This window comes from Bufo bufo, chromosome 5 (assembly GCF_905171765.1).
Source record: "Bufo bufo chromosome 5, aBufBuf1.1, whole genome shotgun sequence".
Classification (NCBI taxonomy): domain Eukaryota; kingdom Metazoa; phylum Chordata; class Amphibia; order Anura; family Bufonidae; genus Bufo; species Bufo bufo.
The window spans coordinates 560,827,593-560,971,771 of NC_053393.1; the positions used below are offsets into that span (position 1 = coordinate 560,827,593).

Genomic DNA, 144,179 nt, shown 5'->3' on the forward strand with positions numbered 1-144,179 from the left:
ATTTTGGGCTACCTGCTGTCATCTTCAGGTTTTCAAATGGATCCAGAGAAAGTCTGTGCTGTATTGGACTGGGATCGACCCGAAAACCTGAAGGCTCTTATGCGGTTTTTAGGATTCACTGACTATTACCGAAAATGTATTCAGAATTATTCGACAATAGTAAAACCCTTAACTGACATGACTAAGAAAGGGACGGATGTCTCAGTGTGGTCTGATTCGGCTTTGCAAGCATTTTCTGCGATTAAGGAATGCTTCTCTTCTGCTCCCATATTGGTGCAGTCGGATGTATCGCAACCTTTGATTGTGGAAGTGGACGCGTCCGAGGTGGGGGGTAGGAGCAGTCGTATCGCAGGGCCCGTCGCCTGGGAAATGGCGACCATCTGCATTTTTCTCTAAAAAACTTTCTTCCACTGAGAGAAATTAGGATGTGGGTAGCAGAGAGTTACTGGCCATTAAGTTAGCTTTTGAGGAATGGCGTCATTGGTTGGAAGGGGCGATTCATCCGATCACAAAAACATGGCTTACCTGGAGTCAGCTAAACGACTGAACCCGAGGCAGGCCAGATGGTCTTTGTTTTTCACCAGATTCAATTTCACTGTCACCTATCATCCTGGGGTTAAGAATGTCAAGGCAGACGCTTTGTCACGTATGTAGGTTTCCTGGAGGTGGTGATTTTGAAAATCCGAGTCCGATACTGTCAGAGGGGTGGTGATATCCGCTCTATACCCTGACCTTGAGGTGAAGGTGTTAGAGGCCCAGGCAGATGCACCAGATTCTTGTCCCTCTCAGTGATGAGCGGCAGGGGCAATATTCGAATTTGCGATATCTCACGAATATTTGGGCGAATATTCGTCATATGTTCGCAAATTTGTGATCTCGTCGCTATTTTCTTGATTGCAAAAATCGGCATTCGGAAAATTCGCGATACGAAAATTTGTGATCAACAACACTACTCCTAAAGTCAAAGATATTGCAGCCTTCTCATTGGCCCACAAGCAAGAAGCAGTGAGAGACATACGGACGTCCCGGCAACAGTGAGTGGCAGATCTGTGAGACTGGCAACACGTGGTTTGATCTGACTGGTTTTCCTTGTGGATCAATAGGCATCTGTGTTGTTTCTGGTAATGGCCACACCCCTTGCCTACCCCTTGCCTCCAGGTGTTGCTAATGTGGTCATTTAACCTTCCTTATTTATAGTTGCTTCTCCCACTATGCTGTGCGGTTTATTGCTTCTGTGCCTGTGGATTGTTTGTGGTTGGATCTCGCCTGAGTTCCTGGCACTTCCATAGGCTCTTTGAAGTTAAGTCTTTCCTTTCCCTTTTGTAATTTGTTTTGGTTCTGTGTGTTGCATTTCTCTATTGTTTGTATTAGGCCTGAAGGAGACTCCTGTTCGTCCATCCTTTTGGAGGAACCGGTAGACTCGTCCCTGCCATTAGTACCAGGGTCCTATTGGGGTAGATAGGACTCTAGGTATTCCTGCATATGAACTCACCTACCTTTGGGGTCTGTTCATACTGGCAGTCAGTCAGGATTTTGGTTAGAGTTTTCACTAGGAGGTGTCCGTCTTCCTTCCCTTGTTCTCAGGCCTGATTCCCTGTTTTCCTCTTCCCTCCTATGCTCAGTGTGGTGTTTCCCTCCCACACCGAAGCATGACACAGAGCTGTCCACGGCTGAGATTAGGACATCAACCATGCAGGAGATCGGTTGTGTCAGGTACCAGCTTAGCGAAGTGAACGCACCTCCACCAGTCATGGCAGGAGGGACCTGTTACCATGTGGAATCACCAAGGGGAAGAGCTATGCCCTTGTCTGCATCATGGGATCTGGAACTCTACCCAGACCTAAAGGCACATGGCTGGATCACAACAGGAACCAACCCTGACCCATCCAGCAGCTGTGTCTACTCAGGTCTGTGGGCCTATTAGGATAAAAGGCTTGTGTAGGGCACGGTCCGCATACAATTAAGCATAGCACCTTGAGCACCCTATATATGAATGCCGCCAGCCGCTTGTCACACAAACTACCGTCATATAGGCAAGAAATACCCAAAGATCCCTTCCATCTCTCTGGGCTGACAATCATTGGTGACTATAGTACTCTCTTAGGCCCTCTCTAGCCTGTAGAGTGCTTCCTTACACAGCAGCAGTTCCCTTCTGCCTTCCCCATGGCCCTCACTCCTGCTCAAGGCCCTGGCATATGCAGCCACCCGCCCCTCAGACAATCAGAGCCGCACACAGACCACCGACTCTAAAAGGAGTAATATTCATGCATGAACCATAACACAGACCCCATTACACGCCCACTGTGCTGCATAACAGAAAACTGCGCCCCTATGGCAGCCAGTGCTCCCCTCTGTTGTGTAAACCCACTGCCATGTCTGACGTGTTCTGCTCATGTTCACACATCAAACAGAAGACGCAACGCCAATGTCAGAAACAAGGGTGCAGATATGACCCCTGCTAGGATTCAAATGCATGCGCATCCTGAGGATACTACTGAAAAAGAGGAATGCCATCCAGGACGCTGGTTTATACACCAATGTGAAGCCGTGCCCCCAAACCACACCCCGTCTCCCGTTTTTACCCATGTAAACTTGCTGAGCATTTTGGCGACCCCAGGTATAATACACTGCAGTACAGAAGCATAGCAGATCATTTAGATGAGTGTAGGTACAATTCCCTTTGTGGGTCTAAAGAGTTGGCCCATATTTACCAGATTCAAGGATTCATGTTATTTTTTCCACATAGTGAATGCTATAAAAATAAACTAATAAAAATTACAAAATTGAAGAAAAAGTGAACAGAACAGTCATAACATACATAACCAAAAGCTACAACATGTCCCACAAATAACAAGCTCACAAAGCGCTGTGGACAGAAAAACAAAAAAGTTGAGGTCCTTGAATTGTGACAATGAAAAAAATAAAAACATTAAAATGTTCATAAGGGCCTAAATCCAGATGACATCACTCCATGTTCCTGGGACCTCCTGGTTCATGTGATGTTCATCTTCAGTTCCTGAGATGCCATGGCCTAGGTGGCATGCTTCTTCTGTTTGCAGGATCTATTAAGACACGTGGCATGTCTCTCGTCACTCTGGGATCTCCTGAGACATCTCCAGGCCTTCCCTTTTTCAGGGATCTTCTGGCCTATGTGGCATCCTTCTTCAGCTCTGTTCATGGGATCTCCTGGTGGATGTGGAAGCCCCCTTCTATTCCTGTTCCATGTGACATCCTCTTTCTATTACTGGGATCTCCTGGTCCATACGGCATCCTTTCTCTGTCCCTGTGATCTCCTAGTCCATCATTCATTTGTTCTTGGGATCTCCTAGTCCATATTGAACCTCTCTTCTGTCCCTGTGATCTCCTGGTCCATTTTGAATTCCCCTTCTGTTTCTGGGATCTTGTGGTCCACATGGCACCCGATTCTGTCCCTGTGTTCCCCTGGTCCATTTGGTATCCCTCTTCTGTTCCTGGCATCTCCTGGTTCACGTGCACATCCACATTCTGTCTCTGTGATCTCCTGCTCCATTATTCAGTCCTCTTCTGTTCCAAGGATATCCTGGTCCATGTGACATCCCTCTTCTGTTCCAAGGATCTCTTGGTCCACGTACCATAACCTTCTCTTCCAATTATCTTTGGTGCCAATTATGAATGGTTCTAGTGGCATTCCTCTTCTGTCTCTTCTGTTCCTGTGATCTCCTCTTCGGTATCTTTCACCTGTTCCTTTTATTATCTGATTCATGTAGCATCCCCCTTCAGTCCCTGGGAACCTCTGGTCAATAATGTTTCCCCCTTCAGTTCCTGTGATCTCCTAGTCCATGAGTTATACCATGAGTCCATGATGTATCCCTGTTCTGTTTTGGGATCTTCTGGTCTGTGTGGCATATTTTCTGTTTTGGGGATCTCCTTGTCTAAAAACCATGTCTTCTGCATTCCTGTGATCTTCAGACCTTGGAATGCCATATCCTGCCATATTGGTTTCTTGCACCTCCACCCAGAAACACTTTGCTCTTTGCTTCAGATCTTCCAGCCCCTGCTAATCTCCTGCAGTTTCTTTGGATCTGACCTTCGTCCTGGTCAGTTTGTTCTGTCATATTGCCAACCAGAACCGACTGACCATGTAATCTTCCTGATGCTTTATCTTCTTGTGATGCCTACATGATGACTCTACCTTATGGAGTTCATAACCTCTCTCTATAGAAGTGGATGGAGAGGGGCCACCTTCAGTCTCCACTTTAATGTGTTGTACAGTGGGTAGGTGGTCAGGGAACCCATTTATCTACGTGGGTGCATGTCCTGGACATTTGTGACATATCCTACGCAGGGTGAGAATTCCCCCTTTAATCTGTACCTCCGTTACTGATGCAGATTTCTTCAGGAGATTGATGTAAATGCTTCTTTACTCTGGAGAAAAGTCGAACACTTCAAGTTACATTTTGCATAATAGACCCTGGTGTCGGCCAGAGTGACATGTCAGCGCGGTGGAAATACCCAACTCTTCTCACTCATTCGTTGCCAATAAAGGAACACGAAGAAACGTGAACTGTAAATACTGGATGGAGACAGTTCCCTAACGACAATCAAACAGAAGTAAACAGGCGGCCGGGAGTCCGCGAGGAGAGTCAGCTCCTGCATCCCGGCCGCTCACACTTTCCAGCAGGCACTTAAAGGACAGGTTCTTTCCATAGTCCACAGGGAGAAGCAGCCGATTTACTAAACAGTGTGACATCAGCTGTTTGCTCAGGGTCCGGTGACGTCTCTTTTATTACCTTCACTGCCACCGTGTTTGCTCCTGAAGACTTTCCAAGGAGTCCGCAAAGTATATGGACGGAAAACACAGAGCGCTGCAGGAGCGACGGGCAAGGCAGGGATGAGGAGAAGAGATGATTTCCTTTCTAAATTAGACCAGAAACCATTAGTCTGAGAAAAAAAATGACTAAAAGGCAAATTAATGAAGCAAATCTGGAAAGAGAAGGTAAAAAAAATGCCCTCGACACGTTTTGTGGCTTTGGTGCCTCAGCCTGAAACGCGTTGAATTCTGACTATATATTTATGGTCCTCTCAGGGGTGGGAGAAGTCCCTGGTGCACAGGATACAGATACAGTCGATGTGGAATGGACCACCAGTGAGCCCCCAGCCTGACGCACCCTGAGGTGGTCGGTGTAGGCGTAGCTGCCCATTGGCTGTCAGAAGGAATTTAATGGCAATGGCCGTATGTCATCTCCGATTCTGTATAATATGCCTTTACATACTTGGTGAAAAACAATATGGCGGCATAGTTAAGCTCATGTAGGAGAAACATCCCCAAGTTCACATGTCAGGATGACACTGACGCCGACGCCACTGCCGTCAGGTTTCAATGGATCACAAGGATCATCACACCACGCGTTTTGAGGCCTGGCCTCTTCTGTAGGGACATTAAAGCAATCAGGAGAAAGTCTGATTTCTATGCACGACGTCACCATCACCGGGAGGGCACTTTCACTTCTAGACCCAATGTATCACCTCCACCAATAACATCAACGCAAACACCTGCAAAACTGACTTAAAAAATCAACCCCATGATAACCCCCCCTCGGCTGCACAATTTTGGCTTCAAACAGCTGCAATACAGGATCGGCAATACACCAGCACAGACTCAGGCACCTCGCGGCCTCCCGAGCACCAGAACTGAGGTCTATGCCAGCCAGGAGCTTGGGCAGATTTTGGGTATAATTTACGCCAGAGGTGTAAACTATAATAAATGTGCTGTACCAGCTATGTCCAGCCCCGGATTCCCCACTCCCTGGTCCACCTACTTATTTTTGCAAAAGTGTCAAGCAGGGCACAAATTTTTGTGCAAGCAGTGCATGTGCCACAATTTGCAACTTTCCTGCCGCAGTTTTCCGCATTCGCTCTTTAAGCAATGCAGCCGTGCGGGCGTCCTCTCAGGGAAAGTCTGTCGCCAAGTAGACTCCCTCGAAGACAGGGCAGAGCGCTGATTAATAACTCTTCTAGGTCATGAAGAGAACTGTGCAGCAGAACAGCAATAGCTGCACAGTACTCTCTATCCCCTCCCTCATCTCTATGATCAGCTAAACTATCAATGCTCCTTCTACAGACCATGGATGATGGTGGTGGGGCAGAGGGAACAGTCTGTGCAGGGCATGAGGAGCAGTCTTTGAGACAGTGGGGGAACATGGGGAGCATTCTGGGCTTTAGAGGTGGGCAAGGAGAGCAGTCTGTGTAAGAAAGGGGGACCTTAAGGAGCAGTGTGTGAATAAAGGGAAGTGCCTGTCTCAACCTTTCTGCTACAAGGCTAAGGCTGGAGCCTGGAGGGGCAAGTAACTCCCTGGACGTGGCAGTCTTAACCCTTTGTTTGCACTACACCACCATGGATACTGACAATAAGCTTTTCTCTGCCCTAAGCCACCAGAGTTATGGACATTCATTGCCCATGTCACCTGGGGAATGCAGACATTAACCCATTCACTGCCCTAGTCCACCTGGGCAGTGGATATTAAAGGGAGTCCGTCAGCAGTTTTCATCATGCTGACCGCACTAGGTAGGGGCTGGGTAGAGAGTAACAACCTTTCTGCAGTTTTTACTACCAGGAGTAGTGTGAATATGAACTTTTATGTTGCCAGATTCCGTTTCTTATGTGTCTGGGGGGGCGGAGCTTCACTTTGATCTGCTTTCTACTGCTCCACAGCCCCTCCCTCTGCTCTGAGTGACAGCAGCAGCATCCAACCAGGAGAACACTACAGCTGTCCCTCAGAGCAGAAGGAAGGGGCTATGAAGAAGTAGAGGGCACTTCACAGTAAAGCCCTGCCCCCTGGGCACTTATGAAGTGGAATCTGGCAGAAGAAACATTCATATTCACTCTTCTCCTGATAAAAAGAACTGCAGGAAAGATCACGTCTGACCTGCTCTCCTCAGCCTCTACCTAGTGCTGACCGCAGTTTAGCATGGTCAAACCTGCTGACGGACTCCAGTTAACTCCACATTTGCCCTGGAGCTCAGAGAGGTTTCCATTAACCCTTTAACTATCCTAGCTAATTCTGCCAAATTATTTGTCAGTGTTGGCACTGTTTTGGATTGTACAATTTAGAGATAATGACGTCCAGGCAAGACCCCAACGTCCCCGCTCATTAGGATGAGAATGAACATCGGCCATTGTGCCCTACATAACCCTGTAACTGGAGCGTGCCCGGGGCCCGCGGCGACAGCAGGTGGTTTGTACATCTCAGCAAGGGAGGTGAAAGGTTAAATACATAGAAGTGGTCCCAGCAGAGGAGAGGCCTCAGGAATGAGCCGCCACATATGGCACATTAGAAGCTGAAAACCAGATGGAGGTCAGGGTACCCCCCCGCCCTTCACCCATGATGAGGGTCCTACAGGTGATGGACGTCTTCACTGAGCTGCAGGGCTCTCCACACGTCTCATTATAATTCGCTCATCTGACTCCAGAGCAGTAACTCAAAGTGTTCCCGCAGTGTGACATACAGAGGTATCAGGGAGGCACCATAGATAGTATAGGTAGGTAGCCGTGCACCCACCTGTGCATGTCATTAAGCAGGGACAGAGGTGGAATCTGCAGCCTTCATAAGAACACTGGTTACTGCCTTTTTTACATTGTTCTGTACTAGTACAATATGTCAGTCTTCACTGCAATTCTAACATTTCATTCATGAACTAGGAAGCACAGGATGTACAAGGGAGTGATGCAGAGCTGGGAATTGTGGGAGGCCTCGGTGATATAATATCTGATGCTGCGTCTATGGAGCCTCCTGGAATCTTCTTGCTTTCTCCTTTCCTTCTCCACAATCCTAACTTTAAAGTAAATTTCCTTTCAGCTTGGAAAATGCTGGAAAAGCCTGGTGACCTGTGAGCTGAAGTCCAGATGTGGGGATCATGGGGTCAATCATGAGGGCCTCAGGAATGAGCAGGTGTATGGTCACCACCATCAAAGCAGAACCATAACTCACGGCAGATGATGAGGGAAGATGAAGGAGATCTCCAGAGCTGGAGGAAGCAGATAATAACCCCCCAGATTCCTTCCTAAATGACAGCGGCCCTCACGGATGCAGGTTTTTTGCTGAGATGTGATAAACCTGGTTGAAAAAAAATATTGTAGTCGAATTTGTATTTGCAAGAAATGACAGAAGATTCCAGGAAGCGGCATTAATTGTCTATTTATATGAGGAAGACCCCAACCTAAGGCATGTGGGCAGGGGCGTAGCTATAGTGGAAGCAGGGGAAGCGGCTGCTTTGGGGCCCTGACCCAGAAGGGGCCCATCCAGGAGGAGGACGACTAAAAGACTTTGTCAGGGCCCCCTCAACAGTATTACACAATGACATTATATACAGTGACAGTATAGACAGTGTAGAAAACGGATGGAACAGCGGCCGGGCCCGGTCTGAGAGAGTGATCTCTACTGGCCACAGGAATGGGGGCGGCATGAAAGGAAGGGGTCGCTCAAAAATGTGCTGGGGGGCCCAGTCATTTCTAGCTACGCCACTGCATGTGGGTCAAAAGTAGTTCACGGGTCCCCCTTCATTACACCCCAAAAGAAATACAAACCCTAGACCCTAAGAAATACAGACTCCAGACAGGACCTCTAAAATACAGACCCCTAATATAAATACATACTCCAGACCAGATCTGACCTCTAAAATAAAGACCCCAGACCAGACCCCTAAAATAAATAGACCCCAAACCAGACTTTAAAATAAATACAGACCCCAGACCACACCCCTGATATAAATACATACATCAGACCAGACACCAGACCCTAAAATAAATACAGACCCCAGACCAGACCCCCTGATATAAATACAAACTCCAGACCAGACCCCAAGATCAGACCCTAAAATAAATACAGACCCCCTGATATAAATACAAACTCCAGACCAGACCCCAAGATCAGACCCTAAACCAATTTACAGACCCCAGATAAGACCCTTAAAATAAATACAGACCCCCAGACCAGACCCCTAAAATAAAATACAGACCCCAGACTAGACTCCTAAAATAAATACAGACCCCAGGCCACACCCCTGATATAAATACATAACCTAGACCAGACCCCTAAAATAAATACAGACCTAGACCACCCCCTTGATATAAATACATACATCAGACCAGACACCAGACCCCTAAAATAAATACAGACCCCAGACCACACCCCTGATATAAATACATACATCAGACCAGACACCAGACCCTAAAATAAATACAGACCCCAGACCAGACCCCAAGATCAGACCCTAAAATAAATACAGACCCCCTGATATAAATACAAACTCCAGACCAGACCCCAAGATCAGACCCTAAACTAATCACAGACCCCAGATAAGAGCCTTAAAATAAATACAGACCGCCAGACCAGACCCCTAAAATAAAATACAGACCCCAGACTAGACTCCTAAAATAAATACAGACCCCAGGCCACACCCCTGATATAAATACATAACCTAGACCAGACCCTAAAATAAATACAGACCTAGACCAGACCCCTAAAATAAATACAGACCCCAGACCACACCCCTGATATAAATACATACATCAGACCAGACACCAGACCCTAAAATAAATACAGACCCCAGACCAGACCCCCTGATATAAATACAAACTCCAGACCAGACCCCAAGATCAGACCCTAAACTAATCACAGACCCCAGATAAGACCCTTAAAATAAATACAGACCCCAGGCCACACCCCTGATATAAATACATAACATAGACCAGACACCAGACCCTAAAATAAATACAGACCTAGACCAGACCCCTAAAATAAATACAGACCCCAGACCACACCCCTGATATAAATACATAACCTAGACCAGACCCCCAAAATAAATACAGACCCCAGACCAGACCCCTAAAATAAATGCTGACCCCAAACCAGACCATAAAATAAATAAGCCCCCCTGACCATACCCCTAAAATAAATACAGACCCCAGACCAGACCCCCTGATATAAATACAAACTCCAGACCAGACCCCAAGATCAGACCCTAAACTAATCACAGACCCCAGATAAGACCCTTAAAATAAATACAGACCCCAGACTAGACTCCTAAAATAAATACAGACCCCAGGCAACACCCCTGATATAAATACATACTCCAGACCAGACCCTAAAATAAATACAGACCCAGATCAGACCCCTAAAATAAATACAAACCCCAGACCAGACATCTAAAATAAATACGGACCCCAGACCAGACCCCTAAAATGAATACAGACCCTAGGCAAGACCCCTAAAATAAATACAGACCCTAGGCAAGACCCCTAAAATAAATACAGACTGCAAACCAAACCCCTAAAATAAATACAGACCCCAGACCAGACCCCTAAAATAAATACAAACCCCAGACCAGACCCCTTAAATAAATACAGACCCCAGACCAGACCCCTTAAATAAATACAGACCCCAGACCAGACCCCTAAAATAAATACAGACCCCAGACCAGACCCCTAAAATAAATACAAACCCCAGACCAGACCCCTTAAATAAATACAGACCCAGATCAGACCCCTAAAATAAATACAAACCCCAGACCAGACATCTAAAATAAATACGGACCCCAGACCAGACCCCTAAAATGAATACAGACCCTAGGCAAGACCCCTAAAATAAATACAGACCCTAGGCAAGACCCCTAAAATAAATACAGACCCCAAACCAGACCGCTAAAATAAATACAGACCCCAAACCAGACTCTGCAGAGTTAAGATTCATTATATAATGTAAGGTAAGCTCAATGACACAGAAGAAACAACAGAAAGCATAGAGTTAAACTGTTGTTGCTGGGCAGGAGTCTAGACCAATCAAAGCCAGCCTCACACAGCTCAGGAGTTTTTACCAATCACAGCCAGCCTCACACACAGCTTGTGCGGAAAATTCCCCTAGCAGGAGCTGCTGGAATTATTATTCACCAGAGAGAGAAGCTGAACAGACATTCACTCCACTAAGAGCTGTGTTTTATGGAAGCAGAGAGGCCAAAATAGTTCCACCAATTGCAAATTCAATTGCAAACTACAAAGTTCACAATCGAAATTCCATATTGCAATCCAAATTGCATACAACCATACCAGATCATACTCAACCAATCTGCAAATAGTTACTGCTAACTGCATACTGCAAATTGCAACCAAATTCAGCAAGTGAACTATTAGTTAGACCTCAGATATACCTCTCAGAGAGATCATAAAGTGCTTAAATAACTTAAAGTGACAGTACAGATACTGAAGAGAGAAATATATCCACCATTTTATGTTGAATGACAAGATTGAACAGTTGAACCATCATCTTATGCATACCGCCATTTTGTGATATCTTTTCAACACGTGTTATATACATGGACTATCTGCTGCGTAGGCGGCAGTGTTATATATAAAGAAAAGTTGAAGTTAATAAAGAAGTTATGTCAAGCATTTGGTGTGCTCTTTAGGACACTTTCACACTAGCGTTATTCTTTTCCGGCGCTGAGTTCCGTCCTAGGGGCTCAATATCGGAAAAGAACTGATCAGTTTTATCCCTATGCGTTCTAAATGGAGAGAAATCTGTTCAGGACGCATCAGGACGTCTTCAGTTCAGTCTTTTTGACTTTTCAGGATGGAGATAATATCGCAGCGTGCTGCCGTTTTATCTCCGTCCAAAATTCCGGAACACTTGCCGGAATGCCGGATCCGGCATTTTTTCCCATTGACATGCATTAATGCCGGATCCGGCCCCGAGTGTTCCGGCAAAACGGATCCGGCATTGCGGTCTGCGTATGCTCAGACCTCAAAAAATTTGAAAAAAGTTAATGCTGGATCCTTTTGTTTCCAGATGACACCGGAGAGACGGATCCTGATCCGTATGACAAATGCCATCAGTTTTCATGCGTTTTGACGGATCCAGCAGGCAGTTCCGGCGACGGAACCAGGACCAGGGCTGAGTATACAGGACCAGGGCTGAGTATACAGGACCAGGGCTGAGTATACAGGACCAGGGCTGAGTATACAAGACCAGGGCTGAGTATACAAGACCAGGGCTGAGTATACAGGACCAGGGCTGAGTATACAGGACCAGGGCTGAGTATACAGGACCAGGGCTGAGTATACTAATACTAATTCCATACTTCATACAGGGTGACGGGGGTTACAGCCAAGTGACGGCAGGGAGATGGTGGGGTAAAGGCAGGGTGATTCCATGTTGATATCAAGATGATGGGGTGACTTCAGGGTGATGGAGGAGCAGCAGCAGATTTAATGGTAAGGTGATGGCTCACTCGAGTTGTGGAGCGATGGTGATGATTTGATGGAAATACCTCATATATTAGTCAATACATCAAGAACTTTCCAGGAATTAGCTTCAGCTTTATACCTGCAACCACCCACCCACACCTGTTGCCATGGACAAAAGGCAAAAACAAGACAGGACTAGCCTCAATCATCTCCATAGTCCACAATATCATCTAAGCTGCCATCATCATCATAATAGCTTTACCTCTATTGCAATGTCCATCACGTCCATAATCATCATCACCACCACCACTATCATCACCATCATCTCCACCACCACTATCATCACCATCATCTCCACCACCACTATCATCACCATCATCTCCACCACCACTATCATCACCATCAACTCCACCACCACTATCATCACCATCATCCCCACCACCACCATCATCATCTCCACCACCTCTATAATCTCTACAACCACGATCTTATCCAGCACCAGCCTCGTCATTGCCATCCTCTAATATCATCTCCACCACCATCATCATCTCATGCACTAATATCATGACCCCAAAATCAATATTATAACGCCAACATCACCATTACATTCATCATCACCACCATTATTATTATTACCCCCACCAACATCCTCTTCTAAACATTTATCATCACTACCACCTTCATTATTATCATTGCCACCATCATCACCATGACCACCACTACTACTATCATCCCCACCAGCCTCATCACCATCATCACCACCATTACAATCACCCCACCATCCTCTTCACCACGACCTTTATCATCACTACCACCAACAATATCTGCATTGACCCCCTGAGGTGGCGGGGTAGAGGACAACAGTGGTAGTGGCCCTAATGAAGTGTACCCATTACATAAAGTATCACCCCCACCATCCTCTTTACCACCATTATCATCACCTATTACTATTACCCCTACCATCCTCTTCACCATTTTTACCATCACTACCACAACCATTACAATCACCACCACCCCCATCATCTATAGACCACTTCAGCTTCTGATAATAAGAGTGGAGTCTATGATTTGGGGGGATGTTCTAGCGGGACTGAACCATGGGACTGGGGTCAGGCTGCTTAATATTCTCTGAGACTGGTCTAGTTCCTTGGCTCTTGGTGGGAAAGCTTCCTTCCTTTCACAGATAAAACACGTCGAGGATTTTCTGCCGCGCTCAGCAGAAGCCTCAGTCACCGGCGACGGAGTCATCTCATTCTGTTCTTATTCTGCAGCCCATCTAGTTTAGGAAATGAAATAAATTCCTCATTTTTACAGCATGTGTTCCTGCTGCACCCACATCCTCTGCGGGAACAGCTGTCCAAACGCTGTGGATCACGACTACTGCGGCTTTACGACTCTCATTAGCAGCTTTTTAAGGGTCTGACGGGGGACAGCTACAGAGGGTCTGAAATTTCCCGTTAAAGCAATGTCAGGAAGAGTAACATCAGGTCAGATGGGGAACAGCGTGGGTCATGGAGAAGACACTCCACCGGGAGGATGGCGCGCGCCACCACGAGGGGCAGCTCACCCAATGCTGTAATCTGGAAGAGATGATGAAGTCATTCTCCAGGCTCCTCCTCCTTCATCAAAGCTCCTCCCCTCAGTCTACATGCAGTGGTTTCCTCACTGGTGGTTTAGTCACTTGAAGTTATAATATTCTGTCCTTGTGTTATGGAAATCATCTCTCCTTCCATCGACTTTCTGCTGGGCTTGTGCTTACGGCGAGCAGCCAATCTGAAGAAGAAGATCTGCAGAGCTCAACATCAGCAGGAGCCTATGGGAAGTGGTAGATTACAGACATTAAACTCAATGGAGAATTGTAGTTACACATACCGTAGCTCAGGGTAATACATGATGGAGAGGCAGAGCAGCCTACTGGAGAAGAGGGACATCTCAGGAGCCACCAGACAATGCAGAGAAGCTTGAGTCACTCATCAATTTCCTTACCTTCCACATTATGGGCAAAAGCTGCCAGCTGCCTTGTTTAATGTATATAGTTTAGGCCGATATATAACAGGTTGTATGAAACCACGTGCATGCAGGATGTAACCTTAATCTGTGGTGGTGGATAGCACGAGCAATGGGACAAGCAACTTCTTATTGACCAAGATTTTCCCAGTTTTCTCAGATTTGGTTATTTTCACACCTTCAGATGGACCTAACTCAGTGTAAGACTGTGTGGAGGGTGGGGATCCGAAGATCTTGCTTGCCAGGGGTAAAGTCGAGGTGACTCATATTATTGAGTAGATGGGGCTTTTGTCCACATTCTGATCCACAAGTCTTTTAGATGTAGACTTTATTTTCCAATTTTTTATAGTTGAAGTTGGCTATAAACATGAAAATGTCCATGTTGTCTGGTAGACCGCCCTTAATATTGCCCATCAGGGCAAACAGAGTTTTGACAAGTTGGATTCGAACTCATCTGATATATTTGCTTCCTTCAAGATAAGCATCTTCTGAGGTGTCTGGTGGCCACAAATCCCACTCCAGCCATAGAACTAACCTGTCCTGTAGACCATGTGCATGGTGTAGTGCTGGGAGAATATCCACACATTTGTAGTCAGGATCAGAGTACAAAGAGCCTTCCACTACAACCACCAAAGGTCAATCATTTCAATGGGTTCACCCAGTTATCACCAATGATGGCCCCACTGAGGAATGGTTCACATACTGTCACCGTGTGGATCAATGTGCTCACCTCTAAGGACACGAAGCACAAAATTTCCTCTTCTGTTTTTAACCATGGAGACGTGGCTCATTCGTCTGAACGCTCACATGGCTTCATGTCACAGCAGCAGAGTCTCGCCAGGCCTCTCCTAAACCCATCATCTGGAGATAAGGAGCACTCAGTGCCTGTGGCTGACGGCCGAGTGATGACATGGCTGTTGGGAATATCTGAATTGGTCTCAAGCACATGGTTTATAATTGTAGATAGAGCTGCGGGAACAGGATTTCAGGCAGGAATAATAACATGGGGTGAAACATCTAACGAAAGACAGAGGAAGATTGTAACAGAAGAGGTCAACAGTCGGAACGAGTCAAAAAGGCGCAAATCAGGGGCATTGCTAAGGTCTCAAAAGATCCGGGGCCCAAGCCAAATGTATATGTCCTAATTCTCTAAATCGAACCGCCGCCCCCTTTCTCTGCACCCTCTAGCACTAAAGACATTTTCCTGTACTCGCTATACAGCAGCACGTACCTCTCACATCCAGGGCCTCCAGGTGACGTCTCCTCCGATGTAGATCTTCTCGGTCATCATCTTCTCCATTCTGTCCGGAGAACTTCTCTCAGCCGCCTCGTCTCTGCAGAGTGTGACACACGGACATCTTAGCTTCTATTATCATCCCCCAACCTGAAGTCCCCACAGTGTTATCCTGCTGATCGCTGTGCCCCCCAATACCACCAAATACTATCCTGAAGAAATATCAGTGCCCCCCATAGTAATAGTGCTCCTCATAATCCCACCAATAGTAATTCCCTTCTATAATGCCTTCATTAGTAATACTGCCCCCTACTGGACCCAACAGTGATAATGCTCCCCAAGAGTGCCCCCATTAGTAGAAGAGCCCTCCAGTAATACACTGCGTGCAGAATTATTAGGCAAATGAGTATTTTGACCGCATCATCCTCTTTATGCATGTTGTCTTACTCCAAGCTGTATAGGCTCGAAAGCCTACTACCAATTAAGCATATTAGGTGATGTGCATCTCTGTAATGAGAAGGGGTGTGGTCTAATGACATCAACACCCTATATCAGGTGTGCATAATTATTAGGAAACTTCCTTTCATTTGGCAAAATGGGTCAAAAGAAGGACTTGACAGGCTCAGAAAAGTCAAAAATAGTGAGATATCTTGCAGAGGGATGCAGCACTCTTAAAATTGCAAAGCTTCTGAATCGTGATCATCGAACAATCAAGCGTTTCATTCAAAATAGTCAACAGGGTCGCAAGAAGCGTGTGGAAAAACCAAGGCGCAAAATAACTGCCCATGAACTGAGAAAAGTCAAGCGTGCAGCTGCCAAGATGCCACTTGCCACCAGTTTGGCCATATTTCAGAGCTGCAACATCACTGGAGTGCCCAAAAGCACAAGGTGTGCAATACTCAGAGACATGGCCAAGGTAAGAAAGGCTGAAAGACGACCACCACTGAACAAGACACACAAGCTGAAACGTCAAGACTGGGCCAAGAAATATCTCAAGACTGATTTTTCTAAGGTTTTATGGACTGATGAAATGAGAGTGAGTCTTGATGGGCCAGATGGATGGGCCCGTGGCTGGATTGGTAAAGGGCAGAGAGCTCCAGTCAGACTCAGACGCCAGCAAGGTGGAGGTGGAGTACTGGTTTGGGCTGGTATCATCAAAGATGAGCTTGTGGGGCCTTTTCGGGTTGAGGATGGAGTCAAGCTCAACTCCCAGTCCTACTGCCAGTTTCTGGAAGACACCTTCTTCAAGCAGTGGTACAGGAAGAAGTCTGCATCCTTCAAGAAAAACATGATTTTCATGCAGGACAATGCTCCATCACACGCGTCCAAGTACTCCACAGCGTGGCTGGCAAGAAAGGGTATAAAAGAAGAAAATCTAATGACATGGCCTCCTTGTTCACCTGATCTGAACCCCATTGAGAACCTGTGGCCCATCATCAAATGTGAGATTTACAAGGAGGGAAAACAGTACACCTCTCTGAACAGTGTCTGGGAGGCTGTGGTTGCTGCTGCACGCAATGTTGATGGGGAACAGATCAAAACACTGACAGAATCCATGGATGGCAGGCTTTTGAGTGTCCTTGCAAAGAAAGGTGGCTATATTGGTCACTGATTTGTTTTTGTTTTGTTTTTGAATGCCAGAAATGTATATTTGTGAATGTTGAGATGTTATATTGGTTTCACTGGTAAAAATAAATAATTGAAATGGGTATATATTTGTTTTTTGTTAAGTTGCCTAATAATTATGCACAGTAATAGTCACCTGCACACACAGATATCCCCCTAAAATAGCTAAAACTAAAAACAAACTAAAAACTACTTCCAAAAATATTCAGCTTTGATATTAATGAGTTTTTTGGGTTCATTGAGAACATGGTTGTTGTTCAATAATAAAATTAATCCTCAAAAATACAACTTGCCTAATAATTCTGCACTCCCTGTAATAATGCCCTCACAGAGCCCCCAGTAGAAATAAGGCCCCCTTATTGTCCCCCCAGTGGTAATAAAGCTCTCTACAGACCCCTCAGTAGTAATAAGGCCCCCATAGTGCTCTTAGTAGAAATAAGGCGGATGTATAGGTCCCTCCTGTAGAGCCCCCGGCAGTAATAAGAACGCCTAGAATGCCTCTATAGTTCGTCCTCTCCTGCACTGGTCACATGATGGTGACATCATCGCAGGTCCTTCTCAGCCGCTGCCTTTAGTACTGATCACATGACTGATGTTATCACTAGGGATGAGTGAATCGACTTTGGATAAAACATCCGAAGTTGATTCGCATAAAACTTTGTTCTAATACTGTACGAAGGAGGAGCTCCGTACAGTATTAGAATGTACTGGCTCCGATGAGCTGAAGTTATTACTTTCCGAAGTCTAACTTCATAAATTAAAATAAATTTGTACTGTAAAAAAAACATCTCCCGAACTCGGGTTCGGTTCGGCTCCTGCTCCGTACAGTATTGGAACGAAGTTTTATGCGAATCGACTCCGGATGTTTCATCCAAAGTCGATTTGCTCATCCCTCGTCATCACCGGTCCTTCGGCTCTTCCAGTGCATTAGATGCAATTGTATTGCATCTATCTGGCAGGCAGGACATTCGGGGCCCGAGACAACACATCAGGGGCCCAGGCCAAGAAGGTTTTAACCTAGCAACGCCCCCGGCACAACATATGATTGGGAGATTCTTTAAAGGGGTTTTCCAGGAAAAGATATTTATGACTCACCCTCAGGACAGGTCATTTTCAGATCTGCGGGGGTGTGACACCTGAGACACCCACAAATCAGCTGTTAGAAGAGTCTGTGAGCGCTGCAGGCTCTTCCTAGGCCAATGACATCACTGTACAGTGGTCACGTGGCCTAGATGCAGCTCAGTCCCATTCAAGTCAATAGAGCTGAGCTGCAATACCAAGCACAGCCACTACACAATGTACGGCGCTGTCCTGTACGGTGCCAGGACACCCCCCCCCCCTGATGTGATAATGATAGCCTATAAGTCATTTAATATAATACTATCACTCCTATTATCTACATTTCATTAGAACCTGTATCACTGGTGGCTTCACATGATTCTCCGTTAACCTCTTCTCATGACTTGTGCCGGTTCTGTAAGCTTGAACCAAGTGAAGATCACCCAGCAGTACTTGTGCTGTCCCTCATGAGGTCCTCCTGGTAACACCCCATGACCGCAACCCACAGACAGGGCAGTGTACTCTAGAAGAAGGGAAACGAAGGCACGTGTGTCATTGTCACGTTTCCTATATTTACGTCTATTGGAGGGCGTTACGTAATTTCCAGTCATACGATCTGCCTGTAGCTAGGATCTGACAACACGGTGACAATTCTTACCAGATACCTACACACTGCGTCAGTAAAACCATCATACGACACAAGCACAGCGACGCCTTCGGTTCCATAACCTCATTGATACAACGACGCCGTACATCCGATAAGGATGAAAACGCTACAACTTCCAACAAAAAGTAGGAAATTTTTTTTAAAAAATCACCCGTGATCATAAACCCCATATTATTTTACTACTGATCTACAATATGGAGTCTCGGCAGCAGCAAGGAGAGCGGCCTTGTCTCCAGGCACTTAATGGGGTCTTTCTCCTTCTCTCCCAGCAGGAAGTCACAGCATTATTACAAACACCAATAAAATGAATCCAAACGCAGTTAAACTTTCACTTTTCTGGGATTATTTTGGACTAAGGATACCCCCTCTATGACTGAATTAAGATTTTTGTGACGTCAGTTGTGGATAGCAAAAAAACAAAACAAAAAAAACAGAAGACAACTTTCAAAAAAGGCAATCAAAGTTGAAAAGGCTGATTTTGTTGTTGGGACAAGGTCCTGATGGACAGCCTGGCTGCGCCTGCACAGTGGGGTGGTAGAATACTGCCATCAGAATCCATTCTCCTAGATTCACATTTGCATCGTGTTTGCTCTTATTTTAGAAGTCAATGGAGCTTTTTTTGAGGATTCCTTCATCTCCAGCAATCATCCTAGTAACTAGGCGCAGCCCGCTCCCCGCTGACCCCGAGCTGAATGCATCCTTACGTCTAGTTGGAGGTCACAAACCTTCCTGATTTGTTCGGATGCAGTTTCAGGCGCACATGGGAAGGGAATGCACCGTCCAAGAGCAGAGGAGCAGCTATGTAACACAATCCATGGAAGACGCCAGAACCAGACCTATCTGGAGAATCATTGACTCTGACCATGATGAATGAGTCTTCTCAAAGAGGCTGAACGTGGACAGGCTGAGGAATGTCTGACGTGTAATTGTGTCACAGGAGACAAGATCTGATTAGTCCCAAAGCCGAAGTAGGACGTCTATAGGGGACCCAGCAATTGTAGGCATCTGCACCCACTCAATGACCCCTCAACATGGAGCAGGCAAACAGCTGGGACCACCCTCTGTCAGCGAACCCTTCCAGAAAAGCCATGAGATAGACAAGTCCCTTGCCATTCTCCTCTGTTGGCCGCTTATTCCCTTGAGATCAAAAGCATTCCTCCTTCCCATGACATCTGGATTTGGGGGAGACTTGGGAGACCCCTATATATGTTAGATGGTTGACCCAACCATCAGCCCATCTCTACAATCCCCCCCCCCCCAATCAGCTGATAAGATCTCTTTTATGCAGACACCATGGGTGGGGATGAACAGTCACTCGCCCCACATGCAGGTTGCCTCCCACTGTGTAAAGGCCCTTTAAGTGTCCTCCACCGTTTGAGAGGAGCACAAAGGCCCTCGTCCTCAACACCGAAAGTGCAACACTAAGACGGAGGAGTCCTGGAATGAAGGAAATCACAGGATGGATAGGCAATGATATAGAAATGATAAAAAAAATAGAAAAAAAAAAATTCAAAACATCTCGATATAGTCAGTATAGCGTATGAGCGCCATGTGTAAAAATCCACGCACGTCCATGCCTCGGCAGCTATCAATTAGGCTATTAATGGTTATCCGAGGAATTGTCTGCCATGCTGAATGCTCTTGGGCACGCAAACCCATACCTCTTACATCCAGGGTAATTGCCGACCAACGATGTCCCAGATGTCCTCAATGGGACACTGCAGATCATGGCAGCACGGTTAGGCCATTTAGGCCGCTCACAGTAGCACGAGCATCATGTGGCCTGGAGTTGTCCTGTTTACAAAAAATGGCTCCTGGCAGTGGCGTCGCGTGGGTTGCCAGCACCCGGGGCAAGCCAAGTATTGCCCCCTTCCCCCCCCAACCAACCGACCAACCAACCAACCAACCTGTGGCCACACCCATTTTTACAGATAATGTAGTAGATGTTACCTGCAGTCCTATGTAACACCACAGATAACACAGTGATACCTCTCTGAGTACAGATAATGTAGTAGATGTCACCTGCAGTCCTATGTAACACCACAGATAACACAGTGATACCTCTCTGAGTACAGATAATGTAGTAGATGTCACCTGCAGTCCTATGTAACACCACAGATAACACAGTGATACCTCTCTGAGTACAGATAATGTAGTAGATGTCACCTGCAGTCCTATGTAACACCACAGATAACACAGTGATAACTCCCTGAGTACAGATAATGTAGTATATGTCACCTGCAGTCCTATGTAACACCACAGATAACACAGTGATAACTCTCTGAGTACAGATAATGTAGTAGATGTCACCTGTAGTCCTATGTAACACCACAGATAACACAGTGATAACTCTCTGAGTACAGATAATGTAGTAGATGTCACCTGCAGTCCTATGTAACACCACAGATAACACAGTGATACCTCTCTGAGTACAGATAATGTAGTAGATGTCACCTGCAGTCCTATGTAACACCACAGATAACACAGTGATAACTCTCTGAGTACAGATAATGTAGTAGATGTCACCTGCAGTCCTATGTAACACCACAGATAACACAGTGATAACTCTGAGTACAGATAATGTAGTATATGTCACCTGCAGTCCTATGTAACACCACAGATAACACAGTGATAACTCCCTGAGTACAGATAATGTAGTAGATGTCACCTGCAGTCCTATGTAACACCACAGATAACACAGTGATAACTCCCTGAGTACAGATAATGTAGTAGATGTCACCTGCAGTCCTATGTAACACCACAGATAACAGTGATAGCCCACTGAGTACAGATAATGTAGTAGATGGATGTGAGGCTCCAGGTTTCAGAACACGCAGAGTGTGACCTGAAGTCTGGGGCCGGGCTGTGGCAGGGTGGGGCCAAATTTTATATCCACCCTCCCATTATCCAGGGTAATACAGCGCCTCATACCTCTTACATCCAGGGTAATACAGCGCCTCATACCTCTTACATCCAGGGTAATACAGCGCCCCATACCTCTTACATCCAGGGTAATACAGCGCCCCGTACCTCTTACATCCAGGGTAATACAGCGCCTCATACCTCTTACATGCAGGGTAATACAGCGCCCCATACCTCTTACATACAGGGTAATACAGCTCCACATACCTCTTACATCCAGAGTAATACAGCGCCCCATACCTCCTACATCCAGGGTAATACAGCGCCCCATACCTCTTACATCCAGGGTAATACAGCGCCCCATACCTCCTACATCCAGGGTAATACAGCGCCTCATACCTCTTACATCCAGGGTAATACAGCGCCTCATACCTCTTACATCCAGGGTAATACAGCGCCCCGTACCTCTTACATCCAGGGTAATACAGCGCCTCATACCTCTTACATGCAGGGTAATACAGCGCCCCATACCTCTTACATCCAGGGTAATACAGCGCCCCATACCTCTTACATACAGGGTAATCCAGCTCCACATACCTCTTACATCCAGGGTAATACAGCGCCTCATACCTCTTACATCCAGGGTAATACAGCGCCCCATACCTCTTACATCCAGGGTAATACAGCGCCCCATACCTCTTACATCCAGGGTAATACAGCGCCTCATACCTCTTACATCCAGGGTAATACAGCGCCCCGTACCTCTTACATCCAGGGTAATACAGCGCCCCGTACCTCTTCCATCCAGGGTAATACAGCGCCCCGTACCTCTTCCATCCAGGGTAATACAGCGCCTCGTACCTCTTACATGCAGGGTAATACAGCGCCCCATACCTCTTACATCCAGGGTAATACAGCGCCCCATACCTCTTACATCCAGGGTAATACAGCGCCCCATACCTCTTACATACAGGGTAATACAGCTCCACATACCTCTTACATCCAGGGTAATACAGCGCCCCATACCTCCTACATCCAGGGTAATACAGCGCCCCATACCTCTTACATACAGGTAATACAGCGCCCCATACCTCTTACATCCAGAGTAATACGGCGCCCTATACCTCTTACATCCAGGGTAATACAGCGCCCCATACCTCTTACATCCAGGGTAATACAGCGCCCCATACCTCTTACATACAGGTAATACAGCGCCCCATACCTCTTACATCCAGGGTAATACAGCACCTCATACCTCTTACATCCAGGGTAATACAGCACCACATACCTCTTACATACAGGGTAATACAGCGCCCCATACCTCTTACATCCAGGGTAATATAGCGCCCCATACCTCTTACATCCAGGGTAATACAGCGCCTCATACCTCTTACATACAGGGTAATACAGCGCCCCATACCTCTTACATCCAGGGTAATATAGCGCCCCATACCTCTTACATCCAGGGTAATACAGCGCCCCATACCTCTTACATCCAGGGTAATACAGCGCCCCATACCTCTTACATCCAGGGTAATACAGCGCCCCATACCTCTTACATCCAGGGTAATACAGCGCCTCATACCTCTTACATCCAGGGTAATACAGCACCCCATACCTCTTACATCCTGGGTAATACAGCGCCTCATACCTCTTACATCCAGGGTAATACAGCGCCCCATACCTCTTACATCCAGGGTAATACAGCACCACATACCTCTTACATCCAGGGTAATACAGCGCCTCATACCTCTTACATCCAGGGTAATACAGCCCCCCATACCTCTTACATCCAGGGTAATACAGCACCCCATACCTCTTACATCCAGGGTAATACAGCGCCTCATACCTCTTACATCCAGGGTAATACAGCACCATACCTCTTACATACAGAGTAATACAGCGCCTCATACCTCTTACATCCAGGGTAATACAGCGCCTCATAGCTCTTACATCCAGGGTAATACAGCGCCCCATACCTCTTACATCCAGGGTAATACAGCGCCCCATACCTCTTACATCCAGGGTAATACAGCGCCCCATACCTCTTACATCCAGGGTAATACAGCGCCCCATACCTCTTACATCCAGGGTAATACAGCGCCTCATACCTCTTACATCCAGGGTAATACAGCTCCACATACCTCTTACATCCAGGGTAATACAGCGCCCCATACCTCTTACATCCAGGGTAATACAGCGCCCCATACCTCTTACATCCAGGGTAATACAGCGCCTCATACCTCTTACATGCAGGGTAATATAGCGCCTCATACCTCTTACATACACGGTAATACAGCGCCTCATACCTCTTACATCCAGGGTAATACAGCGCCCCATACCACTTACATCCAGGGTAATACAGCGCCCCATACCTCTTACATCCAGGGTAATACAGCGCCTCATACCTCTTACATCCAGGGTAATACAGCGCCCCATACCTCTTACATCCAGGGTAATACAGCGCCTCATACCTCTTACATACAGGGTAATACAGCGCCTCATACCTCTTACATACAGAGTAATACAGCGCCTCATACCTCTTACATTCAGGGTAATACAGCGCCTCATAGCTCTTACATCCAGGGTAATACAGCGCCTCATACCTCTTACATCCAGGGTAATACAGCGCCTCATACCTCTTACATACAGGGTAATACAGCGCCTCATACCTCTTACATCCAGGGTAATACAGCGCCTCATACCTCTTACATCCAGGGTAATACAGCGCCCCATACCTCTTACATCCAGGGTAATACAGCGCCCCGTACCTCTTACATCCAGGGTAATACAGCGCCTCATACCTCTTACATGCAGGGTAATACAGCGCCCCATACCTCTTACATACAGGGTAATACAGCTCCACATACCTCTTACATCCAGAGTAATACAGCGCCCCATACCTCTTACATCCAGGGTAATACAGTGCCCCATACCTCTTACATCCAGGGTAATACAGCGCCCCATACCTCCTACATCCAGGGTAATACAGCGCCTCATACCTCTTACATCCAGGGTAATACAGCGCCTCATACCTCTTACATCCAGGGTAATACAGCGCCCCGTACCTCTTACATCCAGGGTAATACAGCGCCTCATACCTCTTACATGCAGGGTAATACAGCGCCCCATACCTCTTACATGCAGGGTAATATAGCGCCTCATACCTCTTACATACACAGTAAGACAGCGCCTCATACCTCTTACATCCAGGGTAATACAGCGCCCCATACCTCTTACATCCAGGGTAATACAGCGCCTCATACCTCTTACATCCAGGGTAATACAGCGCCCCATACCTCTTACATCCAGGGTCATACAGCGCCTCATACCTCTTACATCCAGGGTAATACAGCGCCTCATACCTCTTACATCCAGGGTAATACAGCGCCCCATACCTCTTACATCCAGGGTAATACAGCGCCCCATACCTCTTACATCCAGGGTAATACAGCGCCCCATACCTCTTACATCCAGGGTAATACAGCGCCTCATACCTCTTACATGCAGGGTAATACAGCGCCCCATACCTCTTACATACAGGGTAATACAGCTCCACATACCTCTTACATCCAGAGTAATACAGCGCCCCATACCTCCTACATCCAGGGTAATACAGCGCCCCATACCTCTTACATCCAGGGTAATACAGCGCCCCATACCTCCTACATCCAGGGTAATACAGCGCCTCATACCTCTTACATCCAGGGTAATACAGCGCCTCATACCTCTTACATCCAGGGTAATACAGCGCCCCGTACCTCTTACATCCAGGGTAATACAGCGCCTCATACCTCTTACATGCAGGGTAATACAGCGCCCCATACCTCTTACATGCAGGGTAATATAGCGCCTCATACCTCTTACATACACAGTAATACAGCGCCTCATACCTCTTACATCCAGGGTAATACAGCGCCCCATACCTCTTACATCCAGGGTAATACAGCGCCTCATACCTCTTACATCCAGGGTAATACAGCGCCCCATACCTCTTACATCCAGGGTCATACAGCGCCTCATACCTCTTACATCCAGGGTAATACAGCGCCTCATACCTCTTACATCCAGGGTAATACAGCGCCCCATACCTCTTACATCCAGGGTAATACAGCGCCCCATACCTCTTACATCCAGGGTAATACAGCGCCCCGTACCTCTTACATCCAGGGTAATACAGCGCCCCGTACCTCTTACATCCAGGGTAATACAGCGCCTCATACCTCTTACATGCAGGGTAATACAGCGCCCCATACCTCTTACATACAGGGTAATACAGCTCCACATACCTCTTACATCCAGAGTAATACAGCGCCCCATACCTCCTACATCCAGGGTAATACAGCGCCCCATACCTCTTACATCCAGGGTAATACAGCGCCTCATACCTCTTACATCCAGGGTAATACAGCGCCCCGTACCTCTTACATCCAGGGTAATACAGCGCCTCATACCTCTTACATGCAGGGTAATACAGCGCCCCATACCTCTTACATCCAGGGTAATACAGCGCCCCATACCTCTTACATACAGGGTAATCCAGCTCCACATACCTCTTACATCCAGGGTAATACAGCGCCCCGTACCTCTTACATCCAGGGTAATACAGCGCCCCGTACCTCTTCCATCCAGGGTAATACAGCGCCCCGTACCTCTTCCATCCAGGGTAATACAGCGCCTCGTACCTCTTACATGCAGGGTAATACAGCGCCCCATACCTCTTACATCCAGGGTAATACAGCGCCCCATACCTCTTACATCCAGGGTAATACAGCGCCCCATACCTCTTACATACAGGGTAATACAGCTCCACATACCTCTTACATCCAGGGTAATACAGCGCCCCATACCTCCTACATCCAGGGTAATACAGCGCCCCATACCTCTTACATACAGGTAATACAGCGCCCCGTACCTCTTACATCCAGAGTAATACGGCGCCCCGTACCTCTTACATCCAGGGTAATACAGCGCCCCATACCTCTTACATCCAGGGTAATACAGCGCCCCATACCTCTTACATACAGGTAATACAGCGCCCCATACCTCTTACATCCAGGGTAATACAGCACCACATACCTCTTACATACAGGGTAATACAGCGCCCCATACCTCTTACATCCAGGGTAATATAGCGCCCCATACCTCTTACATCCAGGGTAATACAGCGCCTCATACCTCTTACATCCAGGGTAATACAGCGCCCCATACCTCTTACATCCAGGGTAATACAGCGCCCCATACCTCTTACATCCAGGGTAATACAGCGCCTCATACCTCTTACATCCAGGGTAATACAGCACCCCATACCTCTTACATCCTGGGTAATACAGCGCCTCATACCTCTTACATCCAGGGTAATACAGCGCCCCATACCTCTTACATCCAGGGTAATACAGCACCACATACCTCTTACATCCAGGGTAATACAGCGCCTCATACCTCTTACATCCAGGGTAATACAGCGCCCCATACCTCTTACATCCAGGGTAATACAGCACCCCATACCTCTTACATCCAGGGTAATACAGCGCCTCATACCTCTTACATCCAGGGTAATACAGCGCCCCATGCCTCTTACATACAGAGTAATACAGCGCCTCATACCTCTTACATCCAGGGTTATACAGCGCCCCATACCTCTTACATCCAGGGTAATACAGCGCCCCATACCTCTTACATCCAGGGTAATACAGCGCCCCATACCTCTTACATCCAGGGTAATACAGCGCCCCATACCTCTTACATACAGGGTAATACAGCGCCCCATACCTCTTACATCCAGGGTAATACAGCGCCTCATAGCTCTTACATCCAGGGTAATACAGCGCCCCCTACCTCTTACATCCAGGGTAATACAGCGCCCCATACCTCTTACATCCAGGGTCATACAGCGCCTCATACCTCTTACATCCAGGGTAATACAGCGCCTCATACCTCTTACATCCAGGGTAATACAGCGCCCCATACCTCTTACATCCAGGGTAATACAGCGCCCCATACCTCTTACATGCAGGGTAATATAGCGCCTCATACCTCTTACATCCAGGGTAATACAGCGCCCCATACCTCTTACATGCAGGGTAATATAGCGCCTCATACCTCTTACATACAGGGTAATACAGCGCCTCATACCTCTTACATCCAGGGTAATACAGCGCCCCATACCTCCTACATCCAGGGTAATACAGCGCCTCATACCTCTTACATACAGGGTAATACAGCGCCCCGTACCTCTTACATCCAGGGTAATACAGCGCCCCATACCTCTTACATACAGGGTAATACAGCGCCTCATACCTCTTACATACAGGGTAATACAGCGCCCCGTACCTCTTACATCCAGGGTAATACAGCGCCTCATACCTCTTACATCCAGGGTAATACAGCGCCCCATACCTCTTACATCCAGGGTAATACAGCGCCCCATACCTCTTACATCCAGGGTAATACAGCGCCCCATACCTCTTACATCCAGTGATGTCTCTTTGATGTAGATGTTCTCTTTCCTCATCATTTCCTTTCAGACCAGACGACCATTTTTCAGCCATTTCTCGTCTCTACAGTTTGACAAATAAAAATCTTAGTTTACTACTTTTCCATCGTCCTCCCATCTTCTGGACAAATCATCCTACCACCCCCAATACTCTGCCTGCTGTGCCCCCCAATACTATACTGTAGAAACAGATAACCCCCCTGATAATACTAGTACCATGCAGATAGTGCCCTTTAATAATTATTGGCACACAGTGCCCTAAAATAACTGCGCCCAGAAAATCGTGCCCCGGACACTAATAGTGTAAACAAAACGTCCCCTAAAAACAATTGTGGTAAGCTGATACTGTGCCAAGGTGCCTCCCACAGTAATAGCGCTCTCAAAAGTCCCACCAATAGTAATAATCCTCTGCTAGAGCACACATTGTAGTAATAGTGCTCCTACAGTGCCCCCAACATGTCCCCACTACTCCCCAGAAGTAATAATGCTCCCATAGTGCCTATACTAGTACTCATGTTCCCCCTAGACCCCCAGTAGTAATAAAGCCCACCATAATGCCCCCCCCAGTAGTAATAATTCTCCTTATAGTGTGACAGTACAATAAATACCCCCTTTTAATGCCCCCAGTTGAGCTAATGTCCCCATAATGTGCCAGTATAAAATACCTCTATATAGTGCCCCCAGTAAATGCCCCATAGTGCTCCTCTCCCTTCTTCCTCCTAGTGCCCCCCATAATGTACCAGTATAAAATGCCCCATATAAATTGCCCCAGTAGATGCCCTCAGTTTCCCCCATAATTTGCAAGTAGTGCCCCCCATAGATGACTCCATAGTATTCCTCTCCCCCCTTCCCCAGAGTACCCACCCTAATGTGCCCCAGAATAAAATTCCCCCTATACAGAGCCCCCATATAAAATACTCCTTTGTGGCTTCAGTAGATGCCCCCAATAATGTGCCAGTGAGAAGTGCCCCCCAATAATGTGCCAGTAAGAAGTGCCTCCCATAGATGGCCCCCCATCATGTGCCAGTATTATACCATATAAAAAAATAAACACGTCTACTTACCTCCATGGCAGCGATGCGATGCAGGGCACTTCCGGCCTGTGTCCCGCTCTGTATGGCACTAGGACTGCAGCCTATCAGAGGAACGGGGAAGGTAGACGCCTCTCTCTCCCCTGCCCCGCCGCACATCCATCTGTATCTCTGTCCTGAGGACGGCGTTACAGATGACTATGGGGATGAGCGCTTCCACAATGGAAGCGGTCATCTCCCTGTGGCCTGCTGCCGCCCCCCACTTGTGAGCAGGGCCACGCGGCCTGGGGAGATTGCCTCATTTTGCCTAATCGGCGGTGCGGCCCTGCTGCCGCCCCCTAAAATTTTGCGCTCGGGGCAACGGCATCCCCCCCCACGCCACTGACTCCTGGGGCACTTTGTAGAGGTGGTTGTACCTCTGGTTCCATGACCACATCAATGTAACGCTGAGCTGTTAGTGGACCTGAAATGAAGACTAGAGAGGTCCGGCTACCGTACTTTATGCCACCTCACACCATAATCCCAGGAGTAGGACTGGTATGACGTTCCCCACGTGGTCTCCAAACCAATATTCAGCTATCATTGCACCCGAGACAAAAGCGAGACTCATCGCTGGAGATGACAGACCTCCATTCCAGTCTTTCTGTGCACCATTAGAGACTTTGAGAGTGATGGCATAAGGTCAGTGGAACACCTGTAGCCGGGCTTCTGGCTTATAGCCCAATATCGTGCAGACATCTTCTGATGGTTTGTGTAGACACGGTTTGCCGCCCTTGGCTTGGGAGGTGACAGTTTCACTTGCAGTACAGAATGGATCACTAGGCGCCATTCTTCTAATCAGATGATCCGTCCGGGCAGAGGTTGTCCTCTCCGCACCTCTTGCTGTCATTTCAGTCCTTCTTTGTTCTGCCAACCACCAGGACACACAACGTTGAACATTACTGACATCTCGGCCTCTGCGCAGAGCAATCTGCCAGAGTGATAACCCAAGGCCTCTTAGCTCAAGGATTCTGTCCTCTCAGTGTGAGACATGTGGTGATAACTGGCACGTCAAAGAACTGGAGGCATCTCACAATCATCCCACATGACTTGAGACAATTTCTGATGTTTCATGTAGCTAACAAACTTTGCTTTCAATCTGGCTTTAATGCCGCTCCCACATTGGAGCTAGGTGATGAAAATGTCATCATCTTCAGATCTTAGCGACACCTGCTACTTCCTCGATTTGTATAACCTCATGGCTTCTCCTTCTTGGTGCTGTGATTTCAATGTTTCAGTGAGGGTTTAGTGTTCCGCTCTAGATTCCACCACAATTACTGATGGTCGTTTCTCATGGCCGACCTCATCAATAATGAACTTCTTCAGGAGTCTTGACTTTGGGGTGAACGTACTTGAAGTCAAGGGCGAAGCTGTCAGGGAACAGGTATTGCTATAGGGCGGATCTGCCTCCGAAGTAGAGACCAAGATACTCATGAGCTCTACGCTCTGAACTTGGTCAAGGAGTGAAGCTCATTTCCACGTTTTGCTATGAAATCTTAAGGAAAAGTCAAAGTTCTGCTCTCCTTTACTTGGGCAAATTCCAAAGTGAGATGCTTGTTGGCATCTCCCCTGGCATCCGTCACACTACTGCCCCATGAATACTAGTGAAATCACCATATGAGCAAGAAGCCGCCATACTCATCCGCAAACTGCAAGACTCTCCACCCCAACCCCAGCTCAGTCCTTACGCCTCTTCATTTTACTTCTTTCCACCATTCTTGATTTTCAAAAATTTCCAAAATCAATGTCCTATTTTACTGGTGAAGAAAAGATAAAACAGCAGCTCATAATGACCTGACCTGATTCTCTTTGCGGGCAGGCCACAGGCAGTCTACCATATAATAGGCCTTTTTGTGTCCCCTCTCACCTCGGTACATTGATGCCTGATGTATTTGAGGTTCGAGGAAGGGGGGCTTCAAAAACTGAACATGAACTGAATTTTGCTTACAGATTTCATGTTAACCAGAACTTCCTGAGTGACATGTTTTCCTCAGATTCGGCATCTTTTCACACTATACGTCACCTGCAAAAACAAACAGCCTGGAAACTGAATGAGGCAATCCTCCTGCTGACAGATTCACATGAATATATGATGATGACGCCTCTACAGCAGAAGATTGGGCATACTGTCATCTAGCGAATGGGGTGCTGCATCTAAACATGACAACCACCAACAGTCTGTGTGTCGCCAGCACCAGATTATAAGAACTCAGTCATGAAATCCCTGACATAAAAATGGAACGCAACTATTTCTCTCTGTTATAATTCTGCAGCTTCCCAGCATCCCCTGCTGGTTCAGTGTCTGCACAGAGCGTGCTGTAGGGAAATGGCTTCTTTAAGGCAAAAACTATCTTCCGCCTGCGTTACTGGATGTCAGCTAAGATGTTAGGAAGGAGTCTGTGCATAAGCTTACTGATCGACTATGGAAGGGTGCAGTGAGCATGCTCTGTGACATGTGCAGAGGTCACTGTACAGGGAGGGGGAGGATGAGCTCAGCTGTTCCCTGCATCTATTGACTTCCATGGTAAGGGGTTGTGATCATGCTCTGTGACATGTGCAGAGGTCACTGTACAGGGAGGGGAGGATAAGCTCAGCTGTTCTCTGTATCTATTGACTTCCATGGTAAGGGGTTGTGATCATGCTCTGTGACATATGCAGAGGTCACTGTACAGGGAGGGGGAGGATGAGCTCAGCTGTTCCCTGCATCTATTGACTTCCATAATAAGGGGTTGTGAGCATGCTCTGTGACATGTGCAGAGGTCACTGTACAGGGAGGGGGAGGATGAGCTCAGCTGTTCTCTGCATCTATTGACTTCCATGGTAAGGGGTTGTGATCATGCTCTGTGACATGTGCAGAGGTCACTGTACAGGGAGGGAAAGGATGAGCTCAGCCGTTTCCTGCATCTATTGACTTCCATGGTAAGGGGTTGTGATCATGCTCTGTGACATGTGCAGAGGTCACTGTACAGGGAGGGGGAGAATGAGCTCAGCTGTTCCCTGCATCTATTGACTTCCATGGTAAGGGGTTGTGATCATGCTCTGTGACATGTGCAGAGGTCACTGTACAGGGAGGGGGAGGATGAGCTCAGCTGTTCCCTGCATCTATTGACTTCCATGGTAAGGGGTTGTGATCATGCTCTGTGACATGTGCAGAGGTCACTGTACAGGGAGGGGGAGGATGAGCTCAGCCTTTCCTGCATCTATTGACTTCCATAATAAGGGGTTGTGATCATGCTCTGTGACATGTGCAGAGGTCACTGTACAGGGAGGGGGAGGATGAGCTCAGCCGTTTCCTGCATCTATTGACTTCCATGGTAAGGGGTTGTGATCATGCTCTGTGACATATGCAGAGGTCACTGTACAGGGAGGGGGAGGATGAGCTCAGCTGTTCTCTGCATCTATTGACTTCCATGGTAAGGGGTTGTGATCATGCTCTGTGACATGTGCAGAGGTCACTGTACAGGGAGGGGGAGAATGAGCTCAGCTGTTCCCTGCATCTATTGACTTCCATGGTAAGGGGTTGTGATCATGCTCTGTGACATGTGCAGAGGTCACTGTACAGGGAGGGGGAGGATGAGCTCAGCTGTTCCCTGCATCTATTGACTTCCATGGTAAGGGGTTGTGATCATGCTCTGTGACATGTGCAGAGGTCACTGTACAGGGAGGGGGAGGATGAGCTCAGCCTTTCCTGCATCTATTGACTTCCATAATAAGGGGTTGTGATCATGCTCTGTGACATGTGCAGAGGTCACTGTACAGGGAGGGGGAGGATGAGCTCAGCCGTTTCCTGCATCTATTGACTTCCATGGTAAGGGGTTGTGAGCATGCTCTGTGACATGTGCAGAGGTCACTGTACAGGGAGGGGGAGAATGAGCTCAGCTGTTCCCTGCATCTATTGACTTCCATGGTAAGGGGTTGTGATCATGCTCTGTGACATGTGCAGAGGTCACTGTACAGGGAGGGGGAGGATGAGCTCAGCTGTTCCCTGCATCTATTGACTTCCATGGTAAGGGGTTGTGATCATGCTCTGTGACATGTGCAGAGGTCACTGTACAGGGAGGGGAGGATAAGCTCAGCTGTTCTCTGTATCTATTGACTTCCATGGTAAGGGGTTGTGATCATGCTCTGTGACATATGCAGAGGTCACTGTACAGGGAGGGGGAGGATGAGCTCAGCCTTTCCTGCATCTATTGACTTCCATAATAAGGGGTTGTGATCATGCTCTGTGACATGTGCAGAGGTCACTGTACAGGGAGGGGGAGGATGAGCTCAGCCGTTTCCTGCATCTATTGACTTCCATGGTAAGGGGTTGTGAGCATGCTCTGTGACATGTGCAGAGGTCACTGTACAGGGAGGGGGAGGATGAGCTCAGCTGTTCCCTGCATCTATTGACTTCCATGGTAAGGGGTTGTGATCATGCTCTGTGACATGTGCAGAGTTAATTGTGCAGGGAGGGGGAGGAGCTGAACTGTCTTTACTATATATCGATTTCTTTGGTAGAGTGTTGTGAGCATGCTTTGTAATATGCGCAGAGTTCATTGTACAGGGAGGATGGAGTAGATGAGCTGTACCCACCACATAATGATTTATTTGGTTGAGTGCTGTGATCATGCTCTGTGACATGAGCAGGGTTCATTGTGCAGGAAGAGGGAAGAGCTAGGTTGTCCTTACCATACTGTAGATTGGCTTCTTTGGTTGAGTGATGTGAGCATGCTTTGTCATATGTGCAGAATTGGGGAGAGAGACAGAGAAGCTGAGCCGTAGACATCACAACAGACTAAGGGTCCATTCACACGTCCGTAGTGTATTGCGGATCCGCATCTCTTCCGGCCCCATAGAGAATGAATGGGTCCGGATTCGTTCCGCAACGGATCTGGACCCATTCTACGGACATATAAAGGGACCCTAAGGGTTGCACTAATGGTCCGTGCCCGTGGCTGTTCTGATCTCCCCTGCGGCCCCAGATAACACGCTTTTCCGCTTCTCACCCTGCCAGCCGCTGTCCATCGCCATCCCGCTCTCCTACCGGCAGCACTTCCAGCCATAATATTTTAGGCCCCCTGGACTGTTCTATAGGGCGAGCTTGGCCTCTTAAAGAGCCAGCATGTGCACGTCCAGATGTTTCCCCAGCCAATGGCTGCCTGTCCTGGGTATTTCAGGCCTCCTCCTCCTCCGTAGGAAGGCGCCTGAGCTTTAGGTTTATCTAGAAACCAGCAAAGGTCTTATTCCGTGTCTGACGGTCTTCATTTTTCTGATAAATTTTCTAGAACAAAATTCTTTGTGCTTAATCTTTAGTTCCATCATGCTGCGCACTAGGTCCACATTCTAGTGATGCGCCGCACATTGACAGGATCTGCCCGGCTTTATAACCTCATGACATTCTACGCTGCTCTTCGCTGTTGTGCTGCTGTCCTCCGATGGAGGCTCCTCCGCAGGCACTTCAGCTTTTATTGGACGTTTTTTACTGCATGTTGTATTCTTAGCTGGTTTTACTAATGGCCCATAAACCGTTAAAACTGCAGGAGAGTCGCTCTTATATCAACCAGGACGAGGAATGAACTCCCCGATCCTCCCAATAACAGAGAAGACGCCGGTCACAGGAGACTCAAGAACTCGCCCATTTCTCAGCTCAGTCATCAAATACAAAGTGGAGGCCTCACTGCAACGGTATAAACCAGGAAACTCCCGAAAAAGGCTGTTAATTTTTGGAGTTTCATGAGAATTTGTGACCTGACCACAACAAGGAGCAGACAGGAAGGAATCGAGAGCAGAATCAGCAAAAGGCAACAAGAGAGGAAACCAGCAGTAAAAGTACCACAAGCGAGCCAAGAAAACAGGACAACAAATACAAAACTATAGACAGTGGAGGAAAGTCACTCAAATCCACAGAGGCAGCATTATAGTAGTAATATTCTTGTACATAGGAGCAGTATTATAGTAGTTATATTCTTGTACATAGGAGCAGTATTATAGTAGTCATATTCTTGTATATAGGAGGTAGTATTATAGTAGATATATTCTTGTACATAGGAGCAGTATTATAGTAGTTATATTCCTGTACATAGGAGCAGTATTATAGTAGTTATATTCTTGTACATAGGAGCAGTATTATAGTAGTTATATTCTTGTACATAGGAGGCAGTATTATAGTAGTTATATTCTTGTACATAGGAGCAGTATTATAGTAGTTATATTCTTGTACATAGGAGGCAGTATTATAGTAGTTATATTTTTGTACATAGGAGCAGTAATATAGTAGTTATATTCTTGTACATAGGAGCAGTATTATAGTAGTTATATTCTTGTACATAGGAGCAGTATTATAGTAGTTATATTCTTGTACATAGGAGCAGTATTATAGTAGTTATATTCTTGTACATAGGAGCAGTATTATAGTAGTTATATTCTTGTACATAGGAGGCAGTATTATAGTAGTTATATTCTTGTACATAGGAGGCAGTATTATAGTAGTTATATTCTTGTACATAGGAGGCAGTATTATAGTAGTTATATTCTTGTACATAGGAGCAGTATTATAGTAGTTATATTCTTGTACATAGGAGCAGTATTATAGTAGTTATATTCTTGTACATAGGAGCAGTATTATAGTAGTTATATTCTTGTACATAGGAGGCAGTATTATATTAGTTATATTCTTGGACATAGGAGCAGTATTATAGTAGTTATATTCTTGTACAGTACATAGGAGGCAGTATTATAGTAGTTATATTCTTGTACATAGGAGCAGTATTATAGTAGTTATATTCTTGTACATAGGAGCAGTATTATAGCAGTTATATTCCTGTAGATAGGAGGCAGTATTATAGTAGTTATATTCTTGTACATAGGAGCAGTATTATAGTAGTTATATTCTTGTACAGAGGAGCAGTATTATAGTAGTTATATTCTTGTATATAGGAGTCAGTATTATAGTAGTTATATTCCTGTACATAGGAGCAGTATTATAGTAGTTATATTCCTGTACATAGGAGCAGTATTATAGTAGTTATATTCTTGTACATAGGAGCAGTATTATAGTAGTTATATTCTTGTGCATAGGAGCAGTATTATAGTAGTTATATTCTTGTACATAGGAGCAGTATTATAGTAGTTATATTCTTGTACATAGGAGCAGTATTATAGTAGTTATATTCTTGTACATAGGAGCAGTATTATAGTAGTTATATTCTTGTACATAGGAGCAGTATTATAGCAGTGATATTCTTGTACATAGGAGCAGTATTATAGTAGTTATATTCTTGTACATAGGAGCAGTATTATAGCAGTGATATTCTTGTACATAGGAGCAGTATTATAGTAGTTATATTCCCCATCTTGCGACCCCTCCATATTAGCCAGCACTGCTCACAGGCCTTACCCATCCGTGTGTTCTATGGTCAGACATTTATCTGAATGGTTAGCATGTAATTCTACATTTCTCCTGCAGGAGGAAACCTTTGGGGAATCGTATGGTTGACAGATTTCTATACTAGTAACTGCGGATTCTTAAGGTTTCTCAGGGCTGACTTTGATTTAATAAGGAGCTTTCATCATGAGATCTTTGAAGACCCCAAAAAAATTTCTCAGTGAAAATGCAATAAAGAGAAGACTCTGTTAATTGACAGTTTAAAATACATTCATTGCTTTATTGCTTTTGTTATACAAAGATGTTAAATAACTTAAATACATTCTCAACATCCACTCAGAATCAGATCGAACCCTACAAGCTGTACACATGAGGTAGAGAGAAATAAGTTAGTCTCCCAAAAGACATAAAAAAAAAAAAAAATTACTAAAACAAATCCCTATTCTGTCATCTGATTCTCTTGTTGTGTCCTGTCTGCAGGTCCATTCTAAAAGGAAAACATTCTGTCAAGTGCACACAACGAATTTCAGAATCCAAAACAGATCCTTGGATATTGGCATGAATGCCGTACCCATTGTGGTTCCTAACATTTGGTAGGTAAGTAGGTGCCATGACCATGCTGTGGTCCTGGGTTGTGTAGAAGAACCGTGCATTGGCTTCTAGATGGCAGATAAACGGTGAGTACCCAAAGCTGCTGCTACTGTATACTATTCTGTTCTTTCCATAAGAAGATACACGGGTTATCAATTTGTAACAGACTAAAATTATCATCTACAGATGTAACAAGGACATCACCCGCAGTTCAGAGTCAGTTAATTTACCAGTTGAACTGAAACGCTGGCGAGATGGAAAAAAAGTTAGATACTGATTATATTTTTGGAAATATTGGAGATTTTTTTTTTTGCATTTTCCCCCCAGCATTGAAATCTATTTTAACAGTCTTAAAGAATTCCTGGTTTTATATTTATTAACATTCTGCTTTCAAGTTAAATGTACAAAAAGTTTAAGTGCAGCTTAAAAAGAATGTTTTGCACAATATGGCCCTCATAATTTTCTATACATTTTAAACCCTATACGTTTTCACTTTATGTTTCAGAAGATAAGTCATAATTTTATGAACAAAACAAGGAAAAATTAAACCAAAAAAAACAGCAAGCAATAAAATAATTGTCTTTTGTTTTTAGCTATATTCCTAACATTTTTGAGGTGATGAACTTTCCACATGTTTGGTCAACACAAATATAATTTACTAAAAAAGTAAAATGCAGAGTCCATCAAAAAGTCCCAAAAAGGTCTTGGAAAAGATTGAATATCAGCATAAATGTCAGAATTTTTATATTTCCCTGTTTTGTTCATTGTCTATGGGAAACCAAAGAAATAGGGAAAAAAACAAACAAAAAAAAACTGTGTTACAATATTACAGATTCTTACACCCAACTCTCCGCGCAGCTGTGCAGGTGCGGCCATCACTCGCTTGCATCAAAATATTTCAGAATTTACAAGAACTCCAGGGAATTTTTGTTTCTGACACAATAACTTTTTGCATAAATGTGTAATTTTACTTAAGCAGGAAATGGGGATTTGGGAAAAGCTTGGAATTATGTAACACTGTATTTTTGACCTTAACTTGCTGTTAGTCTTACAGGGGGTACGTCAAACGGCCAAGAAGACAGCGAGATCTAGATAAACAATATGGTCTAAGCCCTCGTAAAAGTAGAGGGATTAGCATAATTAGTACGGTTTCCATTGCACTTTAAGTGGGAACCATATGAAATTGTACAGGAAAGAATTTCCTTCAACTTCTCAGCCGACACTCATAACGCTCAGTATAAAAAAAATCTAAGGCAACTTTTTGTACAAAACTATTTTGGTACAAAATTTTCTCAAAATGTTTTTGAATGAAAATACATATTGGCTGAGTTTTATTATTTGTAAATGAAAAATATATAAAATTTAATGTGGAACGTCTCAAAAATTTTTAAAGACAAAAAAAAAGTGATTGTTCATTGGAGATTTATTAAATTAATTTAAAAATAATACCTATACACGTTTGTACAGAGACATTCAAAAAACAGACAAAATTGGTTTAGTTGATTAACAGAATAAGCCCCTCCTAGAGGTGCTGAACAGGCTGGGTGTAACACCAAGGTAATGGGTCACTTCATAGTTTTTATCTTCTAGGCCAAAGCGCATCCGAACAGAGGGGCATTCATACAGAAGGCGATGAGAAATCCTATCCTAAACTGAGATGTCTACCGTATGCGGAAACGCAATGGTACTCAATCGGGGTGAACCGGAAAGTGTGTGGGCTCTCAAAGAGCAGGCAAACTGTAGAAAGAGGCAAGTCGTTTATACATATGGCAAAACAATGGGGGTGCCCCAAATTTATTCTTGATCAGCCAAGAAATGATAAATTGGAATTTCTATCTAAATTTGAATTTTAAAAGATTCTGTCCCCAAAAAATTCCTTTGCTTTATACAGTTAAAAAATTAAATAAAAAAGAGAGCATAAAATAGATACAGTCTGACTAATCTGAACTCTGCTACTTCCAAAAGTGTCCAAAAAATTTTTTGTTCTATTTTTTCAGCTTGTTGGTAAAATGGGTCAAATTATATTTTAATTAAAAATTTTAAAGATTGAAAAGAACATTTTTAAGTAGAAAACCTTAAAAAAAATACAAACCCAATTCTTACATTTTGCCATTATCCAATCCCTTTTACTGAATTTTAAAATGTGCCATCTTTATTAAACTACTAAGGTGGGGCTTTGTCTCAGGAGCAAGTGACATCACTGAGTGGGTGTGTCTCATAAGTGATGTCATTAATCATTAGCTATTTCATACACTCTAAATGTCTGCCCTCGAGATCCACTCAACTTTGTGAAACCAATTCCAAGCACCTAAGACAGAGTACCATTGGTCATACATGTAACGTGGCAAATTCTTGTCAATTTGTCATTATTTTTCATTTTTTTTAAATATTGTAAAACCACAGGAAAATAAACCCAACTATGTACAATATATAACAGGAAAAGCCATATATCCACATTGTCATAAATACACTTAAATACAGAAAGCATCTAGGCTTCAGTGCGTGTAATACTACACTCATAGGAGCTTTGTCTGCTCAGTAGTTCATTCATCCTCTCCAGCACTAAAAGGCGGTATTTATTTTATTTTTTTTGCATTTTCTTGGAATATTGAAAATATGTCGATAAAAAAATATTTTAAAACTATGTGCAAGCTTAGTGTATCTGATTCAGCCGCCTCGACGCGTTTCTTCCATACTGAAGGCACAAAATCTGTGTCTACTCAAAAATCTCACTATTTAAAAAGGAAAGGATTATAAAAAGGTCTGTGACTTAATAGCTGGACATAATACCACAATGAAACCATAGTAAGGTCCTTCAAAATGCTTTAGAATAAATAAATGTCCTTATATATAATATAATATAGGTATATTCACACTGAATACAGTTCAATTCTTTAATGAGCAGAGTATTGCTATATGTTTATATCACTTATTTTTGTATTTTAAATTTTTTTTCTTGCTTTTTTTTTTACAGCTATGAATTTGGTCAATGCTGTGAAGTCCATGTATTTGGTTGGGAGAAGCAAACTCTATTTGGTAAAGAGACTTGATGTGCAGGTTTGAGGGTGTTGCAGGGGAAAGTTTTCCTCGCATTGCGTGGGCAGCTGTGGTTGTCATTAGTCTTGGTGGGGAATTGTTCGACATTTAGGGTTTATGAGAATCTCAAGAGTTTATATAATTAGAAAAGAACATTTTATAGATTCCAGCAGAGACTATGGATAGGGGGCTCACAGGGAACTGCTGTCTGTACTTCAAAATCTAACGTGATGGTTGATGATGACAGATCCAAAGGGTCAAGGTTATACTGATAGTCAGGATTGACAGTCCCGTTGGTCTGAGTGTATGGAGCATTCTCTGGAACAGTTAGTTGTAATGACTCTCTGTTGCTGTTTTTTGTTCAATTTGCTCTCCAGTTAGATACAAACTCCACCATTCTGTAGAGTGGAGAAAGAAAATTCATGGCCACTCTGAACAGGAATTAACCAGGCTAACGGGGGCAACACCGACCAGGCCAACCAGGCTAACGGGGGCATCATTGACCCTCTCAACTGAGCGATACTAACCAGTTTGACCAATTTGCCTGCATAACACTGACTAAAGGTAACCATGTCTCTTGGATAGCGGTCACCTCAACAATTGTTCTATCAACAGCTCTCAACCAACTATGGATGTTGAAAAGTGAGGAAAGTTGGACTCCTGTCCTCTCCAGGCCCCTCTGGTCAAGGCTTATTGGTGTGGGAACAAAAGATTGGGCATGACTAACGTCTGCCGTCGAGGGAGAGTCAGGAAACTCCTGTACATGTTAAGTAGTTGGAGAGTCTTCTCAAAATTTGCAAATTTGGATGACTTTCCTCGAAAGTGTGTGGGCATCTTAAGTCACCTAAGCAACCTTGACCAACTTACTTGAGCAACAGTGAGCCATTACACACCAAGTTGGTAATGAAAATGTTACCATACACTCATATTGAACCAATTTAAGATCTCAATAACAAAGTGCTCTAGATAATACCTAAATTAACCTAACATCTGTTGCACAGAAAATTATGGTCGCTCCTCATCATGTTGATGGACTGAATGCTTTTCTTTGGCTTTTAATTGTGTAATTCACTATTAGAACTTTTGTTGGCAGAATGAAGACTAACGTGCTCCACATGGAGAAGTTGAGCCCCTAAATTACACTCTACAGGACTGTACTCAGCTTGGTCTATATCTAGGATCTACCCAAGCAGCTTTGTCATGCACACAAAAAAAGATTTCCAAGCAACATTCATTAAGCTGGTCTCGTTAATATAAAATATCTGTCTACTTCACAGCTTAGCAAAGGCACGGGAAGTGTTCCTGTCTTGTGTGGTTTGGCAAACGATACTCCCAAGATTTGTGTAGTTGGCACATCTGATGAATGCGCCATAGTCCTTAATATAGTGGTTTTAGAGCAATCTACAGTATCTAAGAGGGTTTTATAGCTCCCAGTATTACAGTAAGTGGAATGAAGTCATCAGAAGATGGAGACTAAGTCACTTTTTGGATTAAACCACTGTTACATTAAAATGTAACATGGTGGGGGGGGGGGGGGGGTAGGTATCACCCTGACTCCGGTCACGACAAAGGTTCAGGTAACCTTCATAGGGTTAGTTTTAATCAAGGAAAAGCAAAATATACGTCTATATATTCATATCTTTATACAATGAAAAATAAATTTCTTCTAGTGGTTTTTAAGACAGTGATAGTGCTAAAAAGGCATCGGAGTTCTCTCGAAGCCGTAGTCTAAAAGACAAACTATGACTCAACCTACGTAGATCTTCACTGATCTACGACAGAACGGATCTTCTCCTAAGGTCAGTTCTGGTTTGCAGCGTTGGTTCTAGTGTCCTACAATGGGGTGAAGTGCAGGATACTGGTGGTGCGTTACCTCGTAAGGGGGCAAAAACAAAAGTAAAAAAACAAGATGAGCTAAAGGGGATCATAGAACTGTTCCCTTCTCATCAATCTGAATTCATGAGGTTGTCTCCAGTCGAGCATCCAGGGGTAACAGACTGGGTCACCAACCATGCATGTGACAGCCTAGATGTTCACAAAAGTTGGAGAGAACAGAGATGATTAGGATGACGACCATGTGAACAGATGGCATTGGAATGTCCTCTAGCAACCCAAAGGGCGCTGTCATTATCCATGACTCTTCGCAAACCCAGAACATAGACGACAACAATGAGTTGGGTTTCTCTGAACCCTACAAAGTGCTTTTGTCCTATAGAGCTCTCCATCCGACAAGAACGTCTGTCAAACCCTGTTTGTTTCCATGATAGTGTCCAAAATTTCTGTGGCCTCGGAGAGCCGGCTAGTCTTTGCAGGTGTAGACTTCCTCTCTTTGAGTACACTGTTTGCACTCCACATAGCAGCACCAGCGGACCTGACACTGGCAGGGTCTCGTCACCACCTTGCTTTGGGTATTATGTCCACGACCACAGCAAATGCTGTCGCAGTTTTTGTCTTTGTAACATCTCCTCCCGAACGTTCCGGGAGAATACTTGCTCATCAGGCAAAAGTTTGGCGAGTCATCAATGTAAATTAGGTCTGTAGTCCTTGGGATGTGGTCAGTATGACTGGTAGCAGGTTTTTTGGCTGGAGAAATGTCCCCTTCCCCCGTAGCTTCATTGGTGGTACTTCCTACTTTTAGCGAAGTCTCATATTTTTGCTTCAATTGCTTTCCAATTTCGTGAAAAGGCGAGAGCTGCCTCCAACAGGTGCGGACTGTGCAAGATCCAGACACTCCGTGACATTTGCAAGTGGTCTTCACTCCAGCTTTTATGACCTAAAATAACAAAAAGCAGTTAGATTCTGAAGACAAATGAAGGGAGGTGCATTCTGCTGGCTGACAACCCCTCCGGTACTCATAGTGGCAGCACTGGGTAGTCACATTTCTGTCCTGTAACCTTAATCCTTGAGATGAAGTAAATGAGACCTGGCAGATCGAGAGGCTGAGTTAACCAATAACAGGTTCCTGGAATGTTTGACTTCATGGAAAGTTGTCGAGGTCCCAGATCTCTGGATTTAATTCACCTGCCGCCCTCTCCCCAGATGGATCCATTTATCATTGTTTGCCAACATAAAACGGCAGAAAAAAAAACAAAAAGGAAAAACCCTCCCTTATAAAAATAACCGAGCTCTTAAAGGGAATTCCACCTTAATGAACCTCCTGACGTCACGGCTCGTGCAGGATCCGCGGCCATGCTGAGGCGCTGTACGTTTGCTGCAGGGCTGGCGTGAGCTCAGGCGTCTTGTCGATTCATCTAGGTGGAACCCCCCTTAAAGTGGAGAGATTATTATATTTTACCCTCTTTTGGGCGTCCACACAAGGGATTGTGCTCCTGAACAGGATACCCAATGACGGCTCATGCCATTGTATGAAAGTGTCCCGTGACATCAGCTGGGCTGCCTGATGAGGGTTATAGTGCAGAGATTTATCTTCAGCGTGTAGCTCGTTTTTGGGCCATTGATAAGGAGTTGGAGCTGTGGGCAGTGGGGGACAGCGCCTGGATTCTGGGCCTTCATACTGTATGGCAGTATTACATTAGCACAGTATTCAATAATATGTAGGCATTATATGGCAGTATTATGTAGGCACTGATTGTCGCACAATGTGCGCTCGGTAACGTACGGCTCTACAGGCAGGCGCTCGGTAACGTACGGCTCTACAGGCAGGCGCTCGGTAACGTACGGCTCTACAGGCAGGCGCTCGGTAACGTACGGCTCTACAGGCAGGCGCTCGGTAACGTACGGCTCTACAGGCAGGCGCTCGGTAACGTGCGGCTCTACAGGCAGGCGCTCGGTAACGTACGGCTCAACAGGCAGGCGCTCGGTAACGTACGGCTCTACAGGCAGGCGCTCGGTAACGTACGGCTCTACAGGCAGGCGCTCGGTAACGTACGGCTCTACAGCCAGGCGCTCGGTAACGTACGGCTCTACAGCCAGGCGCTCGGTAACGTACGGCTCTACAGGCAGGCGCTCGGTAGTGTACGGCTCTACAGGCAGGCGCTCGGTAGTGTACGGCTCTACAGGCAGGCGCTCGGTAGTGTACGGCTCTACAGGCAGGCGCTCGGTAACGTACGGCTCTACAGGCAGGCGCTCGGTAACGTACGGCTCTACAGGCAGGCGCTCGGTAACGTACGGCTCTACAGGCAGGCGCTCTGTAGTGTACGGCTCTACAGGCAGACGCTCGGTATATATTACCAAACACTCCCTGCAGCACAGGGGCACGAGGTATTCCTATACTCCAGTCACTTCCCAAGCAGCATTCTCACTCATCTTTCATGTGAGCTCCCATGACCCAAGATGATACAACTCACTGCCGCATACTGCTGGTTCAGTGTCTGCAGGTGGTAGATGGGGGACACGCTGCAGGAGAGGAGCGCTGACACTCGGAGCGCGCACAAACTGTTGCCACACTGGCAGCGTTATGTTGGGCAGCGCCCTGTGGAGAAACTTTTGTTGATGCCCCCTTCATGCATGATGTACTGTTCTACAGTCTGAAAACATAGCCAACATAGTGCTAATCACAGCACCGTACAGCAGTGCTATACAGTGCTACCACCTTCATACATACCGCCACATAGTGCTCAAGTAACTCCAGACAGGGACCCCACCTCCCAGACAGGGACCCCACCTCCCAGACAGGGACCCCACCTCCCAGACAGGGACCCCACCTCCCCGCCAGCTGCACTCTCTCAAGACGAGCTCAAGTGTGAAGTTATGAGTCAATGGAGCTGCACTGCAATACCAAATCCAACCTGTGGACATGTGTGGTGCTGCCTATAGAAAACAATATTACAGCGGCATCCTCTCTGGCCCTGAGGCCTACACACATGTATGGCTGACGTGTTTGAATATTCATTACACAGGGTGCGGGGCACCTCGGGAGAGCCCTGCATTCCTCCTCATATGAGGACTTGGACACAGTCCTGGGCTATGTTCAGATGGGTCAGGTTTCTCCTCTCGACACCTGTAATTTGTCTGTAAGCAAAAAAAGTGGGAACAAATGTGACATTCCTGAGAGCATGGAGACCGAGCGGGGATACTTTACACAGATGGGCGAGTGCCCGGCCGCCCCGGGTAACCGCATCCCCCTGAAGAGCCCCTCACCTCGGGGGGACATGCTTGGTCACACACACCTCAGAGAAGGTCGGACCTCGGGGGATTAAGAATCTCAGAAACTCTGCTGAATGGTGACATTAATGAGACTGAGAAACAAGGACAAGTTTAATTAAAAGACCCCGTCCTCCAGGAGAGAGCGGCGGGAAAAGGGGGGCCCGTCATCACCTGCACTGCGACACCACCGGTGGGGTCCAGGAGATCTTCTCCAGGACCAGGGTCATCATCCACATACAGAGAAAACCTTCATCTATCCATGTAGTGACCAGGAGGTGACATCACAACATCTTATACAATGACAGGTCACCATTACTATGTATAGATCATGACATCACCAATCATGAGCATCATATACACAATAGTCGTAGTATTCACATTGGGGCAGTATTATAGTAGTTATATCCTTGTACATAGGAGCAGTATTATAGTAGATATATTCTTGTACATAGGAGCAGTATTATAGTAGTTATATTCTTGTACATAGGAGGCAGTATTATAGTAGTTATATTCTTGTACATAGGAGGCAGTATTATAGTATTTATATTCTTGTACATAGGAGGCAGTATTATAGTATTTATATTCTTGTACATAGGAGGCAGTATTATAGTAGTTATATTCTTGTACATAGGAGGCAGTATTATAGTAGTTATATTCTTGTACATAGGAGCAGTATTATAGTAGTTATATTCTTGTACATAGGAGGCAGTATTATAGTAGTTATATTCTTGTACATAGGAGCAGTATTATAGTAGTTATATTCTTGTACATAGGAGCAGTATTATAGTAGTTATAGTCTTGTACATAGGAGCAGTATTATAGTAGTTATATTCTTGTACATAGGAGCAGTATTATAGTAGTTATATTCTTGTACATAGGAGCAGTATTATAGTAGTTATATTCTTGTACATAGGAGCAGTATTATAGTAGTTATATTCTTGTACATAGGAGGCAGTATTATAGTAGTTATATTCTTGTACATAGGAGCAGTATTATAGTAGTTATATTCTTGTACATAGGAGCAGTATTATAGTAGTTATATTCTTGTACATAGGAGCAGTATTATAGTAGTTATATTCTTGTACATAGGAGCAGTATTATAGTAGTTACACTGCGTGCAGAATTATTAGGCAAATTAGTATTTTGATCACATCATTCTCTTTATGCATGTTGTCTTACTCCAAGCTGTATAGGTTTGAAAGCCTACTACCAATTAAGCATATTAGGTGATGTGCATCTCTGTAATGAGAAGGGGTGTGGTCTAATGACATCAACACCCTATATCAGGTGTGCATAATTATTAGGCAACTTCCTTTCCTTTGGCAAAATGGGTCAAAAGAAGGACTTGACAGGCTCAGAAAAGTCAAAAATAGTGAGATATCTTGCAGAGGGATGCAGCACTCTTAAAATTGCAAAGCTTCTGAAGCGTGATCATCGAACAATCAAGCGTTTCATTCAAAATAGTCAACAGGGTCGCAAGAAGCGCGTGGAAAAACCAAGGCGCAAAATAACTGCCCATGAACTGAGAAAAGTCAAGCGTGCAGCTGCCAAGATGCCACTTGCCACCAGTTTGGCCATATTTCAGAGCTGCAACATCACTGGAGTGCCCAAAAGCACAAGGTGTGCAATACTCAGAGACATGGCCAAGGTAAGAAAGGCTGAAAGACGACCACCACTGAACAAGACACACAAGCTGAAACGTCAAGACTCGGCCAAGAAATATCTCAAGACTGATTTTTCTAAGGTTTTATGGACTGATGAAATGAGAGTGAGTCTTGATGGGCCAGATGGATGGGCCCGTGGCTGGATTGGTAAAGGGCAGAGAGCTCCAGTCCGACTCAGACGCCAGCAAGGTGGAGGTGGAGTACTGGTTTGGGCTGGTATCATCAAAGATGAGCTTGTGGTGCCTTTTCGGGTTGAGGATGGAGTCAAGCTCAACTCCCAGTCCTACTGCCAGTTTCTGGAAGACACCTTCTTCAAGCAGTGGTACAGGAAGAAGTCTGCATCCTTCAAGAAAAACATGATTTTCATGCAGGACAATGCTCCATCACACGCGTCCAAGTACTCCACAGCGTGGCTGGCAAGAAAGGGTATAAAAGAAGAAAATCTAATGACATGGCCTCCTTGTTCACCTGATCTGAACCCCATTGAGAACCTGTGGTCCATCATCAAATGTGAGATTTACAAGGAGGGAAAACAGTACACCTCTCTGAACAGTGTCTGGGAGGCTGTGGTTGCTGCTGCACGCAATGTTGATGGTGAACAGATCAAAACACTGACAGAATCCATGGATGGCAAGCTTTTGAGTGTCCTTGCAAAGAAAGGTGGCTATATTGGTCACTGATTTGTTTTTGTTTTGTTTTTGAATGTCAGAAATGTATATTTGTAAATGTTGAGATGTTATATTGGTTTCACTGGTAAAAATAAATAATTGAAATGGGTATATATTTGTTTTTTGTTAAGTTGCCTAATAATTATGCACAGTAATAGTCACCTGCACACACAGATATCCCCCTAAAATAGCTAAAACTAAAAACAAACTAAAAACTACTTCCAAAAATATTCAGCTTTGATATTAATGAGTTTTTTGGGTTCATTGAGAACATGGTTGTTGTTCAATAATAAAATTAATCCTCAAAAATACAACTTGCCTAATAATTCTGCACTCCCTGTATAGTAGTTATATTCTTGTACATAGGAGCAGTATTATAGTAGTTATATCCTTGTACATAGGAGCAGTATTATAGTAGTTATATCCTTGTACATAGGAGCAGTATTATAGTAGTTATATCCTTGTACATAGGAGCAGTATTATAGTAGTTATATCCTTGTACATAGGAGCAGTATTATAGTAGTTATATCCTTGTACATAGGAGCAGTATTATAGTAGTTATATCCTTGTACATAGGAGCAGTATTATAGTAGTTATATTCTTGTACATAGGAGCAGTATTATAGTAGTTATATTCTTGTACATAGGAGCAGTATTATAGTAGTTATATTCTTGTACATAGGAGGCAGTATTATAGTAGTTATATTCTTGTACATAGGAGCAGTATTATAGTAGTTATATCCTTGTACATAGGAGCAGTATTATAGTAGTTATATTCTTGTACATAGGAGCAGTATTATAGTAGTTATATTATTATACATAGGAGCAGTATTATAGTAGTTATATTCTTGTACATAGGAGCAGTATTATAGTGGTTATATTCTTGTACATAGGAGCAGTATTATAGTAGTTATATTCTTGTACATAGGAGCAGTATTATAGTAGTTATATTCTTGTACATAGGAGGCAGTATTATAGTAGTTATATTCTTGTATATAGGAGGCAGTATTATAGTAGTTATATTCTTGTACATAGGAGGCAGTATTATAGTAGTTATATTCTTGTACATAGGGGCAGTATTATAGTAGTTATATTCTTGTACATAGGAGCAGTATTATAGTAGTTATATTCTTGTACATAGGAGCAGTATTATAGTAGTTATATTCTTGTACATAGGAGGCAGTATTATAGTAGTTATATTCTTGTACATAGGAGTAGTATTATAGGAGTTATATTCTTGTACATAGGAGGCAGTATTATAGTAGTTATATTCTTGTACATAGGAGCAGTATTATAGTATTCTTGTACATAGGAGGCAGTATTATAGTAGTTATATTCTTGTACATAGGAGCAGTATTATAGTAGTTATATTCTGGTACATAGGAGCAGTATTATAGTAGTTATATTCTTGTACATAGGAGCAGTATTATAGTAGTTATATTCTTGTACATAGGAGGCAGTATTATAGTAGTTATATTCTTGTATATAGGAGGCAGTATTATAGTAGTTATATTCTTGTACATAGGAGGCAGTATTATAGTAGTTATATTCTTGTACATAGGGGCAGTATTATAGTAGTTATATTCTTGTACATATGAGCAGTATTATAGTAGTTATATTCTTGTACATAGGAGCAGTATTATAGTAGTTATATTCTTGTACATAGGAGCAGTATTATAGTAGGTATATTCTGGTACATAGGAGCAGTATTATAGTAGTTATATTCTTGTACATAGGAGCAGTATTATAGTAGTTATATTCTTGTACATAGGAGGCAGTATTATAGTAGTTATATTCTTGTACATAGGAGTAGTATTATAGGAGTTATATTCTTGTACATAGGAGGCAGTATTATAGTAGTTATATTCTTGTACATAGGAGCAGTATTATAGTATTCTTGTACATAGGAGGCAGTATTATAGTAGTTATATTCTTGTACATAGGAGCAGTATTATAGTAGTTATATTCTTGTACATAGGAGCAGTATTATAGTAGTTATATTCTTGTACATAGGAGGCAGTATTATAGTAGTTATATTCCTGTACATAGGAGCAGTATTATAGTAGTTATATTCTTGTACATAGGAGCAGTATTATAGTAGTTATATTCTTGTACATAGGAGGCAGTATTATAGTAGTTATATTCTTGTACATAGGAGCAGTATTATAGTAGTTATATTCCTGTACATAGGAGCAGTATTATAGTAGTTATATTCCTGTACATAGGAGCAGTATTATAGTAGTTATATTATTGTACATAGGAGCAGTATTATAGTAGTTATATTCTTGTACATAGGAGCAGTATTATAGTAGTTATATTCCTGTACATAGGAGCAGTATTATAGTAGTTATATTCCTGTACATAGGAGCAGTATTATAGTAGTTATATTATTGTACATAGGAGGCAGTATTATAGTAGTTATATTCCTGTACATAGGAGCAGTATTATAGTAGTTATATTATTGTACATAGGGGTAGTATTACAGTATTGTAGTAGGTATACATTTGGATACAGGGGAATTTAGTAGGTACTGTTGCTGTTTGTTGTGGTCTTTGGGTTCATTCACACATCCATATAGGTTTTGCGGATCCGCAAAGCACAGACACCGGTAATGTGCATTCCGCATTTTGCGTTGCGCACATCGCCGGGACTCCCATAGAATATGCCTTTTCTTCTCCACAATTGCGGACAAGAATAGGACATGTTCTATTTTTTTTGCGGAACGGAACTACGTATCCGGAAGTGCGGATCCGCAAATACGGATGCGGACAGCACATTCCGGCCGCTACTATAAGGACAGCTACTGTATGTGCCCGGTTCTGTATGTGGCAGTTGGGGCCCCTCTCAGTGGCCCTTGCAGCCTCTATGTGATCTCGGCTGTCCCCCGCAGGGTCCACGCGGGTCTCGCTCACCTTGATCCCGACATTAGTGTTATGCAGGTCCATTCGCGCTCGCAGATCTCGGTCGGATTTTTTGCCCAGAAATTCCTTGACAAATTTATTGCTGTATTTCAGGTTGTCGCCGCAGCCGCCCCACTGCCAGGCCTCGCGGTTCTCCAGGTCCGGGGCCTCGTCACACGTGCAGCGCTCCATCCGGCCGGCACTGCACGCCTTCGCCATGGCGTGGGTGAGTCCTGCCGAGGAGATGGCATAAAGGAAGGCCGTCTCCTTGAAACCTGCAACAGGAAAGACATGGTTAAAAAGGTGGCAGTCCTATGTAAGAAGAGATTATTCTTCAAGATCTCTATTACTGCTGGTGAACAGAAACAAGCTGGTTACATCCAGAAGCCGAGTCCCAATCTAATACTTCACACAGCTGAGGGTTTGTTCCATTTGTATCCAGTCTAGACAATCCTCTCCAGACTTGTACACTTTACCTGCGCTGACACATTGTAACAGACCATCAGGACAGGAGAGGGGTTTGCGCTGACGACCTGATCAGCTCACACGAGGATCGTCTAGACTGGACACCGTTTTAACAAACCCTCTGCTGTGCAAGCCAGGATTTAAAGAAGAACTCTTCTCTGGCAGCAAGCAGAGCTCCTGAAAATGGTGCAGAATTGACACAGTGTATAAGTAGGTGGCAGAACTTTTCCCGATATGAGACCAGATCCCCCTTCCTTGAATGCGGTCGCCATGTTTAATCCCCCCGGAGGCGGAGGGCAGATGACGCGGGGGCGGCGAGCAGCGGCCACATGGGCGCACACGATATTAGTTAACAAGCTCATAAAGCCTAGGTGAATACGGGCATTCTCCCTCCGGTGTCTCCTGGGTCCTCCACCCACCGGGCTCTGGTTTCAGCCCTTCTCACATCACTGGCCACAATAACCCTTTGTGTTCCAGCTAAAAGCGAGAAGTCGCCGACAGGAGAACCTTGACCGGGGGCGTAGTCAGTACACAAGGAGTTAAAGTCCCGGCCGGTGCCCGGGAAGGTCTTTCACTTGTGTCGCTGCATAGAGCGGGCTGACGGGCGCAGTGAGGGCGACACTTTACGGATGGGCGAGACTCGGGGCTTCGGACCAGTGTGTGATGAATGTACAAGACACAGCGGGATCAGGAGCGATCGCACACGAGGCGGAGTATCCGGGCGCTCTGCGCAAACTGCTGAGAGGTCGTCGTAAAAATCAGAAATAATAAACCAAAATAATCGTAAATAAATATAAAACAGTCAATAAAATAAAAAATACACAAATAATAAAAGAGCAACAAAAGTTATTATACAAAATAAAATATTATACATTTTTAAATAAACACAATTATAAAATATTAAAATAATGCATTTGACGCATTTTGGACTCTGAACATCAGAAAATATCCATCCCAGATATGCACCGAGGTGCGAGTCAATACCGCGGCGGCGGCGGCGTGAAGTGAATAGAGGCGGTGTAGTTTGCAGGAGCAGGTAGGTGTCTGGGGCTCCGGAGCTGAAGGTCAGGTCCTTAGTGACCCACCAGGGAGGGGATTTACCCGAGTCACAGGATGATGGGAGTGCTCCACCAGGGCTATGTGGCCACTACAACCAGGGTCCGTGTGTCATCCTGGTGCTGCTGTAACTTGTGGTTATTGTGTGAGCGCAGGTTCTCAGGAGCGACCACCCGGAGCAGTCAGAGTCTGCACCGACCCAGGGTAATTACCCGCTGACATAACAAGGGCGTCAGGGGTCAACAAGCCTCATTCACAGCAAAGGCAGCATAAGTGCCGACCTGAAAGAGACGCCAAACGGCCCCTGCATTGTGCCTTACACTCCAGTCACATCCAGAGCTGCAGTCACTGTTAGCTGGTTTCCTGGTAGGGTGTTAGGGAGCTCAGCCGGGGAAGCTCTGGGTCCAGCACTGCAACATTATACCCATAGAGGAGAGAGAAAACGAGAGCGAGAGAGAGCGAGAGAGAAAACGAGAGAGAGAGAGAAAACGAGAGAGAGAGAGAAAACGAGAGAGAGAGAGAAAACGAGAGAGAGAGAGAAAACGAGAGAGAGAGAGAAAACGAGAGAGAGAGAGAAAACGAGAGAGAGAGAGAAAACGAGAGAGAGAGAGAAAACGAGAGAGAGAGAGAAAACGAGAGAGAGAGAGAAAACGAGAGAGAGAGAGAAAACGAGAGAGAGAGAGAAAACGAGAGAGAGAGAGAAAACGAGAGAGAGAGAGAGAGAGAGAGAAAACGAGAGAGAGAGAGAGAGAGAGAGAGAGAGAGAGAGAGAGAGAGAGAGAGAGAGCGCGAGAAAACAAGAGCGAGCGAGAGCGAGAAAACAAGAGCGAGCGAGAGAGAGAAAACAAGAGCGAGCGAGAGAGAGAAAACAAGAGCGAGCGAGAGAGAGAAAACAAGAGCGAGCGAGAGAGAGAGAGAGAGAGAGAGAGAGAGAAAACGAGAGCGAGAGAGAGAAAACGAGAGCGAGAGAGAGAAAGCGAGAGCGAGAGAGAGAAAGCGAGAGCGAGAGAGAGAAAGCGAGAGCGAGAGAGAAAACGAGAGCGAGAGAGAAAACGAGAGCGAGAGAGAAAACGAGAGCGAGAGAGAAAACGAGAGCGAGAGAGAAAGAGAAAAGAAAGAAAAAAATTTTTTTTAAAAAGGAACGAAAAGGAAAGAGAAATGAAAAAAGGAAGGAAGGAAGGAAGGAAGGAAGGAAGGAAGAGAGAAAGGCAAGAAAGAGAGAAAGGCAAGAAAGAGAGAAAGGCAAGAAAGAGAGAAGGAAAAAGGGAAGAAAGGGAGCAAGGAGGAAGAAAAAGACAAAAAGAGGGAAGAAAAGAAGGAATCAAAAACATGAAAGGAAGGAAGGAAGGAAGGAAGGAAGGAAGGAAGGAAGGAAGGGACACCAGAGGGAATAAGGAGGCAAGAAGATGGGAAGGAAGGCAAAGAGAAAACAAGCAAGGGAGGCAAGAAAGACAGAAGGAAGGAACACAACAAGGAAGGAAAGGAGGAAGGAACACAACAAGGAAGGAAAGGAGGAAGGACACAAGGTCCCTGGTGTCGCTATTGATGAGCTCTCCTCAGGACAGCCTTGCCGATGGCACTCCATCTAGGAGATCAGCGCTGGGGGCACTCCATCTAGGAGATCAGCGCTGGGGGCACTCCATCTAGGAGATCAGCGCTGGGGGCACTCCGCACTTACTGATAACAGTCGGAGAGTCCTTTATGGTATTTTTAATTACAGTGACAAAAAAAAGTGTCATGTCAGCGAAGTAACAGCCATACAACAGCCGAAATAAAAATTCTATATAATGCCTCCATCACTGTACCAACACTGCAAGACAATGCCAAGCAAAAAATACCGCCACACAGTGTTCAATAATACAACATACAGTGACCAGATAACAGCATCCAATAAAAGTCCATACAAGCATATCCTGCTATGAACTACCATCAAAACGCCTGGTGGTCATAAGCCTCAGGTACGTGCAGCGCCCCCTTCAGTAGGGTGTATTCATATCCCTCCACAATGACATATAGCAACAATGTAATAACAATGTATCGTACACCATGAAACCTTCTGAGACGTCTACCGCACCTTGTTTCAGTAAACTGGTTCGATATCGTCCTTCTAGAGTACAGTTCCAACGTTCAAAGTGGAATTGATACTCGCATTCCTGGGCACTCATACTAATGGCCTCCATGAGGGTCTCCGCTACCCCTGGGTCTCGGCGGCACATTCTCCGCTGCTTCTTTTCGAGCTTCAGTCGGTCACAGATTTTGTAATGAGCTTTCTCTGCTGCTCCCTCCGTTTCTGAGGTCAGAGGAAGAATTGTCAATGGCTCGTTCCCTGTCAGCCTGGAAACAAAACAAAAAAATTATATAATTAAAAGGTGAAATGTAACAAATGTCCACAACAGCAAAAAATAAAAAAACAGGAAACAAAATGAACATTTATTTGGAAACAGACAATATAACTACTATAATACTGCCTCCTATGTACAAGAATATAACTACTATAATACTGCCTCCTATGTACAAGAATATAACTACTATAATACTGCTCCTATGTACAAGAATATAACTACTATAATACTGCCTCCTATGTACAAGAATATAACTACTATAATACTGCCTCCTATGTACAAGAATATAACTACTATAATACTGCTCCTATGTACAAGAATATAACTACTATAATACTGCTCCTATGTACAAGAATATAACTACTATAATACTGCTCCTATGTACAAGAATATAACTACTATAATACTGCTCCTATGTACAAGAATATAACTACTATAATACTGCTCCTATGTACAAGAATATAACTACTATAATACTGCCTCCTATGTACAAGAATATAACTACTATAATACTGCTCCTATGTACAAGAATATAACTACTATAATACTGCTCCTATGTACAAGAATATAACTACTATAATACTGCTCCTATGTACAAGAATATAACTACTATAATACTGCTCCTATGTACAAGAATATAACTACTATAATACTGCTCCTATGTACAAGAATATAACTACTATAATACTGCTACTATATACAAGAATATAACTACTATAATACTGCTCCTATGTACAAGAATATAACTACTATAATACTGCTCCTCTGTACAAGAATATAACTACTATAATACTGCTCCTATGTACAAGAATATAACTACTATAATACTGCTACTATATACAAGAATATAACTACTATAATACTGCTCCTATGTACAAGAATATAACTACTATAATACTGCTCCTATGTACAAGAATATAACTACTATAATACTGCTACTATATACAAGAATATAACTACTATAATACTGCTCCTATGTACAAGAATATAACTACTATAATACTGCTCCTATGTACAAGAATATAACTACTATAATACTGCCCCCTATATACAAGAATATAACTACTATAATACTGCCCCCTATATACAAGAATATAACTACTATAATACTGCCCCCTATATACAAGAATATAACTACTATAATACTGCCCCCTGTGGTCAATGCGATGAAGGTCATTATCTCAGGATTTTTCTTATTACGGTATAATCTTGCTGTAATAACGCAGCAGGTTTGCGGTGAGTGCGCAGCGTTCGCCTGGTTGACCCCCGCTCGTCAGCTGGTGTACGTTTCCTCCTCAGTCTCGTGAGGCCGGGGCCGTCTGGCTCGCTAACAATAGGACATTTCTGGGAGTTGGCACGGGGTCAACCATCTTGGACGCGCCGTCGGTGACACTATCAGCGCTGACAAATCACACACTAGAAAACATGTCTGACAATAATCTGAGGAGACGTCGCTATGGGGAGAATCCTGACATTCTGCTGGGGTCCTGGCCGGGATCCCACCATGGCCGCCTCCTTCATCGGACTCTTCCGTCTTATCAGCTGTTAGCGGGGTATCAGGTGGACAGCAGAAGATTCTCCAGGAATCCATCTCCGTCCTCAATCAGGGCCGACAAGATGGCGGTTCGGAGAGCGGATGCGCGCTTTTATCCAGGGACTGTCTGCGAAACATCTTATCTGCCCTGAGATGGTGGGGAAGACGAGAGGCTGAAGGACATACCGTCATGTCCTAGTGCCGCCACTCACAACATGGCCGCAGTCAACTTCACAAAGTTCTACCCAAGAACAATCAAGATCAGGCAGATGAAATCCAACATGTCCAACCCTTCCCTCCCTGAGAGTTGGGGACCCCCATACACATCAGATGGCCGGCGACTCCCCTATCCCTGCTACAGCAGGTCCCTCCAGTCAGGTGATCAGGGGGGCACATAGGGTGGGCATTGGTTTGGTCCTGATGGCGGTGGGCACGCTGATGGGCCTGCTGCAGACATGCTGCATTCCTCTGCTCTTGGCTTCTGCCTGCCCCACAACAGAATGAATGGTCGGGGCCCCTCCAAAAGCTCATCCTAGACCACCCCCCTATAAGCTGTGGAGGCTGCACCTACATAGGTCCGCCCCTGCGGTTCCTTCGGTTTTGGGGTCCCTGGGAGGTTGACCCAGTGATCAGAATCTTATTGCATAATCATTATTAGATGGAGGAGAGGTCGGAAAGTGGTGAGAAGAGGATGGGAGTTGTTGTGATGTGTGTGGGTGTGTATCGGGGGGTGCGGATGCGCAGGGGCGGCGCATGGACATGTAATCGACTGCTGTAATCCCCCACAATCCCCTGCGGCATCAGTCAGTGAAGAGGTTAAGTGTGCTTGCGGTCTCCGGGTCGATGACGAAATAATTCTCAGAGAAACCCAAGCCAGATGTCACCACACCCAGCCGGACACGTGCGCCCAGCACCCACGAGAAAGGACCGTATGTGGGTGGACCCCCCCCAACACCTGCGCAAACAGCTAGACTGTAAGCTCCCGGGATCATCCGCACCGCCCGAAGTGAACGGAAACCACTAGATATAAAACAGGCAGACTGTCCTAAACTAACGCTTCTGAGGGTCTGTTACACTGTATCCAGACAATCCCCTTTGGTCCGTCAGCACAGCAGAGAGGTGTGTGCTGCTGATGTAGGGATCTCACTGGATACAACTGTACCGAACCCGCAGCTGTGAAGTGGGGTGACCCGGACTAGATCAATTATCTAGGGACCAAGTGGGTGGAGGAAGCAGATGATGGGCCCCTGGAGAAGAGGGCCACAGAATGGTCATGCCCATGGAGCCTCTATGGACTGCCGCAGGGGTCCGGACCAGCACTGGGGATTTTTTAGATTTTTGCTGTATGTGGCGGGTCCTGTGTGGGGGAGGGGCGCAGTCAGATGTTTGGGGACGGTTTTACGGAGATTATTCCATCATCCACACACGGCGCTGCGCATAATGGACTACTCCTCCTGTCAGGAGATCTGTCAGCACCCGGCGACAGGAGCAGAAGAGGAACAAGTCAGGACCCAGCGAGACATCCCAGATATGTGTCCTCTGCAAACAGGGGCCCGAATCAGCCTGCACGGCACACGGGACTTCAGGAGCTCTGCTTGCTGTCAGCAGGTGGGAACATTCCTGAGCGAAGCTGATCTCATGCCTCACACAGGGTTGTTATAATGGACTCCGGACTGATACATTGTAACAGACTATCAGCAGAGGAGAGCTGCGAGTCCACCAGTTACATAGTGCCGTCCTGACAATGGTCCGGACCCCACAGCGCCGCCTGTTCAGAATCGCTGCGCACAATGAGAAATCCTTGCTGAAATATCTTCACGGAGCGCGTCAGCAAGGAACCAGTCAGCAAGGAGGACACTGCAAAGGCCCTGGAACCAGTCAGCAAGGAGGACACTGCAAAGGCCCTGGAACCAGTCAGCAAGGAGGACACTGGAAAGGCCCTGGAACCAGTCAGCAAGGAGGACGCTGCAAAGGCCCTGGAACCAGTCAGCAAGGAGGACACTGCAAAGGCCCTGGAACCAGTCAGCAAGGAGGACGCTGCAAAGGCCCTGGAACCAGTCAGCAAGGAGGACGCTGCAAAGGCCCTGGAACCAGTCAGCAAGGAGGACACTGCAAAGGCCCTGGAACCAGTCAGCAAGGAGGACACTGCAAAGGCCCTGGAACCAGTCAGCAAGGAGGACACTGCAAAGGCCCTGGAACCAGTCAGCAAGGAGGACACTGCAAAGGCCCTGGAACCAGTCAGCAAGGAGGACACTGCAAAGGCCCTGGAACCAGTCAGCAAGGAGGACGCTGCAAAGGCCCTGGAACCAGTCAGCAAGGAGGACACTGGAAAGGCCCTGGAACCAGTCAGCAAGGAGGACACTGGAAAGGCCCTGGAACCAGTCAGCAAGGAGGACACTGCAAAGGCCCTGGAACCAGTCAGCAAGGAGGACGCTGCAAAGGCCCTGGAACCAGTCAGCAAGGAGGACACTGCAAAGGCCCTGGAACCAGTCAGCAAGGAGGACACTGCAAAAGGCACTGGAACCAGTCAGCAAGGAGGACACTGCAAAGGCCCTGGAACCAGTCAGCAAGGAGGACACTGCAAAAGGCACTGGAACCAGTCAGCAAGGAGGACCCTGCAAAGGCCCTGGAACCAGTCAGCAAGGAGGACAAGTCTATATACCCAGAAGCGGTCAGTGTGGAGGACACCACAAGAAACCTAAAGACAGTCTGCACAAAAGTCACCATAAGACATCTAAAAACAGAAAGCATGGAGGACACAGCTAGATGGTCAGAAACAGTCAGCATGGAGGACACAGCTAGACAGAACAAAATCTTCCCCGGTAATAACTCCAGGACACGATCAGCAACAATGTATCACTGTGCCCCCTCCAAGATTTAAAGAGACAGTGCTACATTACATGAATACGCACAGAGGAAGCTGCAGACATGAACATACTGAGTGGAGAGAGCGTCACACTGACCAATAACTGAGCTATCTCCCATCACAAAGAGGTTCTGCAGCAGCCGGTATTGTGCGATAGGGATTTATAGTGTTACATACAACTTCAAGAAGATAAAGGGGAAAGGTCAAGGCAATCCGTGAACCACTGAGCCGAAGATGATCAAGTCAAAGAGGTTCTGCAACAGCAAGGCTAGTAATGCACTTCTAATACTTACAGACTGAGCTGCTGCAGAACCTCTTTATACTGGCGAGAGACTTTCCATCAGTGAGAGTAGAGGGGCCCCATACTAAATACATGACCAGTGATGGGCAGGGGCCCTTGGCTCCTCAACTTTCACCTCCTTAATTAGTTCTCTAAGAGGTTCTGCAGCAGCTCAAGGCTTGCACTCATAACACAAGTGGCAGCAGAGGGCGACATTCTGACCCCACACTGCACCCCAGGGCGAGGCCTCCCGGAGAAGCCACATCTGTCAGAACCACAGGGAGCCCGCTCCACAAGCAGGCGCATTCCTCCGATTGTCCCAGGAATGTCAGCAATGCGCCAAAATATCGTCCCTGCAGCGACAAGCGAGAGTGACCGCCGCCACCCCCCCCCCCCCCCCCAAATCAGTCATCAACGGGGGCGGAACAGTCATCAATCACTGCCAACATGGAGGAGCAGAACTCACACGTAAACTGCACAGCTATACTGATTTCAGATCTGCAGTACAGTGTCTCCACCAGCAGAATAGTGAGTGCAGCTCTGGAGTATAATGCAGGATGTAACTCAGGATCAGTACAGGATAAGTAATGTATGTACACAGTGACTGCACCGGCAGAATAGTGAGTGCAGCTCTGGAGTATAATACAGGATGTAACTCAGGATCAGTACAGGATAAGTAATGTATGTACACAGTGTCTCCACCAGCAGAATAGTGAGTGCAGCTCTGGAGTATAATGCAGGATGTAACTCAGGATCAGTACAGGATAAGTAATGTATGTACACAGTGACTGCACCGGCAGAATAGTGAGTGCAGCTCTGGAGTATAATACAGGATGTAACTCAGGATCAGTACAGGATAAGTAATGTATGTACACAGTGACTGCACCAGCAGAATAGTGAGTGCAGCTCTGGAGTATAATACAGGATGTAACTCAGGATCAGTACAGGATAAGTAATGCATGTGCACAGTGACTGCACCAGCAGAATAGTGAGTGCAGCTCTGGAGTATAATACAGGATGTAACTCAGGATCAGTACAGGATAAGTAATGTATATACACAGTGACTGCACCAGCAGAATAGTGAGTGCAGCTCTGGAGTATAATACAGGATGTAACTCAGGATCAGTACAGGATAAGTAATGTATATACACAGTGACTGCACCAGCAGAATAGTGAGTGCAGCTCTGGAGTATAATACAGGATGTAACTCAGGATCAGTACTGTATGTACACAGTGACTGCACCAGCAGAATAGTGAGTGCAGCTCTGGAGTATAATACAGGATGTAACTCAGGATCAGTACAGGATAAGTAATGTATGTACACAGTGTCTCCACCAGCAGAATAGTGAGTGCAGCTCTGGAGTATAATACAGGATGTAACTCCGGATCAGTACAGGATAAGTAATGTATGTACACAGTGACTGCACCAGCAGAATGGTGAGTGCAGCTCTGGAGTATAATACAGGATGTAACTCAGGATCAGTACAGGATAAGTAATGTATGTTCACAGTGACTGCACCAGCAGAATAGTGAGTGCAGCTCTGGAATATAATACAGGATGTAACTCAGGATCAGTACAGGATAAGTAATGTATGTACACAGTAACTGCACCAGCAGAATAGTGAGTGCAGCTCTGGAGTATAATACAGGGTGTAACTGAGTCGGAAGAACGTGTCCCCAAAAACAGAGGAGAACTCTGCCCAACATGAAGGATTTACATGAATGTGGCAGTGACAAGGCCCAATATCCAGACACAAGGAGCGGTATATACCGCCATACCACTAATATGTACTATACCGTAACCTACAGCACACCCTGTGCTACAATACACTGAGCCACAAGAAAAAAACACTAATACAAAGTACACGTCTGATTCTACAGTATGACAATGCCCGAGATATGTGACCATACCGCACTACAGTGCACACGGGGAAAAACCACCAACATATCAATGTAAACAGAACCTAACAGCAGAGGAAAACAGAGGACGTAAAACAGCACAAAGTCTAATCCGTATATTATATCATCACTGCAGTCTGCTCCAACTGAACGGACCACGAGAAGAAACGCTACAAATAATTCCATACAGCAGTATTAAAGTAGTTATATTCTTGTACATAGGAGGCAGTATTATAGTAGTTATATTCCTGTACATAAGAGCAGTATTATAGTAGTTATATTCTTGTACATAGGAGCAGTAATATAGTAGTTATATTCCTGTACATAGGAGGCAGTATTATAGTAGTTATATTCTTGTACATAGGAGGCAGTATTATAGTAGTTATATTCTTGTACATAGGAGCAGTATTATAGTAGTTATATTCTTGTACATAGGAGGCAGTATTATAGTAGTTATATTCTTGTACATAGGAGGCAGTATTATAGTAGTTATATTCTTGTACATAGGAGGCAGTATTATAGTAGTTATATTCTTGTACATAGGAGGCAGTATTATAGTAGTTATACACTGCGTGCAGAATTATTAGGCAAATTAGTATTTTGACCACATCATCCTCTTTATGCATGTTGTCTTACTCCAAGCTGTATAGGCTCGAAAGCCTACTACCAATTAAGCATATTAGGTGATGTGCATCTCTGTAATGAGAAGGGGTGTGGTCTAATGACATCAACACCCTATATCAGGTGTGCATAATTATTAGGCAACTTCCTTTCCTTTGGCAAAATGGGTCAAAAGAAGGACTTGACAGGCTCAGAAAAGTCAAAAATAGTGAGATATCTTGCAGAGGGATGCAGCACTCTTAAAATTGCAAAGCTTCTGAAGCGTGATCATCGAACAATCAAGCGTTTCATTCAAAATAGTCAACAGGGTCGCAAGAAGCGTGTGGAAAAACCAAGGCGCAAAATAACTGCCCATGAACTGAGAAAAGTCAAGCGTGCAGCTGCCAAGATGCCACTTGCCACCAGTTTGGCCATATTTCAGAGCTGCAACATCACTGGAGTGCCCAAAAGCACAAGGTGTGCAATACTCAGAGACATGGCCAAGGTAAGAAAGGCTGAAAGACGACCACCACTGAACAAGACACACAAGCTGAAACGTCAAGACTGGGCCAAGAAATATCTCAAGACTGATTTTTCTAAGGTTTTATGGACTGATGAAATGAGAGTGAGTCTTGATGGGCCAGATGGATGGGCCCGTGGCTGGATTGGTAAAGGGCAGAGAGCTCCAGTCCGACTCAGACACCAGCAAGGTGGAGGTGGAGTACTGGTTTGGGCTGGTATCATCAAAGATGAGCTTGTGGGGCCTTTTCGGGTTGAGGATGGAGTCAAGCTCAACTCCCAGTCCTACTGCCAGTTTCTGGAAGACACCTTCTTCAAGCAGTGGTACAGGAAGAAGTCTGCATCCTTCAAGAAAAACATGATTTTCATGCAGGACAATGCTCCATCACACGCGTCCAAGTACTCCACAGCGTGGCTGGCAAGAAAGGGTATAAAAGAAGAAAATCTAATGACATGGCCTCCTTGTTCACCTGATCTGAACCCCATTGAGAACCTGTGGTCCATCATCAAATGTGAGATTTACAAGGAGGGAAAACAGTACACCTCTCTGAACAGTGTCTGGGAGGCTGTGGTTGCTGCTGCACGCAATGTTGATGGTGAACAGATCAAAACACTGACAGAATCCATGGATGGCAGGCTTTTGAGTGTCCTTGCAAAGAAAGGTGGCTATATTGGTCACTGATTTGTTTTTGTTTTGTTTTTGAATGTCAGAAATGTATATTTGTGAATGTTGAGATGTTATATTGGTTTCACTGGTAAAAATAAATAATTGAAATGGGTATATATTTGTTTTTTGTTAAGTTGCCTAATAATTATGCACAGTAATAGTCACCTGCACACACAGATATCCCCCTAAAATAGCTAAAACTAAAAAACTAAAAACTACTTCCAAAAATATTCAGCTTTGATATTAATGAGTTTTTTGGGTTCATTGAGAACATGGTTGTTGTTCAATAATAAAATTAATCCTCAAAAATACAACTTGCCTAATAATTCTGCACTCTGTATATTCTTGTACATAGGAGCAGTATTATAGCAGTTATATTCTTGTACATAAGAGCAGTATTATAGTAGTTATATTCTTGTACATAGGAGCAGTATTATAGTAGTTATATTCTTGTACATAGGAGGCAGTATTATAGTAGTTATATTCTTGTACATAGGAGCAGTATTATAGTAGTTATATTCTTGCACATAGGAGCAGTATTATAGTAGTTATATTCTTGTACATAGGAGCAGTATTATAGTAGTTATATTCTTGCACATAGGAGCAGTATTATAGTAGTTATATTCTTGTACATAGGAGCAGTATTATAGTAGTTATATTCTTGCACATAGGAGCAGTATTATAGTAGTTATATTCTTGTACATAGGGGCAGTATTATAGTAGTTATATTCTTGTACATAGGAGCAGTATTATAGTAGTTATATTCTTGTACATAGGAGCAGTATTATAGTAGTTATATTCTTGTACATAGGAGGCAGTATTATAGTAGTTATATTCTTGTACATAGGAGGCAGTATTATAGTAGTTATATTCTTGTACATAGGAGCAGTATTATAGTAGTTATATTCTTGTACATAGGAGGCAGTATTATAGCAGTTATATTCTTGTACATAAGAGCAGTATTATAGTAGTTATATTCTTGTACATAGGAGCAGTATTATAGTAGTTATATTCTTGTACATAGGAGGCAGTATTATAGTAGTTATATTCTTGCACATAGGAGCAGTATTATAGTAGTTATATTCTTGCACATAGGAGCAGTATTATAGTAGTTATATTCTTGTACATAGGAGCAGTATTATAGTAGTTATATTCTTGCACATAGGAGCAGTATTATAGTAGTTATATTCTTGTACATAGGAGCAGTATTATAGTAGTTATATTCTTGCACATAGGAGCAGTATTATAGTAGTTATATTCTTGTACATAGGGGCAGTATTATAGTAGTTATATTCTTGTACATAGGAGCAGTATTATAGTAGTTATATTCTTGCACATAGGAGCAGTATTATAGTAGTTATATTCTTGTACATAGGGGCAGTATTATAGTAGTTATATTCTTGTACATAGGAGCAGTATTATAGTAGTTATATTCTTGTACATAGGAGCAGTATTATAGTAGTTATATTCTTGTACATAGGAGGCAGTATTATAGTAGTTATATTCTTGTACATAGGAGGCAGTATTATAGTAGTTATATTCTTGTACATAGGAGCAGTATTATAGTAGTTATATTCTTGTACATAGGAGCAGTATTATAGTAGTTATATTCTTGTACATAGGAGCAGTATTATAGTAGTTATATTCTTGTACATAGGAGCAGTATTATAGTAGTTATATTCTTGTACATAGGAGCAGTATTATAGTAGTTATATTATTATACATAGGAGCAGTATTATAGTAGTTATAGTCTTGTACATAGGAGCAGTATTATAGTAGTTATAGTCTTGTACATAGGAGCAGTATTATAGTAGTTATATTCTTATACATAGGAGGCAGTATTATAGTAGTTATATTCTTGTACATAGGAGCAGTATTATAGTAGTTATATTCTTGTACATAGGAGCAGTATTATAGTAGTTATATTCTTGTACATAGGAGCAGTATTATAGTAGTTATATTCTTGTACATAGGAGGCAGTATTATAGTAGTTATATTCCTGTACATAGGAGCAGTATTATAGTAGTTATATTCTTGTACATAGGAGGCAGTATTATAGTAGTTATATTCTTGTACATAGGAGCAGTATTATAGTAGTTATATTCTTGTACATAGGAGCAGTATTATAGTAGTTATATTCTTGTACATAGGAGCAGTATTATAGTAGTTATATTCCTGTACATAGGAGCAGTATTATAGTAGTTATATTCTTGTACATAGGAGGCAGTATTATAGTAGTTATATTCTTGTACATAGGAGCAGTATTATAGTAGTTATATTCTTGTACATAGGAGCAGTATTATAGTAGTTATATTCTTGTACATAGGAGCAGTTTTATAGTAGTTATATTCTTGTACATAGGAGGCAGTATTATAGTAGTTATATTCTTGCACATAGGAGCAGTATTATAGTAGTTATATTCTTGTACATAGGAGGCAGTATTATAGCAGTTATATTCTTGTACATAGTCTTCAGGACTTTTTCTGTGTTTGAATTTTTTATTTTTTATTTCTTTGAAATCTTCGATTCCACTACAATAAATAGTAGTAATTTCATACTTTCCTGTCTGTTCCCTCACTGGAGATCGCTATTTCCTTGACACTTTTTCCCCCTGTTTTTGTCCCGTTTACAGAACCATTTATTTCAATGGACCTGCAAAAAGATGGAAGGTACTCCGTATGCCTTCAGTTTCCCTTCAAAGATAGAACATGTCCTATTATTGTCCGCATAACGGACACGGATAGTCCTGTTCCATCAGGGCCAGCTGTTCCATTCCGCAAAAAATGAATGCACATGGACGTCATCCGTATTTTTCGCGGACAGCAAAATACTGAAAAAGCCATACGATCGTGTGCAGAGGCCCTATTAGCAGACAAGATGGCTATATACTGTATATATACTGGTTTATGGCCCGGTCATGTGGACGATGAATGATCGCTCATCATCTCTAATGTCCGATCTCTTCATCTGCTGCGATATTGCCGAGGTTGGTGCCGGTTCAGGATGAGACGGCTGCGCCGCTTCACTGCCGCTCGTAGATCAGCCTTACAATAATAACGTTCAGCCCTGGGATATCCCAGCACTTAAGAGATTAGGAGCAATACACGGAGCACATCATAAAATCCCATCAGTGGCGGCCCTCGCCTGCCAGGACGCACTTCCATCGTTTATAGAAGCGGAACCTCCACAGACGCAACTGACAACTCTTTCCACACCAAGCGAGATGATGATTATGAGGTGCAGTATGGGGAGCGCCTGGGTCCGGACCCCGGTCACCCATCCCCCACTGCAGCGGCCCCATTACTACTATGTTCTGTAAGGGTCCATTCACACGTCCGCAATTTAGTTTTGCATTTTGCGGAACGGAATTGCGGACCCATTTATTCCTATGGGGCAGCACGATGTGCTGCCAGAACAGGGAATTGCGGTTCCGCAATTCCGGGTCCGCACTTCCGTTCCGCAAAAAAATAGAACATGTCCTATTCTTGTCCGCAATTGCGGACAAGAACAGGCATATTCTAATAGTGCCGGCAATGTGCGGTCCGCAAAATGCGGAACGCACATTGCCGCTTTCCGTGTTTTGCGGATCCGCAAAACACGTTGTGGACGTGTGAATGGAGCCGAACACTGGATGGAAGAGATCAGGAGCAACAGCGTCCAACGAGGGGCCACCGAACGCCCGTATTCCCATCACCTGCAGAGGCTGAATGGGAGGTTTGTCTCACGTCCCACCAGAAACCCAATATTACTGCCGACAACCTGCCTGTATATCCTGTCTGAGAGGTTGTCACAGCCCCGCCCCCTGCTGATGACATCACTGATATAATGACATGTGATCAGACATGAGATCACACTCCTTATACTACAGGAACATCTATTACTGCTGACAACCTGCCTGTATATCCTGTCTGAGAGGTTGTCACAGCCCCGCCCCCTGCTGATGACATCACTGATATAATGACATCTGATCAGACATGAGATCACACACCTTATACTACAGGAACATCTATTACTGCTGACAACCTGCCTGTATATCCTGTCTGAGAGGTAGTCACAGCCCCGCCCCCTGCTGATGACATCACTGATATAATGACATCTGATCAGACATGAGATCACACACCTTATACTACAGGAACATCTATTACTGCTGACAACCTGCCTGTATATCATGTCTGAGAGGTAGTCACAGCCCCGCCCCCTGCTGAAGACATCACTGATATAATGACATGTGATCAGACATGAGATCCACACCTTATACTACAGGAACATCTATTACTGCTGACAACCTGCCTGTATATCCTGTCTGAGAGGTAGTCACAGCCCTGCCCCCTGCTGATGACATCACTGATATAATGACATGTGATCAGACATGAGATCACACACCTTATACTACAGGAACATCTATTACTGCTGACAACCTGCCTGTATATCCTGTCTGAGAGGTTGTCACAGCCCCGCCCCCTGCTGATGACATCACTGATATAATGACATGTGATCAGACATGAGATCACACACCTTATACTACAGGAACATCTATTACTGCTGACAACCTGCCTGTATATCCTGTCTGAGAGGTTGTCACAGCCCCGCCCCCTGCTGATGACATCACTGATATAATGACATGTGATCAGACATGAGATCACACTCCTTATACTACAGGAACATCTATTACTGCTGACAACCTGCCTGTATATCCTGTCTGAGAGGTTGTCACAGCCCCGCCCCCTGCTGATGACATCACTGATATAATGACATCTGATCAGACATGAGATCACACACCTTATACTACAGGAACATCTATTACTGCTGACAACCTGCCTGTATATCCTGTCTGAGAGGTAGTCACAGCCCCGCCCCCTGCTGATGACATCACTGATATAATGACATCTGATCAGACATGAGATCACACACCTTATACTACAGGAACATCTATTACTGCTGACAACCTGCCTGTATATCATGTCTGAGAGGTAGTCACAGCCCCGCCCCCTGCTGAAGACATCACTGATATAATGACATGTGATCAGACATGAGATCCACACCTTATACTACAGGAACATCTATTACTGCTGACAACCTGCCTGTATATCCTGTCTGAGAGGTAGTCACAGCCCCGCCCCCTGCTGATGACATCACTGATATAATGACATGTGATCAGACATGAGATCCACACCTTATACTACAGGAACATCTATTACTGCTGACAACCTGCCTGTATATCCTGTCTGAGAGGTAGTCACAGCCCCGCCCCCTGCTGATGACATCACTGATATAATGACATGTGATCAGACATGAGATCACACACCTTATACTACAGGAACATCTATTACTGCTGACAACCTGCCTGTATATCCTGTCTGAGGGGTAGTCACAGCCCCGCCCCCTGCTGATGACATCACTGATCTAATGACATGTAATCAGACATGAGATCACACACCTTATACTACAGGAACATCTATTACTGCTGACAACCCGCCTGTATATCCTGTCTGAGAGGTAGTCACAGCCCCGCCCCCTGCTGATGACATCACTGATATAATGACATGTGATCAGACATGAGATCACACTCCTTATACTACAGTAACATCTATTACTGCTGACAACCTGCCTGTATATCCTGTCTGAGAGGTAGTCACAGCCCCGCCCCCTTCTGATGACATCACTGATATAATGACATGTGATCAGACATGAGATCACACTCCTTATACTACAGTAACATCTATTACTGCTGACAACCTGCCTGTACATCATGTGTGAGAGGTAGTCACAGCCCCGCCCCCTGCTGATGACATCACTGATATAATGACATGTGATCAGACATGAGATCACACACCTTATACTACAGGAACATCTATTACTGCTGACAACCTGCCTGTATATCCTGTTTGAGAGGTAGTCACAGCCCCGCCCCCTGCTGATGACATCACTGTGGTGCTCATTTCCTGACACTTTATGGAGATATTTTTCGGCACATTCCACCTCAAATTCAAAATAAAGAATTGAACCCTGAACGCTGTGGATACCGAGGCGGCGTTCCCTGTGTGGGGCCCGCGGCACATCCTGCTCTCCCGCTAATTAGAAGAATCCACTCGTTTATTTTATACATTCCCAAAAAAAAAAAAAAAAAAAAAAAAGGTAATACAAATAAACTGTCTGCTCCTGCAAGGACTGACGATTATCCCGGTTCCCCAGTCATAGGTGAGAAATAAATAAATAAAAATTACAAAACGTGTCGTGCAGGGGCCCGGGAAAGGGGCGTCACTGACCATACAGGGAGTCACCCAGCTTCTCCAGACAGAAAAAAAAAAAAAAAAAAAGACGGATACACGTAACCTGCACTGATACATTGTAACAAACCATCAGGACAGGAGAGGGCTGTGTGCTGCTGATCAGTCTACACAATCCTCTGCACTCCAGACTGAGACCTGTCACCTGCACTGATACATTGTAACAAACCATCAGGACAGGAGAGGGCTGTGTGCTGCTGATCAGTCTACACAATCCTCTGCATCCCAGACAGACCTGTTACCTGCACTGATACATTGTAACAAACCATCAGGACAGGAGAGGGCTGTGTGCTGCTGATCAGTCTACACAATCCTCTGCCCTCCAGACAGACCTGTTACCTGCACTGATACATTGTAACAAACCATCAGGACAGCAGAGGGCTGTGTGCTGCTGATCAGTCTACACAATCCTCTGCCCTCCAGACTGAGACCTGTCACCTGCACTGATACATTGTAACAAACCATCAGGACAGGAGAGGGCTGTGTGCTGCTGATCAGTCTACACAATCCTCTGCATCCCAGACAGACCTGTTACCTGCACTGATACATTGTAACAAACCATCAGGACAGGAGAGGGCTGTGTGCTGCTGATGTGTTCACGTAACAGATGACTGTCCGGACTTACACATTGTAACAAACCCTCAGCCGGGTGAATTATTAGGTAAGAATTCGTTTTCTGAAACTGACTGCACTGTGTTCCTATTCACTGACAGCAAGCAGGGATCTTGAAAATGGTGAAGAACTTAAACGTGTAACTGTAAAACCATAACAAACCCTCAGCTGTAAGCTGCGTTCGATGCCTCCTCTCACTGACGGCAAGCAGAGATCTTGAAGTTCCGTTTTGGTAAAATCAGCAATGGATTTTTAGTGACAGAAGACGGAGCGCTCCTTTAAGTCCTCGAGGAATGTGCTGAAGTGACTGACGCCTTGTGTTTTGTGAATCGTCAACGGAGCGCGACAGGAGCGGTCGCCCCGCAGATTGTGGGGCTGATAAGAGGGTTCAGACTATTTCCGTCTTGCGCACGCCCGCACCGCGCTTACGTCCGACAGGAGGCGGCGCCCCCAGCTCTTTTTCAGCCTCATGTCCTCTGGCTGCGCTACCACGTAACCGTCTCGGGTGGCGTTGCTCTGTGCTGACGCAGCGTCACGCGCGGGCAGCGGCCCCGGTCCCCACGCCGCCATCTGGAGCTCAGCCGTTGCGTCAAACCCTAAATCCTGTTTGTAGAGCCGAACCTTCCCGAGTAGGAATCAGACGGGGTGACAGGAGGTCGCTCCATTCACTGCAGGTTGCATCCTCCCTCCCAGCATGCCTCAGGGGGCGTCCTGCGAGCTCAGTGCTGCCCCCTGCGGAGTGAGGCACATGAAGGACCTGAAGATCCTTGAGGAGCAGACCCATGGCTTCCACTGCACGGAAAGAACCTGCGCTAAAAAACGGGTGTGCGAACAGCTCACTGCGCCGCAGACCCTAAAGACCGCGACCACGAAAGGAAAGAGCAGCAGTGAAAATTCATCTGACTTCAGAGCTGCACTCACAATTCTGCTCAACGTTACTGGAAACAGATCTCATCTTAAGGGCTCAGGAACACGACCGTATGTATTTTGCAGTGCGCAAAAAACGAATCCGCCAAAAATACGGATGACGTCCATGTGCATTCTGTATTTTGTGAAACGGAACAGCTGGCCCCTAATAGAACAGTCCTATCCTTGTCCGTAATGCGGAAAATAGCAAAATGCAAAAACGGACATACGGAAACGGTATGCACACGCAGTACCTTCAATTCTTTTGTGGACCCATTGAAATGAAAGGTTCTGCATACGGTCCACGAAAAAACAAAAACACACGAACGGACACGGAAAGGAAATAAGTTTGTGTGCATGAGCCCTAAGACTAACGCACATGAACGTATTTTTCTTCCATTTCCGTTCCGTTTTTTTTTTATAGGTCTGTATGCGGAACCATTCATTTCAATGGGTTTGTAAAAAAAAAGGAAATGACTGCATTCTGTATCCGCACGTCCGGTCCGCAAGGACAAGCATTGTTACAATGAATGCGCAAAAAAAGGATGCAATACGGATGCCATTTTTTGAGGATCCGTGTTTTGCAGACCGCAAAATACATACAGTCGTGTGCAACACAGAACAGAAGATTGTAGCCTTGAACCTTCAGAATAGTGAGTGCAGCTCTGGAGTATAATACAGGGTGTATATCAGGATCAGTACAGGATAAGTAATGTATGTACACAGTGACTGCACCAGCAGAATAGTGAGTGCAGCTCTGGAGTATAATACAGGATGTAACTCAGGATCAGTACAGGATAAGTAATGTATGTACACAGTGACTGCACCAGCAGAATAGTGAGCACAGCTCTGGAGTATAATACAGGGTGTAACTCAGGATCAGTACAGGATAAGTAATGTATGTACACAGTGACTGCACCAGCAGAATAGTGAGTGCAGCTCTGGAGTATAATACAGGATGTAACTCAGGATCAGTACAGGATAAGTAATGTATGTACACAGTGACTGCACCAGCAGAATAGTGAGTGCAGCTCTGGAGAATAATACAGGATGTAACTGAGGATCAGTACAGGATAAGTAATGTATGTACACAGTGACTGCACCAGCAGAATAGTGAGTGCAGCTCTGGAGTATAATACAGGATGTAACTCTGGATCAGTACAGGATAAGTAATGTATGTACACAGTGACTGCACCAGCAGAATAGTGAGTGCAGCTCTGGAGTATAATACAGGATGTAACTCAGGATCAGTACAGGATAAGTAATGTATGTACACAGTGACTGCACCAGCAGAATAGTGAGTGCAGCTCTGGAGTATAATACAGGATGTAACTCAGGATCAGTACAGGATAAGGGTACTTTCACACTAGCGGTAGAAGAATCCGGCAGGCAGTTCAGTTGCCGGATCTGTCTGACAAATGCATTGAAATACCGGATCAGTCTCTCTGTTGTCATCTGGAAAAACGGATCCGGTATTTATTTTTTTCACATTTTTAAAAGGTCTGCAGAAGCGCAGACCAGAAAACAGGATCTGTGAATGTGGCAATTTCCTGAACACTTGGTACCGGACCCGGCATTAATACATTTCAATGGAAATGAATGCGGATCCGGCAAGTGTTCTGGGATTTTGGCCGGAGAAAAAAACGGCAGCATGCTGCGAGTAGACCGTCTGTAAAGAAGGCGATGAAGCCACCTCCTGGCAATGCTGCGAGTAGTAGTTATGTGGGGGTGTGGGTCCCTGTTATACACTGCGTTGGATTGTCAGACATGTTCTGCGTTCCTCTCCTACGGCCGGGAACTTGGCAGGACTCTGTATAATACACAGAGCAGCTAGAATAGCCGAGAGGATGTGGTGAAGGGAGTCTACCAGATCCTCACATTGGGCTGGCTGCAGCTGCGCCCCACTGCTACCCCTGAAGAAAATGTCTGAAACGAATGAGGGTCAAATGGTGAAGCCAGAGAAGAGCATGGAGGCAGCGGCCGCAGAGAGCGCAGGCTCCGCTGGAGAAGCACCAGAAACCTCCACTGATTCCTGAAGAACTCTGCTGCCAGCAAACAGACCAGCACATGTGTCTGCACCGGGGGCGGCAGACCCGCTGCACACCATCACCCAGGGGACCGTACAGACTCTGCACTCACTGCTGCTCCAAGGGCGACGGACCCGCTGCACACCATCACCCAGGGGACCGTACAGACTCTGCACTCACTGCTGCTCCAAGGGCGACGGACCCGCTGCACACCATCACCCAGGGGACCGTACAGACTCTGCACTCACTGCTGCTCCAAGGGCGACGGACCCGCTGCACACCATCACCCAGGGGACCGTACAGACTCTGCAGTCACTGCTGCTCCAAGGGCGACGGACCCGCTGCACACCATCACCCAGGGGACCGTACAGACTCTGCAGTCACTGCTGCTCCAGGGGTGGCAGACCCGCTGCACACCATCACCCAGGGGACCGTACAGACTCTGCAGTCACTGCTGCTCCAAGGGCGACGGACCCGCTGCACACCATCACCCAGGGGACCGTACAGACTCTGCACTCACTGCTGCTCCAAGGGCGACGGACCCGCTGCACACCATCACCCAGGGGACCGTACAGACTCTGCAGTCACTGCTGCTCCAGGGGCGACTGACCCGCTGCACACCATCATCCCGAGGACCGTACAGTCCCTGCACTCACTGCTGCACCGGGGGCGGCGGACCGGCTCCACACGCCGTCATCCAGGGGACCGTACAGACTCTGCGCTCACTGCTGCATCGGGGGCGGCGGAACGGCTCCACACACCATCATCCCACCATACAGACCCTGAACTCACTGCTGCACCGGGGGCAGCGGACCGGCTCCACACGCCATCATCCCACCATACAGACCCTGGACTCACTGCTGCAGCGGGGGCGGCGGACCGGCTCCACACACAGTCATCCCGCCATACAGACCCTGGACTCACTGCTGCAGCGGGGGCGGCGGACCGGCTCCACACACCATACAGACCCTGCACTCACTGCTGCACCGGGGGCGGCGGACTGGCTCCACACACAGTCATCCCGCCATACAGACCCTGTGCTAAATGCTGCACCGGGGGCGGCGGACCGGCTCCCCACGCCATCATCCCGCCATACAGACCCTGAACTCACTGCTGCACCGGGGGCAGCGGACCGGCTCCACACGCCATCATCCCACCATACAGACCCTGCACTCACTGCTGCAGCGGGGGCGGCGGACCGGCTCCACACACAGTCATCCCGCCATACAGACCCTGGACTCACTGCTGCAGCGGGGGCGGCGGACCGGCTCCACACACCATACAGACCCTGCACTCACTGCTGCACCGGGGGCGGCGGACCGGCTCCCCACGCCATCATCCCGCCATACAGACCCTGAACTCACTGCTGCACCGGGGGCGGCGGACTGGCTCCACACACAGTCATCCCGCCATACAGACCCTGTGCTAACTGCTGCACCGGGGGCGGCGGACCGGCTCCCCACGCCATCATCCCGCCATACAGTCCCTGCGCTCACTGCTGCACCGCGGGCAGCGGACCGGCTCCACACACAGTTATCCCGCCATGACGTAGGCCCATGGTGTAATACAGACCATTATGCTCCTTGTGGCCCCACCTTCACCCCTACAGGCAGAATACATCCCTGTGTTATAGCATGCCGCCATTATATACTGGGGTACGATGGGGGCCTATAGAATTCTAGGGGTGCACAGAATCCAAATACAATCAGGCTCTGAGGTTTCCTGCCCTCAGCAAGAAGAAACCCAAACTCTTCTAGACATTCTCATCCTGAAAAAGCAACTTTACTCTAAAACTATCACTTCACGTGGACGACTGGATCCCACAGATTAGTAAGGGCCACATCTCAGGGGTCCTGTCACCAAAGTATTGGGACTAAACCTGCATGAATGTGAGGAAGGCATTAGAAGCTCCATGCTGATGTTCTCCTACCGGATCAGAACCTCAGTGGTAACCACATACCAGCTCTGCCCTTAGACCTCCCAGGTAACGGTGTAGATGCCTCGTACAACCACCCAAGACTGATTCTACACTGAGCCGATAACAGCGTCATGCCCCCCTAAAACCCAACCCTCTAACTGACCATCCGCGCAAGACATCAGAATATTGGTGGTTCCTGGTGGTACCTACACATATCCAGCAGGGCCCCATCCAACCAAGGGTGATGTGAACAGGCTCCAGTGTGTGTATATCCATCCATGGTAGGACCACCATCTTAGAAACCCACGTCCCCGAGATCTGCCGGCAGCAGCTAGACGGACAATACAGGACATATCGCCCGGATTAGGGTCACAGGAAGGGGTGCTCATGTTTCGGGCTCGCAGTAATTGCCCCTCACCTTCTGACCCTCTCACTTTCCTTATTAATGAACTGTTAAGTGGTCAGATTAAATCTCCCATCTGACGACTGACGGCACATCGAGGGGCTCCACCGGGGGTCATAGACCTCCTACAGACTGACCTTAAAGGGCCGGCGCGGTCTTCCCAGATCTCTGCTTGTAGGAAGAGTGGAAACGGCTTGCTGAAATCCCATCCCAATCATTTCCAGCTCACACAGCTGATGGGGGAGATCTGTTACAGTGTGTCAGTTTGTGCTACTAAGCTTACAGAGGATTCTACTGTAACAAACCCTCAGCTCTGAGAGCACAATAGGGTAAGATGGAGCCTCTGGAGTGACAGCAAACAGAGGTGTTGAAAAAGGTAAGGAATTATATCTAAAAGTACCATGGAAAGTTAGGACAGTATACGGCATATATACGTATGTGACTTGTCTCTCAGGAGTCCTGTGCAGTTGGGTGACAACCTTCAATGGTGGCCCTATTGGCAGTCACCAAGCTTTCCCAGAAATCGACGTAAAGGCAGAAGTAAATGAGATCTCTGCTGGGAATATTTTTGGCATTTTTGGGCTATATTTGGGCTGATAAGTCACTGGATGTCATTCATCATGGGGATACCGGGTCCTATCACCTCAGGCAGAAATATTCAACACCCACTTTTTCAGTGGCTTTGGTTTCCATAAATAACTGATGCGCTACTTCAGATTATCCGGCATCTGTTGACCTTAAGACATGGAGATTTCTGCTCTATATGGAGACACAAGGACCCACAACATTCACAATCCAGGAGGTGTCAAAGTTGTGTGATGGTGGGGCAAACCACTGAGGTCTACCAGAATGACCCAGAGGGTCACTCAAAAAGTCATCTCCACCAACAACTCTACCAACTGGTGGCCATATACAAGATAAAAGATGGCCAGCCCACAACACGTGGTCACACAAGCTACAGCTGACGCCAACACACTCCAGAAGACCTCAATATTGTAGGATGGTGGAACAATGATTCCCCCCCAGAGTAACCCAGGAGTCATCTTCTATCTGGTGACCCCCGAACTACAGCTCAAAGTCCAACAAAAGTAGCTGCTAACACCACAGTCCTACAACATGCGCAGTCAGATATCAAACTTGCATGGTGGTGGCGCATCATTCACCACTGATTTCTACTGAAATGGTGGCCATACATATCACATATAAGCGACTACAACAGAACTACACAACATCTGAAGGCCAACAGACAGGAAAGTTGCATGGTGGTGGAGGAACGTTCACCAATGACTTCTACTTCATGATCCAAAATGTAGAGAAAGAGCAGAAGAGTTGTCCAAGAGCCATCCCAATGACCACCTTCACCAGCTGGTGCTCACCATGCTCAGACATTACAGGTTTGTTGTCAGAGCAAAGACTTGCACGATCTGCTGACAACCTAATGACTAGGGTGGGTCAAACCTATGAGAAGACCACACCAAGATGGCCGAATATGCCAACAAATAGCTAACATCTATGATCACCTTTAACAGATGGGGTTGTTCAGATGCCATATTCTCCGTCATGCAGTCCAGGGCTATGGGGTGGCCGATGTCTATGACCTGCCTGACATTGAAGGTTTTCTTCTGGCCAAATGGACTTTATAAAATAACACAGTTTTACTCCATTTATGGAGGTGCAGCTGAAGCTCCTCTGAACCACCATTTACCATGTACTGCTCTCCCGTTATGTAGTAGAACTGCCTTTGGGCCCCTCAGATACAAGGGCCCAGGGGTGACTGCCTCCTCACCGATGCACGCAGGTCAACTGTCCCCACGATGCTACCTGTGGAGACGTTCGCCTTAATCCCATTAATGCAGGCATGCTCAATCTGCGGCCCTCCAGCTGTTGTAAAACTACAACTTCCACAATGCCCTGCTGTAAGCGGATAGCTGCAGGCTGTTCAGGCATACTGGGAGTTGTAGTTTTACAACAGCTGGAGGGCCGCAGGTTGAGCATGCCTGCATTAATAGGACCCCCAGCTCCGCTGAGTCTGAGATCACAAGTCACGGGACGTTTTTTCGGGGTCCTTTGAAGTGGTGAGGAAAAGTGCGGCTCTCAGATCTCTAACCGTCCCCCACTGTGGTCTGCAAAAACCAGCGCAGAAAGGGATTCCTGGATAAAATGCCTAAAAATAGCCGCTCATTAATGGCCAGAATGTGCGCTCGTGTCACATCTCATTAATCCTGGTCCATTATGTAAGTTACACGGAGGCCACAGATCAAAAATACCCCCAGTCATGTGTGCGATACTGGCCCAGAACCAAAATACCCCCAGTAATGTGTGTTATACTGGCCCAGAACCAAAATACCCCCAGTAATGTGTGCGATACTGGCCCAGAACCAAAATACCCCCAGTAATGTGTGCGATACTGGCCCAGAACCAAAATACCCCCAGTAATGTGTGCGATACTGGCCCAAACTATACTTTGGCGCAAGATCTGATTACACCCTGTATATAAGCTCCATCTCTACATTCTCTGATCTGATTACACCCTGTATATAGGCTCCATCTCTACATTCTCTGATCTGATTACACCCTGTATATAGGCTCCATCTCTACATTCTCTGATCTGATTACACCCTGTATATAGGCTCCATCTCCGATCTGATTACACCCTGTATATATGCTCCATCTATACATTAACTGATTACACCCTGTATATAGGCTCCATCTCTACATTCTCTGATCTGATTACACCCTGTATATAAGCTCCATCTCTACATTCTCTGATCTGATTACACCCTGTATATAGGCTCCATCTCTACATTCTCTGATCTGATTACACCCTGTATATAGGCTCCATCTCTACATTCTCTGATCTGATTACACCCTGTATATAGGCTCCATCTCTGATCTGATTACACCCTGTATATATGCTCCATCTATACATTAACTGATTACACCCTGTATATAGGCTCCATCTCTACATTCTCTGATCTGATTACACCCTGTATATAGGCTCCATCTCTACATTCTCTGATCTGATTACACCCTGTATATAGGCTCCATCTCTACATTCTCTGATCTGATTACACCCTGTATATAGGCTCCATCTCTACATTCTCTGATCTGATTACACCCTGTATATAGGCTCCATCTCTACATTCTCTGATCTGATTACACCCTGTATATAGGCTCCATCTCTGATCTGATTACACCCTGTATATATGCTCCATCTATACATTAACTGATTACACCCTGTATATAGGCTCCATCTCTACATTCTCTGATCTGATTACACCCTGTATATAGGCTCCATCTCTACATTCTCTGATCTGATTACACCCTGTTTATAGGCTCCATCTCTACATTCTCTGATCTGATTACACCCTGTTTATAGGCTCCATCTCTACATTCTCTGATCTGATTACACCCTGTATATAGGCTCCATCTCTACATTCTCTGATCACACCCTGTATATAGGCTCCATCTCTACATTCTCTGATCTGATTACACTCTGTATATAGGCTCCATCTATACATTCTCTGAATAAACCCTGTATATAGGCTCCATCTCTACATTCTCTGATCTGATTACACCCTGTATATAGGCTCCATCTCTACATTCTCTGATCTGATTACACCCTGTATATAGGCTCCATCTCTACATTCTCTGATCTGATTACACCCTGTATGTAGGCTCCATCTCTACATTCTCTGATCTGATTACACCCTGTATATAGGCTCCATCTCTGATCTGATTACACCCTGTATATATGCTCCATCTCTACATTCTCTGATTACACCCTGTATATAGGCTCCATCTCTACATTCTCCGATCTGATTATACCCTGTATATAAGCTCCATCTCTACATTCTCTGATCTGATTACACCCTGTATATAGGCTCCATCTATACATTCTCTGATTACACCCTGTATATAGGCTCCATCTCTACATTCTCTGATCTGATTACACCCTGTATATAGGCTCCATCTCTACATTCTCCGATCTGATTATACCCTGTATATAAGCTCCATCTCTACATTCTCTGATCTGATTACACCCTGTATATAGGCTCCATCTCTACATTCTCTGATTACACCCTGTATATAGGCTCCATCTCTACATTCTCTGATTACACCCTGTATATAGGCTCCATCTCTACATTCTCTGATCTGATTACACCCTGTATATAGGCTCCATCTCTACATTCTCTGATCTGATTACACCCTGTATATAGGCTCCATCTCTACATTCTCTGATCTGATTATACCCTGTATATAGGCTCCATCTCTACATTCTCTGATCTGATTACACCCTGTATATAGGCTCCATCTCTACATTCTCTGATCTGATTACACCCTGTATATAGGCTCCATCTCTACATTCTCTGATCTGATTACACCCTGTATATAGGCTCCATCTCTACATTCTCTGATCTGATTACACCCTGTATATAGGCTCCATCTCTACATTTTATACAGTAACACAGCAGTGTTCAGTGAATGCTGCATTATATTCACATGGCGCCTCCTGTTGGCCGCCATTGTGATTGCTCCTGGCCTCTGCACTGCTCCCCATTTCATTGCTATAAATTATTTTGGCGCCAATTACAATGTAATATTTCAGAATCTTTTGTTTTCTTTATGTATTATAATTTTTTTTAACCCATCAGGGTTTAGGCTGGGGCCACACGGCGACACGTGCCACAAGGACCAAGTCTCACAATTGTTGCACCTAAAATCCAATGGTGCGACTTGTCTGCGTTTTCTTATGGTGCAAATCTGTAAAATCCCGGCAAAATCGAGGCGAAGTCTGCGTCAAACAGGAATGGCATTGTCGTCTCTGATGTCATGTGCGATCAGACATCCAATGGCGCTGGATTTATTGTGACTGCCGCTTGTCATGACGCATGGCGACCTTCGGGCCGCGCGGCTCATGTGGCCGTGTAACCTCAGCCGTTCTCTTCCAGTCCTAGAAAAGGTCCAGAATTTCATCAGATTACTCACGGTCGGCTGTATCGTCCATGGCGCGGCGCACCTTCCACAGACCGCGGTGGGTTCAGCCCAATTTTCTGCCCCTCTGAAGAGAATCTTGAGTGGACACGTAGGGGCTTAGGGGCTGGATTTCTGGGGGGGCATGTAAAATATGGTCAGGGGGTGCCCTTTAACTGTGACCATGAGGTGTAGGGGCAGAACTAGCTAAGATACAGTATGTGAAGAAGTGCACCCCTAAACTGGAGGTGATTGGGAGGGGGGGGGGGGCCGGGGGGACTATACCACTAAATTGGAGGTGATTTGGGGGAACTATACCCCTAAACTGGAGGTTATGGGGGGGGGGGGGGGGAATTATACCCCTAAACTGGAGGTTATTTGGGGGAACTATACCCCTAAACTGGAGGTTATGGGGGGGGGGGGGGGAATTATACCACTAAACTGGAGGTGATTGGGGGGGAACTATACCCCTAAACTGGAGGTGATTTGGGGGAACTATACCCCTAAACTGGAGGTTATGGGGGGGGGGGGGGGGGAATTATATCCCTAAACTGGAGGTGATTGGGGGGGGGGGAATTATATCCCTAAACTGGAGGTGATTTGGGGGAACTATACCCCTAAACTGGAGGTGATTTGGGGGAACTATACCCCTAAACCGGAGGTGATTTGGGGGAACTATACCCCTAAACCGGAGGTGATTTGGGGGAACTATACCCCTAAACCGGAGGTGATTTGGGGGGACTATACCCCTAAACCGGAGGTGATTTGGGGGAACTATACCCCTAAACCGGAGGTGATTTGGGGGAACTATACCCCTAAACCGGAGGTGATTTGGGGGAACTATACCCCTAAACCGGAGGTGATTTGGGGGAACTATACCCCTAAACCGGAGGTGATTTGGGGGAACTATACCCCTAAACCGGAGGTGATTTGGGGGAACTATACCCCTAAACCGGAGGTGATTTGGGGGAACTATACCCCTAAACCGGAGGTGATTTGGGGGAACTATACCCCTAAACCGGAGGTTATGGTGGGGGGGGGGGGGAACTATACCCCTATTATTGTCCTCCCATAACCTCCTACTCTGCAGCAGTTAGTTTTGTTCATGAATTGAATACCATAACAGTAAAGACTGACACACAGACCAGACTGCAGGGGAGAAGGAGCAGATGCTACATAGTATAGATGCCAGTGTTTACAGACAGCAGAATGACAACTGACAACCCCTATAGCATTGTAAAGGAGGTCCTCCCTAATGAGCCTGAGGCGGATGAGGCGACCCCAGAGGACGGCTCCACCATAGAACTGTTGGGAGAGTTTTGGATTTTGGGGTCAGGGCTCTTTAAAAGGTTGATATTGTGAGCATGGACACAAGCTCCGCCTCCAGTGATCTGTTACATGTTGTTACATTCGTGTCACACAGAAGATACATTGTAACGTTTCTGGGATTCCGGTGAATCTCATATAAAGTGATCTGTAATCAGATTGGCGCCAGGATCCACCGCGGGGCGGCAGGAAACCCGAGAGCCTTCTAAGTTTAGTATCCAGGCCCAGCGCGGATTAGGTTACTGCATGTGATAGAAATCCCAGCGGGTGTCAGATCGGAGATGGGGGCAGGGGCTTTCCAAGATTCCTGATAATGGGATAAGAGCTGAGGTCTAAGGGAATACTGTACAGGGGGAGGGGGTATCCATGGCGGGGTGGAGGCACTGCACCCCCAGTCCAAAATATTACCCCATAGAAGACGGGGGCGCCTTGTGATCAGACGCAAGATCCACACACCTTCTCCATTACTGCTGACAACCTGCCTGTATATCATGTCTGAGAGGTAGTCACAGCCCCGCCCCCTGCTGATGACATCACCGACGTGAGATTAACACACCTTATAGTACAGGAAGATGCATGTAGTATAGGGCTAGGGCCATGTGGCCCCTCAGATCCGCTCCTTAGTGACATCTCCTCCATTGTCCTTGGACACATTCCAAAAACTGAAGACAAAATGTTCAAAGTCCACATCTGCAATTTCCGTGTCTAGACAGCGACCTCTCCGGCCTCAGATCTCAGCCCCTGCACCGCTCCGATATTCTGGGCCCAGTCATCGCGGACCTGCAATTTACTGAGAATGGGGGGCAGATCCAGAGCCCGGGGGTCCACACCCCAGAAGGTCTGTGCGGCCCGCTCATAGCGGTCTGTCTCATACCCCCTTCTATCTCTCCATCTATCTATCTCCCCCTTTCTCTCTCTCCCCTCCCCCCCTTCTATCCCCCTCTCCCCCGCCCATTTCATACCCCCTCTCTCTCCCTCCATCCATCTCCCTCTCATAGCTGTCCATCTCATACCCCCTTCCTCTCTCCCCTCCCCCCCTTCTATCTCTCTCTCCCTCCCTCCATCTCATACCCCCTTCTATCCATCTCCCCCTTTCTCTCTCCCTCTCTATCCATCTCTCCATCCCTTCGTGTCTCGCCGTCGCCCTGTGTTGCAGCTTCTGCCCCATAAACACTTTTGTGACTCACTGTCCTGGGGCTTGGCCTAAGGTTCCAGCTCCATTAATACCCCAGAGCAGCGCTCCTCTCCCTGTGCCCCCATCTATAATGTCGCTGGTATGTGAAATGGTTTCTGCTGGCGACGTATCGACAACAGAACGCGAGCGCAGCGTCTGACTACACAGGGCGTGCTGTAGTCAGTAACCATGGAGACACATAGTTCTTTACCATCAAGACTTTTTGCAGTCGCTTCTTTTTAGAGACACTGAAGCCGTGTGTGTGCGACAACCAGATAGACTGGAGGTTGTCAGAACGCCCCCTCCCCCGGACTAACCGCTAAATGTTCAATAAACCTCCTCCACAGGTGATCTGACAACCCCACACTGGAAGGTTGTCAGAAACCAGCATTATGTCCTCCAACATATTACGTCTGACAACCTCACACACATCCTGAGCGGTTGTCACCAGCAGCCCTGCAATGTGCAGACATATAACTGAAGGACAGCTCCACCCAGAACGTTTCCGATTTCCCACCACTCAGGATCGTGCCCAGCAGAACTGTCATGGGCTCATTATTCCTTCTATATAAACTCAGTTACAGTGTGTCCCAGTGAGGCGCAGAGGACGCAGGTATTAAGTGGTGCGGCGCGCAGAGGACGCGGCGGTGCAGCGGGCAGAGGACGCGGCGGTGCAGCGGGCAGAGGACGCGGCGGTGCAGCGGGCAGAGGACGCGGCGGTGCAGCGGGCAGAGGACGCGGCGGTGCAGCGGGCAGAGGACGCGGCGGTGCAGCGGGCAGAGGACGCGGCGGTGCAGCGGGCAGAGGACGCGGCGGTGCAGCGGGCAGAGGACGCGGCGGTGCAGCGGGCAGAGGACGCGGCGGTGCAGCGGGCAGAGGACGCGGCGGTGCAGCGGGCAGAGGACGCGGCGGTGCAGCAGGCAGAGGACGCGGCGGTGCAGCAGGCAGAGGACGCGGCGGTGCAGCAGGCAGAGGACGCGGCGGTGCAGCAGGCAGAGGACGCGGCGGTGCAGCAGGCAGAGGATGCAGAGGACGCGGCGGTGCAGCACGCAGAGGATGCAGAGGACGCGGCGGTGCAGCACGCAGAGGACGCGGCGGTGCAGCACGCAGAGGACGCGGCGGTGCAGCACGCAGAGGACGCGGCGGTGCAGCACGCAGAGGACGCGGCGGTGCAGCACGCAGAGGACGCGGCGGTGCAGCACGCAGAGGACGCGGCGGTGCAGCACGCAGAGGACGCGGCGGTGCAGCACGCAGAGGACGCGGCGGTGCAGCACGCAGAGGACGCGGCGGTGCAGCACGCAGAGGACGCGGCGGTGCAGCACGCAGAGGACGCGGCGGTGCAGCACGCAGAGGACGCGGCGGTGCAGCACGCAGAGGACGCGGCGGTGCAGCACGCAGAGGACGCGGCGGTGCAGCACGCAGAGGGCGGCACGTGTTACTCTGAATTACTGCACCGCCATAAATCCACCAAACATCTTCAATTTGAAAAGAGAGAGGAGAAGCGGAGGACTCCTGACAATACTGACGTGATTCAGCGGCAGGACCATCTGTGCTGGCAGGCCTGGCCGATGACATCATCAGACTTCCCTTACAGCAGAGCCCTCCAGCGTCCTGTGACTGCGCCCAGAGGTTACACAAACATTATCCTTCCAAGGTTAATCCCACCGGAGCCTCTGGGAAAGGAGCTGTGGGATGGGACGGCGCACTACAGGTGGAGCGCTCGCTCTGCCCCATCATCAGACACATCGAATGGTTGCAGTTTCCTAGAAATGTCTTCTGCCCTCGCCTGCTCCTATAGAGTGACATGCAGCAAGGAATACTCCCAACATCCACCGAGGTAGGATGGAGCCTTATACTCCAGTCACATCCAGAGCTGCAGTCGCTGAATTCTGGGAGGTCTCATAGTGTAATGGAGACACTGAACCAGCAGAGGGCGCTGATAAATGTGAAGTCAGCACAATAAGCGCAGCTCTAACTGTGAGCAGAGTATAAAATGTTGGGTCTCCAAGTGGTGGGCACGCAGGGGGACGTGCACTCATCTGAGGTATCACCCCCCACACAAGAAGGTTCTGCAGACCACCCGACACTGCACATGAGGGGCCCCTCACCACCCGGATCCTGTCATCATAATAGCGCACCAGCCGCATAACCATCCACATCCCGAGGCATTGCTCGTCAGGAAGGTGGTGGCGATGTAGCAGAGCTGGGTATGTGGAACAGTGGAGGTAGTCAGGAGGGTAGTCGGACGAGTCAGGGGTCAGTAATGGTGATGTAGCAGAGCTAGGTATGCGGTACAGTGGAGGTAGTCGGATGAGCCAGCAGTCAGTAATGGTGATGTAGCAGAGCTGGGTATGTAATACAGTGGAGGTAGTCAGATGAGCCAGTGGTCAGTAATGGTGATGTAGCAGAGCTGGGTATGCGGTACAGTGGAGGTAGTCGGACGAGTCAGGAGTCAGTAATTAAGTAGCAGAGCTGGGTATGCGGTACAGTGGAGGTAGTCAGATGAGCAGGCGGTCAGTAATGGTGATGTAGCAGAGCTGGGTATGCGGTACAGTGGAGGTAGTCGGATGAGCCAGCAGTCAGTAATGGTGATGTAGCAGAGCTGGGTATGTAATACAGTGGAGGTAGTCAGATGAGCCAGAGGTTGGTAATGGTGATGTAGCAGAGCTGGGTATGCGGTACAGTGGAGGTAGTCGGATGAGCCAGGGGTTGGTAATGGTGATGTTGCAGAGCTGGGTATGCGGTACAGTGGAGGTAGTCAGATGAGCCAGCGGTCAGTAATGGTGATGTAGCAGAGCTGGGTATGTAATACAGTGGAGGTAGTCAGATGAGCCAGGGGTTGGTAATGCTGATCACAGAAGATCCCGGTGACCCCAGACACACAATAGGGGGCACTCAGGGCACCATGATCCTGTCCAGCTGGGTTGGCACCAAAGTGCCAATATGCCACACAGCGCTGGGTCCCTGTGCCCTCCTTCTCCCTGTGTACTAAAGGCCGACACATTATTTGTCCTTATCAAATATTTAGGTTGTAATTGAGGCAGATCTGATAGGAGTGATAGTTGTGCCACGTTACCCAGCTCTGCCCATTCTAACTGAACCCCGGAGAAGATGCCAGGTCAGAGTCGCCGAGCCCTGGGGTCACATCCAGATGTCTGCACCAAGGATGAACCAGGATGCTGGGAGTTGTAGTCCTGCCCTTCAGGACTGGACGTCAGGTCAGGTGTCACATCTAGAGGCTGATATAAGGAACCATAATATACTCCAGTTACATCCCAAGCTGCACAGCAACACTAATGCTTCTGAGGCTGCAGATCTTCAGTGAACAGGTGTCGAGGCTCAGGGGGCACATACTTTCTCTCCTCACCCGATGTGTAGTCGTGTTTGTACCGCTCCCCGAGTATTGTAGACGCGGTCATGTGACATCAGGGGGCACATACTTTTGGTCACATGCATGTACTGCCCCGTCATGTGAGGGGGGGGGGGGGGGGGTTGTGTTGGCCTCTTATCTTCACCCCCTGACCCCTGTAATTATCTGCCCATGAATGGCCCTCAGTCCGCTCGATGAGTCCCTGATAAAGCACGCGCCCAGTAATGATTAACCAGCCCTGCGGGAGGCGCCGTCACCTGCACTGGGGGAGTCACAGCCGGGTAAATCATTAGAGGCAGCAAGGCAAGTACCATCCGATGCATGCAGAGCAGGAAGAGCTGAGCAGCCCGATACCAGTATACAGCAGGAGGAGCTGAGCAGCCTGAAACTAGTATACAGGGGAGTCCAGAGGGCCGGCCTGTCTGTATACAGCAGGAGGAGCTGAGCAGCCCGATACTAGTATACAGGGGAGTCCAGGGGGCCGGCCCGTCTGTATACAGCAGGAGGAGCTGAGCAGCCCGATACTAGTATACAGCAGGAGGAGCTGAGCAGCCTGAAACTAGTATACAGGGGAGTCCAGAGGGCCGGCCTGTCTGTATACAGCAGGAGGAGCTGAGCAGCCCGATACTAGTATACAGGGGAGTCCAGGGGGCCGGCCCGTCTGTATACAGCAGGAGGAGCTGAGCAGCCCGATACTAGTATACAGCAGGAGGAGCTGAGCAGCCTGAAACTAGTATACAGGGGAGTCCAGAGGGCCGGCCTGTGTGTATACAGCAGGAGGAGCTGAGCAGCCCGATACCAGTATACAGGGGAGTCCAAGGGGCCGGCCTGTCTGTATACAGCAGGAGGAGCTGAGCAGCCTGATACTAGTATACAGGGGAGTCCAGAGGGCCGGCCTGTCTGTATACAGCAGGAGGAGCTGAGCAGCCCGATACCAGTATACAGGGGAGTCCAGGGGGCCAGCCTGTCTGTATACAGCAGGAGGAGCTGAGCAGCCCGATACCAGTATACAGGGGAGTCCAAGGGGCCGGCCCGTCTGTATAAAGCAGGAGGAGCTGAGCAGCCCGATACCAGTATACAGGGGAGTCCAAGGGGCCGGCCCGTCTGTATAAAGCAGGAGGAGCTGAGCAGCCCGATACTAGTATACAGGGGAGTCCAGAGGGCCGGCCCGTCTGTATACAGCAGGAGGAGCTGAGCAGCCCGATACTAGTATACAGGGGAGTCCAAGGGGCCGGCCCGTCTGTATACAGCAGGAGGAGCTGAGCAGCCCGATACTAGTATACAGGGGAGTCCAGGGGGCCGGCCTGTCTGTATACAGCAGGAGGAGCTGAGCAGCCCGATACTAGTATACAGGGGAGTCCAGGGGGCCGGCCTGTCTGTATACAGCAGGAGGAGCTGAGCAGCCCGATACTAGTATACAGGGGAGTCCAGGGGGCCGGCCTGTCTGTATACAGCAGGAGGAGCTGAGCAGCCCGATACTAGTATACAGGGGAGTGCAGGGGGCCAGCCTGTCTATACAGCAGGAGGAGCTGAGCAGCCCGATACTAGTATACAGGGGAGTCCAAGGGGCCGGCCTGTCTATACAGCAGGAGGAGCTGAGCAGCCCGATACTAGTATACAGGGGAGTCCAGGGGGCCGGCCTGTCTGTATACAGCAGGAGGAGCTGCGCAGCCCGATACTAGTATACAGGGGAGTCCAGGGGGCCGGCCTGTCTGTATACAGCAGGAGGAGCTGCGCAGCCCGATACTAGTATACAGGGGAGTCCAGAGGGCCGGCCTGTCTGTATACAGCAGGAGGAGCTGAGCAGCCCGATACTAGTATACAGGGGAGTCCAGAGGGCCGGCCTGTCTGTATACAGCAGGAGGAGGTGAGGAGCCCGATACTAGTATACAGGGGAGTCCAGAGGGCCGGCCTGTCTGTATACAGCAGGAGGAGCTGAGCAGCCCGATACTAGTATACAGGGGAGTCCAGGGGGCCGGCCTGTCTATACAGCAGGAGGAGCTGAGCAGCCTGATACTAGTATACAGGGGAGTCCAGGGGGCCGGCCTGTCTGTATACAGCAGGAGGAGCTGAGGAGCCTGATACTAGTATACAGGGGAGTCCAGGGGGCCGGCCTGTCTGTATACAGCAGGAGGAGCTGAGGAGCCCGATACTAGTATACAGGGGAGTCCAGGGGGCCGGCCTGTCTGTATACAGCAGGAGGAGCTGAGCAGCCCGATACTAGTATACAGGGGAGCCCAGGGGGCCGGCCTGTCTGTATACAGCAGGAGGAGCTGAGCAGCCCGATACTAGTATACAGCAGGAGGAGCTGAGCAGCCCGATACTAGTATACAGGGGAGTCCAGGGGGCCGGCCTGTCTGTATACAGCAGGAGGAGCTGCGCAGCCTGATACTAGTATACAGGGGAGTCCAGAGGGCCGGCCTGTCTATACAGCAGGAGGAGCTGAGCAGCCCGATACTAGTATACAGAGGAGTCCAGGGGGCCGGCCTGTCTATACAGCAGGAGGAGCTGAGCAGCCCGATACTAGTATACAGGGGAGTCCAGAGGGCCGGCCTGTCTGTATACAGCAGGAGGAGCTGAGCAGCCCGATACTAGTATACAGGGGAGTCCAGAGGGCCGGCCTGTCTGTATACAGCAGGAGGAGCTGAGCAGCCCGATACTAGTATACAGGGGAGTCCAGAGGGCCGGCCTGTCTGTATACAGCAGGAGGAGCTGAGCAGCCCGATACTAGTATACAGGGGAGTCCAGGGGGCCGGCCTGTCTATACAGCAGGAGGAGCTGAGCAGCCCGATACTAGTATACAGGGGAGTCCTGGGGGCCGGCCTGTCTGTATACAGCAGCATTATAAGAGGAGCGGCTGATATCAGCAGCTGATATCCATCACATCTTCCCCAGACCACATGCATGCTCAGCAGACCAGTGAGTGCATACACCAGTAAAGCTATATCCCCCCCAGCAGTAGATGGTGGCGGCTGCACACAGAGGAGCCTATAGGCGGTGGCAGAACTCGGGCATCCTCAGAGCGGGCGCTCCCTCCTGCAGCTGCAGAATATTTCAGCTATGAGTGTCAGGGCGCACATGCCAGCACATTCCAGCTGCTGCTCCCCGACACTGTCCTTCTGAGAGTGCAGACTCCTCCTAGGGCCCCCAGGGGCCCAGCTAAACAAGAGACAATACCCATCAGCTACAGCACCATCTCTGCTTGCAGTCAGTTCATAGGCTTAATGCTTTTCCCAGCTGAGGGTTTGTTACAAGTGTATCTTGTCTGGACTCCAGACTGAAACATTGTAACAAACCATCAGACAAGAAAAAGACTCCTAGAGGATCATCATTTATCCTGTACCAAACCCTCAGCTGTGAGAAGTATTAGGTCTGAACATGTTTCCAGTCTTTGTATGTAAACTGACAGCAAGCAGAGGTCTTCTAAGTAGGGAGGAATAGAGACATAAAGTTACAGAACTTTCCATGAAGACACAAAGAAACCCCTTTAAGATGTCAGACGATAACTCCTCCGTACATTGGCCTTAAGGTGTGACAGGAGGAGTTGTCATAGGAGCCACCCAGACACAGCAGATACTGGCTGTAATGGGGGTCATCCTCTGCTGCGTGAGCCTGGCCCCGCCCCTTGAACTGTTGTAGTGCAGACAGGGAACGCTCCCATAAACTGGAAGCAGATGTGAGTCCAAAGACGAGGAACGTGAGAGTCAGCGGCGTCCGAGTGTAAGGTTACCGCCCGGCCGCGGTGCCGGAGCCGCGCTCCCTCAATAACCCAAATCCCACCGCTCTGCTTTCTGTCACATGTGGCCTGAGGACCCGAGAGCAGATCTACGGTAACCCGAGACCCCCAGGGAATCCCCAGAAACCCCTCCTAACCAGGAGCAGATGACTCTGCCAAATCAGGAGCCCCCCCCCCCCCCAACACGGGCAGGGGCCTCATAACACTGGCTGCGACCAAACACCGCCACAGTGGGAGATACAGAGAGGTAGGTGGAGATAAAAATCGGTAATTAATGGGGCGCATATTTCAGCGCAATACGTGCAACTTCACATTTTATCAGGTCTGACTGCATATTACCGATTGGCGCACCGAGGCGGCAGAGTCATCCGGCAATCTGCATGCAAACGGAAAGCATTAGTAGACGGATCCGTCTCTCCGCATGTCATCCGGGTATTACTAATACTCGATCCGGCACTAATACATTCCATGCCGCGGTATTTCCTCCGTCCAAAACGCGACTGAAGTGACTGAACTGAAGACGTCCTGAGCGGATCGCTCTCCATTCAGAAAGCATGGGGATGAAACTGATCCGTTCTTTTCCGGTATTGAGCCCCGAGGACGGAACTCAAAAGAATAATGCAAGTGTGACATCACAGCACTATGTCTGCAGCATGTATGTATGGACAGCAGAGAAACCGTAATCCCTATCACCGTACAGTAACCCCCATCACCGTACAGTAACCCCCATCACCGGGCAGTAACCCCCATCACCGGGCAGTAATCCCCATCACCGTACAGTAACCCCCATCACCGTACAGTAACCCCCATCACCGTACAGTAACCCCCATCACCGTACAGTAACCCCCATCACCGTACAGTAACCCCCATCACCGTACAGTAACCCCCATCACCGTACAGTAACCCCCATCACCGTGCAGCAACCCCTATCACCGTACAGCAACCCCTATCACAGTACAGTAACCCCTATCACAGTACAGTAACCCCTATCACAGTACAGTAACCCCTATCACAGTACAGTAACCCCTATCACAGTACAGTAACCCCTATCACAGTACAGTAACCCCTATCACAGTACAGTAACCCCTATCACAGTACAGTAACCCCTATCACAGTACAGTAACCCCTATCACAGTGCAGTAATCCCTATCACAGTACAGTAATCCCTATCACAGTGCAGTAACCCCTATCACAGTGCAGTAATCCCTATCACAGTACAGTAATCCCTATCACAGTACAGTAACCCCTATCACCGTGCAGTAACCCCTATCACAGTACAGTAACCCCTAACACCCTGCCCTGGAACCTGTCAGCTCCACTATATCAGGATAGAACCTACGCTGACCATCTGTATTATATATATAATCTAACTCTCTAATGTAATGACACAGCACAGAGCTCAGCAATGTCACCGATCTGCAGGATACAAGGGCTGCTGGGAGGGTCTTATATAGTAAGGGGGAGGGGCAGCTTTCCTATTGGTTGCTAAGCTCAGACAAAGACATTGCAGCCTTCTCATTGGCCCACAAGCAAGAAGGGAGGATACCGATGGAGAAAAAATCTAGAATATGTGAAATAGGGCTGGGCGATATAGACGATACGCGACAGACGATATTCATTTGGCCCACCTTAGAGATTTCGTTCATATCGCGGTAGAACATGAGCAGCTCTCGGCGCGCACCATGTGATCCTGAGTCGGCACAGTGGAGAAGGAGGGAGTCCCCCCCCCACTGTGTGCGGCTGCCGCTGACCACCAATGAGAACAGAGTAGGAGGAGGAGGGGAGCGACTGTGGCCACTGCGCCACCAATGGGAACAGAGACGTCCTGAGGGGTTAATTGCGGCGTGCAGTAATAGAGGCCAAGTATGGGATATGGCCGGCACGCAGGCTACGTATGTATTCAGGCATATTAACTATATTCATCGGTGGCGCAGTGGCCACAGCCCCTCCCCCTCCTCTGTTCTCATTGGTGGCGCAGTGGCCACAGCCCCTCCCCTCCTCCTGCTCTCTGTTCTCATTGGTGGCGCAGTGGCCACAGCCCCTCCTCTCTGTTCTTATTGGTGGCGCAGTGGCCGCAGCCCCTCCCCTCCTCTCTGTTCTCATTGGTGGCGCAGTGGCCACAGCCCCTCCCCTCCTCTCTGTTCTCATTGGTGGCGCAGTGGCCACAGCCCCTCCTCTCTGTTCTCATTGGTGGCGCAGTGGCCACAGCCCCTCCCCTCCTCTCTGTTCTCATTGGTGGCGCAGTGGCCACAGCCCCTCCCTCCTTCCCCTCTATTCTCATTGGTGGCGCCATGGGCTTAGCTATAGGGGGTGCAGAAGTAGCAGTCGCTACCGGGCCCAGTAGCCTGAGGGGGCCCAAAGACCCTTGTGCCACATAAGAAGACACACAACGCACTGAGGGAAGGGGGGCCCAAGCTGAACTCTTGCACCAGGGCCCATGAGCCGTTAGCTACACCCCTGGGTGGCGCAGTGGCCACAGCCCCTCCCCTCCTCCCCCTCTATTCTCATTGGTGGCGCAGTGGCCACAGCCCCTCCCCTCCTCCCCCTCTCTATTCTCATTGGTGGCGCAGTGGCCACAGCCCCTCCCCTCTACTCCCCCTCTTCTAAGTATTATATTAATTGCGGGCCCCCCCTCCACACGATTAAATCATTGGTGGCAGTGGCCCCAGCTTCTGATCGGAGCCCCGACTGCCCTGCGGCGGTGTGCACTATGCGCAGGCAGAGGGTGGTCTCTATCGGGGGGAACAGGACGAGGGGTCAGCCCCTAAGGAGGCCAATAGTAAATAAAAAGTTTAAACCCCCCCTAAATATAGAATATATCGCGATATAGATTTCAGGCCTCATCACCCCCCCCCCCAATTCGAAATTACAAATCTACATCACTATATTCTAAATAGTCGTGTTTTCTTGAAGGGTCGATATTCACTATTAAAATTTAGCGATTCGAATATTTGCGGCCAACACCAGTGCGCACATTATCGAGGTCACTGCCACAATAATTCATCGTATTCCGCCATAGACTCCTCAAGTAACAGTGCTCCACCATACTAACACCGACGCCATTACACCGCCCCATACTGCAACAGACGCCATTACACCGCCCCATACTGTAACAGACGCCATTACACCGCCCCATACTGCAACACCGACGCCATTACACCGCCCCATACTGCAACACCGACGCCATTACACCGCCCCATACTGCAACACCGACGCCATTACACCGCCCCATACTGCAACACCGACGCCATTACACCGCCCCATACTGCAACACCGACGCCATTACACCGCCCCATACTGCAACACCGACGCCATTACACCGCCCCATACTGCAACAGACGCTATTACACCGCCTCATACTGTAACAGACGCTATTACACCGCCCCATACTGCAACAGACGCTATTACACCGCCCCATACTGCAACACCGACGCCATTACACCGCCCCATACTGCAACACCGACGCCATTACACCGCCTCATACTGTAACAGACGCTATTACACCGCCCCATACTGCAACAGACGCCATTACACCGCCCCATACTGCAACACCGACGCCATTACACCGCCTCATACTGTAACAGACGCTATTACACCGCCCCATACTGCAACAGACGCCATTACACCGCCCCATACTGTAACAGACGCCATTACACCGCCCCATACTGTAACAGACGCCATTACACCGCCCCATACTGTAACAGACGCTATTACACCGCCCCATACTGTAACAGACGCTATTACACCGCCCCATACTAACACAGACGCCATTACACCGCCCCATACTAACACAGACGCCATTACACCGCCCCATACTGTAACAGACCCCATTACACCGCCCCATACTGTAACAGACCCCATTACACCGCCCCATACTGTAACAGACGCCATTACACCGCCCCATACTGTAACAGACGCCATTACACCGCCCCACACTGTAACAGACGCCATTACACCGCCCCATACTGTAACAGACGCCATTACACCGCCCCATACTGTAACAGACGCCATTACACCGCCCCATACTGTAACAGACCCCATTACACCGCCCCATACTGTAACAGACGCCATTACACCGCCCCACACTGTAACAGACGCCATTACACCGCCCCATACTGTAACACCGACGCCATTACACCGCCTATCTACTGTGAGTGTTACAGTATGGGATGAAGTCGTCGCCATCCCACTGCCCCTCAGTCCTTCGCGGTACGGCTGTCACTGCGCAATTCTACTAAAGATCCGCATAGCAGCAGTGGACAGAGCGATGTTCTGCAGATCTCTAGAGGTCAGAGGTGTAATAGTCTGCAGGATATATCACTATCTGTCAGTAACCGTGTTGTGTCACCTGTGCGTTCCCGTGTTGTGTCGCTGGTCCGCTTCCATGTCGTGTCGCCAGTGCACTCTTGTGTCATAGGTCCGTTCCCGTGTTGTGGCGCCGATGCGTTCCCGTGTCGCTCCCATGTCGTGGGTCCGTTTCCGTGTTGTGTGGTCGGTGCACTCCCATGTTGTTCCCGTGTTGTGTGTCCGTTTCCGTTTTTGTCACTGGGGCGTTCCCACGTTATTGGTCCGTTTCCGTGATGTGGTGCTGATGCGTTCCCATGTCGCCGGGGCGTTCCCATGTCGCGGGTCCGTTTCCGTGTTGTGTGGTCGGTGCACTCCCATGTTGTTCCCGTGTCGTGTGTCCGTTTTTGTCACTGGGGCGTTCCCACGTTGTTGGTCCGTTTCCGTGATGTGGTGCTGATGCGTTCCCATGTCGCCGGGGCGTTCCCATGTCGTGGGTCCGTTTCCGTGTTGTGTGGTCGGTGCACTCCCATGTTGTTCCCGTGTCGTGTGTCCGTTTTTGTCACTGGGGCGTTCCCACGTTGTTGGTCCGTTTCCGTGATGTGGCGCCGATGCGTTCCCGCGTCACTTTCGTGTTTGGAGGCCACAACATGAACTCTGCACTGAGAAACACAAAGTGACTTTCCCAGGAACACAGCCTCCACCTGCCAACTACTCCCATCATCTTTACAGCAGGACAACGGCACCAATTCATGGGTTAATGGAACCCCCTGCTGGTCACAAAGTGGAACTGCAGGATAAAGCCACGGAATGCCCCCCGGAGAAACAGGTGGGGGAGGATGAGGGTTGTGATCCCGGCTCACCTCTCACTCTGCACTTTCCTTATAACAACTTTTTAGAAATAACATTGGGCACAAAGACGAGCAAGTGATCCCCATAACTCCCATTATCCATACATCACTCCCATCATCTGTGATCCCAGGAGCTCACACTCCTACTAGGGGGAGGAGAGCAGGGAGCCTGCTCAGGTGTGGCCCCTGGTGGGGCTCCAGGGATGGGGAAGGGGCCACACTGCACCTCTCATCTGACTGTCCGGTCATAGGTCAGGAGAAATCATCATCACCATAATCCTCATTAGGCGCCTTCACACACAGCAGATTTGGTGGCAGAAAATTAAACTGAAAATTGGTTCCATTCATCTCAATGAGGTCTAGCCCCCCCCCCCCCCCCCTCTGGTGCAGCGCACAGCGCTACACCCCATAACGGCACAGAGCGCACAGCGCTACCCCCTGCACAGCACAGAGCACACAGCGCTACCCCCTGCACAGCACAGAGCACACAGCGCTACCCCTGCACAGTGCTACCCCCTGCACAGCGCTACCCCCTGCACAGCACAGAGCGCACAGCGCTACCCCCTGCACAGCGCTACCCCCAATAACAGCACAGAGCACACAGCGCTACCACCCCCAGCACAGCACACACAGCGCTACCCCCAATAACAGCACAGAGCGCACGGCGCTACCCCCTGCACAGCGCTACCCCCCATAACAGCACAGAGCGCACGGCACTACCCCCTGCACAGCGCTACCCCCATAACAGCACAAAGCACACAGCGCTACCACCTGCACAGCGCTACCCCCATAACAGCACAGAGCACACAGCGCTACCCCCTGCACAGCGCTGCCCCCAATAACAGCACACAGCGCTACCACCCCCAGCACAGCACACACAGCGCTACCCCCCCATAACAGCACAAAGCGCACAGCGCTACCCCCTGCACAGCGCTACCCCCCATAACGGCACAGAGCAGAGCGCACAGCGCTACCCCCTGCACAGTGCTACCCCCCATAACGGCACAGAGCGCACAGTGCTACCGCCTCCAGCACAGCGCTACCCCCATAACGTCACAGAGCACACAGCGCTACCGCCTCCAGCACAGCGCTACCCCCATAACGGCACAGAGCGCACAGCGCTACCCCCCATAACGGCACAGAACACACAGAGCTACCCCCGGCGCAGCGCAGAGCACAATATAACACACTGCACAGTGCAGAGCGCACAGCGCTACCCCCCATAACAGCACTGAGCACACAGCGGTACCCCCCATAACAGCACAGAGCAGAGCGCACAGCGCTACCCCCTGCACAGTGCTACCCCCCATAACGGCACAGAGCGCACAGTGCTACCGCCTCCAGCACAGCGCTACCACCCCCAGCACAGCACACACAGCGCTACCCCCCATAACAGCACAGAGCGCACAGCGCTACCCCCCATAACAGCACAGAGCGCACAGCGCTACCCCCTGCACAGCGCTACCCCCCATAACAGCACAAAGCACACAGCGCTACCCCCTGCACAGCGCTACCCCCATAACAGCACAGAGCACACAGCGCTACCCCCTGCACAGCGCTGCCCCCCATAACAGCACAGAGCACACAGCGCTTTCCCCTGCACAGCGCTGCCCCCCATAACGGCACAGAGCACACAGCGCTTTCCCCTGCACAGCGCTACCCCCCATAACAGCACAGAGCGCACAGCGCTACCCCCAATAACAGCACAGAGCACACAGCGCTACCCCCCATAACAGCACAGAGCGCACAGCGCTACCCCCCATAACGGCACAGAGCAGAGCGCACAGCGCTACCCCCTGCACAGTGCTACCCCCCATAACGGCACAGAGCGCACAGTGCTACCGCCTCCAGCACAGCGCTACCCCCATAACGGCACAGAGCGCACAGAGCTACCCCCGGCGCAGCGCAGAGCACAATATTACACACTGCACGGTGCAGAGCGCACAGTGCTAGCCCCCCCTCCGGCGCAGCGCAGAGCGCACAGCGCTACCCCCCATAACAGCACAGAGCACACAGCGGTACCCCCCATAACGGCACAGAGCAGAGCGCACAGCGCTACCCCCTGCACAGTGCTACCCCCCATAACGGCACAGAGCGCACAGTGCTACCGCCTCCAGCACAGCGCTACCCCCCATAACGGCACAGAGCGCACAGAGCTACCCCCGGCGCAGCGCAGAGCACAATATTACACACTGCACGGTGCAGAGCGCACAGTGCTAGCCCCCCCTCCGGCGCAGCGCAGAGCGCACAGCGCTACCCCCCATAACAGCACAGAGCACACAGCGGTACCCCCCATAACGGCACAGAGCAGAGCGCACAGCGCTACCCCCTGCACAGTGCTACCCCCCATAACGGCACAGAGCGCACAGTGCTACTGCCTCCAGCACAGCGCTACCCCCATAACGGCACAGAGCACACAGCGCTACCCCCCTGCACAGCGCTACCCCCCATAACGGCACAGAGCACACAGAGCTACCCCCGGCGCAGCGCAGAGCACAATATTACACACTGCACGGTGCAGAGCGCACAGTGCTAGCCCTCCCTTCCGGAGCAGCACAGAGCGCACAGTGCTACCCCCCATAACGGCAGAGCACACAGCGCTACCGCCCCCAGCACAGCGCAGAGCACAATATTACACACTGCACAGGGCACACAGCGCTAGCCACCCTCCAGCGCAGAGTGCACAGTGCTACCCCCCCCCCCCCATAACGGCACAGAGCAGAGCACACAGCACTACCGCCCCCAGCACAGAGCACAATGTTACACACTGCACGGCGCAGAGCGCACATCGCTACCCCCTCCACAGCGCAGGGCACAATATTACACACTGCACAGAGCGCACAGCGCTAGCCACCCGCCAGCGCAGAGCGCACAGTGCTACCCCCCCATAACGGCACAGAGCAGAGCACACAGCACTCAGCACTACCGCCCCCAGCGCAGAGCACAATATTCCACACTGCACGGCGCAGAGCACAATATTCCACACTGCACGGCGCAGAGCGCACATCGCTACCCCCGGCACGGCGCAGAGCACAATGTTACACACTGCACGGCGCAGAGCGCACATCGCTACCCCCGGCACGGCGCAGAGCACAATGTTACACACTGCACGGCGCAGAGCACAATGTTACACACTGCACGGCGCAGGGCACATAACATGACCGGATATAACAGTCTTGTCACTTACAAGATTGCGGTGGATAAAGAATTTGGAGACCAGAATCTAATGCCCAAGGAGATCATTACTGGGGCACAGGTGGCGGCAGGCGAGACCCAGTGTGACCAGTGCCCTGCACGGCGGCTCAGTGGTCAGCACTGGGATATTGCAGCGCTGGGGTCCAAGGATCAAATCCAACCAAGGAGAACATCTGCAGGGAGGTTGTATGTTCTCCCCGTGTTGTCGGGGGTTTCCTGCCACACTCCAAAGACAGAGGGACCTTAGATTGTGAGCTCCTGGGGACAGTGGGATGCTAATGTCTGTACAGCGCTATGGACTATGTCAGTGATATACAAAGTACCGCAGATACAAACTACCGCAGATACAAACTACCGCAGATACAAACTACCGCAGATACAAACTACCGCAGATACAAACTACCGCAGATACAAACTACCGCAGATACAAACTACCGCAGATACAAACTACCGCAGATACAAACTACCGCAGATACAAACTACCGCAGCTCCACCTCAGCAGATACAACGTACCGCAGATACAAAGTACCACAGCTTCAGCAGCGCAGATACAAAGTACCGCAGATACAAAGTACCGCAGATACAAAGTACCGCAGATACAAAGTACCGCAGATACAAAGTACCGCAGATACAAAGTACCGCAGATACAAAGTACCGCAGCTCCACCTCAGCAGATACAACGTACCGCAGAGCAGATACAAAGTACCACAGCTTCAGCAGCGCAGATACAAAGTACTGCAGATACAAAGTACTGCAGATACAAAGTACCGCAGATCCACCTCAGCAGATACAACGTACCGCAGAGCAGATACAACGTACCGCAGAGCAGATACAAAGTACCACAGCTTCAGCAGCGCAGATACAAAGTACCACAGCTTCAGCAGCGCAGATACAACGTACCGCAGATACAACGTACCGCAGATTCAGCAGCGCAGATACAAAGTACCGCAGCTCCAGCAGCGCAGATACAAAATACCGCAGATACAAAGTACCACAGCTTCAGCAGCGCAGATACAAAGTACCACAGCTTCAGCAGCGCAGATACAAAGTACCGCAGAGCAGATACAAAGTACCGCAGCTCCAGCAGCGCAGATACAAAGTACCGCAGAGCAGATACAAAGTACCGCAGCTCCAGCAGTGCAGATACAAAGTACCACAGCGCAGATACAAAGTACCGCAGCTCCAGCAGTGCAGATACAAAGTACCACAGCGCAGATACAAAGTACCGCAGCTCCAGCAGTGCAGATACAAAGTACCACAGCGCAGATACAAAGTACCGCAGCTCCAGCAGTGCAGATACAAAGTACCACAGCGCAGATACAAAGTACCGCAGCTCCAGCAGTGCAGAGTGGATCTGGTCTCAGCACCAATCCTGTAGAATGGATCCTGTGATCGTAGCTCGGATACGCCGTATCTCTCATTACAGGTCCCGATGCCATTGGCTTAGATACAAACTCTTTCTCCAGGTCCAGGTGCCATCAGCTTAGATACATGGTATCCCTTTCTGCAGGTCCCGATGCCATCAGCTTAGATACATTGCGCCTCCTGTGGCTTGGATACACTGTACCCCTGATAGAGATCCCGGAGGTCCAGTGTCACCTACCCGAAGTAAGCGGCGGCCGGGCCGCAGGAGAGGAGGACTACAAGTGACAGCCATCCCAGGGAGAGCGCTCCATCCAGCATCTTGCTGCGGCGCTGACCATCTCTCCGTCTGGTGGTGGATGAGCGGCGGCGGCTCGGGGAGCTTCTTATAGACAGGGGGCGGGGCCAGGAGGGACACCGCCCGCCCCCTGCCCAGCCCCGCCCCGCCGCCAGTAACCCCTGCGCTGCTGGTTCATCACCGCCAGCAACCCCTGCGCTGCTGGTTCCTCACCGGCATTAACCCCTGCGCTGCTGGATAATAATAATAATAATTGGCATTAACCCCTGCGCTGCTGGATAATAATTTGTATTAACCCCTGCGCTGCTGAATAATTGGTATTAACTGCTGCACTGCTGGATAATAATTGGAATTAACCCCTGCGCTGCTGGATTATCACCAACATTAACCCCTGCGCTGCTGGATAATAATCAATGTTAACCCCTGCGCTGCTGGATAATCAATATTAACCTCTGCGCTGCTTGTTTATCACCATTAACCCCTGCATTGCTAGATGATCACTGCCAGTAACCCCTGCGCTGCTGGACAATAAATCGTCATTAACCCCTGCGCTGCTGGATAATAATCATTAACCCCTGCACTGCTGGTTCATCACCGGCATTAACCCCTTCGCTGCTGGTTCATCACCAATATTAACCCCTGAGCTGCTGGATAATCATCGGCATTAACCCCTGCGCTGCTGGTTCATCACCAATGTTAACCCCTGCATTGCTAGATGATCACTGCCAGTAACCCCTGCGCTGCTGGATAATAATCAATATTAACCCCTGAGCTGCTGTATAATTAGCATTAACCCCTACGCCACAGGTTCATCATAGGCATTAACCCCTGCGCTGCTGGTTCATCACCAATAATAACCCCTGCATTGCTAGATCACTGCCAGTAACCCCTGTGCTGCTGGACAATAAATCGGCATTAACCCCTGCGCTGCTGGATTATCACCAACATTAACCCATGTGCTGCAAGTTGATCACCGCCAGTAACCCCTGCACTGCTGGAAAATAATATTTACCCCTGCGCTGCCGGTTCATCACCGGCATTAACCCCTGCACTGCTGGATTATCATCAGCATTAACCCCTGCGCTGCTGAATAATAATCATTAACCACTGAGCTGCTAGACAATAATCGGCATTAACCCCTGCGCTAATGGATTATCACCAATATTAACCCCTGAGCTGCTGGATTATCATCAGCATTAACCCCTGTGCTGCTGATCGCTGCTAATGACACCTGCGCTGCTGGATAATAATTGGCATTAACCCCTGCACTGCTGGTTCCTCAATGGCATTAACCCCTGAATTGCTAGCTGATCACTGCCAGTAACCCCTGTGCTGCTGGATAATAGTCAATATTAACCCATGAGCTGCTGGATTATCATCGGCATTAACCCCTGCGCTGCTAATCGCTGCCAATAACCCCTGAGCTGCTGGATAATAATCAGCATTAACCCCTGTGCTGCTGGTTTATCATCAGCATTAACCCCTGCAATGCTAATTCAGGAACAGTCATATCCCCCCCCCCCCCCGCCCCCCATATCTAAGAGCCCCTGAGCAATCCTCCTCCTTACATTAACCCTGGCACTGCTGGACACAGTGTCATCCTTACCCTGAACCGTCCAGTAAAAGCCCTTATTCAGGAGGAGAGAGATGATAGATAGCTCATACCCCGACCGGGCAAAGTGGGTCTCTGGGCCAACAGAACTATTCCACCTAGAACTCTGCAAACACTTTCTCCAGGTCAACAGGGGCACCTCAAACAGCGCCTGTCGAGCAGAACTGGGCAGATTCCCACTCTACTTTACTGTCCAGAAGAGGGCACTATCATTAAGAGCCCATCTGCATAGCAGCAGTCCCAGCTCCTACCATCACAAAGCCTTGCTACACCAAGAAGCCCCAGAAAAACAAAGCACCCTGCAACAAGTCACCCAAACCCAGCCTGCCCAAGCCACCAACCAATATAGCCTGACAAAGGGCGAAATCCAGAGGACGATACACAAATACAAAGAAGAATATATCAGCGTCTGGAGGAGCGACATAAGAACATCACAGAAGCTGACAGTATACCAGAGCCTGCAGAGGGAGTACAAACTGGCCTCATATCTGGAGAAACTCCCCAAAACCAAGAGACCGACAGATCCTGAGCCGGTACAGACTGAGCGACCACAGACTGCTCATTGAATCCGGACGTCACCGACAGAGGTACGTGCCCAGGGAGAGCAGACTGTGCCAGCAGTGCGACCAGGACGCCATGGAGGATGAGGCTCATTTCCTGCTGCGGTGCCCAAAATACTCAGCAGTGAGGGAGACTGACTTCAGGAGACTGTCTGATCTCTGCCCAGACTTCACCTCCATGGAGGAGGAAGAGAAACTCTCTATACTGCTGGGGGAAGAGGAGAACACAGCGGCCACAGCAGCACAATATATTATTGCCTGCCATGAGAGGAGCCTGATATACCATGGACTCCTATACCCCCACCCTGTATATGTCCCCATCCCCCAACCCAACCCAGTTATTTCCCACTTGCTTTGGCAATGCTAAAATGTATTTAGTCCTGACAATAAAGCTTATTTGATTTGATAGATAAGAAATAGATGAACAGAACACCTTCCGGGGACTGTTGGATATTAGAAGTATCACATTTTGGAACCAGCTGCTCGAGAACAGATATTAGTAAAAAGAAGAAGATCTAAAATGATTAGTATTACCAAAGCATCTGGGAAACAGGGGGTGGAGGACGAGGACCCCCGGGGTCGGTGTATAGAAGATCTATCTCTCCGTCCAGTCTGGGGGGGGGGCATCAATCTTCCGTCCTGAAGCACCGAGGAGGGACCCATCCGACTTATTATGTCTCTCACTGGTGCTGCCATCTAGTGTCCATACAGGATTCACCACCTTCTGCTCGAATCCTAGGAGCTCACTTTATGGCCTGCAGTAAATGCGGGGTCATCCCTGGTGGACACATCAGAATCTAGAGAGAGCACCGGCTCCACTATTCACAATAGGCGATATCATAGCTTATCTGCACCCTCCTGACCGCTGCACAGAAGAGGGTCTGTGTCACTGCTTCATGGGGGCGCAGTGGAGGTCACTGTTATGGGGGCACTGTGGAGGTCACTGTTATGGGGGCGCTGTGGAGGTCACTGTTATGGGGGCACTGTGGAGGTCACTGTTATGGGGGCGCTGTGGAGGTCACTGTTATGGGGGCACTGTGGATGTCACTGTTATGGGGGGCACTGTGGATGTCACTGTTATGGGGGCACTGTGGAGGTCACTGCTATGGGGGCACTGTGGATGTCACTGCTTAATGGGGGCGCAGTGGATGTCACTGTTATGGGGACACTGTGGATGACACTGTTATGGGGGCATTGTGGATGTCACTGTTATGGGGGCACTGTGGAGGTCACTGTTATGGGGGCATTGTGGATGTCACTGTTATGGGGGCACTGTGGAGGTCACTGTTATGGGGGCACTATGGATGTCACTGTTATGGAGGCACTGTGGAGGTCACTGTTATGGGGGCACTGTGGAGGTCACTGTTATGGAGGCACTGTGGAGGTCACTGTTATGGGGGATCTGTGGATGTCACTGTTATGGGGGCACTGTGGATGTCACTGTTATGGGGGTGCTGTGGATGTCACTGTTATAGGGGCACTGTGAAGGTCACTGTTATGGGGGCGCTGTGGATATCACTGTTATGGGGGCACTGTGGATGTCACAGTCATGGGGGGCACTGTGGATGTCACTGTTATGGGGGGCACTGTGGATGTCACTGTTATGGGGGGGGCACTGTGGATGTCACTGTTATGGGGGGGGCACTGTGGATGTCACTGTTATGGGGGCGCTGTGGATGTCACTGTTATGGGGGCGCTGTGGATGTCACTGTTATGGGGGCACTGTGGATGTCACTGTTATGGGGGCACTGTGGATGTCACTGTTATGGGGGCTCTGTGGATGTCAGTGTTATGGGGGGCACTGTGGGGGTCACTGTTATGGGGGGCACTGTGGATGACACTGTCATGGGGGGCACTGTGGAGGTCACTGTTATGGGGGGCACTGTGGAGGTCACTGTTATGGGGGCACTGTGGATGTCACTGTTATGGGGGGCACTGTGGATGTCACTGTTATGGGGGGGGGCACTGTGGATGTCACTGTTATGGGGGGGGCACTGTGGATGTCACTGTTATGGGGGCGCTGTGGATGTCACTGTTATGGGGGCGCTGTGGATGTCACTGTTATGGGGGCACTGTGGATGTCACTGTTATGGGGGCACTGTGGATGTCACTGTTATGGGGGCTCTGTGGATGTCAGTGTTATGGGGGGCACTGTGGGGGTCACTGTTATGGGGGGCACTGTGGATGACACTGTCATGGGGGGCACTGTGGAGGTCACTGTTATGGGGGGCACTGTGGAGGTCACTGTTATGGGGGCACTGTGGATGTCACTGCTTAATGGGGGCGCTGTGGAGGTCACTGTTATGGGGGCACTGTGGAGGTCACTGTTATGGGGGCACTGTGGAGGTCACTGTTATGGGGGATCTGTGGATGTCACTGTTATGGGGGCACTGTGGATGTCACTGTTATGGGGGTGCTGTGGATGTCACTGTTATAGGGGCACTGTGAAGGTCACTGTTATGGGGGCGCTGTGGATATCACTGTTATGGGGGCACTGTGGATGTCACAGTCATGGGGGGCACTGTGGATGTCACTGTTATGGGGGGCACTGTGGATGTCACTGTTATGGGGGGGGCACTGTGGATGTCACTGTTATGGGGGGGGCACTGTGGATGTCACTGTTATGGGGGCGCTGTGGATGTCACTGTTATGGGGGCGCTGTGGATGTCACTGTTATGGGGGCACTGTGGATGTCACTGTTATGGGGGCACTGTGGATGTCACTGTTATGGGGGCTCTGTGGATGTCAGTGTTATGGGGGGCACTGTGGGGGTCACTGTTATGGGGGGCACTGTGGATGACACTGTCATGGGGGGCACTGTGGAGGTCACTGTTATGGGGGGCACTGTGGAGGTCACTGTTATGGGGGCACTGTGGATGTCACTGTTATGGGGGGCACTGTGGATGTCACTGTTATGGGGGGGGGCACTGTGGATGTCACTGTTATGGGGGCACTGTGGATGTCACTGTTATGGGGGCGCTGTGGATGTCACTGTTATGGGGGCGCTGTGGATGTCACTGTTATGGGGGCACTGTGGATGTCACTGTTATGGGGGCACTGTGGATGTCACTGTTATGGGGGCTCTGTGGATGTCAGTGTTATGGGGGGCACTGTGGGGGTCACTGTTATGGGGGGCACTGTGGATGACACTGTCATGGGGGGCACTGTGGAGGTCACTGTTATGGGGGGCACTGTGGAGGTCACTGTTATGGGGGCACTGTGGATGTCACTGCTTAATGGGGGCGCTGTGGAGGTCACTGTTATGGGGGCACTGTGGAGGTCACTGTTATGGGGGATCTGTGGATGTCACTGCTATGGGGGCACTGTGGAGGTCACTGTTATGGGGGCACTGTGGATGTCACTGTTATGGGGGGCACTGTGGATGTCACTGTTATGGGGGGGGCACTGTGGATGTCACTGTTATGGGGGGGCAATGTGGATGTCACTGTTATGGGGGGCACTGTGGATGTCACTGTTATGGGGGGGGAACTGTGGATGTCACTGTTATGGGGGGGCACTGTGGATGTCACTGTTATGGGGGCGCTGTGGATGTCACTGTTATGGGGGCACTGTGGATGTCACTGTTATGGGGGCACTGTGGATGTCACTGTTATGGGGGCTCTGTGGATGTCAGTGTTATGGGGGGCACTGTGGGGGTCACTGTTATGGGGGGCACTGTGGATGACACTGTCATGGGGGGCACTGTGGAGGTCACTGTTATGGGGGGCACTGTGGAGGTCACTGTTATGGGGGCACTGTGGATGTCACTGTTATGGGGGGCACTGTGGATGTCACTGTTATGGGGGGGGGGCACTGTGGATGTCACTGTTATGGGGGGGGCACTGTGGATGTCACTGTTATGGGGGCGCTGTGGATGTCACTGTTATGGGGGCGCTGTGGATGTCACTGTTATGGGGGCACTGTGGATGTCACTGTTATGGGGGCACTGTGGATGTCACTGTTATGGGGGCTCTGTGGATGTCAGTGTTATGGGGGGCACTGTGGGGGTCACTGTTATGGGGGGCACTGTGGATGACACTGTCATGGGGGGCACTGTGGAGGTCACTGTTATGGGGGGCACTGTGGAGGTCACTGTTATGGGGGCACTGTGGATGTCACTGCTTAATGGGGGCGCTGTGGAGGTCACTGTTATGGGGGCACTGTGGAGGTCACTGTTATGGGGGCACTGTGGAGGTCACTGTTATGGGGGATCTGTGGATGTCACTGTTATGGGGGCACTGTGGATGTCACTGTTATGGGGGTGCTGTGGATGTCACTGTTATAGGGGCACTGTGAAGGTCACTGTTATGGGGGCGCTGTGGATATCACTGTTATGGGGGCACTGTGGATGTCACAGTCATGGGGGGCACTGTGGATGTCACTGTTATGGGGGGGCACTGTGGATGTCACTGTTATGGGGGGGGCACTGTGGATGTCACTGTTATGGGGGGGGCACTGTGGATGTCACTGTTATGGGGGCGCTGTGGATGTCACTGTTATGGGGGCGCTGTGGATGTCACTGTTATGGGGGCACTGTGGATGTCACTGTTATGGGGGCACTGTGGATGTCACTGTTATGGGGGCTCTGTGGATGTCAGTGTTATGGGGGGCACTGTGGATGTCACTGTTATGGGGGGCACTGTGGATGACACTGTCATGGGGGGCACTGTGGAGGTCACTGTTATGGGGGGCACTGTGGAGGTCACTGTTATGGGGGCACTGTGGATGTCACTGTTATGGGGGGCACTGTGGATGTCACTGTTATGGGGGGGGGCACTGTGGATGTCACTGTTATGGGGGGGGCACTGTGGATGTCACTGTTATGGGGGCGCTGTGGATGTCACTGTTATGGGGGCGCTGTGGATGTCACTGTTATGGGGGCACTGTGGATGTCACTGTTATGGGGGCACTGTGGATGTCACTGTTATGGGGGCTCTGTGGATGTCAGTGTTATGGGGGGCACTGTGGGGGTCACTGTTATGGGGGGCACTGTGGATGACACTGTCATGGGGGGCACTGTGGAGGTCACTGTTATGGGGGGCACTGTGGAGGTCACTGTTATGGGGGCACTGTGGATGTCACTGCTTAATGGGGGCGCTGTGGAGGTCACTGTTATGGGGGCACTGTGGAGGTCACTGTTATGGGGGATCTGTGGATGTCACTGCTATGGGGGCACTGTGGAGGTCACTGTTATGGGGGCACTGTGGATGTCACTGTTATGGGGGGCACTGTGGATGTCACTGTTATGGGGGGGGCACTGTGGATGTCACTGTTATGGGGGGGCAATGTGGATGTCACTGTTATGGGGGGCACTGTGGATGTCACTGTTATGGGGGGGGAACTGTGGATGTCACTGTTATGGGGGGGCACTGTGGATGTCACTGTTATGGGGGCGCTGTGGATGTCACTGTTATGGGGGCGCTGTGGATGTCACTGTTATGGGGGCACTGTGGATGTCACTGTTATGGGGGCTCTGTGGAGGTCACTGTCATGGGGGGCACTGTGGAGGTCACTGTTATGGGGGCACTGTGGGGGTCACTGTTATGGGGGGCACTGTGGATGACACTGTCATGGGGGGCACTGTGGAGGTCACTGTTATGGGGGGCACTGTGAAGGTCACTGTTATAGGGGGCACTGTGGAGGTCACTGTTATGGGGGCACTGTGGATGACACTGTTATGGGGGCACTGTGGAGGTCAGTGTTATGAGGGCACTGTGGAGGTCACTGTTATGGGGGGCACTGTGGAGGTCACTGTTATGGGGCACTGTGGAGGTCACTGTTATGGGGGGCACTGTAGAGGACACTGTTATGGGGGCACTGTGGAGGACACTGTTATGGGGGCACTGTGGAGGACACTGTTATGGGGGCACTGTGGATGTCACTGTTATTGGGGCGCTGTGGATGTCACTGTTATGGCGGGCACTGTGAATGACACTGTTATGGGGGCACTGTGGATGACACTGTTATGGGGGCACTGTGGATGACACTGTTATGGGGGGCACTGTGGAGGTCACTGCTATGTGGGCGCTGTGGAGGTCACTGTTATGGGGGCCCTGTGGAGGTCACTGTTATGGGGGCGCTGTGGATGACACTTATGGGGGCTGTGGATGTCACTGTTATAGGGGCACTGTGGATGACACTGTTATGGGGGCACTGTGGATGACACTGTTATGGGGGCACTGTGGATGACACTGTTATGGGGGCACTGTGGATGACACTAATATGGGGGCACTGTAGAGGTCACTGTTATGGGGGCGCTGTGGAGGTCACTGTTATGGGGGCGCTGTGGAGGTCACTGTTATGGGGGCGCTGTGGATGACACTTTTGGGGGCTGTGGAGGTCACTGTTATGGGGGCACTGAGGATGACACTGTTATGGGGGCACTGTGGATGACACTGTTATGGGGGCACTGTGGATGACACTGTTATGGGGGCACTGTGGAGGTCACTGTTATAGGGGCACTGTGGAGGTCACCGTTACGGGGGCACTGTGGAGGTCACTGTTATGGGGGCACTGTGGAGGTCACCGTTACGGGGGCACTGTGGAGGTCACTGTTATGGGGGCGCTGTGGATGACACTGTTAAGGCCGAGTTCACACGAACGTGTGTGACCCGTGCCTGTGCCATAGGTCTGCCGCATCGGATCGCGGACCCATTCACTTTAATGGGTCCGCGATCCGGCCGTTCCGCTAAAAGATAGGACTTGTTTTATCTTTTTGCGGAACGGAAGTACGGGACGTAACCCCACGGAGGCACTCCGTAGTGCTTCCGAGGGGTCCCGTCCCGTGCGCCGTTCCGCGATTCCGTATTTGCGGACCCATTGAAGTGAATGGGTCCGCATCCGTGATGCGGAATTCACACGGAACTGTGGCCGTGTATTGCGGCCCGTGATTTGCGGGCCGCAATACGGCCACGGATCACACACGTTCGTGTGAACTTAGCCTTATGGGGGCACTGTGGATGACACTGTTATGGGGGCACTGTGGATGACACTGTTATGGGGGCACTGTGGATGACACTGTTATGGGGGCACTGTGGATGACACTGTTATGGTGGCACTGTGGATGACACTGTTATGGGGGCACTGTGGATGTCACTGTTATGGGGGCACTGTGGATGTAACTGTTATGGGGGCACTGTGGATGTCACTGTTATGGGGGCACTGTGGAGGTCACTGTTATGAGGGCACTGTGGAGGTCACTGTTATGGCGGTACTGTGGATGACACTGTTATGGGGGGCACTGTGGAGGTCACTGTTATGGAGGCGCTGTGGATGTCACTGTTATGGGGGATCTGTGGAGGTCACTGTTATGGGGGCACTGTGGATGACACTGTTATGGGGGGCACTGTGAAGGTCACTGTTATGAGGGGCACTGTGGAGGTCACTGTTATGGGGGCGCTGTGGAGGTCACTGTTATGGAGGCGCTGTGGATGTCACTGTTATGGGGGATCTGTGGAGGTCACTGTTATGGGGGCACTGTGGAGGTCACAGTTATGGGGGCGCTGTGGAGGTCACTGTTATGGGGGCACTGTGGAGGTCACTGTTATGGGGGCGCTGTGGAGGTCACTGTTATGGGGGATCTGTGGAGGTCACTGTTATGGGGGCACTGTGGAGGTCACTGTTATGGGGTCACTGTGGATGTCACTGTTATGGGGGCACTGTGGATGTCACTGTTATGGGGGTGCTGTGGATGTCACTGTTATGGGGGCGCTGTGGATGACAATGTTAAGGGGTAACCAATTTCCTATTGATGTTAATGAAAGCAGTAGAATACCGTGTGACGTGCTCCCTCTAGTGGCTATTGTGAGAATAGATGGAAGGTATTGGACTCGGGACAAATCATTATTAGGGCTCATGCCCACGAACGTATTTTCTTTCCGCTTCCATTCAGGTTTTTTTGCGGACCGTATGCGGAACCATTCACTTCAATTGGGCTGTAGAAAATACAGAAGTTACTCCGTGTGCATTCCGTTTCTGCTTGTCCATGTGGCCGTTCTGCAAAAAAGTAGTGCATGTACCATTATTGTCCACAAATCACGGTCCGAGGCCCCATTCAAGTCAATGGGTCCGCAAAAAATACAGAACGCACACGGAACACATCCATATGTCATCCGTATTTTGCTCATGTGTTTGGTGATTAATAAGTTACTGTTTCTGTTTCTGATCCACAAAAAACGGATAAAATACAGAAACCATACGGATATGTTTTATGGAATAACGTAACAGAAGACGACTTAAATCTCAGATACTGAACAACAGATCCGTGAAAAACTGACAGCAAAAGAACAACGGTCGTGGACATGAGCCCTAAGACTAATCAGCTGAGATGTGTGACGATAATGCACCGCACAGAGCGCCCCCTCTGGTGTGTTATAGGATCTATAGGTATATAATATATATATAATACACCGCACAGAGCGCCCCCTCTGGTGTGTTATAGGATCTATAGGTATATAATATATATATAATACACAGCACAGAGCGCCCCCTCTGGTGTGTTATAGGATCTATAGGTATATAATATATATATAATACACAGCACAGAGCGCCCCCTCTGGTGTGTTATAGGATCTATAGGTATATAATATATATATAATACACAGCACAGAGCGCCCCCTCTGGTGTGTTATAGGATCTATAGGTGTATAATATATATATAATACACAGCACAGAGCGCCCCCTCTGGTGTGTTATAGGATCTATAGGTGTATAATATATATATAATACACCGCACATAGCGCCCCCTCTGGTGTGTTATAGGATCTATAGGTATATAATATATATATAATACACCGCACAGAGCGCCCCCTCTGGTGTGTTATAGGATCTATAGGTATATAATATATATATAATACACAGCACAGAGCGCCCCCTCTGGTGTGTTATAGGATCTATAGGTATATAATATATATATAATACACCGCACAGAGCGCCCCCTCTGGTGTGTTATAGGATCTATAGGTATATAATATATATAATACACCGCACAGAGCGCCCCCTCTGGTGTGTTATAGGATCTATAGGTATATAATATATATAATACACCGCACAGAGCGCCCCCTCTGGTGTGTTATAGGATCTATAGGTATATAATATATATATAATACACCGCACAGAGCGCCCCCTCTGGTGTGTTATAGGATCTATAGGTATATAATATATATATAATACACCGCACAGAGCGCCCCCTCTGGTGTGTTATAGGATCTATAGGTATATAATATATATAATACACAGCACAGAGCGCCCCCTCTGGTGTGTTATAGGATCTATAGGTATATAATATATATATAATACACCGCACAGAGCGCCCCCTCTGGTGTGTTATAGGATCTATAGGTATAATATATATATAATACACAGCACAGAGCGCCCCCTCTGGAGTGTTATAGGATCTATAGGTATATAATATATATATAATACACCGCACAGAGCGCCCCCTCTGGTGTGTTATAGGATCTATAGGTATATAATATATATATAATACACAGCACAGAGCGCCCCCTCTGGAGTGTTATAGGATCTATAGGTATATAATATATATATAATACACCGCACAGAGCGCCCCCTCTGGTGTGTTATAGGATCTATAGGTATAATATATATATAATACACAGCACAGAGCGCCCCCTCTGGTGTGTTATAGGATCTATAGGTATATAATATATATATAATACACCGCACAGAGCGCCCCCTCTGGTGTGTTATAGGATCTATAGGTATAATATATATATAATACACTGCACAGAGCGCCCCCTCTGGTGTGTTATAGGATCTATAGGTATATAATATATATATAATACACCGCACAGAGCGCCCCCTCTGGTGTGTTATAGGATCTATAGGTATATAATATATATAATACACAGCACAGAGCGCCCCCTCTGGAGTGTTATAGGATCTATAGGTATATAATATATATAATACACCGCACAGAGCGCCCCCTCTGGTGTGTTATAGGATCTATAGGTATATAATATATATAATACACAGCACAGAGCGCCCCCTCTGGTGTGTTATAGGATCTATAGGTATATAATATATATAATACACAGCACAGAGCGCCCCCTCTGGTGTGTTATAGGATCTATAGGTATATAATATATATATAATACACCGCACAGAGCGCCCCCTCTGGTGTGTTATAGGATCTATAGGTATATAATATATATATAATACACAGCACAGAGCGCCCCCTCTGGTGTGTTATAGGATCTATAGGTATATAATATATATATAATACTCCGCACAGAGAGCCCCCTCTGGAGTGTTATAGGATCTATAGGTATATAATATATATATAATACACAGCACAGAGCGCCCCCTCTGGAGTGTTATAGGATCTATAGGTATATAATATATATATAATACATGGCACAGAGCGCCCCCTCTGGTGTGTTATAGGATCTATAGGTATATAATAAATATAATACACAGCACAGAGCGCCCCCTCTGGTGTGTTATAGGATCTATAGGTATATAATATATATAATACACCGCACAGAGCGCCCCCTCTGGTGTGTTATAGTATCTATAGGTATATAATATATATAATACACCGCACAGAGCGTCCCCTCTGGAGTGTTATAGGATCTATAGGTATATAATATATATATAATACACCGCACAGAGCGCCCCCTCTGGTGTGTTATAGGATCTATAGGTATATAATATATATATAATACACCGCACAGAGCGCCCCCTCTGGTGTGTTATAGGATCTATAGGTATATAATATATATAATACACAGCACAGAGCGCCCCCTCTGGTGTGTTATAGGATCTATAGGTATATAATATATATATAATACACAGCACAGAGCGCCCCCTCTGGTGTGTTATAGGATCTATAGGTATATAATATATATATAATACACAGCACAGAGCGCCCCCTCTGGTGTGTTATAGGATCTATAGGTATATAATATATATATAATACACAGCACAGAGCGCCCCCTCCGGTGTGTTATAGGATCTATAGGTGTATAATATATATATAATACACCGCACAGAGCGCCCCCTCTGGTGTGTTATAGGATCTATAGGTATATAATATATATATAATACACAGCACAGAGCGCCCCCTCTGGTGTGTTATAGGATCTATAGGTATATAATATATATATAATACACAGCACAGAGCGCCCCCTCTGGTGTGTTATAGGATCTATAGGTATAATATATATATAATACACAGCACTGAGCGCCCCCTCTGGTGTGTTATAGGATCTATAGGTATATAATATATATAATACACAGCACAGAGCGCCCCCTCTGGTGTGTTATAGGATCTATAGGTATATAATATATATAATACACAGCACAGAGCGCCCCCTCTGGTGTGTTATAAGATCTATAGGTATATAATATATATATATAATACACAGCACAGAGCGCCCCCTCTGGTGTGTTATAAGATCTATAGGTATATAATATATATATATAATACACGGCACAGAGCGCCCCCTCTGGTGTGTTATAGGATCTATAGGTATATAATATATATATAATACACAGCACAGAGCGCCCCCTCCGGTGTGTTATAGGATCTATAGGTATATAATATATATATAATACACAGCACAGAGCGCCCCCTCTGGTGTGTTATAGGATCTATAGGTATATAATATATATAATACACGGCACAGAGCGCCCCCTCTGGTGTGTTATAGGATCTATAGGTATATAATATATATATAATACACAGCACAGAGCGTCCCCTCTGGAGTGTTATAGGATCTATAGGTATATAATATATATATAATACACCGCACAGAGCGCCCCCTCTGGTGTGTTATAGGATCTATAGGTATATAATATATATATAATACACAGCACAGAGCGCCCCCTCTGGTGTGTTATAGGATCTATAGGTATATAATATATATATAATACACAGCACAGAGCGCCCCCTCTGGTGTGTTATAGGATCTATAGGTATATAATATATATAATACACAGCACAGAGCGCCCCCTCTGGTGTGTTATAGGATCTATAGGTATATAATATATATATAATACACGGCACAGAGCGCCCCCTCTGGTGTGTTATAGGATCTATAGGTATATAATATATATATAATACACAGCACAGAGCGCCCCCTCTGGTGTGTTATAGGATCTATAGGTATATAATATATATAATACACAGCACAGAGCGCCCCCTCTGGTGTGTTATAGGATCTATAGGTATATAATATATATAATACACAGCACAGAGCGCCCCCTCTGGAGTGTTATAGGATCTATAGGTATATAATATATATATAATACACAGCACAGAGCGCCCCCTCTGGTGTGTTATAGGATCTATAGGTATATAATATATATATAATACACAGCACAGAGCGTCCCCTCTGGAGTGTTATAGGATCTATAGGTATATAATATATATATAATACACAGCACAGAGCGCCCCCTCTGGTGTGTTATAGGATCTATAGGTATATAATATATATATAATACACAGCACAGAGCGTCCCCTCTGGAGTGTTATAGGATCTATAGGTATATAATATATATATAATACACCGCACAGAGCGCCCCCTCTGGTGTGTTATAGGATCTATAGGTATATAATATATATAATACACAGCACAGAGCGCCCCCTCTGGAGTGTTATAGGATCTATAGGTATATAATATATATATAATATACCGCACAGAGCGCCCCCTCTGGTGTGTTATAGGATCTATAGGTATATAATATATATAATACACAGCACAGAGCGCCCCCTCTGGTGTGTTATAGGATCTATAGGTATATAATATATATATAATACACAGCACAGAGCGCCCCCTCTGGTGTGTTATAGGATCTATAGGTATATAATATATATAATACACAGCACAGAGCGCCCCCTCTGGTGTGTTATAGGATCTATAGGTATATAATATATATAATACACAGCACAGAGCGCCCCCTCTGGTGTGTTATAGGATCTATAGGTATATAATATATATATAATACACAGCACAGAGCGCCCCCTCTGGTGTGTTATAGGATCTATAGGTATATAATATATATAATACACAGCACAGAGCGCCCCCTCTGGTGTGTTATAGGATCTATAGGTATATAATATATATATAATACACAGCACAGAGCGCCCCCTCTGGTGTGTTATAGGATCTATAGGTATATAATATATATATAATACACCGCACAGAGCGCCCCCTCTGGTGTGTTATAGGATCTATAGGTATATAATATATATAATACACAGCACAGAGCGCCCCCTCTGGTGTGTTATAGGATCTATAGGTATATAATATATATATAATACACAGCACAGAGCGCCCCCTCTGGTGTGTTATAGGATCTATAGGTATATAATATATATAATACACAGCACAGAGCGCCCCCTCTGGTGTGTTATAGGATCTATAGGTGTATAATATATATATAATACACCGCACAGAGCGCCCCCTCTGGTGTGTTATAGGATCTATAGGTATATAATATATATATAATACACAGCACAGAGCGCCCCCTCTGGTGTGTTATAGGATCTATAGGTATAATATATATATAATACACAGCACAGAGCGCCCCCTCTGGTGTGTTATAGGATCTATAGGTATATAATATATATAATACACAGCACAGAGCGCCCCCTCTGGTGTGTTATAGGATCTATAGGTATATAATATATATAATACACAGCACAGAGCGCCCCCTCTGGTGTGTTATAGGATCTATAGGTATATAATATATATATAATACACAGCACAGAGCGCCCCCTCTGGTGTGTTATAGGATCTATAGGTATATAATATATATAATACACAGCACAGAGCGCCCCCTCTGGTGTGTTATAGGATCTATAGGTATATAATATATATATAATACACAGCACAGAGCGCCCCCTCTGGTGTGTTATAGGATCTATAGGTATATAATATATATATAATACACAGCACAGAGCGCCCCCTCTGGTGTGTTATAGGATCTATAGGTATATAATATATATAATACACAGCACAGAGCGCCCCCTCTGGTGTGTTATAGGATCTATAGGTATATAATATATATATAATACACGGCACAGAGCGCCCCCTCTGGTGTGTTATAGGATCTATAGGTATATAATATATATATAATACACAGCACAGAGCGCCCCCTCTGGTGTGTTATAGGATCTATAGGTATATAATATATATAATACACAGCACAGAGCGCCCCCTCTGGTGTGTTATAGGATCTATAGGTATATAATATATATAATACACCGCACAGAGCGCCCCCTCTGGTGTGTTATAGGATCTATAGGTATATAATATATATATAATACACAGCACAGAGCGCCCCCTCTGGTGTGTTATAGGATCTATAGGTATATAATATATATAATACACAGCACAGAGCGCCCCCTCTGGTGTGTTATAGGATCTATAGGTATATAATATATATAATACACAGCACAGAGCGCCCCCTCTGGTGTGTTATAGGATCTATAGGTATATAATATATATAATACACCGCACAGAGCGTCCCCTCTGGAGTGTTATAGGATCTATAGGTATATAATATATATATAATACACAGCACAGAGCGCCCCCTCTGGTGTGTTATAGGAGCTATAGGTATATAATATATATATAATACACAGCACAGAGCGCCCCCTCTGGTGTGTTATAGGATCTATAGGTATATAATATATATATAATACACAGCACAGAGCGCCCCCTCTGGTGTGTTATAGGATCTATAGGTATATAATATATATAATACACCGCACAGAGCGCCCCCTCTGGTGTGTTATAGGATCTATAGGTATATAATATATATAATACACCGCACAGAGCGCCCCCTCTGGTGTGTTATAGGATCTATAGGTATATAATATATATAATACACAGCACAGAGCGCCCCCTCTGGTGTGTTATAGGATCTATAGGTATATAATATATATAATACACAGCACAGAGCGCCCCCTCTGGTGTGTTATAGGATCTATAGGTATATAATAAATATAATACACAGCACAGAGCGCCCCCTCTGGTGTGTTATAGGATCTATAGGTATATAATATATATAATACACAGCACAGAGCGCCCCCTCTGGTGTGTTATAGGATCTATAGGTATATAATATATATAATACACAGCACAGAGCGCCCCCTCTGGTGTGTTATAGGATCTATAGGTATAATATATATATAATACACAGCACAGAGCGCCCCCTCTGGTGTGTTATAGGATCTATAGGTATATAATATATATATATAATACACAGCACAGAGCGCCCCCTCTGGTGTGTTATAGGATCTATAGGTATATAATATATATAATACACAGCACAGAGCGCCCCCTCTGGTGTGTTATAGGATCTATAGGTATATAATATATATAATACACGGCACAGAGCGCCCCCTCTGGTGTGTTATAGGATCTATAGGTATATAATATATATATAATACACAGCACAGAGCGCCCCCTCTGGTGTGTTATAGGATCTATAGGTATATAATATATATATAATACACAGCACAGAGCGCCCCCTCTGGTGTGTTATAGGATCTATAGGTATATTATATACAGTAAAGACCCTGCAGTTTAGACACACCTTCTCATTCAAAGAGTTTTCTTTATTTTCATGACTATGAAGGCATCAAAACTATGAATTAACACATGTGGAATTATATACATAACAAACAAGTGTGAAACAACTGAAAATATGTCATATTCTAGGTTCTTCAAAGCAGCCACCTTTTGCTTTGATTACTGCTTTGCACACTCTTGGCATTCTCTTGATGAGCTTCAAGAGGTAGTCCCCTGAAATGGTCTTCCAACAGTCTTGAAGGAGTTCCCAGAGATGCTTAGCACTTGTTGGCCCTTTTGCCTTCACTCTGCGGTCCAGCTCACCCCAAACCATCTCGATTGGGTTCAGGTCCGGTGACTGTGGAGGCCAGGTCATCTGGCGCAGCACCCCATCACTCTCCTTCATGGTCAAATAGCCCTTACTTTCAAAGTTTTCCCAATTTTTCGGCTGACTGACTGACCTTCATTTCTTAAAGTAATGATGGCCACTCGTTTTTCTTTACTTAGCTGCTTTTTTCTTGCCATAATACAAATTCTAACAATCTATTCAGTAGGACTATCAGCTGTGTATCCACCTGACTTCTCCTCAACGCCACTGATGGTCCCAACCCCATTTATAAGGCAAGAAATCCCACTTATTAAACCTGACAGAGCACACCTGTGAAGTGAAGACCATTTCAGGGGACTACCTCTTGAAGCTCATCAAGAGAATGCCAAGAGTGTGCAAAGCAGTAATCAAAGCAAAAGGTGGCTACTTTGAAGAACCTAGAATATGACATATTTTCAGTTGTTTCACACTTGTTTATGTATATAATTCCACATGTGTTGATTCATAGTCATGAAAATAAAGAAAACTCTTTGAATGAGAAGGTGTGTCCAAAATTTTGGTCTGTACTGTATTTGTGTGTGTACTATATGTACAGTATATATGGGTGTGTGTACTATATGTACAGTATATATGGGTGTGTGTACTATATGTACAGTATATATGGGCGTGTGTACTATATGTACAGTATATATAGGTGTGTGTGTACTATATGTTATTGTATATATGTGTGTGTGTACTATATGTACAGTATATATAGGTGTGTGTACTATATGTACAGTATATATGTGTGTGTGTGTACTATATGTACAGTATATATGGGTGTGTGTACTATATGTACAGTATATATGTGTGTGTGTACTATATGTACAGTATATATGGGTGTGTGTACTATATGTACAGTATATATGGGCGTGTGTACTATATGTACAGTATATATGGGTGTGTGTGTACTATATGTACAGTATATATGGGCGTGTGTACTATATGTACAGTATATATGGGCGTGTGTACTATATGTACAGTATATATGGGTGTGTGTGTACTATATGTTATTGTATATATGTGTGTGTGTACTATATGTACAGTATATATGGGTGTGTGTGTACTATATGTACAGTATATATGGGCGTGTGTACTATATGTACAGTATATATGGGCGTGTGTACTATATGTACAGTATATATGGGTGTGTGTGTACTATATGTACAGTATATATGGGCGTGTGTACTATATGTACAGTATATATGGGCGTGTGTACTATATGTACAGTATATATGGGTGTGTGTGTACTATATGTTATTGTATATATGTGTGTGTGTACTATATGTACAGTATATATGGGTGTGTGTACTATATGTACAGTATATATGGGTGTGTGTACTATATGTACAGTATATACGGGCGTGTGTACTATATGTACAGTATATATGGTGTGTGTACTATATGTACAGTATATATGGGTGTGTGTACTATATGTACAGTATATATGGGTGTGTGTTACTATATGTACAGTATATATGGGCGTGTGTACTATATGTACAGTATATATGGGCGTGTGTACTATATGTACAGTATATATGGGTGTGTGTGTACTATATGTTATTGTATATATGTGTGTGTGTACTATATGTACAGTATATATGTGTGTGTGTACTATATGTACAGTATATATGGGCGTGTGTACTATATGTACATTATATACGGGCGTGTGTACTATATGTACAGTATATATGGGTGTGTGTGTACTATATGTACAGTATATATGTGTGTGTGTACTATATGTACAGTATATATGTGTGTGTGTACTATATGTACAGTATATATGGGTGTGTGTACTCTATGTACAGTATATATGGGTGTGTGTACTATATGTACAGTATTTATGGGTGTGTGTACTATATGTACAGTATATATGGGTGTGTGTGTACTATATGTACAGTATATATGGGTGTGTGTACTATATGTACAGTATATATGGGTGTGTGTGTACTATATGTACAGTATACATGGGTGTGTACTATATGTACATTATATATGTGTGTGTGTGTACTATATGTACAGTATATATGGGTGTGTGTGTACTATATGTACAGTATATATGGGTGTGTGTACTATATGTACAGTATATATGTGTGTGTACTATATGTACAGTATATATGTGTGTGTACTATATGTACAGTATATATGGGTGTATGTACTATATGTGCAGTATATATGGGTGTGTGTGTACTATATGTACAGTATATATGGGTGTGTGTACTATATGTACAGTATATATGGGTGTGTGTACTATATGTACAGTATATATGGGTGTGTGTACTATATGTACAGTATATATGGGTGTGTGTACTATATGTACAGTATATATGGGTGTGTGTACTATATGTACAGTATATATAGGTGTGTGTGTACTATATGTTATTGTATATATGTGTGTGTGTACTATATGTACAGTATATATAGGTGTGTGTACTATATGTACAGTATATATGTGTGTGTGTGTACTATATGTACAGTATATATGGGTGTGTGTACTATATGTACAGTATATATGTGTGTGTGTACTATATGTACAGTATATATGGGTGTGTGTACTATATGTACAGTATATATGGGCGTGTGTACTATATGTACAGTATATATGGGTGTGTGTGTACTATATGTACAGTATATATGGGCGTGTGTACTATATGTACAGTATATATGGGCGTGTGTACTATATGTACAGTATATATGGGTGTGTGTGTACTATATGTTATTGTATATATGTGTGTGTGTACTATATGTACAGTATATATGTGTGTGTGTACTATATGTACAGTATATATGGGCGTGTGTACTATATGTACAGTATATATGGGTGTGTGTGTACTATATGTACAGTATATATGGGCGTGTGTACTATATGTACAGTATATATGGGCGTGTGTACTATATGTACAGTATATATGGGTGTGTGTGTACTATATGTTATTGTATATATGTGTGTGTGTACTATATGTACAGTATATATGGGTGTGTGTACTATATGTACAGTATATATGGGTGTGTGTACTATATGTACAGTATATACGGGCGTGTGTACTATATGTACAGTATATATGGTGTGTGTACTATATGTACAGTATATATGGGTGTGTGTACTATATGTACAGTATATATGGGTGTGTGTGTACTATATGTACAGTATATATGGGCGTGTGTACTATATGTACAGTATATATGGGCGTGTGTACTATATGTACAGTATATATGGGTGTGTGTGTACTATATGTTATTGTATATATGTGTGTGTGTACTATATGTACAGTATATATGTGTGTGTGTACTATATGTACAGTATATATGGGCGTGTGTACTATATGTACATTATATACGGGCGTGTGTACTATATGTACAGTATATATGGGTGTGTGTGTACTATATGTACAGTATATATGTGTGTGTGTACTATATGTACAGTATATATGTGTGTGTGTACTATATGTACAGTATATATGGGTGTGTGTACTCTATGTACAGTATATATGGGTGTGTGTACTATATGTACAGTATTTATGGGTGTGTGTACTATATGTACAGTATATATGGGTGTGTGTGTACTATATGTACAGTATATATGGGTGTGTGTACTATATGTACAGTATATATGGGTGTGTGTGTACTATATGTACAGTATACATGGGTGTGTACTATATGTACATTATATATGTGTGTGTGTGTACTATATGTACAGTATATATGGGTGTGTGTGTACTATATGTACAGTATATATGGGTGTGTGTACTATATGTACAGTATATATGTGTGTGTACTATATGTACAGTATATATGTGTGTGTACTATATGTACAGTATATATGGGTGTATGTACTATATGTGCAGTATATATGGGTGTGTGTGTACTATATGTACAGTATATATGGGTGTGTGTACTATATGTACAGTATATATGGGTGTGTGTACTATATGTACAGTATATATGGGTGTGTGTACTATATGTACAGTATATATGGGCGTGTGTACTATATGTACAGTATATATAGGTGTGTGTGTACTATATGTTATTGTATATATGTGTGTGTGTACTATATGTACAGTATATATAGGTGTGTGTACTATATGTACAGTATATATGTGTGTGTGTGTACTATATGTACAGTATATATGGGTGTGTGTACTATATGTACAGTATATATGTGTGTGTGTACTATATGTACAGTATATATAGGTGTGTGTACTATATGTACAGTATATATGGGTGTGTGTACTATATGTACAGTATATATGGGCGTGTGTACTATATGTACAGTATATATAGGTGTGTGTACTATATGTACAGTATATATGGGTGTGTGTGTACTATATGTACAGTATATATGGGCGTGTGTACTATATGTACAGTATATATGGGCGTGTGTACTATATGTACAGTATATATGGGTGTGTGTGTACTATATGTTATTGTATATATGTGTGTGTGTACTATATGTACAGTATATATGTGTGTGTGTACTATATGTACAGTATATATGGGCGTGTGTACTATATGTACAGTATATATGGGTGTGTGTGTACTATATGTACAGTATATATGGGCGTGTGTACTATATGTACAGTATATATGGGCGTGTGTACTATATGTACAGTATATATGGGTGTGTGTGTACTATATGTTATTGTATATATGTGTGTGTGTACTATATGTACAGTATATATGGGTGTGTGTACTATATGTACAGTATATATGGGTGTGTGTACTATATGTACAGTATATACGGGCGTGTGTACTATATGTACAGTATATATGGTGTGTGTACTATATGTACAGTATATATGGGTGTGTGTACTATATGTACAGTATATATGGGTGTGTGTGTACTATATGTACAGTATATATGGGCGTGTGTACTATATGTACAGTATATATGGGCGTGTGTACAACATGTACAGTATATATGGGTGTGTGTGTACTATATGTTATTGTATATATGTGTGTGTGTACTATATGTACAGTATATATGTGTGTGTGTACTATATGTACAGTATATATGGGCGTGTGTACTATATGTACATTATATACGGGCGTGTGTACTATATGTACAGTATATATGGGTGTGTGTGTACTATATGTACAGTATATATGTGTGTGTGTACTATATGTACAGTATATATGTGTGTGTGTACTATATGTACAGTATATATGGGTGTGTGTACTCTATGTACAGTATATATGGGTGTGTGTACTATATGTACAGTATTTATGGGTGTGTGTACTATATGTACAGTATATATGGGTGTGTGTGTACTATATGTACAGTATATATGGGTGTGTGTACTATATGTACAGTATATATGGGTGTGTGTGTACTATATGTACAGTATACATGGGTGTGTACTATATGTACATTATATATGTGTGTGTGTGTACTATATGTACAGTATATATGGGTGTGTGTGTACTATATGTACAGTATATATGGGTGTGTGTACTATATGTACAGTATATATGGGTGTGTGTACTATATGTACAGTATATATGTGTGTGTACTATATGTACAGTATATATGGGTGTATGTACTATATGTGCAGTATATATGGGTGTGTGTGTACTATATGTACAGTATATATGGGTGTGTGTACTATATGTACAGTATATATGGGTGTGTGTACTATATGTACAGTATATATGGGTGTGTGTACTATATGTACAGTATATATGTGTGTGTGTACTATATGTACAGTATATATGGGTGTGTGTGTACTATATGTACAGTATATATGGGTGTGTGTACTATATGTACAGTATATATGTGTGTGTACTATATGTACAGTATATATGGGTGTGTGTACTATATGTACAGTATATATGGGTGTGTGTGTACTATATGTACAGTATATATGGGTGTGTGTACTATATGTACAGTATATATGGGTGTGTGTACTATATGTACAGTATATATGGGTGTGTGTACTATATGTACAGTATATATGGCTGTGTGTACTATATGTACAGTATACATGGGTGTGTGTACTATATGTACAGTATATATGGGTGTGTGTACTATATGTACAGTATATATGGGTTTGTGTACTATATGTACAGTATATATGGGTGTGTGTACTATATGTACAGTATACATGGGTGTGTGTACTATATGTACAGTATATATGGGTGTGTGTACTATATGTACAGTATATATGGGTGTGTGTACTATATGTACAGTATATATGTGTGTACTATATGTACAGTATATATGGGTGTGTGTGTACGATATGTACAGTATACATGGGTGTGTGTGTACTATATGTACAGTATATATGTGAGTGTACTATATGTACAGTATATATGGGTGTGTGTGTGTACTATATGTACAGTATATATGGCTGTGTGTACTATATGTACAGTATACATGGGTGTGTGTACTATATGTACAGTATATATGGGTGTGTGTACTATATGTACAGTATATATGGGTGTGTGTGTACTATATGTACAGTATATATGGCTGTGTGTACTATATGTACAGTATATATGGGTGTGTGTACTATATGTACAGTATATATGGGTGTGTACTATATGTACATTATATATGTGTGTGTGTACTATATGTACAGTATATATAGGTGTGTGTACTATATGTACAGTATATATGGGTGTGTGTACTATATGTACAGTATATATGGGTGTGTGTACTATATGTACAGTATATATGTGTGTGTGTACTATATGTACAGTATATATGTTTGTGTGTACTATATGTACAGTATATATGTGTGTGTGTACTATATGTACAGTATATATGTGTGTGTGTACTATATGTACAGTATATATGGGTGTGTGTACTATATGTACAGTATTTATGGGTGTGTGTACTATATGTACAGTATATATGGGTGTGTGTACTATATGTACAGTATATATGTGTGTGTGTACTATATGTACAGTATATATGGGTGTGTGTGTACGATATGTACATTATATATGGGTGTGTGTACTATATGTACAGTATATATGGGTGTGTGTACTATATGTACAGTATATATGGGTGTGTGTACTATATGTACAGTATATATATGTGTGTGTACTATATGTACAGTATATATGGCTGTGTGTACTATATGTACAGTATATATGGGTGTGTGTACTATATGTACAGTATATATGGGTGTGTGTACTATATGTACAGTATTTATGGGTGTGTGTACTATATGTACAGTATATATGGGTGTGTGTACTATATGTACAGTATATATGGCTGTGTGTACTATATGTACAGTATATATGGGTGTGTGTGTACTATATGTACAGTATATATGGGTGTGTGTACTATATGTACAGTATATATGGGTGTGTGTACTATATGTACAGTATATATGGGTGTGTGTGTACTATATGTACAGTATATATGGGTGTGTGTACTATATGTACAGTATATATGTGTGTGTGTACTATATGTACAGTATATATGGGTGTGTGTACTATATGTACAGTATATATGGGTGTGTGTACTATATGTACAGTATATATGGGTGTGTGTACTATATGTACAGTATATATGTGTGTGTGTACTATATGTACAGTATACATGGGTGTGTGTACTATATGTACAGTATATATGGGTGTGTGTACTATATGTACAGTATATATGTGTGTGTACTATATGTACAGTATATATGGGTGTGTGTACTATATGTACAGTATATATGGGCGTGTGTGTACTATATGTACAGTATATATGGGCGTGTGTGTACTATATGTACAGTATATATGGGTGTGTGTACTATATGTACAGTATATATGGGCGTGTGTGTACTATATGTACAGTATACATGGGTGTGTGTACTATATGAACAGTATATATGGGTGTGTGTACTATATGTACAGTATATATGGGTGTGTGTACTATATGTACAGTATATATGTGTGTGTGTACTATATGTACAGTATATATGGCTGTGTGTACTATATGTACAGTATACATGGGTGTGTGTACTATATGTACAGTATATATGGTTGTGTGTACTATATGTACAGTATATATGGGTGTGTGTACTATATGTACAGTATATATGTGTGTGTGTGTACTATATGTACAGTATACATGGGTGTGTGTACTATATGTACAGTATACATGGCTGTGTGTACTATATGTACAGTATACATGGGTGTGTGTACTATATGTACAGTATATATGGGTGTGTGTACTATATGTACAGTATATATGGCTGTGTGTACTATATGTACAGTATACATGGGTGTGTGTACTATATGTACAGTATATATGGGTGTGTGTACTATATGTACAGTAAACATGGGTGTGTGTACTATATGTACAGTATACATGGGTGTGTGTACTATATGTACAGTATATATGGGTGTGTGTACTATATGTACAGTATACATGGGTGTGTGTACTATATGTACAGTATACATGGGTGTGTGTACTATATGTACAGTATATATGGGTGTGTGTACTATATGTACAGTATATATGTGTGTGTGTACTATATGTACAGTATATATGGGTGTGTGTACTATATGTACAGTATATATGGGTGTGTGTACTATATGTACAGTATATATGTGTGTGTACTATATGTACAGTATATATGTGTGTGTACTATATGTACAGTATATATGTGTGTACTATATGTACAGTATATATGGGTGTGTGTACTATATGTACAGTATATATGGGTGTGTGTACTATATGTACAGTATATATGGGTGTACTATATGTACAGTATATATGGGTGTGTGTACTATATGTACAGTATATATGGGTGTGTGTACTATATGTACAGTATATATGGGTGTGTGTACTATATGTACAGTATATATGGGTGTGTGTACTATATGTACAGTATATATGGGTGTGTGTACTATATGTACAGTATATATGGGTGTGTGTACTATATGTACAGTATATATGGGTGTGTGTACTATATGTACAGTATTTATGGGTGTGTGTACTATATGTACAGTATATATGGGTGTGTGTACTATATGTACAGTATATATGGCTGTGTGTACTATATGTACAGTATATATGGGTGTGTGTGTACTATATGTACAGTATATATGGGTGTGTGTACTATATGTACAGTATATATGGGTGTGTGTGTACTATATGTACAGTATATATGGGTGTGTGTACTATATGTACAGTATATATGTGTGTGTGTACTATATGTACAGGATACATGGGTGTGTGTACTATATGTACAGTATATATGGGTGTGTGTACTATATGTACAGTATATATGTGTGTGTACTATATGTACAGTATATATGGGTGTGTGTACTATATGTACAGTATATATGGGCGTGTGTGTACTATATGTACAGTATATATGGGCGTGTGTGTACTATATGTACAGTATATATGGGTGTGTGTACTATATGTACAGTATATATGGATGTGTGTACTATATGTACAGTATATATGTGTGTGTGTACTATATGTACAGTATACATGGGTGTGTGTACTATATGAACAGTATATATGGGTGTGTGTACTATATGTACAGTATATATGGGTGTGTGTACTATATGTACAGTATATATGTGTGTGTGTACTATATGTACAGTATATATGGCTGTGTGTACTATATGTACAGTATACATGGGTGTGTGTACTATATGTACAGTATATATGGTTGTGTGTACTATATGTACAGTATATATGGGTGTGTGTACTATATGTACAGTATATATGTGTGTGTGTGTACTATATGTACAGTATACATGGCTGTGTGTACTATATGTACAGTATACATGGGTGTGTGTACTATATGTACAGTATATATGGGTGTGTGTACTATATGTACAGTATATATGGCTGTGTGTACTATATGTACAGTATACATGGGTGTGTGTACTATATGTACAGTATATATGGGTGTGTGTACTATATGTACAGTAAACATGGGTGTGTGTACTATATGTACAGTATACATGGGTGTGTGTACTATATGTACAGTATATATGGGTGTGTGTACTATATGTACAGTATAAATGGGTGTGTGTACTATATGTACAGTATACATGGGTGTGTGTACTATATGTACAGTATATATGTGTGTGTGTGTACTATATGTACAGTATATATGGGTGTGTGTACTATATGTACAGTATATATGGGTGTGTGTACTATATGTACAGTATATATGTGTGTGTACTATATGTACAGTATATATGTGTGTGTACTATATGTACAGTATATATGGGTGTGTGTACTATATGTACAGTATATATGGGTGTGTGTACTATATGTACAGTATATATGGGTGTGTGTGTACTATATGTACAGTATATATGGGTGTGTGTGTACTATATGTTATTGTATATATGTGTGTGTACTATATGTACAGTATATATGGGTCTGTGTACTATATGTACAGTATATATGGGTGTACTATATGTACAGTATATATGGGTGTGTGTACTATATGTACAGTATATATGGGTGTGTGTACTATATGTACAGTATATATGGGTGTGTGTACTATATGTACAGTATATATGGGTGTGTGTACTATATGTACAGTATATATGGGTGTGTGTACTATATGTACAGTATATATGGGTGTGTGTACTATATGTACAGTATATATGGGTGTGTGTACTATATGTACAGTATATATGGGTGTGTTTACTATATGTACAGTATATATGGGTGTGTTTACTATATGTACAGTATATATGGGTGTGTGTACTATATGTACAGTATATATGGGTGTGTGTACTATATGTACAGTATATATGGGTGTGTGTACTATATGTACAGTATATATGGGTGTGTGTGTACTATATGTACATTATATATGGGTGTGTGTACTATATGTACAGTATATATGGGTGTGTGTGTACTATATGTACAGTATATATGGGTGTGTGTACTATATGTACAGTATATATGGGTGTGTGTACTATATGTACAGTATATATGGGTGTGTGTACTATATGTACAGTATATATGGGTGTGTGTACTATATGTACAGTATATATGGGTGTGTTTACTATATGTACAGTATATATGGGTGTGTTTACTATATGTACAGTATATATATATAACACACTTGAGTTTTCACATTTAGTTAATGCATTATGATTGTGACTGTAGAAATGGTTGTCCTTGTTCAGAGCTGACCCCGGACATATCCTCTTCTCTCCCCCCCCCCCCCCTCCCCCTCCGGTCCCTCTGACTTTTGATTCTCCGATGCTCTCCATCGCTCTGCGCTGAATTGTGCAGGACAAGGGCTTTTTCTGGAGGTTCAGTGACGTCACCGAATCTCCAGAAAAATTCTCCAGATTCGGCACAGGGCGAGAGGAGCATCGGAGCATGAAACGACAGCCGGACCGGAGGGGGAGAAGAAGGGGATATGTCCGGGGTCTGCTGTGAACCCCTTTAACTCTGCTACATCGGTATATGTATAATGTGTGTGTCTGAGATTCTGGCTCGTGTCTTTTGGGCTTCTGTATTTCGGATGTTTCATTTTACTTAAACAGGACAATATAAAGCCTGATCTGATCGCTGCACTTTGATGCCGTATTCGTCTTCATTCACACCTCTGGTGATCGGCATTTGGTAGAGGGCATCCTGCCAGAGTTCACCACATCCACCACTGCTGGGGTCTGCCCTTCACCAGGAGAAGGAAAGTGTCTGGATCCCAGTATAGTCTATAGCAGGGAAGCTCAACCAGCAGAACTACAGCTCCCAGCATGCCCTAATAGCTGAAGGTTGTCCAGGCATGCTGGGAGTTGTAGTTTTGCAACAGCTGGAGGGGGCAAGTTGGGCATCCCTGGTCTATGGGGTCCGGTGGTGAACGGTATGATCTAGCAATGCTGGATCCGGTGAGCTCTGGCTTGATGCTCTCTGCCTGCTGGATACAGTCACCGGAGATAAGACGGAAGCCTCAGGCCGCGTTCACATTACTGTTTAGTTTTCCTTTCTTCTGATCCGTTAGAGATAAAGGAAACACTGATCCTGTATTTTAAACCGTTCGTAAACATGGCGCCTGCTCGTGCATGCAGCAGATGCCATGGCCGGCGGATCGCCGCTGCTTCATTAAAGCCTTTAGATGCCATGATCAAGTGAGATCATGGCATCTAAAGGGTGAAAAACCCGGCATCCTCTGCTGCCAATGAGAATGCCGGTAATTGGATTCAATACGCTGGGTCTCTCTGAAGAGACCCAGGGCATTGAAGCTGCAGTTCTTATTTTGGCCAGCAGGCGGCAGGCCAACATAAGAAATGAGCAATTCTGTACAAATCATGGGTCTAAAAGACCAATGAGGGTTCAGTTTTTTTTTTTTTTTTTTAAAGGGTTTTGTAGGCTCAAATACGAGCTTCAAAATCATAAAAAAGTTTAAAAAATAAAACTGTTAAAATGTATAAAAAATAAATATAAAAGTTTAAATCATCCCCCTTTCCATTGAATAAAAAAAAGACATAAACAAAAAATATAAACATCATGAGCATTACCGCGACCAAAAACGCCCATACTATTAAAATATTTTTCCAATATGGCGAATGGCGTAATGGGGAAAAAAGGGTTTGTTTCATCTGAAGTTGATTCGCTCACCCCTAGTTGTAATCATTCTGACCCAGAGAATGAAGGGCACAGGTCATTTGTCCCGCAAATGGAACGCCGTAGGAACAAAACCCATAAAACTGTCCAGGAATTGCATTTTTTTTTCCATTTCCACCCTATTTGGAATTTATTTCCCGCTTCCCACTACATTGTATGCCATATTAAATGGTGGCATTTGAAAGAACAACTTGTCCCGCAAAAAAATAAGTCCTCATATGGATACGTGAACAGAAAATAAAATAATTATGGCGCAAGTGGAATTTTTTTACCAAATTTCTGCCCCTTGGCCGATGTAGATTTGTCTTTGGGGCTCATGCACACTGCCGCAGTCTTTGCCGATCGGATGCTAACATGTCCTATTCTTATCCTTCACCTTTCTGCAGGAGTAAACAAAAATAATGGCGGCATGCACTCGGCCGGTGTCCGTGGTTTACGGATCTGCGATTTGCGGACTGCAAAACCCTTACAGCCGTGTGCATGAGCTGTGATATAAAAACAACCTTTAAGAGACGAGGCTCCGGAATCCTTCCCACCTCCTCGCGCCTCCAGCTGTAGCTCTGGTAACGACACGTCCCATGATGCTTTGCTCAGACCTCACATAAGGGGTGTGGCGGGGCGGACATTACTACTGAGCGCCTCCATTGTGGAGCCCCCATCCTGCTTCACATCCTGACGTCATGATCCTGGTGGCATCTGCTCCTTCCTGTTCCCTCCAGTGCAGAGCGAGCGAAACTGAATGCACTATGGGGGCCTTCTTTATACTGGGGGCCACTATTGAGGGCCTTCTTTATACTGGGGGCCTTATTTATACTGGGGACCGCTATTGGGGGCCTTATTTATACTGGGGACCGCTATTGGGGGCCTTATTTATACTGGGGACCGCTATTGGGGGCCTTATTTATACTGGGGGCCTTATTTATACTGGGGGCCGCTATTGGGGGCCTTATTTATACTGGGGACCGCTATTGGGGGCCTTATTTATACTGGGGACCGCTATTGGGGGCCTTATTTATACTGGGGGCAGCTATTGGGGGCCTTATTTATACGGGGGGCAGCTATTGGGGGCCTTATTTATATTGGGGGCAGCTATTGGGGGCCTTATTTATACTGGGGGCAGCTATTGGGGGCCTTATTTATACTGGGGCAGCTATTGGGGGCCTTATTTATACTGGGGACCGCTATTGGGGGACTTATTTATACTGGGGGCCGCTATTGGGGGCCTTATTTATACTGGGGGCAGCTATTGGGGGCCTTATTTATATTGGGGGCAGCTATTGGGGGCCTTATTTATACTGGGGGCAGCTATTGGGGGCCTTATTTATACTGGGGCAGCTATTGGGGGCCTTATTTATACTGGGGACCGCTATTGGGGGACTTATTTATACTGGGGACAGCTATTGGGGGCCTTATTTATACTGGGGGCAGCTATTGGGGGCCTTATTTATACTGGGGGCAGCTATTGGGGGCCTTATTTATACTGGGGGCAGCTATTGGGGGCCTTATTTATACTGGGGACCGCTATTGGGGGACTTATTTATACTGGGGGCCACTATTGGGGGCCTTATTTATACTGGGGGCAGCTATTGGGGGCCTTATTTATACTGGGGACCGCTATTGGGGGCCTTATTTATACTGGGGGCAGCTATTGGGGGCCTTATTTATACTGGGGGCAGCTATTGGGGGCCTTATTTATACTGGGGACCGCTATTGGGGGACTTATTTATACTGGGGGCCGCTATTGGGGGCCTTATTTATACTGGGGGCAGCTATTGGGGGCCTTATTTATACTGGGGACCGCTATTGGGGGCCTTATTTATACTGGGGACAGCTATTGGGGGCCTTATTTATACTGGGGGCAGCTATTGGGGGCCTTATTTATACTGGGGACCGCTATTGGGGGACTTATTTATACTGGGGGCCGCTATTGGGGGCCTTATTTATACTGGGGGCCGCTATTGGGGGCCTTATTTATATTGGGGGCAGCTATTGGGGGCCTTATTTATACTGGGGGCAGCTATTGGGGGCCTTATTTATACTGGGGGCCGCTATTGGGGGCCTTATTTATACTGGGGACCGCTATTGGGGGCCTTATTTATACTAGGGGCCGCTATTGGGGGCCTTATTTATACTGGGGACAGCTATTGGGGGCCTTATTTATACTGGGGGCAGCTATTGGGGGCCTTATTTATACTGTAATCACCATGTGTTCAGTGAAGGAGGGGGCGGAGCTCAGCAGTACAGAGAAGTATGCTGAAGGACCTTTGATGTCAGTGTCATGTGATCAGTGAAGGAGAGGGCGGAGCTCAGCAGTACAGAGAAGTATGCTGAAGGACCTTTGATGTCAGTGTCATGTGATCAGTGAAGGAGGGGGCGGAGCTCAGCAGTACAGAGAAGTATGCTGAAGGACCTTTGATGTCAGTGTCATGTGATCAGTGAAGGAGGGGGCGGAGCTCAGCAGTACAGAGAAGTGGTGAGGCCTGAGAAATGTGGAAGTTGTGCTCCTCTCCTTCCAAACCATTCTGTGTGTTGTGTCTTGACCCACTGTCCCCGGCAGTGGCGTAGCTACCAAGGAAGCAGCTGAGAAGGGGCCTGAGCAGTGACAGGAGGAGCTGCAGGAGGAGGAGCCTGTGCCTGTCACTATCAGGAGGAGGGGGGAGGCTGAGCAGTGACAGGAGGAGCTGCAGGAGGAGGAGCCTGTGCCTGTCACTATCAGGAGGAGGGGGGAGGCTGAGCAGTGACAGGAGGAGCTGCAGGAGGAGGAGCCTGTGCCTGTCACTATCAGGAGGAGAGGGGAGGCTGAGCAGTGACAGGAGGAGCTGCAGGAGGAAAGCCTGTGCCTGTCACTCTCAGGAGGAGGGGGGAGGCTGAGCAGTGACAGGAGGAGCTGCAGGAGGAAGAGCCTGTGCCTGTCACTATCAGGAGGAGGGGGGAGGCTGAGCAGTGACAGGAGGAGCTGCAGGAGGAGGAGCCTGTGCCTGTCACTATCAGAAGGAGGGGGGAGGCTGAGCAGTGACAGGAGGAGCTGCAGGAGGAGGAGCCTGTGCCTGTCACTATCAGAAGGAGGGGGGAGGCTGAGCAGTGACAGGAGGAGCTGCAGGAGGAGGAGCCTGAGCCTGTCACTATCAGGAGGAGAGGGGAGGCTGAGCAGTGACAGGAGGAGCTACAGGAGGAGGAGCCTGTGCCTGTCACTATCAGGAGGAGGGGGGAGGCTGAGCAGTGACAGGAGGAGCTACAGGAGGAAAGCCTGTGCCTGTCACTATCAGGAGGAGGGGGGAGGCTGAGCAGTGACAGGAGGAGCTGCAGGAGGAGGAGCCTGTGCCAGTCACTATCAGGAGGAGGGGGGAGGCTGAGCAGTGACAGGAGGAGCTACAGGAGGAAAGCCTGTGCCTGTCACTATCAGGAGGAGGGGGGAGGCTGAGCAGTGACAGGAGGAGCTGCAGGAGGAGGAGCCTGTGCCTGTCACTATCAGGAGGAGAGGGGAGGCTGAGCAGTGACAGGAGGAGCTACAGGAGGAAAGCCTGTGCCTGTCACTCTCAGGAGGAGAGGGGAGGCTGAGCAGTGACAGGAGGAGCTGCAGGAGGAGGAGCCTGTGCCTGTCACTCTCAGGAGGAGGGGGGAGGCTGAGCAGTGACAGGAGGAGCTGCAGGAGGAGGAGCCTGTGCCTGTCACTATCAGGAGGAGGGGGGAGGCTGAGCAGTGACAGGAGGAGCTGCAGGAGGAGGAGCCTGTGCCAGTCACTATCAGGAGGAGGGGGGAGGCTGAGCAGTGACAGGAGGAGCTGCAGGAGGAGGAGCCTGTGCCTGTCACTATCAGGAGGAGGGGGGAGGCTGAGCAGTGACAGGAGGAGCTGCAGGAGGAGGAGCCTGTGCCTGTCACTATCAGAAGGAGGGGGGAGGCTGAGCAGTGACAGGAGGAGCTGCAGGAGGAGGAGCCTGTGCCTGTCACTATCAGAAGGAGGGGGGAGGCTGAGCAGTGACAGGAGGAGCTGCAGGAGGAGGAGCCTGAGCCTGTCACTATCAGGAGGAGAGGGGAGGCTGAGCAGTGACAGGAGGAGCTACAGGAGGAAAGCCTGTGCCTGTCACTATCAGGAGGAGGGGGGAGGCTGAGCAGTGACAGGAGGAGCTGCAGGAGGAGGAGCCTGTGCCAGTCACTATCAGGAGGAGGGGGGAGGCTGAGCAGTGACAGGAGGAGCTACAGGAGGAAAGCCTGTGCCTGTCACTATCAGGAGGAGGGGGGAGGCTGAGCAGTGACAGGAGGAGCTGCAGGAGGAGGAGCCTGTGCCTGTCACTATCAGGAGGAGAGGGGAGGCTGAGCAGTGACAGGAGGAGCTGCAGGAGGAAGAGCCTGCGCCTGTCACTCTCAGGAGGAGATGGGAGGCTGAGCAGTGACAGGAGGAGCTACAGGAGGAAAGCCTGTGCCTGTCACTATCAGGAGGAGGGGGAGGCTGAGCAGTGACAGGAGGAGCTACAGGAGGAAAGCCTGTGCCTGTCACTATCAGGAGGAGGGGGGAGGCTGAGCAGTGACAGGAGGAGCTACAGGAGGAGGAGCCTGTGCCTGTCACTATCAGGAGGAGGGGGGAGGCTGAGCAGTGACAGGAGGAGCTACAGGAGGAAGAGCCTGTGCCTGTCACTCTCAGGAGGAGAGGGGAGGCTGAGCAGTGACAGGAGGAGCTGCAGGAGGAGGAGCCTGTGCCTGTCACTCTCAGGAGGAGGGGGGAGGCTGAGCAGTGACAGGAGGAGCTGCAGGAGGAGGAGCCTGTGCCTGTCACTCTCAGGAGGAGAGGGGAGGCTGAGCAGTGACAGGAGGAGCTGCAGGAGGAGGAGCCTGTGCCTGTCACTATCAGGAGGAGGGGGGAGGCTGAGCAGTGACAGGAGGAGCTGCAGGAGGAAGAGCCTGTGCCTGTCACTATCAGGAGGAGGGGGGAGGCTGAGCAGTGACAGGAGGAGCTACAGGAGGAGGAGCCTGTGCCTGTCACTCTCAGGAGGAGAGGGGAGGCTGAGCAGTGACAGGAGGAGCTACAGGAGGAGGAGCCTGTGCCTGTCACTATCAGGAGGAGGGGGGAGGCTGAGCAGTGACAGGAGGAGCTGCAGGAGGAGGAGCCTGTGCCTGTCACTATCAGGAGGAGGGGGGAGGCTGAGCAGTGACAGGAGGAGCTGCAGGAGGAGGAGCCTGTGCCTGTCACTATCAGGAGGAGAGGGGAGGCTGAGCAGTGACAGGAGGAGCTACAGGAGGAGGAGCCTGTGCCTGTCACTCTCAGGAGCCCATACATTCTAGGCTCTGGCTGTCCTGCATCTCATGTGCGGCTGGAGTGGAATGCCGCTAGTTGTCCCTTTAAGGTGTTATGAAAGTTTTTGTTGTGACGCCGGTTGCATTTCAGCAACGACGGACTTAGTCCCCCAAAGTGGATGGTGATGGGGGTATCCAGGTGTAGGAATGGCAGAGTGGTGTAAGGGTTGCCTATAGTGTCCCTTTAGGTGTGGCCGTGCACTTGTCAAGGTGCTCCTACCTGGATTTCCTGGCACCCCAGGCGTAGTCGCCCGCTGCAGAGCGAGGGATGAGTTCATGAAGGAGATGATTAAAATATTTGGAGTCCAGACTTGCATTAACGTTGAACACAGCTTTATTTGAATAAACTTGCATCAGAGGAACAATCTTCCAAACTTTATCTTGGTCACCAACAAGCTTTGGCAAAAGTTTTGGCAGACAAATGCAGTGTCCCACTACGTGGCCGTGTCTTAATGTCTTGTATTATGCCTGTATGCTGTATTTACCGGTAATCTCCTATTCTCCCATGTCACAATGTGATTCTACATGTAAGATCCTTTACACAGGCCTAGTCAGCGTGAACTACACTAGTTTATCCACTAGATGGGGCAGTGTTACAGTGTATATATAGCTTAGCTCAGGCCTAGTCAGAGAGCAGCCATGATGTAGCTGCCTGCTGGAGGGAGGCCTCCTGCCTCTCTGCTCTCTCCCTGTTGGCTCCACAGACCAGGGTTAAAGCCACAAGAGTCCACCCAGAGGTGAGAAGTCCACTTCTACGGCTCGCTGCTCCGGGGTGACCAGTGTCCAGCTACTAAAGCAAGTGTTCAAGGGGATTTTATATTGTCCGAAAGTCAAAGGATAGCAGACGGCCAGACTTAAGGGCTTCCCAGGCACCTTTGTCTTATAAATTGGATGGATGGAGCAACGTTCAGTAAGAGTTATAAGCTGGATTTCATCCTCCTCGTCTCGGTCTTTAGTTCCTCAGTTAACACTATAGTAAATGGTTGCACCACCACAAAAGGTACTGGCGTCACGACTACAAGGGACCTTGCCGCTGGCACATTAATACAGACCATCAAGGGCACCTCGCACCACCATCTGGCCGGTGCCCCTTACACCAGTGCGCGCCCCCGAGAATCCCTGTGCCGTTCTCCTCTTCACTTGTGCGAGCCACCCAGGGACGACAAACCGTGAGTAACCAGAGCTGTACTTACCTCGGCCCACCTACTGCTCACACTGTGACCTCAGTAATTCCCCTGTCGGCCTGGCATACCATAAAATAAAATTGGCGTCACCACGAACAGGATTTCTGATAAATTCCTTTGTGCCTTTAATGAACTGTGTGAACAGGATCTGCAAACCCCTGCATCGTTATAGACGGCCTAATGTGAATGAGCCCCAACGGTTTATTTGCAAGGGACTGTTCAGATTGCTTACAGACTGTCTGCATGTATCGCGCTATCCTTCTACTACAAAACCGCATCGTTAAAACTGCAAAATTGAGGATTTTTCAAGAGTCAGTAGCGCTGCTTGCTGTATTTGAATGGACTGTTTTGCACTTAAAATGGCCGCCTAAAGGACTTGCAATTGTTTGCTGCGCCATCACCGAGCAGCCTGGCGGTAAAAACGAAGTCACCCAGTGCGGGAAAATATTGGTGCCACCGTGCTGAGAAGCTGGAAATCGTATCTCTGCTGCGCCATAATCTAATTTGCATGGACAATAAATGCGCCTCCTTCCCTATACTGGAGTACCTAGGGGGCGTGCAAGGGACAAGGCGGAGTACCTAGGGGGCGTGCAAGGGACAAGGCGGAGTACCTAGGGGGCGTGCAAGGGACAAGGCGGAGTACCTAGGGGGCGTGCAAGGGACAAGGCGGAGTACCTAGGGGGCGTGCAAGGGACAAGGCGGAGTTGGCCTTTGGATGTACTGGAAGCGACTGCTCTACCGAACATGTCAGCGAGCAGAGCAACAAGAGAGACTCCTGCGCTTAGAAACAGGGCTGTGGAGTCGGTAGATAAATGGTCCGACTCCGACTCCTCCGTTTTTGGTGCTTCTGACTCCGACTCCTCTGTGTTTAATATGCCGATGTATTTTATACATTCCTTGAAGGAAAGAAAGGCCACGTACGTGTCATTACCCAGAAGTACTGGCCAGGAGCCGCTGCCGTCTCTGTTGTGCTGATCTTCTGCTGATGACCGGGCAGTGGGGGGATCCAGGACGGGGCGGGGGAAGGGGCATTTATTGTAAAACCTGATTCGCCAGTAGAATCCCACAGTGTAAAGGTTCAGCTACAATCTGAGGTCACAGGTTTTATGGCCTCAGCTGAAGGACAGCAGTTTGTCCAATGGTTTCCAGCTTCAGTCTTGAGCTCTTGACCGTCCATTCCCGTCACTGATACAAGTCTCTAGTCCTGCAGAAAAACTGTTATCAGTGAGCGGCGAGGTTACCCATGGACGTTCCCTGTAACAGCGATGCACAACACAACGGAAAGTAGAGGTATCGCCGCTCCTTATCTGTGCGTTGCCTGCCGTATAGTGAAGCATGTGAAAAGCTTCTTCACGGTCACTTAGCGTGTTCGTTTTGCGGTAACGTGACGCACCGCGTGCATTGGCCTTTATTCTTACAGTAGAGAAGCACCGTATTTTTCGCAAAAGTGGAGGAAATATCAGTGCGTCTTATGGGGGGCGAATGCTGCGACCGCCCGGTGAATAGGCTGAGAGGGAGGAGGGGCTGGGGGCCGGCATCTGTAATGGCAGCGGGGCCCGGTGCAGTCACTGTATTCTACTACCCCGGGCCCCGCTCACTGTAGTATACGGTAATCATATCTAACTTGTGGGTATTGTCAAAGTATTCCAATCATCCTAAATCTAGCGCTGTACTACTTACTACTAACGTATTGGCATCAGGAGGCCGGGCGGGCGCTCGTAGCGTAGCTCCCTACAGTACAGACCCTGCAGTTTGGACACACCTTCTAATTCAAAGAGTTTTCTTTATTTTCATGACTATGAAGGCATCAAAACTATGAATTAACACATGTGGAATTATATACATAACAAACAAGTGTGAAACAACTGAAAATATGTCATATTCTAGGTTCTTCAAAGTAGCCACCTTTTGCTTTGATTACTGCTTTGCACACTCTTGGCATTCTCTTGATGAGCTTCAAGAGGTAGTCCCCTGAAATGGTCTTCCAACAGTCTTGAAGGAGTTCCCAGAGATGCTTAGCACTTGTTGGCCCTTTTGCCTTCACTCTGCGGTCCAGCTCACCCCAAACCATCTTGATTGGGTTCAGTTCCGGTGACTGTGGAGGCCAGGTCATCTGGCGCAGCACCCCATCACTCTCCTTCATGGTCAAATAGCCCTTACTTTCAAAGTTTTCCCAATTTTTCGGATGACTGACTGACCTTCATTTCTTAAAGTAACGATGGACACTCGATTTTCTTTACTTAGCTGCTTTTTTCTTGCCATAATACAAATTCTAACAGTCTATTCAGTAGGACTATCAGCTGTGTATCCACCTGACTTCTCCTCAACGCAACTGATGGTCCCAACCCCATTTATAAGGCAAGAAATCCCACTTATTAAACCTGACAGGGCACACCTGTGAAGTGAAGACCATCTCAGGGGACTACCTCTTGAAGCTCATCAAGAGAATGCCAAGAGTGTGCAAAGCAGTAATCAAAGCAAAAGGTGGCTACTTTGAAGAACCTAGAATATGACATATTTTCAGTTGTTTCACACTTGTTTGTTATCTATATAATTCCACATGTGTTAATTCAGAGTTTTGATGCCTTCATAGTCATGAAAATAAAGAAAACTCTTTGAATGAGAAGGTGTGTCCAAACTTTTGGTCTGTACTGTACGCACTTTATGAATGAAGCAGGCACCGGGCCCCGCTGCCATTACAGAAACAGATGCCGGCCCCCACCCCCTGTATTGGGGGTCATTCACTACACAAGGACACTGTTATGGGGGGATCTGTGGATGACACATAAGATAAGATGCTATATATGTGTCATCCACAGATGCCCCCACAATGATCCCCCATAACAGTGCCATCCACATATGCCCCCATAACAGTGCCACCCACAGATGCCCCCATAACAGTGCCACCCACAGATGCCCCCATAACAGTGCCACCCACAGATGCCCCCATAACAGTGCCACCCACAGATGCCCCCATAACAGTGCCACCCACAGATGCCCCCATAACAGTGCCACCCACAGATGCCCCCCATAACAGTGTCATCCACAGACCACCATTAGTTCAAAACCCACCAAAAGCACACCTTTTGGTTCAAAATATTTTTTTTCTTATTTTCCTCCTCAAAAACCTAGGTGCGTCTTATAGGGTGAAAAATACGGTAATTAATTATAACTTTTTGTGAATTGGGACATCTAAAGTTGCTTTTTTTTAATTTTTTATTCCGATTTAAATCTAGTAGGAGTCGGAGTCGGTTCATTTTTTGCCGACTCCGACTCCAGGTACCCAAAATTGCCCCCGACTCCGACTCCTCGACTCCGACTCCACAGCCCTGCTTAGAAAGCCACTGCCCGGGACAGGACCAGAGATGGGTGAGCCACCTGCCTGCTCTCCGGGATCGGAGACGCCGCCCTACCCCTGCCGGCAGTCATGCGAAAGTTTTCCCAGGCAGAGTCCGTTGTGGCCTGCCCTAATGGAGGAGATACGTGCCGCTGCGGTGCGCACGACGACTCAGACAAAAATCTACTTTGAGGAAATCGCTAAGGCTACTTTCACACTTGCTGCAGAGTGATCCGGCAAGCAGTTCCGTCGCCGGCAAAACGCATGCCAACTGATGGCATTTATAAGATTGATCAGGATCCTGATCAGTCTTAAAAATGCCTGATCAGTCAGAAAAATGCAATGAAATGCCGGATATGTCTTTCCGGTGTCATCCGGCAAAACGGATGCGGCATTTATTTTTTTCACCTTTTTTTCGATCTGCACAAGCCGCAGACCGGTAAGGATGGATCCGGCACTAATACATTCCTATGGAAAAAAATTCAGGCAAGTGTTCAGTTTTTTTCGCCGAAGATAAAACGGTAGCACGCTGCGGTATTATCTCCGTCCTGAACAGTCAAAAAGACTGAACTGAAGACATCCTGATGCATCCTGAACTGATCGCTCTCCATTCAGAATGCATGGGGATCAAACTGATCCGTTCTTTTCCGGTATTGAGCCCCGAGGACGGAACTCAGTGCTGGAGAAGAATAACGCTAGTGTGACAGTGACCTAAGTCCATCCATGAGGACCCTAGAGACTGTCAGCCCCACCTGAAATGGAGGTCGGGCACGGTCATCACCTTTGATAAGGACTAGTGTTTTGGATTCATCAAGGACCACACTACTGGCCGAGACCTGTATGTGAATAGAAGGTCCGTCAAGCGGAGCTACTTACCGGGGAACATGCATAACCTCCGGGAGGGGGAACAAGTGGAATTCACCCCTGCTGAGGGCCTGAGAGGTCCGTACGCTACAGCGGTGACTGGCCTGCGACCTAAGTCTGAAAATTGGGAGGACTCGGATAACCCTTCTCTCCCATAGACTGATCAAGAGGTCCCACTGGAGCCTATCCGAACCACCTACCAGGATAAAGCTGGATTCATCAGGCCTAATATCTTCTGGCAACCCACTGTATTGGAGAAGCCAGCCAGCCCGTACCCATCGCTAGAGCTTCCTCGCAAGGACAGAACCCTAGAGGACATCGCGAAAAGGGAAAAGTTCCACGCTCACCTGGAAGGTATGCGACAGGAGAAGCGTTTCACACGGCTGCTGAACCTGTAGTTTTTCCCATGTAACCCAACAAGCCAGTGTGGAGATTGCCAGATTGGAAGTCCATCTGGAAGGCCTGTGCCAGGTCGCTGCACTCAGAGCAACTCAGCCCCAGTGTGACAGCTGTGACACAGACTCTACCAAAGAGCCGCAACCTACAGAGGAAAACTGTGCCCTGTCCACCAACCCTGCTACATCAGAGCCTACTGCTGCTGTTCCAGTGGTTCCAGCATCTACCAGCGATGATCCCATGATTGCTGCATCTATGAGGAGACTTTCCTATGCCACCAGCCGGCTTCACCCACGGAAGGTATCTGCACCACAACCTGTAGGACCAACACAATGGGTAGGTCCTTTTCCAATCTACTTACCTGCAAGTGCAGTTGCAAGGGTTAATCCTCTATATGATCCGAACTAGTGGCCTCAGTTGAAAGCAGAGCCTGGATTTACCATCCATGATGACCAGGGTGGAATGGACACCTATTTGTAAGTAGGCCTGCTAGGCCAACACCAACACCTGCACCATTGTACCTTAATAACTGTTCCAGTACAGATGTCCTTTGTTGCAACAATGTGAGCTGCTGCCAGTTCCCCACGGCCCAGTGGCAGGTCCTTTAAGCCACTCTGGATACCAATGCCCGCATTGTGCCTTTTTCAGGATTCCCTGTCGGACCAGACTTTCTTCATCACCGTTGTGCCTGTTTTTGCACGAGTTTTTCCTTTAACCCTTTTTCAGGTTGATTTGGGATTTTGCTATGGACCATATTTTATAATGTTTTAAGCCATATGCCCAGAAGGACATTTTGTGTGATCATTGCACTGACCTATCTCTTAAAAGTTTTATATGCTAAAATATTATATTTGCACTTTGATATAAGCCAATACTTATTGGGACTCTTTATTACTTGCCATGGACTTTATTGCCCTTACTCATGATCGTCGCCAATGTTTCCCCGTCAAGTGTCAACGCCCATTATTCACCCAGACTACTGATATATATACACTCACCTAAAGAATTATTAGTGCCCCCCTTTGTGGTCCTTGCCCTATCATCCAACCGTGTCTCAGTTATTCCCACTGTCATAGCTATCATCCAGCCGTGTCTCAGTTATTCCCACTGTCATAGATATCATCCAGCCATGTCTCAGTTATTCCCACTGTCATAGCTATCATCCAACCGTGTCTCAGTTATTCCCACTGTCATAGATATCATCCAGCCATGTCTCAGTTATTCCCACTGTCATAGCCATCATCCAACCGTGTCTCAGTTATTCCCACTGTCATAGATATCATCCAGCCATGTCTCAGTTATTCCCACTGTCATAGCCATCATCCAACCGTGTCTCAGTTATTCCCACTGTCATAGATATCATCCAGCCATGTCTCAGTTATTCCCACTGTCATAGCCATCATCCAACCGTGTCTCAGTTATTACCACTGTCATAGCTATCATCCAGCCGTGTCTCAGTTATTCCCACTGTCATAGCTATCATCCAGCCGTGTCTCAGTTATTCCCACTGTCATAGCTATCATCCAGCCGTGTCTCAGTTATTCCCACTGTCATTGCTATCATCCAGCCGTGTCTCAGTTATTCCCACTGTCATAGCTATCATCCAGCCGTGTCTCCGTTATTCCCACTGTCATAGCTATCATCCAGCCATGTCTCAGTTATTCCCACTGTCATAGCTATCATCCAGCCGTGTCTCAGTTATTCCCACTGTCATAGCTATCATCCAGCCGTGTCTCAGTTATTCCCACTGTCATAGCTATCATCCAGCCGTGTCTCAGTTATTCCCACTGTCATAGCTATCATCCAGCCGTGTCTCAGTTATTCCCACTGTCATAGCTATCATCCAGCCATGTCTCAGTTATTCCCACTGTCATAGCTATCATCCAGCCATGTCTCAGTTATTCCCACTGTCATAGCTATCATCCAGCCATGTCTCAGTTATTCCCACTGTCATAGCTATCATCCAGCCGTGTCTCAGTTATTCCCACTGTCATAGCTATTATCCCGCCATGTCTCAGTTATTCCCACTGTCATAGCTATCATCCAGCCGTGTCTCAGTTATTCCCACTGTCATAGCTATCATCCAGCCGTGTCTCAGTTATTCCCACTGTCATAGCCATCATCCAGCCGTGTCTCAGTTATTCCCACTGTCATAGTCCTCCTCACACATCACTAGTTCCAGTTCCCCGGTTTATTAGTCAGGCTTCTGCCATTAGTATACATACATTTGAGAGGTTAAGAAACCAATGTGGATAAATAGAACTGTAAAGAAAGCAATAAATGACAAAAAGAAAGCATAAAAAAAAACTAAAACAGGAGGGCGGCGCAGAAGCACTGAAAAACTATAAGGAAAAAAACAGAACATGTAAAAAACAAATAAAAGCGGCCAAACTAGAGACCGAGAGATTAATTGCCAAAGAGAGTAAAACTAACCCTAAAATGTTCTTCAATTATATAAATGTTAAAAAGTATAAATCTGAAGGTGTTGGCCCTTTGCAGAGTAATGAGGGGGGAGTCGCAGAGAGCGACGAGGAGAAAGCAAAGCTGTTAAATATTTTTTTCTCCAATGTATTCACTGAGGAATATAAACTGTCAGATGAAATGCTGAATGCTGAAATAAATTCCCCACTAAAAGTGTCCTGTCTGACCCAGGAAGAAGTACAACAGCGACTTAAAAAGATCAAAATAGACAAATCGCCAGGACCGGATGGCATACACCCCCGTATCCTAAGGGAATTAAGTAATGTCATAGCCAGACCCCTATTTCTGATATTTGCGGACTCTATACTGACAGGGAATGTCCCACAGGATTGGCGCGTGGCATATGTGGTGCCAATATTCAAAAAGGGTCCAAAAACAGAGCCCAGAAACTATAGGCCGGTAAGTTTAACATCTGTCGTGGGTAAACTGTTTATGCTATCTCAATGGAAATAAGCAAATAACGCCATATCAG

General features: G+C 46.8%; 1 protein-coding gene across 3 annotated transcripts; it reads right to left on the reverse strand.

Moving 5' to 3' along the window:
• Positions 1 to 37,508: 37,508 nt before the first annotated feature.
• Positions 37,509 to 99,563, reverse strand: WNT9A (Wnt family member 9A). Of its 3 annotated transcripts, XM_040431686.1 has the most exons (5): positions 99,463 to 99,548; positions 79,939 to 80,058; positions 54,164 to 54,423; positions 50,581 to 50,843; positions 37,509 to 43,004 (listed from the first exon to the last, which is right to left on the reverse strand). In XM_040431686.1, the coding sequence occupies exons 1-5, from the start codon at positions 99,540 to 99,542 to the stop codon at positions 42,531 to 42,533; spliced, it is 1,197 nt and encodes a 398-aa protein (XP_040287620.1). In that variant the 5' UTR covers positions 99,543 to 99,548; the 3' UTR covers positions 37,509 to 42,530. The 3 variants fall into 3 exon arrangements, with proteins under 3 accessions (XP_040287620.1, XP_040287621.1, XP_040287623.1); XM_040431687.1 differs by lacking the exon at positions 79,939 to 80,058 and having other exon boundaries at positions 99,463 to 99,563; XM_040431689.1 differs by lacking the exons at positions 79,939 to 80,058; positions 99,463 to 99,548 and adding an exon at positions 93,878 to 93,932.
• Positions 99,564 to 144,179: the final 44,616 nt, after the last annotated feature.

Excerpts from the sequence above, each read along its gene's own strand:
- WNT9A (XM_040431686.1), bottom strand. The coding sequence starts at position 99,542 with ATGCTGGATGGAGCGCTCTCCCTGGGATGGCTGTCACTTGTAGTCCTC. Across the intron at positions 80,059-99,462 it reads CCGGCCGCCGCTTACTTCGG|AAATCCAGCCCCTAAGCCCC; the intron begins GTAGGTGACACT and ends ATGCCCCCCCAG. Across the intron at positions 43,005-50,580 it reads ACACTAATGTCGGGATCAAG|GTCATAAAAGCTGGAGTGAA; the intron begins GTGAGCGAGACC and ends TTGTTATTTTAG.